The 144179-nt window shown below is 38.0% G+C and overlaps 5 protein-coding genes across 8 annotated transcripts; all 5 read right to left on the reverse strand.

The window, feature by feature from the left end:
- Window positions 1–9491: 9491 nt before the first annotated feature.
- gale (UDP-galactose-4-epimerase) lies at window positions 9492–34318 on the reverse strand. The gene is made up of 11 exons (XM_028819750.2): window positions 34177–34318; window positions 26679–26805; window positions 25561–25673; window positions 25334–25447; window positions 24530–24706; window positions 24276–24389; window positions 23276–23342; window positions 17227–17312; window positions 17048–17125; window positions 12114–12228; window positions 9492–9952 (listed from the first exon to the last, which is right to left on the reverse strand). The coding sequence occupies exons 2-11, from the start codon at window positions 26797–26799 to the stop codon at window positions 9888–9890; spliced, it is 1050 nt and encodes a 349-aa protein (XP_028675583.1). The 5' UTR covers window positions 26800–26805; window positions 34177–34318; the 3' UTR covers window positions 9492–9887.
- A 3777-nt stretch (window positions 34319–38095) lies between these two features.
- On the reverse strand, window positions 38096–56203 carry LOC114664928 (hydroxymethylglutaryl-CoA lyase, mitochondrial). Its single transcript, XM_028819244.2, has 9 exons — window positions 56100–56203; window positions 52889–52972; window positions 52455–52562; window positions 51852–51947; window positions 49640–49788; window positions 48989–49052; window positions 42888–43076; window positions 42683–42808; window positions 38096–40786 (listed from the first exon to the last, which is right to left on the reverse strand). The coding sequence occupies exons 1-9, from the start codon at window positions 56199–56201 to the stop codon at window positions 40685–40687; spliced, it is 1020 nt and encodes a 339-aa protein (XP_028675077.2). The 5' UTR covers window positions 56202–56203; the 3' UTR covers window positions 38096–40684.
- A 5758-nt stretch (window positions 56204–61961) lies between these two features.
- LOC114664627 (tissue alpha-L-fucosidase-like) lies at window positions 61962–87403 on the reverse strand. Its single transcript, XM_028818813.2, is given in 9 exon segments — window positions 61962–62594; window positions 67176–67275; window positions 72927–73117; window positions 75218–75418; window positions 79327–79432; window positions 80651–80788; window positions 80877–81011; window positions 86892–87088; window positions 87090–87403. Coding segments are annotated over 9 exon segments (1347 nt in total). The 5' UTR covers window positions 87240–87403; the 3' UTR covers window positions 61962–62465.
- A 10082-nt stretch (window positions 87404–97485) lies between these two features.
- zbtb8a (zinc finger and BTB domain containing 8A) lies at window positions 97486–102745 on the reverse strand. 2 transcript variants are annotated; one of them, XM_028819437.2, is made up of 4 exons: window positions 102214–102745; window positions 100040–101001; window positions 98496–98665; window positions 97486–98189 (listed from the first exon to the last, which is right to left on the reverse strand). In XM_028819437.2, the coding sequence occupies exons 1-4, from the start codon at window positions 102276–102278 to the stop codon at window positions 97869–97871; spliced, it is 1518 nt and encodes a 505-aa protein (XP_028675270.1). In that variant the 5' UTR covers window positions 102279–102745; the 3' UTR covers window positions 97486–97868. The 2 variants fall into 2 exon arrangements, with proteins under 2 accessions (XP_028675270.1, XP_051774706.1); XM_051918746.1 differs by lacking the exon at window positions 102214–102745 and adding an exon at window positions 101784–102172.
- A 1186-nt stretch (window positions 102746–103931) lies between these two features.
- On the reverse strand, window positions 103932–113401 carry zbtb8b (zinc finger and BTB domain containing 8B). 3 transcript variants are annotated; one of them, XM_028818690.2, is made up of 4 exons: window positions 113348–113401; window positions 111289–112340; window positions 110343–110521; window positions 103932–108111 (listed from the first exon to the last, which is right to left on the reverse strand). In XM_028818690.2, exons 2-4 carry the CDS (start codon window positions 112325–112327, stop codon window positions 107812–107814), a joined length of 1518 nt encoding a protein of 505 aa, XP_028674523.1. In that variant the 5' UTR covers window positions 112328–112340; window positions 113348–113401; the 3' UTR covers window positions 103932–107811. The 3 variants fall into 3 exon arrangements, with proteins under 3 accessions (XP_028674523.1, XP_028674524.1, XP_028674520.1); XM_028818691.2 differs by lacking the exon at window positions 113348–113401 and adding an exon at window positions 112926–113341 and having other exon boundaries at window positions 111433–112340; XM_028818687.2 differs by lacking the exon at window positions 113348–113401 and adding an exon at window positions 112926–113341.
- Window positions 113402–144179: the final 30778 nt, after the last annotated feature.

A 144179-nucleotide genomic window follows, 5' to 3' on the forward strand; every position in this document is an offset into this window, starting at 1 on the left:
CCGACCCCCACACACTCACAAGCAGAGACACAACACCAATGAATGAATAAATAATATATTAAATGAAAACACAATACATAACAATAACAATCAGATAAACCTCCCTGTTCCCCCCGATAGAGTTGTAACATAACAATGAACCACAACAGTAAACACTCACGACAACGTCCTTATACAGTCCAATACAGCAAAAGCGGATAAAATGGTTTGGTGTGAAGATGACAATCCCGAGAACAGCTTCCGTAGTAAATCAGTGAAACAGTCTTACCAGTAGGCCTGGGTGGCGAGGGGTGATATTTGCAGGAGCGCTCTTTTTGAAGACACACGACGATTAATCCACCACTATACACATGACAGTAAGGCACGAGACAGTCCATTCATCCTAATGGGAAACGATCCAGGGCACAATTGACTTTTCAGATGACATATTGGACAGGATACACAAAAGCACCGATCTCCTGTTGCTCTGTCAGGCCCCCCTTTTCAACTTTCCCGCTGGTCTCTGTGTCCCCAGCAGGTATTCCCCCTTGGGCTGCTGGGAAATGTTCTTCCCACAGTAGCACTGCTACAATGGTTCTAAACTGTCACTTTAATAGGCTGTGTAGTTTTTCATAGACCCATCGCTTGACAAAGAACCATTTCCGTCAGGTATGGGTTTATATATATATCCATCCATCCATTTACCAACCTGCTGAATCCAAACACAGGGTCACGGTGGTCTGCTGGAGCCAATCCCAGCCAACACAGGGCGCAAGGCAGGGAACCAATCCCGAGCAGGGCGCCAACCCACCGCAGGACACACACACACACACACACCCACACCAAGCACACACTAGAGCCAATTTAGAATTGCCAATCCATCTAATCTGCATGTCTTTGGACTGTGGGAGGAAACCGGAGCACTCGGAGGAAACCCCCGAAGACACGGGGAGAACATGCAAACTCCACGCAGGGAGGACCCAGGAAGCGAACCCGAGTGTGCTTACTGCGAGGCAGCAGCGCTACCACTGCGCCACCGTGCCGCCCATATATATATATATATATATATATATAGTGGAACCTCGGTTCACGACCATAATTCGTTCCAAAACTCTGGTCGTAAACCGATTTTGGTCATGAACCGAAGCAATTTCCCCCATAGGATTGTATATAAATACAATTAATCCGTTCCAGACTGTACGAACTGTATGTAAATATATATATTTTTAGTTTTTAAGCACAAATATAGTTAATTATACCATAGAATGCACAGTGTAATAGTAAACTAAATTTAAAAACGTTGAGTAACACTGACAAAACCTTGAACAACAGAGAAAACTAACACTGCAATAGTTTGCGCTATAGTGCTAGGAACCGCTCGCTAAAAACACTTTTTTTTAATGAGTTTTAAGCACAGGGAAAAAAGTGAACATTTGAAAAATCCGTAATTTAATAAACCACCAAGAAAAGTAACATTGCAACAATGCAGGCTACGAACCGATCGCTGTAAACAGAACTGAAAACAAAAACAAGCCTTCTCTACCTTATGCGTCCAGTCCTCCCTCTCTCGCTCGCTCTCTTTCTCTTTTGTCTGTGCGTGTTTCTGTGTGTGTGCGTGTGTCTCTCTTTCGTGAGCCTGGAGCGCCTGTGTGTGTGTCGCGCTTTCTCTCTCTTGCTCGCTGCACAGGAAATGCACAGGGAGAGACTGAACACATACAAACCGAAAGGGAAACTGGCTTGTTCATATACCGAGTGTGTGGTCGTGAACCGAGGCAAAGGTTTGGTGATCTTTTTGGTTGTAAACCACTTTGTTCGTGTACTGAGACGTTCGTGAACCGAGGTTCCACTATATATATATATATATATATATATATATATATATATATATGGTTGAGATAGTTTACTGTCAAATAATGCAAAGAGTACGCGACACGTGTTTCGCCCTAATTCTGGGCTCATCAGGCGTACACACTCTACTGCACTCCCTCTCGGGAATTGAACCTCGGACGTCAGTGCCAGAGGTGATGCCCCTAACATTGTGCCACGGCGTGTGGTTCGTTTATTTGACAGCATGTAGATCGGGGTAATTACATTCACGGCCTTCGTAGTCTGTGTCACAATCTGATTGTATGGGTGGTTACCTACCAGGTAATGCTTGTGGTTGGCCAGCAATTCTGCTAACATCCACCACGGTGCCCTCAGTTGTGAGAAGCAGATCATAGAATGGTTGAAAGACGTCCGAGGTTCGATTCCCGAGAGGGAGTGCAGTAGAGTGTGTATGCCTGATGAGCCCAGAATTAGGGCGAAACACGTGTCGCGTACTCTTTGTATTATTTGACAGTAAACTATTTCAACCATTCTATGATCTGCTCCTCACAAACTGAGGGCACCGTGGCGGATGTTAGCAGACTTGCTGGCCAACCACGAGTGTTACCTGGTAGGTAACCACCCATACAATCAGATTGTGACACAGACTACGAATGCTGTGAATATATATATATATATATATATATATATAGTAAATGCTACACGGGCTGGACGGGCATCCCGACCAGGGGAGGGGACAGACCTGGAAGGAAGGACCGGAAAGGGTGGACGGACAGCCCATTAAAAAGAGAAGTTGCTGGAGGTTTATTATTTCTCCAGCACACTAGATGGCGGCAGCCCTGGAGGTCGGTGTACAGTAAGAAGCCAGCAGGGCATGCCGGGATATGTAGTCCAGCAGAGAAGCCCTGCTGGGGTCACTGGTTGCCACGAGAGGGTGCTGTAGGGAGACAAGCTCCCTATTATGGACTTACGTGCGACCCGGAAGTACTGTCATCAGGCAGTCGTCCTGGCAGTGGAAGTAGTCCTGGGTCTGTGATGAAAGAGACTGCACTCCCTTATTCAAGCGAGTCGGAGCTGGGAGGTAGTGGAGCAATGCTTGAGTGGAGAAGGGTAGTGCAGTAGGGAGAAAAAGAGAGATATAGTGAGAAGAATCTGAATTTGCTTGTGTTACATTTGGAGGGGGTTAAAAATAAAAAAAAATCTTTGATTTTTTTAAACTGGGACTGGACAAGAGTCTTTGTGTTAGGGTTTGGGGCTCACTGACACTCTGGATTTATCACAATATATATATATATATATATAGAGAGAGAGAGAGAGAGAGAGAGAGAGAGAGAGAGAGGAAAAGAAAAAGAAGCCCGGACACAGACAGACACTGAGACAGCCAGATGTCCAAACACACGCTTTTATTTTATTCCTTCACTATTCAGTCCTTTGCACTTCACACACAGTGCACAAATCACCACAAATATAACTCACAGTCCTTTCTTTCCTTCTTCTCTGCCACCCTCACTCCTCCATTCACAAGCTCCGTCTTTCACCTCCCGACTCTGGCTCTCTGAATGGAGTGAGGCGGCCCCTTTTATAGTGCACCCAGAAGTGCTCCAGGTGCTTCCCGATTAGCCTCCGGCAGCACTTCCAGGTGTGGCAGGAGCGCTGCCTGTGAATCCAGCTCCTCTTCAGGCAGCTCTTCCAGGTGTGGCAGAAGTTCTGCAGATCTTGTTCCCGGAGATGTCCAGGTGCCCCCTGGCGGTGGCCACGGACCCCAACAGGTTTGAGCTTCAGAGCCCCAAGCCCGTGGCCCCGATGCAACCCAGGGGTGCTGCCCTCTCATGTCCCGGGGTAAAAATTACCCTGCTCCTCCAGGTCTTCCGGTAGGGCACGATCCCCAGCCATCCATCATAATATATATATATATATATATATATATATATATATATATATATATCTATTATAAAAAAAAATCTTATGAGGGAGACGAGGGAGACGAGATGTGATCTTCTCGGAAGACACTTTGAAGTCCTGCAAGACTACTTGCACGTCATGCCCTACTTACAAACAAATTCTCGGAGACACTTTAATATCCTGCGAGACAAAGAAATGAGATAAAAGGACAGCTGCTGTGCAGGCTTTTAAATGATTGTCGCGCAGCATGACATACAGATCACACAGCACGGCACTTGCAGCCCCGGGGGGGGGGATTTTGGTTGAAGGCTCCACCCCACTTATAAATATTGATAAACTATCTTAAAATGGCAAAACACATACAAATAGTCAATAGTTTTAGCAGCATAATGTTGTTTAATTGTTGATGGTAGCAGAATACTGTCCCAAGAGTTATTTGAGCTTAACAGTGTAAAGCGGATCATTAAATGTCACCCTGAGTCTGACTTGAGAAGAATCCCGAGTCTGAGCCATGCCTGTGAATGAAGAAAAACAATGAAAGTTAAAGATTTCTGTTTGTCCACATATTAGAAATCTTTTTAAAGTCCAAAGGACCAATTTCATATATATATACTATGGGGCTCTGCCCCTTGCTCGCTTCACTTGCCAACCCCTGGGTTTGGTTATCCGGATATACAATTAAGAGAGATTGTTATTTTAATTTCATTCATTTTTTATTTATTGATATGTGCCAGTAATAAAGCTGTAGTGAATGAGTTATGTCAACCCAGTGACAGATAACTTAACACAGAAAAACTAAGAATGACAGCTCCAAATTGGAAGCAAACTTGAGGTGCCATTAGTCATATGCTTGTGTTAATGTGTTTTATCCCGTTTATCCCTTCTTGTGATAAAACAAAGGTTCTGAATGGCTCAATAGGATGGATTGTAGGAGACTGTCATAAATTTGCTAGAACGCTACGTAGGCATAAACACACAAAGAAGGGATCCTGCACTGTTGGGCCCTTGATCAAGACCCTTAACCTGACAATTGTGTGGTACAATGGCTGACTCTGTGCTCTGAACCTCCAAAATTCATGTAAAAAAGACATTTTTTCCTTTGGGATTATAATAAAGTATATCCAAAAAAAAAAAAGATGTGTGCTGAAGTAGGGACTGTGCATTGTGTAAATATACTTTAGTAAACTGAAACAGACCAACTCAACTGTGTTACAGTTTAATGACCACTAGATGATGCTAACACGTCAGTTTCAGCACAAGTTCTACAGTGGAAAATGAGGCTACATGAGAAAAAAAGCCGAGGAAAGTCAACATGATTATTGGCAAATTAAGAAATGAATAGATTAAGTAGTAATGAACTGAATTACAGCCATGACTAGCCAGAGCTTCCTTTAGTAGAAATCTGACCCTGCTTCAATGTAAAGCCCAAGTTTTTTTTTTTTATTAGGCTAACCTTTCTACCCATCATACTTCATCTAGTATACATGTTCCTCTCATGTCAATTTCCTAACAATTATATAATTTACAAATAAATAAGATTAACAAAGTCATATTATTCATCCATCTATTTTCAAACATAGTCCAACTCGGGATCACAGGATTTGTTTTGGAGTTTATTAGAACAATGTTCAAGTACAGGATAAGCACCAACTCTGGAGGAGCTTATGTCCATTACGGAGCAAATACCAAAGCTGCCTCGTATGGCCATCTATAGGATTGGAGAGGAAAACCAGAGTGCCAGGGGACCAGCCTACACAAACACAGGGAGCGTGGGCAGTGTGAAGTAATGAGAATGTGAATGTGGACCCACCGTGATTCAAGGTTGTATAAAAGCAAAGTATGAATGGGGGTCTATACTTTTTATAGGCACTGTATTTACTTAAGTGAATAAAGTTACTTCAGCAAAATCCTAGAGAAGGCAGTCAAAGGACCCGGGAAGTGAACCCAGATCTCCTTATTGCAAGGCAGCAGTGCTACCACTGCGCCAACGTGCTGCCCGCAGATTGTTTTTTTTTTCTGTCTTCCTGGCTATTGCATTTTACTTTATTCTTTGTTGCCTGTATTGCCTAATTTTATTTTATATTTTTCTTTCTTCATCTTGTAAATCACTGAGCTACATCATTTGTACAGTATGAAAGCGTGTTCTAGAAATAAATGGTATTGTTATTGTTAATTTAAGACAGACAAGTTTGAATATTTGCCAGTAGTTTACAATGGGAGTTTTAGAAATTTCAAAAATTTGTACAGGGCACTTGAACTTTCTCAATGCATTTCCTTGAAGAATGTACAGAATGTGCCAAATTTCAACAAAAGAGACAAACATGACAACATGTAAACACACGTAATAAGCGGAGTGAACAACAGGGCAGTCAACACTGAATGCTGAAAGACTGCTGCTACCTCAACGTCAGCCCCACTAGCTAGTTTATTGTGACAGAACATCTTAATTAATCCAGAAAGGCAGAATTAAAATCATAATGATGATGAAATGTATGAAAACCTAGATAAAAATATGAAATTGTGACATATATAAATGCCTTCTACATTCCAATGCAATTTATCAATTTCAAATTTCTGGTGTCGAGCTTTTCATCATGTCATTTGCATTGGCGTCTTCTTCCTTTGCTATTATTTATCATTATTAGAATAAAGGTAGTGGATTTACCAGAAAAGGTGAATTAATAGCAAAATGACAAAACAGAGTTAAGAGCTCATACCCTATGTGAAAAGTAAAAAATACTTCCAAATATATAAATCTCACACTACTGCTCTTTTCCAAGGCAGAATAATTGAAGAAACGATTAACCAAGAAGATTAAATAATCAAGCACAGGTAAAATAACTTCTGGATTCTGAAACTGGTTGGGTCTGCCAGGACTGGAAATAGAATTGAAAGCCACTCTATCAAGGCATTGTGACCGATAAAGTTCAAATGTAGAACAGAGTGACATTATCCATTATGTTGTGGCAGAAACACAAGTCACTGCCAGACACTCTTAGCTTCTCTATTAGCTTCTTCTTGACTGGGCATCTCTTTGGAATGCTGTCTCTTTACTTTATCAGATAAAATAATCAATAACCCAGTGATCATGCCAATCCTCTCAACTACCGCAAGATGGCTTTGTGAGGCACTTTTTAAGAAGTTACCTAGAGACAAAAGATCACAACTCGATGATTAGTGACACTGACAGAGAGAACTTGGCTCTAATAGTCATCCACAAGGATGGGCTGATTTATGTGCACCCAAGCAACCAATGGTAAGATGCCCACTCCTGCCCTTGCGCACCGCAACTCTGTGCTTCCTCTTTCACCTCACTGCTCTTAACCTGGTTGTAACTTCAGCTCAATAGCAGAGACCCCAGAGGCTATAGAGTGTAGCCATAATAAAGGCTAGAGAAATACCATTTACTACAAAGAGTAACCAGTGCTGGACTGGAAAAATGGAATACCATCCATAAAAGGAGCTGGAAGAGGGGTACCATTACTATATATACTCACGTATAAGTCAAGTCTTGAAACCTGAAAAATTGATCATAAAATCAGAACCCGACTTATACGCCAGTTCAAAAATGCGACTTTTTTTTTTTTTTTTTTACATCTTCTTGTCTTCTCCAATCTCGTACCAGTTTCTCAGACACAACAAATTTTGTTGCAGCACCGCAGTTACTAACTTCTTTTGCTACTTCAACGACTTTTAATTTAAAACCAGCTTCATATTTTCTTCTGATCAAACGCTCCATTGTAGGTAAGAGATGCTCTTACGATAAAGTTGTATGAGGGTGTGAGATACAAAAACATAAAACAGTGCAAATGTCACTTTGGAATAGTTTGGGTATTACTGTGTGGTCACGTAGGCACAATAAATGGAAAAAAAAGGCAGTGTGCTTGGTGGTTACTCTCTCAGGTGGGCATTAGCATATCATAATCTTTTGGACCAATAGCTGCATTCAATTAAGAGTGCTATATAAAAAAAAGGTTGCATCATAGTGCAAAGCAAGTGCCCGAACAGAGGAAGACTGTATGTACAGTTATGCATTTGTCATGCGAATGACAGTAGCCGACTGATCAGCAGCTGATCCAGCAGGTGTAAGGTTCAAACACACCATTTCAGTCCTCTTGTTGCTAGCAAAGAGAAACTGCAGTACCACCCACAATAAGGAGGAAGAAGACAAGCTCCTAAAACAAAGTCAAAACAAGTTCAGAGCAGCATCTCACACATCTGTGCACACACACCCACCCACATGCTCTCAGAGGAACTGTTTGGAAGAGTAAGCCACAGTAAGACTAGCTGTGAGCAAATCAACACTACAGTGCAGGCAATAGAAGTTAAATAACTAACTAAAGAACTTATCTATCTTAATCACATGAATTTCATGATCAGAATTCATAAAATGTGTGCCTTTTTCTATATAAGATTAAAGTTCAACTATTGTAATTTTATTTTGTGTTGTGTGTGTGTGTACACTTTTGCATATATCCATCTTCAATTATCTTTGTTATACATATATACATAAATTATAATATTTTGCTTACTGCAACAAGTGCGTTTGGGTTATTTGATGAAAAGAAGTCTATCACCAGGTCTGGATCAGAACTGTATAGTCCTGCATCTTTTCTTTTATTACATTGTATTGTTGCACTTGTTTTGGTAATGCTATGGTGTATGCTAAACATACTGTATGTTGGTTTGCCTATGCACCGGGCACTGTAAGGAACAAAAAACTTACATATATGCATGTGGATGAATGACAATAAAAGTTGAGTTAAACAAAGTGAAAGTATTTAATGTAGACTATTACCAGTTTATGAACCTAATTCATAAATTGTGTAGATTGCTTAATGTTTATGGTGACACAGCTAGAAAATGAAGTAGAGGTCCCTCACTTTAACCTACATTTTATTAATTGTACTTAAATTACTGCAATAATCCCTCAAAATCTGTGAGATTTTTCAGGTTACTTTTTACACAAATCAGCTTTGGAAAAAGAAGAATAAGGAAGCATTTTAAGAGAAGATCCACTTTTAACTAGTTATACTTAAAAGGAAGTATGTTACACCTAAAAATACATAAAACTGAACTTGGTAACAGGTGGCCAGTATGGTAGCACAATGGTTAGCATTGCTGTCTCACAGCTTAGAGTCCAGAGTCTGAAAGCCAGTTTGATGTCTCGCTACATTGACTTTGCAAATTCACTTCATGTTTCTGTGGGTTTTTCCCCAAAGAAGTGCAGGTTAGGTTAACAATGAGTATAAACTGCTCTAGTAAGAATGAGTGTGGTACCCAGTTGTGCCCAGCAGAGGAATGACATTCCTTCTAGGATCGGTTTCCACCTCTGGCCAGATCAGTAACTCTAAATGCTAATTTATTACCATTTACACCATACAAATCATGTTTAAGCGTGTTATGCATCTATTGCACCTTGTAACCATCAAGTCAGGTCAGGTCAGATTGGGGAGCATGTACTGGTACAGCACATTGCTGCATTCACCACACAACGAAACAGCTCAGGATCCTGATTGGCAGCCCCTCAGGCAGGAACGTGGTGCAGACCCACCCTCCGGAAATGGCCATCTATCTGCCACAGCCTGGTATTACATGAGCATCCCCATGGCCTGGTCCAGCCATTTGGGACCTCAACAATGAGGATCCTGCAAGCAAGATCACCCTCTGGGAATCGCTCCAATTTCCGTAACTGATGCTCTCTCACAATGCAGGTAATGTGCTTCATTGTTATTATTATTGTTGTTATTGTATTATTAATACATATTAAACAAATAGTAACATTGTAGATACTGTAAATAACTTTAATTAAAAATGCTACTTCATTTATTTAGCCACATTCAAGTATAATAATCTGACCATACTTGATTCTTCTATTGTGCCCCCTGACATGATACAAAAAATGTATTCTCTTACAGTGAGAGGTTTCAATTGTTGCTATAGCAGCAAAATATTTTTACAAAAAATCTTCATTATTAAAAAGTAAAAAACTATGCTTAACAGAACAGTTTGTCATGAATAACTATCCATCAGTCTTCTTATTAACAATTAATCCAGTTATAAAGTTTAGTACTCGAAACAGTATTCATTTCTGTGGAGTTCCTTTCAAAAGCATCACTTGCAATGCCCAGTCTATCTACATTCCAAATGGTCACATTAAAACAGTAGAGCAGTTCCTGCTAACACAATGTGGCTTTGCTGAAGCCATTTGGATTCCGAGACTGCCAACGCCACAGGTCCTCACCTGTAAGAAAAGAAAAGAAAGGTTTTGACACATAGATCAGTTATAAAACACCTTAAAACAGTCCATTATTTCTCCTTGGTGTCCTATGTCTTACAGTAAACCATTAAATTCTGATGGTAAAACTATGTTCCAGGATGATAATGTTCCATGTGAAAATGTGTATACCAAAAAACAGGAAAATGAATATGCCAAAAACAAATCCAATTTATAAAACCTGGAGTACGCACATTTTTACACAAGTTACCTTTATAAATCACAATCACTTTGTAAATATGTGTATGTGTACGTGCCACGATCCCCACCCTGAAACAAACATATATGGACTACGCTAATCAACCTTGTACATGTGTAATCACAATGCTACAAAGCAGCCTCTCACCTGACGTGTCAAGTCCTCTGTGCAGCATTGTAGCAACTCTATTCTGTGTTCTGGGGGTCAAGGAAAGGTGTAAGGCCCCAGCATCTGAGTGGATAGCCCCTATCACTTGACACATGTAATGACATAGTTGCTGTTATAATTAATAGTATTGACCATATGAAAAACTAAGAGTTAAGCCAGTTACTTTACCAACAAGCTTGCTACCATGTACAGCCAATGCTACTTTATCTTAGCATAAATTAATCCAGGGTTGATTCAGGCCAACGAACCATGACATTTGTTAGTCTCATCCTGGTATCACAGATGACTTATGCATTGATGGAAAGTCACTGCTTAAGGTTAAGAAAAGCAGTTTCATTCTCGCTAGGTGCCCGAATTGCAATAAAGTGCTCCTAATAGGTTAGAAAAACTGGACACTGCTGCAGATTGCCTTTTTATATTGGCATAAACATGTTCAGATTTATGTTAATATACCCACACTATACGAAAACTGAATGCAGTGCCTTTTCAGTTGGTTAATGACTTCCGGCACAGCAGGTATGATGGAGTGAAGCTTAGTTGAGATATTCTTGGCCTAATGGCCAGTTTCCTAAGAAGTGACAACAAGTAAACTGACAACAAATAAAAAAAAATCTTCAGTGCAAATACGCAGAATTGATGCTTTTCAAAGGGAACTAAAACAGAATTTGTAAATCATATTCATTATGTCAACGCACATTATAATAATGGCTCAGTGATATGAATTATTATACGAGTGATTCATCATTTAACTGGTTTTGCTACATTTTCCAACTTGATCAAGGGTGTTGTCATTAACCACTTTCACTGCAACGCGTACAAAGGGGTTAGATTTGCAGTAAACATCCTGATTTTTGCTTTGATTATTGAGTACACATACTTTGGACCCTTTATTGTGTATACAGTAAACAAATTTTCTAAATCTGACCCCAGATCTCAACTAAAGACAGTTTTTTCATAGTCATCATCAAAAGATCAAGAAATAAGATTTCTTTCTTTCAGTACAATTCTTCACATTTGCAGAATTCAAGCCAATATACATTAAAATTGGTTTGACATCTCACAGCAGCACAGTTTATTCAGGCCTTTCCTTTATCAGTTTTCTTTAATTAACACGTAACATGTATACCCAACTTTCTATTCAAGTGAAACATACAGGGGTGAAAAAAAGTATTTGTCAAAGAGTCGGAATCATGATGGTGTTAGGGGACATGTTATACTCTCATGATCACTCTTAGTGCATAGTCTGTAACACAACAAAGAAATGATAGAGATGCAGTCATAATAGAAGGTATAGGTTAACAGTTAGGGTGAACAGAAGACTCAAAATTGTGTATTGATTTAGTGTGAGTTCCCACCTTGTTCCACTTGCTGCCAAGGGGTACTCTGAGATGCTATAACCCCAGTGAGGAAAATGTGTTGAATAAAGCGTAAAGATACGTAGATTTATTTGCTAACTGCTACAATAGAATAGAATAGAATAAAATAGAATAGAATAATTAAAAAATGTTGCTTTCAAAGTAACCAACTCAAACAGTTGAGGAAGTCTGGTACAAAGTACTGAAATATGAATGTTGAAGCAGAAACCTTGACAATCCTTAAGAAGTACCTGGATGAGATATTGGGACAGTTGAGCTATTTTTGCTAAATGAACGAGCTTGATGGACCGAATGGTCTCCTCTCATTTGTCAGATTTCTTATTTTTCTTATGTTGGCACAATCACACTAGTATTATTTTTATTTTCTCTCTTAAATAAAACTTACACATCCTCTCAAGTCCAAAGACAGCTGTCCATCCTAGCTCCTTTTCTGCCAGTGTAGGATCTGCATAGCAAGAGGCAATGTCACCTTCCCTTCTAGGCACCACCTTATACTTGATCTGAAAATTAGACGGGGGAAAACACACACACACACATACACATTATCAGTAATTATGCCATTTGTATTGCCAAATGTTAAAAATTAAGCAAAAAAAGTCAAACGTGTACAATTAATTAATAAAGCTTACATATTTACATTAAATGAAAAGATAGATAGATAGATAGATAGATAGATAGATAGATAGATAGATAGATAGATAGATAGATAGATAGATAGATAGATATGTTGAAATGTTCTATCTATCTATCTATCAATATTTACAAGTAAAACACCCCTCAAACCTAAAATAGAGCTTCCATTTCATTGCATAGCACTGAGAAGTGATCGCACAGATTTATGGGGCTTCCCATGTATGCAAATAAAGGTTGCAGGCAGTAGCACTAGCATTAAGATGTAAGGAGTGAAGAAGGCAAAGAGTTCTGCACAGGAAAAAGAGAGGGGATCAGGGCTTGAAGGGCTCAAAGGTTATACTAACACCAACACAATCCGATCTGAACAGTACAACCCCCGCTCCTTGATAATTTATACTAAAATAAAACACACTCCAATCTCCAAGGGCATCCACTAGATTATAATGTGATGTCATCACGCAGGGGCACAAAACATCAACAACACAGAATACCTCCTTTATGGTTTCACTTCAACCACTATATGGGATATGCGGCCTAAGCTGTGAAGTTGAAGGAAGAATGTTTGACTAAGCTCAAGTAAGATGTGTTTAGCAATAAAGCTCAAGTTGGGTTGCCAGTTACAGGAGCGCTGGTTTCCTTGTGCCCAACACAAGCAGGTAGCGACTGTCTTCATTTCTGTACTGACCAAGACATCACTACAATATACTGACGTGGAGAAAACAGTGCCTGAAGTGGGCTGGTACACCCCCACAGCAACAATCACTTAAAAGGTTCCAAATCATAGTAACAACTAAATGTGCAGCCTCCAAATGACATTGCTGTTAGACATAAGTTAAACTACAACACTTAGTGTTACGAATTTATTGTCTGGCTATGACAAAAATAATAAATAAACGGAAGCTTGAAAATGCAACTGACAAATAACACAAAGTAACGCTTGAGTAAATTATGTAAATAATGAAAACTATAACATATAATAATGTGCTGGAAAAGATTTAAGACTGGTAGACATTTGACACAATCCAGCTGTCCTTGCGTTATGCAAAAAGGATCATCTACTTCAGTGTATTACAGCCAGTGAACTGGTCCCTTAAGACTAACATGATGGTGTGGTGGGGCAGGTTTTCTTTAAATACACAAGTTCAATAACACTATATTGTATATATATATTATATATATATATTATATATATATATATATATACACACACATATACACACACACAGTTATATATGTTTGTGTGTGCCATTGCAGGACATGTATGTGTAAGTTGTGTGTATATAAGTGTAAGTACTATACACCCACACTATCTTTTCTAAATAGCATTTTGAAATGTGAACAACTCAAATAATCCATTGCATAATATAAGAACCCAACCAGGGTAAAGACTTTAGTGATCCTAGAGTAAATATTTGGCCTCAGGTTATCTTTTGGTTCATACTGACATCTCAAAAGACCCCAAATATTAACTCTTTAGGTGGAAAGGCAAACAATGTAGTAGGCAGGTTCATAAAATAAAACATCTCTCATATTTCAGTCAAAAACAGATACTAAATCTGCAGTTTTCCATTTAAATGAAAATAGACTTCCAACAGACTTCCACATTGTATTATTCATATTTTTGCTGTTTTTTTTCAACAAACTGTACTTTACATTGGATGACAATGATTTACTGTGCTTCCAATGTAAAATTAACAAAACTCTGCCAGGGACGATAAACCATTGACATGAGTAGTATAAAATGGCACTAAAATACATCCATCCATCCATTTTCCAACCCGCTGAATCCGAACACAGGGTCACGGGGGTCTGCTGGAGCCAATCCCTAAAATACATCCATATAAAATTTAACAAGTGTTCTAACCAATCACACTGAGTAGTGGTTCCCAAAGTCGGTGCTGGAGACCGATGATGGCTGTAGGTTTTTGCTTTAACTAACTTGTGTTTTTGATTGGATTCCTAGCCTAATTAAGTCAGCTGTTATTTCCCAGTTTCTGTGTTTTGGAGTCAATGTAGAAATTATATAACTAAGTTTTGTAAAAAAAAAAAAAAAAAAAAAAAAAATTGTACATTTTTATTAAAATATACATAGCAGTTTAGCCTTTAACAATATTTTCATCCTGATTTTCAGGTATTGATAATTGTCATTATTAGGAGTCAATGAAAGAAGCAAACTACAGAGAAAAAAGGCAAAATAATAGGCAAACAACAAGAAAAGATGCTAGTGTGCCCAGGGCTGTTTCTAAGCATAGGCTGTCTAGGCAAGGGCCTAGTGTCAGGGCACATTACTGCAGCCCACTGTGGAGATTCCTATCTTTATTATGTTCAGAAAAAATTTTATGGACCAGACCAGAGCACAAAGAAATGTTTATGTTGTGTGTCTCAGCAGCGCCTACACTGTCTGCACTATCCACAGCACAACCCATGTGCTGTTGCGTACACTTGTGCAGGCAGCGTGCCAGGCAACTTGTGTGATGTACAGTCTCCTCACTTAATTCTGTTAGACCTCAGTGCAGCAATTGACACTGTCAGACATGACATTCTACAGTCCAGAATGGAGAACATGCTGGGTATCTCTGGCACTGCCCTCCAGTGGTTCAAGTCCTATCTGACTGACAGGCAAGAGTTTGTTAGTCTTGGCAACAGCAGGTCCAGCACTGCGCCAGTCATACAAGGAGTTCCACAGGGCTCTGTTTTCGGTCCTCTGCTTTTCTGTATTTATATGCTTCCCCTTGGCCATATTATTTGTAGCTTTGGACTGGGTTATCATTTTTATGCCTATGATACTCAACTCTATTTCAATGTTAAAAGTGAAACTTCATCAGAACTTTCTCAGCTCACAACTAGCCTCAGTGAAATTAAAACCTGGATAGAGCAGAACTCTTTAAAATTAAAAATTGCAACAAAACTGAACTCCTGCAAATTGGGACTAAAGTGAAACTTAATAAAATGAGCTTCTTCCCAGTCAATCTTGGCGGTGATCTCGTCAGACCTGCCTCTACTGCAAAGAATCTTGGTGTCATTTTTGATTCCTCCCTTTCTTATTCCACCCACATAAATCACATTAAGCAATATTCTTACTTTCACCTCCGTAACATATCCCGTGTACGTTCCTTCCTCTCCTTTTCTAACACTGAGAAACTTGTCCATGATTTTAACACATACTGTATCGATTATTGTAACTCCCTCCTGGCAGGTGCCCCTTCTAATCTTATATCACAGCTCCAGCTTATTCCAAACTTGGCTGCAAGAGTCCTTACATGGACCAGCAGTAGCGAGCACTTAATACCCATCTTGCTTCACCTTCACTGGCTCCCTGTGTCCTACAGAATTGAATATAAAATTCTGCTAATAACCTATGAAGACTTAAACGACCTTACGCCAAACTACATCAGTGACCTTCTCCATCACTATGTGCCTGTCCGTCCACTAAGGTCCTCTGTTTCTGGTAATCTTGTACCATACACATGGATGACAAGGCCTTCAGCTGTATAGCACCCAGACTCTGGAATGACCTACCAAAATTAATTCGATCAGCTGACTCCATGAATTCTTTTAAAAAACAACTCAGAACTCATCTGTTCAGGAAGGCTTTTAGCTCTACCTGACTTTATTACCCTTCTCTCAGTTTACCTCTATGTCAAGATGCTCATGTAACCTGTGTGTGTGTGTGTGTGTGTGCTAGACCATCATTATGTTGTCTGTTAGGCTTTTCTTTGAATTTACTATCATACTCTTCTTTATTTATTTATCTGGTTTAGTATAATGCTATGTACTGTATACCCTGCCGTTCTTTCATAAACTCTGTAAAGTGCCTTGAGCATGGGAAAGGCGCTATATAAATAAAATGTATTACTAAACAATAAGTAGTAAAAACTCCCAAAATTCCCATTATTCTTACTGATCATTCTTTTGAATTAAAATAGTGAAACTGTCCTGCAATAGTGTGCTTTGTAGTGACCATTAATAAAAGCTGAGGCCAATCACTAGGAAAAGAAACAATTGATCAATGGCAGGAATATTCAGTTATGTACAATTTTACGGATCATATCTAAGAGTTAGGAGCACCTTCTAAAACTGTTGATGACTTTAAGGTCAGCTTCTACAAATATTGTATACAAAATGTTCTAAGTTAATTACATAGCAATTTTCTTACCTCCAATTAACCAATGACACTATAACCGACACTCATTGTATTAGGAAACTTCCCAAGCAAAGCCAGGTAACACAGCTAGTTACACTATACGACACAGTAATTACTTAACTACTACACTGCAATTACTAATTAATTTCTGGCTTAAGTATAATTTAGCTATGTATTTCTACATCACACTTAAAGAGAAGAATAAAATGATCATATTGGCAAGTCCACAAGTAGTTATAAGCAATATGGAATAATAACTGCAATTATCTACATAGCTATTGTTGCTTGCAGTACCAGTGTACATTTTTTAATACACTGTAAACTTTCAGTTTTACAAATTTATGAAGAGGTGTGTAATGCTTTATATAAGAAAAAAATAAATAAAAAGAGAACAAGTCAATCATAAAATAAAGTAAAAAAAAAAAAATGCATTTTGTACTACAAGATTTATATTATTTTGTTCTATGAGAGATGATTATTTGACATTACATTAGAATAACCAAACATTTCACACTAAATATTTTTAAGGAACACAAAATTACCTGTTTCCCAGAAGCCTTCTCCATAGCTTGGACCATCTGCAGTACAGAGTACCCAGTTCCAGTGCCAAGGTTATATACCTTCACACAACAAGAAAAACAGAAAGGTTTGGGTAACACCATCCTCAGAGTGGAGGAACAAAAAAAATAAAAAAAGAATAAAAAAATGGCAAATTCTCTACCTTGCAACCACAATTTTCTTTTAGTTTCTTCAAAGCTGCAATATGTCCCTTTGCCAGATCAACCACATGGATATAATCGCGCACCCCTGTGAAGAGGCAGAGAGAATATTAATTCAAGTTTATTTTAATGGGTGCATAACAGAATGATATTCTAATCTGCATGTGCCCCACAGAATACTCATTCCATCATTTAAGTTTGATAAAAGCAGCATGATTTACAAATAAGAAATGTCAATGAAAAGTTCCAAAGTTACTCCTCGTTTTTCACGTAATTATTATTATTTTTTTTTAATTTTATTGACTTTATTGTAAACATTCCATACAAATAGATCAATTTTTACAAAAAATAGGACTGAAAACAAATCAACCCCTCACCCCTGAGAAAGACAGCATGGCCAACGGAGTAAAACTTAAAGCTAGTAAAAATAAATAAATTGATGAGTTTAATAGGCAGATAAACATAAATGGAGAAGTAAAAGAAATGGGAAGAGAATCTGCTTCCTCAGTGCTTTAAGAGCTTATTCTAAAATATTATTGATTAGATCCTGCCAGGTTTTGAAAAAGTTCTGCACAGATCCTCTAAGTGAGAATTTGATTTCTTCCAATTTCATATAATATAAGACATCCCACTGACTTAAAAGGAGAGTTAGAATTCTTCCAGTTTAGCAAAATAAGTCTGCGTGCCAATAATGTAGTGAAGGCAATCACAATTTGTTTGTCCTTCTCCACTTTAAGCCCATCTGGAAGAATGCCAAACACAGGTATTAATGGGTTAGAAGGGATTGTGACACCAAAGCTGTCTGAAAGGCACTTAAAATATTTTGTCCAGAATGATGTTAATTTGGTGCAGGCCCAAAACATGTAACCCAGTAAGGCTCGAACTTGATTGCAGCGTCCGCAGGTTGGATCTTGCCCTGGAAACATTTTGGATAGTTTTAAGCAAGACAGATGTGCTCGATATATAATTTTGAGATGGATAATTGTATGCTTTGCACATATGGAGCTTGAGTGAATTCTCTGCATTGCTACTTTCCACTCCTTTTCTGATATGTTGAGTGAGAGATCCTTTTCCCATTGTCCTCTTGGATCTTTGAAAGGGAGTGACTGTAAGATAATTTTATATATTGCAGAAATGCTGTCTGAGTCCTCGAAACTGAACAATATTTTTTCCAGCATATAGGAAGGTGGGAGATGAGGAAAATCGGGCAGGTTCTGTTTAACAAAGTTTCTAATTTGAAGGTAGTGGAAGAAATGTGTTGCTGGAAAGTAAAATTTGGAATGTAACTGTTCATACGATGCAAAGATGTTGTCTGTATAAAGATCTCTAAGTAATTTAATCCCAAATGTTTTCCAGATATTAAAAACTAAGTGCTGTTAAGACTGCAGGCACAGTATTTTGTGGGTCTGATATATACAGTACCATATCATCTGCATATAGATAAATTTTCTGTTCAAGTCCTTCTCTGATAATCCCCTTTATCTGATAAGCATTTTGACAGTGAACTGCCAGTGGTTCAATGGCGATTGCAAATAGCAGTGGTGACAAGGGACATCCTTGTGTGGTACCACGTTCTAGTTTAAAGTAGTCTGAACAGATGTTGTTAATGCAAACCGTATACAGTACAGTACAATACAGTAGTTTGATCCATGCACAAATGTTTGGGCCAAACCCAAATTTCTCTAATGTAGTGAAAAGGTAGTTCCATTCAATCATATCAAATGCTTTTTCTGCATCCAACAATAATATCATCTCTGGGGTGTTTGACTTTGCTGGTGAATATATTACATTAAACAGGTGTCGAAAATTGGACGCTAAGTGTCGGCCTTTAATAAATCCATTTTGATCTTGTGATATTACTGAAGGCAGGACTTTCTCCATCCTTCTAACTAGGACTTGAGAGTATCTTAACATCATTATTCAGAAGTGAAATTGGTCTGTATGATGCACATTGTAATAAGTCCTTATTTTGTTTAGGAAAGATGGTGATTAATGCTTGGCAAAATGTTTGAGGTAGAATTTGATTGTCTCTAGCTTCTGTAAATATTGCTAATAAGAGGGGAGCTAGCTGAGTGGAGAATTTCTTATAAAATTCGACAGTGTAGCCATCAAGGTCTGCTGCTTTCACACTCTGAAGTGACTTTATAGCATCTAGTAATTCTGATAGCACCAGAGGTTTATCCAATTCCTCTGCTCTAAGAGTATCTATGTGTGGTATCTGTAATGCATCCAGAAATGCATTAGATTGTGTGTTGTCTTTTTTAAAAACTCAGTAGAATATAAGGATTTATAGTAGTCTCTAAATGTGTGCATTATATTTTTATGGTCAATGATTTTATCTCCGTTCGTGTTGGTGATTGCTGGGATTGCATTGCGAACTTCTTGCTTGTGGATCTGATGAGCTAAGAGCTTGTTAGCTATCTCTTCATTGTTCATAGTAATGATGTCTTGATTTAAAAAGGAGTTGTTCAGTTTCTTTGGTTGTTAAAATTGCAGAGCCTGCTTTTTCCTATGAAGAGCCTCACTTGGACACCTGGCATGTTCTTGATCTATTCTAGTAATTTCGCTTGTTAGCTCTGATAACTTCTTGGTTTCTAATTTATTTCTGTGGGAAAGATATGAAATAATCTGTCCTCTTAAGAAGGCTTTTTTACATAATTAAACAGGATATACATTAGATTTAAAAAAATGTTGTGAAATCAGAATTTGGATTCAGTTATGTAGTATTATCACTCTGGACAAATATTTAAGTGACATGTGCAATAACAATAAGTTTAAGTTGATTTATGTTATACAATAAAAAGAAAAAACACAGACTACCCTCTCCAGGAAATGTTTTTGAAGAAAAATATGTAAAAAACAAACAAAAAAAAAAACAAAAACACACCCATTTACAGCAAAACTGGAAAAAATTCCAATAAACACTATTTTACATTGATTTAACAAACACCCTTATACTTATTAATCACATTACTAGTTAAAGAAATCATTCACATTTGCATCAAAAGATTAGTTTATTAATTTTATTTGCAAATTGATCTACATATTTCTGATGATCTTAATGTTTCATTTACAGGCTTTCTAGGAAGCAGAAGAGTTCATAAAACTATGTATGTATCAATATCAAAGAAACCGTATCTACTTGTGTCTGAACTATGTACTCTGAGCTGTCTTATAAGAAGTATTCACTGGAATCACAGCCCACCAAACAATACACTTCTCACTTTTGCTACAAAAATATTACAGTGGTCACAGTATGAAACCTGCTCCTTTTCTATGACAATGCATGTGTTTTCTTCCAACAGCCAACAGACTTAAAGATTAGGATGATTGGTAGCATCATTGAGTGCGTGAGAAAAGACTGGGCACAAGGTAAGAACCAAGTATGGATGAGGTGCCAATGCTGCCAGAAAAAGATTGAATTAAGCAAGGTTTTAAAAGTGAATGGATGGTTCTAATTTATGCAAAATTAAATTGGACAGTTAATTACATAAACATAAAACACTATCAAATTTCCAGCAGCCAAGGAATTCAAAGCCTTAAAGTTTCACAGACACAGGAACCTGTTCATCTGGGAGCCAAGAACTAGAAATGTAAAGCAACCTGATGCTTTAGTAAAATATTCCCACTCCAATAAGTTTTTATCATTACCTCCCTCCAGAGTTTTGGAACTTGGGATTACAGTTACTACCAGAAGGCTCTTATAATTATGGATATTATTCATAATAATTCATATTATTTTATTTGCAATCTTAAATTGAATTAAGTGGGTTTGAGAATGTCTGTGTTAGTATGCATTTGACTATGTTCACTATACTATTAAGCATGGTGTATTCTGGCCACAGCGACTACTGTATATCTGCACCTATTAGACTAAATAAATAAATAGATAAATAAATAAATAGCAATCCGCCGAGCATTAATCTAAAAACAGTTACAAAATAAGCAAAAATGCTGATAGTTTAAGGAAGACTGATCTAAAACTGAAATGAGAAATCCTGAGTGGCCCCCAGCATTGGAAGAATACAACAATGTTAAAGTGTCATACACTGAATAATTTATATTTAACTGCTTTGAGGTAGACGCCACCACAATAGTGGCTTCAGACTGACAATGACTATCACTCTTCCCCCCGGAAAAAAAAATATTCCTAAGTGCTTTATTTGTTATAGGCACTTTCTTTGCTTCACCAAAGGGGATATTCTCCCAGCCCTTTCTGAATCCAAAATATCACACCAATCCATTTTTAAAATAGATTGACAGTGTCCATTCAGGTGCTATATCAAGTTAATTTAATTCAGTTTGTTCTTATAAAGCACTTACAAGAACACTGTACAGTTTTACAAATGTAATGTGAAAAAAAATATAATATAAAAAGAAAACAATGGTGAAACATTGAGAAGTGTTTCCGGCTTTCAACTCAATCTTCCATTTACTAGATGTACATTGCAATTAGCAATGGCTTACATTTTCACTCTTTTAAAAAATAACAACTTCTGTATAAAATAACTTCTTAGGAAAATATGCCATTCAGATTTATGCACAGTTATTTGTGGTCATGCAGTATTACGCACTGGTGTTAGGTCTCAGATCTTAAAAATTGTTCAATCATTTGCATTTTCTCTAAACGAACATTACTTCATAAGACTTTCATAAGGTGGCCATATCCTACACTGTTAAAACAATATGAAATTGCAGATCTCTTGATATTCTGAATAGTTTCTTGTATGCATTTGTTCAAGAACATGTTACAACACTGGCAAAGAAATTATAGTTTGACTGCAACTAATAGAAATAGTCTCTGAAGAAAAGTGAAGATAAAAGGTCATCCTCTTTTAGGCCTTAAAGAGGAAATTAACTACATTAGACATGCACGCCATCCATTGTTGGTTCCTGACTTGCTCTCAATGCTGCAACAACAATGGTTTCCTGCAACATTGAGAGTATGATGATGATGATGATTACTGGTGCTGAAATGTAGCTCCAGACTCTGTGTGGATTGTTCTTCAGATACTTTACTCTCCCCCTATATCGTAAACATGGACAGGTTACTTCATATGTGGCCTATATTAGTAAGTGTGTCCTGTGATAAACAGGATTTCTTCTTGCCTTATAATCAACTGTGGCCAGGACAAGCACTGCCTGCTGATAACCCTAATCTAGATAAAAGGCTTAGAAAATGGAGGGATGCCCCACATAATGTAAAACAAATGATATCTTAAGTGTTTTTTTATACACAGCCCTATACAATTTATATAAAAATGTATATTTCATAATTTATTCATTTTTCTTAATCATTTATGTTGATCTTGGAAGTACATTTCGGAGACAAGTATGTTGTAACACACATCACTTTTAAAATTAATGTGGCAGAGTGTAATTTGAGACTTTTTTCTGTCTGGGTTCTTCCCTTATTATCAAATTAAAATGGCAATATGGACTCTACTATTTTGGACAATCTCATGTTTCAGACAACAGTCACTGTTAGATGAAAGTAAGGAATTTGCGCAGTCAAGACAATAACTTATTAGAGAGCCGAGAAATGTACATGTCCCCTTTACAGTATCCTACCACTCTGTTCCATATGTTTTAAAACTGTAGATCAATCAAAGTGGAAAGATACTAATGTTAAAAAGTTTGGTTAAAAAATACAAGTAGAGTTACACTATTATATAGTATTATTTTTCCCATACTCAGCATAGGACATTATTATATGACAAGTTTGAATTTTCATTGAGCTCAAGCATTCCACTCTGTTAAAAGCTATACTGCTGAATTAAGCCATATACATATCTGCAATATAAAATCATTTTACAAGCAACTTGCAGGGATGGAATAGAATAAAGCTTCTTTATTTATGTTAGCTAATTTGATGAGGAGAACTCACAGCATCCCTAGGATGATAGGAGGAAACATAAGGAAGTTTCTTACACCACGTACAGAAACGAGACAGGGTCCAGGGACTATGCAGTAGCAATACCACCTACAGTAGAACATCACCATGAAGAAGTACTTAAAAAAGTGATGGTGCTTGAAAAAGTAAGAATCTACCTGTTCCATCAGGTGTGTTGTAGTCATTGCCAAAAACATTGAGGTATTCTCTTCGTCCAATTGCAACCTACCAAAACAATAACAACTGGAGATTACTAAATAAAATTATATTTTAATATCATTAACTTCTTTCTAAACAACAACAGTCAGTCGGTCAGTCATTTTCTAACCCGCTTAGTCCTGTACAGGGTTGCGGGGGTCTGTTGGAGCCAATCCCAGCTAAGGCAGGAACAGACCCTGGACAGGCCACCAGTTCATTGCAGGGCGAACACACACACACACACACACACACTAGGGCTGGAATAAGAAATAATTAAAACAAAACATCAATTAAAAAAAATAATAACAACACTGAACACCCACATTCTAAATCATAAATGATGTGACCTGTTACTATTAATATTGTACAGAGCTTCCAATTCAATTACTAAACATCTTTTAAAGATGTGCTGAAGTCATTGCCAGAGACACAGGAAGCTCTAAGATAGCACAGGGCAATGTGAAGTACAGCATAGATATCTCCTAGAAAAAGTAAAAAGTTGCCAACGTAGAAGTCAAATTAGGAAGTAGTACAGCTGACAAAACAGCCTCCCCTGCCTTGCACCTACTGCTACATGGATTGACATTTATATTCTTGCAATATTATTTATTGTTTTGCTACTTTGTGCATGAATAGAAGTCTGAATTTATCACCAACAGTTTGCTCATTACACTACTGCTCAAACCTTAACTTCATAATTCAGAATTATACACAATGCATGCAGTTTTACATATTTGTTAATTTTTTTTTGAGACTTTTGTTAAGATTTCAGAAATTTCATGAAAACATATCAAACTATGTATACCAAAAAGAAAAATACTACAGTATATATACAAATTTTATCTCCTACCACCACAGCCAGCACTTCACAAACAGCTCATGTTCAATACAGATTATTCATACTCTTAACTTTGCCAATGTACATAATAAGCATTTTGCAAATGCTAGAAACCTACTTACCTGAGCAATGTAAGGCAACAAGTTATTGGGAATTCCCTGTGGATCCTCCCCAATCATTCCAGAGTGGTGGGCTCCAATTGGGTTAAAGTAGCGCAGAAGTACAGCATTCCAGTCCTAATAAGAACAAAATGCTGTAGAATGCTTCTGAAAATATGTTTGTTTTTTTTTAAACAAGAAAATGTATACATACTCTAATGGTTATATAAAATTATGGCTAAGTTCCCACCAGTTTATTTGTTTTTTTTGCCACTAACCTTCTGTGCACGACACTGGTCTACAATCATCTCTTCAATGAAGTACTTGGTTTTTCCATAGGGATTCGTGCAGCCCCCTACAGGATGAACTTCATCAATGGGCAGCTTTTTAGGATCCCCATAGACTGTAGCAGAGCTGCTGAAAACAATGTTGTGCACTCCATGTTTCTGCATAGTCTAAAAGAAAAGTAAATATGATGTGCACAATTAACACTAAATTTATAAAAATGTGATGGATTTTAGCATGACTGCATAAGAGAAAAATTTCAACAGTCTTTCTCAGCAACTTTAGTTTTATCAGTTCAATTTTACATTATATTCCACTGTTTCTATTTGCAGCAAAAACTAAATTCCAATTACCTGGCTATCTTAACTCTAAGCATGACAGACATAATCTGTCCCTACCTTTTTGTGATAAAATGTTGGTTAGTGAAAACAAAACCATAAACAAACAACACAAAGTAAATTTTGTTTATCCAAGATAAAGTGCCCCACTGCATCCCACCAAACCCCAACAAGCAGGGCTGCACATAACAATGAAAAAGGATTTATTCTTTGTCGCCTAAAACAAAACCTGCCTCCAGCCGGGGATTTGGCCTGTGACATCAAACGTATTGGCTTCTAAACTGATCATGAATTTAGCCTTTCTAAAATGTATTCTTCACTAAACACCTCCTAACAATGTTATAATCCATAGCCATCAGAGGTAAAAAGAAATCCCAGCAACTGCTTTACTGCAACATACACATATACATTTTTTACTTCAAGTTTTATCTGTGGCAAGAACCTCATTAGCAAACTCACCTCCAAAAGGTTGATGGTTCCAGTCAGATTGACACGATAATACATGAGGGGCTTTTGGACAGACTCGCCTACTGCCTTTAGTCCTGCAAAATGCATTACTGCAGAGAACTGGTGCTGTTGAAAAATGAGGAGAAACGAGAAATGAGGAGAACAAAATACAAGAACAGACAAATAAAGCTGAGTTGATATGAAGGCAAACCAGCAAGTTTTGTTTATTTCCTTTTTACCTCTTTGAAGATTTGGTCTAAACCAGCCTGGTTCAGGAGGTCCAACTCTCTGAATTCAATCTTGGTCTTTAGGATTTTTTCAATCCTACATAAGCTCTCAGGAGTGCCACTGTCTTCACAAAAGAGACAGAACCGAAAGAATTTAATGTACACAATCAGTCATTAAAACACATTCTGAATTTCACAATTCAAAGAAATCAGTCATTCATTTGTTTTAGGCCTGATTCATCCATTACAGGATTGCCAGGAGCTGCAGCATGTCTAAGCAGTATCTGGCATAAGGCTTGAAACATAAGCTTTGGTTGGGACAATTGTATATCACAAGACTTGTTTACACAGTCACATTAAATACATCGTGATATCAATTTGTAACATACATTAATGTTAACATTGTAAAATTTGCATAATCTAGGTTCACATGAAAATGGACACTATTCCATTTTGTCTATTTTATTTTTAGACATGTTTTCAAACTACGAAAGCTGACTGTTGTTCTTACACTTAGTAGGCAACCTAAAGCCTTCCATCAGCAGAGCACGGAAGGGATTACAAATGGCATGATGCCTAGTGGAGGCTGGGTGGTCTCATGGCCTTGGAACCCCTGCAGATTTTGTTTTTTTTTTCTCCAGCCCTCTGGGTTTTTTTTTGTGTTTTTTCTGTCCTCCCTGGCCATCGGACCTTATTTTATTCTTTGTTATTTAGTATTGCCCAATTTTTACATTTTTTCTTTCTTCATCTTGTAAAGCACTTTGAGCTAAATCATTTGTATAAAAACATTCTATATAAATAAATGTTGATGTTGTTGTTATTCCAATAGCAGGAACCAGCTTTGGATATGGTGCTAGTCTATCACAAAGCTCCCTCACTCACATGGGGCCAATTTGAAATTGAGAAGTGATCTAACTCATACACACCAAGGTCATCCTTCCTCTTAGTTATTAGCACTTAGTACTGTAAATTAGGATAAAGGTATAATGGATATTCAGTAAATAATGCATTTAATGTCTACATCTGCCATTATCCCTTTCTGATATACTGCTCTATTCTAAACATGATGGACTTGCATAAGGGAATGGAGAAATTTAGAGAGCTGTTGAAGAAAAAGAGATATTACTTACTACGAATGGCATTGCTGAAGTTGTCAATGACCACGGGAGTGAAGCCAGCTTCAATAAGCTCTACCACACAGTGGCTGCCAATGTACCCAGCACCTCCAGTCACCAGAACCTTTTCACCCATCTTCACCTGGAAAAATTAGCATGACAGGTAAAGTAACTAAAATGAAAATATCAAAAACTACAAATTTATAATCAGTTTTGACTAACTTGATAAAACACTAAGTTTTGGCAAAGCTGATTCTAATTACAGTATACTGTAGATCACAAGATAATATGATGCGTAATACAAAAAAAATTAAGAAATATGACTATTCTGTGCTATGTTCTCCTGATCTTTTGCGGGGGATTGGAAGTTGTATTGAGTGTACTTGTGTGGAAGTAATATCTTTCAAAGAATACATAGAGAAAAACACACGGTTTTTGCCTGCTCTTTGATTTCACAATGTGATCATAGTAACTCTGCGGTGGGTTGGCACCCTGCCCAGGACTGGTTACTGCCTTGTGCCCTGTGTTGGCTGGGATTGGCACCAGCAGACCCCCGTGACCCTGTGTTCGGATTCAGCGGGTTGGAAAATGGATGGATGGATGGATGGATCATAGTAACTAAGAATTACTGTTTTATCACTTTGTGCTGCTCTGTAACACCAGCGAGGTATATAACCCAAAACGGCAGTCCATGACAGTTCATGATCAATCACACGTACATAATGTACCAATTTACAATCACTGCTAAACCCTGTGCATACAATATGTAATTAGGATTTGGAAGGAAAGAGGCACAAATCCATGCAGAAAGGCAGAATATGTTAACAGAATGAGACCCTGGAGCTGTGAGGCAGCAGCACTAACTACTCCATCATCATGCTGCTATATTAGATTAGGAGTTCCTGGAATAAGGTACAAACGGATTAAAGCCACTAAGTCTACACATAAATGGCATATGTAATTTAGGAAATTTTCCCAAAACTCACTATTTAGTGCAGGCAGTTTTATTTTACAGAAAATGACCAGTGCAAAATCAAAACCTAGCCCGCATAAACTGTAGGGCTACAGTGCTAACCAGTGTCAACATGATAACCGGAAATTATAATTATAGTAAAGGTTATGGAAGAAGATATTCTAAAAGAGCAAGGAAAAATACTACACAAATATACACTTAATTTCTATTAAAAGGAGCATGAAAACATTCTCTGCGGTGCAGATAAGACAATACTATGAATTTCATTTAAAATCATTAAAATAAACATATCCATTTATACTTCCATTTCTAGAGTCCTGGGTTCAAATCCTACCCTGGTTACAGTCTGTCTGTATGTATAGTGTCTGAGCAGTCACTCTGTGCTTCCCAAGTCAGCACAAGCTTTTACGTAGTTACTGTAGCTGCCCTCTCATATCTCAAAGATGTGCTTGTTACATTAACACTTGTAGGTGTGTGGATGGGTGTGCAATGTGATGGACTGGGACCACATCCTGGGCTTGTTCATGTATCAGAGCCTCATGAGTACCAAATGGATTAGGCAAGTTTGATAATGAATGGATGAATTGCTACCTTGATGTTACTTAATGATACAATGCTCAATCCAAACTCTATCTTCTTCTTCTTCTTTCGGCTGCCCATTAGGGGTTGCCACTGCGGATTATTTTCTTCCATATCTTTCAGTCCTCTACATCTTGCTCTGTTACACTCACCACCTGTATGTCCTCTCCCACCACATCCATAAACCTTCGCTTAGGCCTTCCTCTTTTCCTCTTCCCTGGCAGCTCTATCCTTAGCATACTTCTCCCAATATACCCAGAATCTCTCCTCTGCACATGTCCAAACCAACGCAATCTCGCCTCTCTGACTTTGTCTCCCAACCGTTCAACTTCCGCTGACCCTCTAATGTACTCATTTCTAATCCTGTTCATCCTCGTCACACCCAATGCAAATCTTAGCATCTTTAACTCTGCTACCTCCAGCTCTGTCTCCTGCTTTCTGGTCAGTGCCACCGTCTCCAACCCATATAACATAGCTGGTCTCACTAACATCCTGTAGACCTTCCCTTTCACTCTTGCTGATACCCGTCTGTCACAAATTACTCCTGACACTCTTCTCCACCCATTCCACCCTGCCTGCACTCTCTTTTTCACCTCTCTTCCACAATCCCCATTACTCTGTATTGTTGATCCCAAGTATTTAAACTCATCCACCTTCGCCAGCTCTACTCCCTGCATCCTCACCATTCTACTGACCTCCCTCTCATTTACACACATGTATTCTGTCTTGTTCCTACTGACCATCATTCCTTTCCTCTCTAGAGCATATCTCCACCTCTCCAGGGTCTCCTCAACCTGCTCCCTACTATCACTACAGATCACAATGTCATCAGCAAACATCATAGTCCACGGGGACTCCTCTCTAATCTCGTCTGTCAACCTGTCCATCACCTGATGTAATCCTACCTCCAACTTGAATGCATCTGTCACTCCTACCGCAGACCTCACCACTGTCACACTTACCTTGTACATATCCTGTACAACTCTTACGTACTTCTCTGCCATGCCCGACTTCCTCATACAATACCACAGCTCCTCTCGAGGCAACCTGTCATATGCTTTCTCCAGGTCCACAAAGACGCAATGCAACTCCTTCTGGCCTTCTCTAAACTTCTCCATCAACATCCTCAGCGCAAACATTGCATCTGTGGTGCTCTTTCTTGGCATGAAACCATACTGCTGCTCACTAATCATCACCTCACTTCTTAACCTAGCTTCCACTACTCTTTCCCATAACTTCATGCTGTGGCTCATCAATTTTATTCCCTTGTAATAACTGCAGTCCTGCACATCCCCCTTATTCTTAAATATCGGCACCAGTACACTTCTCCATTCCTCAGGCATCCTCTCACTTTCCAAGATTCCATTAAACAATCTGGTTAAAAACTCCACTGCCATCTCTCCTAAACACCTCCATGCTTCCACAGGTATGTCATCTGGACCAACGGACTTTCCATTTTTCATCCTGTTCATAGCTGTCCTTACTTCCTCCTTGCTAATCCATTGCACTTCCTGATTCACTATCTCCACATCATCCAACCCCTTCTCTCTCTCGTTCTCTTCATTCATCAGCCTCTCAAAGTACTGTTTCCATCTGCTCAAACACTCTCATCGCTTGTGAGTATGTTTCCATCTTTATCCTTTATCACCCTAACCTGCTGCTCATCTTTCCCAGCTCGGTCCCTCTGTCTAGCCAATCGGTACAGGTCCTTTTCTGTCTCCTTAGTGTCCAACCTCTCATACAACTCATCATGCACCTTTTCTTTAGCCTTTGCTACTTCTCTCTTCACCTTGCTCCTTATCTCCTTGTACTCTTGTCTACTTTCTGCATCTCTCTGATTATCCCACTTCTTCTTTGCCATCCTCTTCCTCTGTATACTCTCCTGTATTTCTTCATTCCACCACAAGGTTTCCTTTTCCTCCTTCCAGATGTCACGCCAAACACCCTTTTTGCTGTCACCCTTACTACATCTGCTGTAGTTTCCCAGCTGTCTGGTAACTCTTCACTGCCAACCAGTGCCTGTCTCACCTCCTTCCTAAACTTAACCTTGCAGTCTTCCTTTTTCAACTTCTACCATTTGATCATTGGCTCTGCCCTCACCCTCTCCCTCTTCTTGATCTCCGTCATCCTACAGATCACCACCCTATGCTGCTTAACTACACTCTTCCCTGTCACCACTTTGCAGTCTTCAATCTCCTTCAGATTAACTCTTCTGCATAGGATGTAATCTACCTGTGTGCATCTTCCTCCACTCTTGTACGTAACCCTATGTTCCTCCCTCTTCTTAAAATACGTATTCACCACAGCCATGTCCATCCTTTTGGCAAAATCCACCATCATCTGACCATCTTCATTCATCTCCTTGACACCATACCTACCCATCACCTCCTCATCTCCACTGTTCCCTTAACCAACATGCCCATTGAAATTCGCTCTATTCACCACTTTCTGTCCCTTGGGTACACTGTCCATTACTTCATCCAACTCACTCCAAAAATCTTCTTTCTCACCCACTGCACACCCAACTTGTGGTGCACATGCACTAACAACATTCATCATCACACCTCCAATTTCCAGCTTCATAATCATTACTCTGCCCGACGTCGTTTTCACCTCCAAAACACTCTTGACATACTGTTCCTTCAGAATAACTCCTACCCCATTTCTCCTCTTAATTTTTCATCACGGGATCCTGGGGTGCCATACCTATGCCAGCAGTAATGCAGATGCCAGTCCTGGACAGGATGCAGCTACACATCATATCATACTTACTGAACAATGGACCACTTCAGAGCAGATAACAACTTGTCAGAAAATCTTGAATATTAAGAGGAAACATATAAAAAAATATATAAATATATAAAAAAAGAACCGCTAAAAGGTCTGCATTTAAATAAATATTCCTCTACTCTATAACTGAATCAAGCAGCCTCTAACAAAGGCTGGGTGCATCAATAAAGGGATTCTGTTATAGTCTGAATGCTTCTAAACTTGCACAATCATTACACACAACAGGGCATAATCCTGTTCAGCGCCAATCTAGCTATATAAAAAAAATCCCAATTTTAAATATGGAAGTAAACTTGAGGTTTTCTAGAAAATATAGAGATCATGTCTGAATAAAAACTGTTATATATTAGACTGTGCATTCATAGATGCGGTTAGTCATCACGGATGGAGCACATTAAAAAGGCCCCTTTAAAAGGTGAACAATGAGAGTCTGTGTTAGGCCGCCAAGACGCCCACCTCCATAAATGTGGCATGGTGTGCTCACGTCACTGTAACTATGTCACTACTGGCAGGATAAATCATACAAGTTTTCTACAACTACACAGAAAATCTGGAAAATTAAAGCATACGTTACCAATAATAATCTAGCCAATTATTTCAATTTTGGACCAAGCAGACTTTCTCATTTAGAGTTTAAATCAATCTGACAACATGCTTCTTGGACTACGCTCCATTACAGGAAAAAGCTGTGAATGTGCAGAGATCATATAAACTCCACAGAGACGCCATCACTGCTACCGATAAGAAGCAACAATTGTCTGTGTACTTTGATCAAAACATTTGTGGAAAAAAGAAATCCTATATCAGAAATCTAAAATAGAATGACCACAACCCTAAAATTGGATTAAGCAGGTCTGAAAATGAAAAAGATGGATATTCATTTTCTCATTACGTTAAATGTATCAAAGATGTATATAAGTACAGTATCTCTTACTACTTTCCATGTTCACTGCAAGAAAAGTTCAGCACAACAACAAAATAGGATTCAATGTAATCTGGAAATTTAGGAGCATGCAACTAAAAAGCAAATGCATTAAGAGTTTGAAATACAGACCATCATTTGGTTAACACGTACATAATAAATAATGGCAACCTATCACGTAGACAAGATGCTGCTGCAGCACTTAGTAAATACTCATTTAGCTTTGTGGCTCCTAATTTCTGCGACTCGCTCCCAAGGACTCTTTTCAAGGGTCCCCCTGCTTGAAACTCATCCTGAATATTCAAATGTCCTCTCTGGTTTTTTAACTTCTGTACTTTCACTTACATTTTTCTTGAACATGGTTCCTGTACTATTTTTTGACTTAACAACCTTTCTCAATCCCTGATTATAATGTTACTACCTCAGTGTGGAGTACAAATATGGTCTGCCAGCCTTGAAAGTTCCATTCAGAATTTCAGTTTAACCTCTACTTTTACTTTGTACCTTGTTCTCTAGTTTTATTCTCTAGCTGTTTGGTCTGCAGATCTCCTTTTATGTCATGTCCATTCCCGTTACAGTACACCCTGCTTTACGATTTTACATCCAGGACTCATACCACCGATTGCAATGCAAAATTTGTGAGGTATACTTCCCAGATCATCTTTTTGCTGTGTTGGTTTGGCATTTGATCCTAATATTGTACTGCCTTATTGTTAAATCTGATGTTGAACTGCAATCGTGTTAACATTGAAAAATAAAAGATCATTAATTTGATTTTTTTAAAATAAGTTATTTGTGGAATAGCAAACAACTAAGAGAGACAAAACACCACCATACAATTACTTTTTACTCCCGTTTCCTGCGTTACCGTTATTCACAAAATGCAAACTTATTTATTTAACTTTAAGACAAGCTTTGTGGAGAAACATACTTCCACAAAGATAGATAAAACTATAGGAAAGTGGATCACAAATCCCACGGATTGTTTCTGAATTTGGATGGCGCAAAACATACAGCGTGCATCCTTAACATTCACAGTCTTCTATTTGTGTGTTCAGCAATCTCGTGTTCCCATTTTTTCTGTTACAACGCTGCCCTTAACAAATTATTGTCGTCATTCTCGTTTTTTATTTGTGGTCTGTTTGTTTTATAGTATAATGCACTTTAAGACCAAGCAATTAAACACTGAATATTGTAACCAAACAGTTTTTAGATTTAGTCGGAGGAAATTAGTGCTATAGTTTAAAAAAACAATCATAAATGAACAACTGTGAGTACCCTGAAAATTTCAGTTCCACTAAAATCCAAAGACACGAAAGCATCATGTTACTTTACCTTCTATGTCTGACTCACAGCACACTCGAAATACTTGGATTTCATTTCACTTGTTCTTTCAGCCAACTAATCGGCACCTACTTTAAGAAAGCATCCTTCAATGTTTTACTTCTAAAATGAAAGACGAAAAACACTGAAGCATTAAAGAGGTAATTTTAGAATCTTTCCGAGGAAAAAAAACAAAATATTGTAAATGTCGTCTTTCGTCCGGTGATGTTGAGATTGAATGCAGCTTCCTGGGTCCTTGTACTGAATGTCTAGAACAACACCCTATGAGTGATGAGTAATAAATCAAACACGTCCATCACCGGTTAGTACAGCGCTCTCACTGATTTAGGTAGGTGGCAGATCACAATTCAACATATTCCACGGGCTAATACAGAGAACACTGTGCTATTAAACGAAAAACAACAGAGTCAAAGAAAAGAAACAAGCAAATGTAGATACTCTCAGACTCCAACGATTTCTGTCAGTTTACTGATCTTATTTCACTCATCCGGATACATGTATTTCGTGCCAGTCCTTCCCCATCTCCGTCTCTCTCGCTCTCTGTGTAGGTCAATGAGTTCTCTGTTGGTGGGATTCTGAAACTACTGACGACTTTACATTTTCTCACTTACTTGAACTCAGCGATTCAAAATTAAACTGTCCCGAAGCTTCACGCCTGAACATATTAGCTCTCAGGAACTACTTCGCCAAACAAAACGTGTTTTCTTCCACGTACGTCCTATCCTTATTCCGGGTTCATGCATCAACACTGAAGGAGCTCTCTGTTCCCACTACTGCAGCCTTCCAGTTTTTGGTTTAAAGAGACACTGTCGCCTCACTCATTCATTACTTCCCTCCCCATATAATATATACATTTAAAGTTAAAGTAGTTAATAATTTTTCTGATTTTTTTAAGTTTGTCATACCTGCACTCCTCGCCTAGTGTAACCTTTGACTGGCAGTAAAGGCTTTGGCACGGTTTAAATGAATAGTCATTCAGGTCAGGGTAAAGACCTGGACGGCGCACCTACCCCTTTAAGGACCCGCCCCTCCACATCCACTTCCTCGTTCAAGCCCCTGAGCCACGTGCTTTAAAAAAAAGTACACGTCACGGAAAGGGGCGGATCTAAAAGAATGGCACACGGACAGGCCCGGGGACTCCGGAAAATGGGCACCTCAGCTGTCAATCAAGCTCGAGAAACTGTAAGAGAACGAATGAGCTACGGATATTTCTGGTCTAAGGCGGGCGATGCCGTCTCCACAGCAACCGATCCGTTGTAAACGTGGCTGCGCGGTGTATCCGGCTTTTCAAGTCTTGTTCGATCTGCAAAAGAGGTAACATTACACGTGGAAGTGCATCCAAGTTATTAACCGCATTCGTTTTTTCTTGTTGCAGCGCCACGACAGGCCACAATACATCGTGGCAGCTCTGAATGTGATGCCAGGTCATGTATCTATCTATCTATCTATCTATCTATCTACTAGGATGTACGCACGTGCTTGATCTCTCGTACTGTGAAATATGGGTATTGTAAGTTGTAATGACGTGTATTTCTTTATTGATACAGGAGCCAAAGTACCTGGAGTACCTGTGGAAGTTCCAAAAAGCCACTGACCACTAATCGATGTGGAGTTGCCAGATTTCTAAATGTTTAACCACGGCAACAATTTTCATTCATTGTTTACACTGCAAGGGTCCTCAGTCACAGTCCTGTAGAGCTGCAGTGGCTGCAGGTTTTTGTTCCAACCCAGTTGCTTAATTAGAAATCAATTCTTGCCAATAATTTAATTTCATGGCTTGTTAGTGTTTTAACTCTGCTATGTCAGGTAATTCTCATATCCTAGATTTTGTTCCCCTTTCTAAGGATATCATCCAAATGATTTGAAGGCTAAAATTGATGACTAATTCTTAGTCCTTCACTTTTCTCTCTTCACTTTCCTTCCAAGAATTGAATTAAACCCAATACTGCATGATAGATATACACATGTATAAATGGTAACAAGCTAAATGGAGAAATACTGGTCTCTTTTGTCATTTGCATGTTATTGCTAATTAGGAGTGATTAAAAACCAAGAATACAACTGTTTAAGACTAAAATAAGCAGTAAGAGTTCAAAATCTTAATGAGCGAGACAACTGAAGTGAAGTAGAAGTGTTACTTGAGCAATAAGTGCTTATTAAGCAATTGGGTTAGTGCAAAAACCTGCAGCCACTGTGGCCCTCCAGGACCATGACTGAGGACCACTGGTTTAGAGGATTGATGGGATATGGTTGGATTTCAGAGGGGGCAAGTTCAGGGACACGTTGGTGCCAAAGTCTATTCTGGAAACACGACAGGAACTAGGACTGGAGGTGGGGCTGTTTCATCACATTTCAAACAATTCTCATCTGGAACCAATTTTAAGTCACCAAATGACCTGAAATGTACATCCTTTTCATGACGGAAGTGGGATGAAAATCAAAAGTAGGAAAAAAAAGGTTATCTGTATATGGAATGAAAATGCAATCTTCACATGGACACTGGCTTACCTAGATTACAATCCTGCTAATTTTACTTTGAACATTTATTGTCAGGCAACATAGTTGCTGGAAATTTCTCGTGATAATGATAATAATACAATTTATTTATATAGCACCTTTCCCATGCTCAAGGCGCTTATTTCCATTCATACACATAACAAGGTGAATACAATTAAACAACACAATATAGAATACATGACACCATCTCAACATTATATACAGTAGTATGGAAAAATATATTACACAAAGCACAAATATATAAAACCATATAGTAAAGGAGAATTGCACTCATGCTCAGTAATATATCAAAAATTAAAACAATGTATATATGCAATATTGTTCTAAATCAGTTTTAACATGACATTTAGCCAATCTAATATTTTAAAACATATTTGTAAAGAAAACAGCAATACATATTTATTGACTTACATGTAACTTCTCTAATTTTTGTCACTTATGTTTTTTGATCCAGAAGTTCTATTGATGGCCCATTGTTTGTACACTTTTTCTGGTGCGTCTTCAAGATGTATCCATGATATTTGATGCTATCGGCCCCGAGCTGTAGTTGTTTTTCTAGTTAGAATGGTTCTAGCCACTCCTTCTGAACCCAATTTAATTCTTGGCTGTACCTTTCCACTCACAGAGAAAAAATGGGAATTTTGTATGCCCTAACAGCGGCTATGACTCATCACTGTTTTCATTTAAAGTTATAGTCTGAACATTTCACTGAATAAAAAAACTCTTTCTTTGAAATTAGATTTTATCATTACAAAATATTACATGCAAACAAATTATCCTTAAAATAAAATACCATTATCATTTTCTAAGCTCACTTAATTCTAAGATGAGGTTGCTGGGGGCTGGAGCCTATCCCAGTAAGCATCAAGCGCAAGGCAGGAACAATCCCTGGACAGGACACCAGTCCATCATTGGTCAAACCCAGTCAAACATAACACACACACTCTAGGGCTAATTTAGCTTCACCAATCATCCTAGCCTTCATGTCGTTGGACTATGGGAGGATACCCATACAGACAAGGAGAGAATGAGCAAACTCCACGCAGAGAGGACCTAGAATGTGAACCCTGGTTTTCTTACTGCGAGGCAGCAGCACTACCACTGCACTTCCCTAAATTGCATGCTTAAATTTACCCCAGTAATGAAATGGCATTTTTTCCATCTCTGGTTCCTGCCTAGGGCAGCACAGTGGCGCAGTGGGTAGCACTGCTGCCTCGCAGTTGGGTGATCTGGGGACCTGGGTTCGCTTCCCGGGTCCTCCCTGCGTGGAGTTTGCATGTTCTCCCCATGTCTGCGTGGGTTTCCTCCGGCGCTCCGGTTTCCTCCCACAGTCCAAAGACATGCAGGTTAGGTGGATTGGCGATTCTAAATTGGCCCTAGTGTGTGCTTGGTGTGTGTGTGTGTTTGTGTGTGTCCTGCGGTGGGTTGGCACCCTGTCCAGGATTGTTTCCTGCCTTGTGCCCTGTGTTGGCTGGGATTGGCTCCAGCAGCCCCCGTGACCCTGTGTTCGGATTCAGCGGGTTGGAAAATGGATGGATGGATGGGTTCCTGCCTTGTGACTGATACTGCCAGAGTACTGCTCATGGTCTCCCACTACACTAAACTGGATTAAAAAACATCCTGAAACTGGATCAGTTTTAATTCCAGACATGATCCTTTATTCAGATATTGTGCGACTAGAACCAGTGTGAAACAATGTGCATGCTCAGTATCCAGGTCAGAACTGATCTCTGGAGTCTGAGGCAGTTAGGCAGAAGTGATAACCTCTGCACTACACTTGCTATAAAGAGTGGCGTGAAATACTACATTAGACACATTACATAATATGGTGCCATACAGTGGAGCTCTAATTCTAGACAGAAGGTTGAGCCTGCAGTGCACATCAGTTCTGCACAGAATCTTAACTGTAGCTATAAAATGAACAGCAAGCTGATGGAGATAGAACTAAACAGAATGTGCCTGGAATAGCCAACTGCCATTGGTGGACACCAGGCCTAAAATTTTGAGCCTTGTGCACATGACACTGTAATTCTATGGTTCACTGTAAAATAAGCATACTAAATTGTATCTCAACCATAGTATTTAGTTAAAAAAAAAGGGTTTAATCAAAATAATTATTTTAAGAGATTGTGTTGGTTTGGACACGTGTAGAGGGGCGATGCTGGGTATATTGGGAGAAGAATTTTAAGAATGGAGCTGCCAGGCAAGAGGAACTTGGTGAATTTAACATTGACAATTAACTGAACATCTTTGATATATGGGAGATGACCAGTTTAGGATTTGCACTCAGTCCACTACAGACAGACCAAGTATTGAACATTTTATTAAAAAGACATTAATATCACAGCAATACAATAAGTAGAAAAGTTTTCCTAAAATGATGAATGTATTTCAGTATTGTTCTTTAGCATAAAATTACATAACATGAAAAAATCTGCACAACAGATATATATTTTGTGCCTATACATTTAAATACATTTTTGCTTTATAAGTAAGCAGCAGATCTGATAATCTGTATGTACAGTAGATTACAGGTGCATCTCAATAAATTAGAATATCATCAAAAAGTTAATTTATTTCAGCAATTCAATTCAAAAAGTGAAACTCATATTATATAGATTCATTACACATGGAGTGATATATTTCAAGCGTTTATTTCTTTTCATTTTGCTGATTATGGCCTACAGATAATGAAAACTCAAAATTCAGTACCTCAGAAAATTAGAATATTACACAAGACCAATAAATGATTTTTAATACAGAAACATTGGCCTACTGGAAAGTATGTACATACTCAATACTTGATCGGGGCTCCTTTTGCATGAATTACTACATCAATGCGGCGTGGCACGGAGGCAATCAGCCTGTGGCACTGCTGAGGTGTTACGGAAGCCCAGGATGATTTGATTCTCTATGGGGTTTAGGTCAGGCGAGGTTGCTGGCCAATCAAGCACAGTGATACCATGCTCACTAAACCAAGTATTGGTACTTTTGGCAGTGTAGGCAGGTGCAAAGTCCTGCTGGAAAATGAAATCAGCACCTCCATAAGGCTTGTCAGCAGAGGGATGCATGAAGTGCTCAAAAATTTCCTGGCAAACGGCTGGGCTGACTTTGGACTTGATAAAACACAGTGGACCAACACCAGTGGATCACATGGCTCCCCAAATCATCACTGACTGTGGAAACTTCACGCTGGACCTCAAGCAACTTGGATTCTGTGTCTCTCCACTCTTCCTCCAGACTCTGGGACCTTGATTTCCAAATGAAATGCAAAATTTACTTTCATTTGCAAAGAGGACTTTGAACCACTGCGCAACAGTCTGTGTTCTCCTTAGCCCAGGTAAGATGCTCCTGACGTTGCCTCTGGTTCAGGAGCGGCTTGACACAAGGAATGCAACAGTTGTACCCACAGCCCACTCCTTGTGAATCTCCCCCAAATTCTTCAGTGGGCTGTGCTTCACAATCTTCTCAAAGCTGCGGTTATTCCTGTAGCTTGTGCACCTTTTTCTGCCACATTTTTTCCTTCCATTAATATGCTTGGATACAGCACTCTGTGAACAGCCAGCTTCTTTAGCAATGACGTTTTGTGACTTACCATCCTTGTGGAGGGTGTCAATGACTGTCTTCTGGACAACTGTCAAGTCAGTAGTCTTCCCCATGATTGTGTGGCCTACTGAACCAGACTGAGAGACCATTTAAAGGCTCAGGACACCTTTGCAGGTGTTTTGGGTTAATTAGCTGAGTGGAGTGTAACACCTTGAGTCTACAATAGTGAACTTTTTCACAATATTCTAATTTTCTGAGATACTGAATTTTGGGTTTTCATTACCTGTAGGCCATAATCAGCAAAATGAAAAGAAATAATTGCTTGAAATATATCACTATGCATAATGAATCTATATAATATGAGTTTCACTTTTTGAATTGAATTACTGAAACAAATTTTTGAATTACAAATTCACAGCAAGGTTTAATTTTTATAGATACTTAAGTTATGAATGAATATAGACTGTAACTACATACAGCCACTGTAACTATATGCTTATCAACAATTTAGTTAGCATATATTTTGATCTGAGTACAGTATTTAAATTCTGTAGATCATGAAACAAATAAACACATGACAGTACAACAATGTTATTTGAAAGATTGTTTTCATAATATTATTTAGTGAGTATGTTCATTTTTTTTCAGTTTCAGATTTGTGCAATCGAGGGTAGAGGTGTTCTAGTTGCTCCTCTGCATGAAACACTTATTGCTCTTACTGTAATGATAACTGAGTAAATTAAGGTGAATTTGAAAGCTTTGCATACATGGTGATTTAAAAACATACTAAGTCGATTTATGATGTCTTGAATTAGTTCAATCAACTGTTAATTTCTTCTTATTTCTTTTTCACATTTGATTTAATTTAAACAAACAACAATGCAATACTATAATCAATTACTGACTATGGAATAGAAATTCAGTAATTCATCCCTGCCTTAGCAAAGTGTCAATCATAATCATTCAAGGCTTAGGTCATAATATACTGTTGTCATATTTTCTTAAAATCTGGCAATGAATAACCAAAAGGTAATCTACTCAGGTATTACAAGCAAAAGCAAAATAACTGGACTAGCTTTGGCTCAATTATTAGTTACCTGCAAAGAATTCTATAGTAGAGTGTTTATAGGAAAACCATGTTTGAAAGATGTTATCAGTCCCACATATGACTCGAAGTGTACAGAATGCATTAATATTACAGTTTTCAATCACCAGGGTGTTACACAACTGAAGAACTTGTTAGGCACTTACAAAAATCACCTTTCTCTGCTAGATCTTCTACGAGAACAGAGTTAATGTTATGCCTTTCTTTAAAAACAAACTTGAAGAATCAAAATGTGTCACATCTTGTCACAACCTACAAAAGGCTTGGGACACTTTGGAATTAGTTTTTCGATTTAGGGCACGACAGATAAATGCTCCTGCATCCATCAATTTAGGGAGATCCACACCCTGTAAATAATAAAAAAGGAGATAATTAGACTTATTGTGTCGAATATAACTAAAATCCATTAATATAACAGACAGGGGTGTATATCTGTGCTTCTTAGGTGTTTACCATTGTTGTGTCATTAACATACAAACTCCTTACCCAACCTCTGTTAATAGGACACTTACTTTGTTGTTAATCAATGTATGACATATTATAAGACAAAGAAGGTTTTGTTTATCTCCAAAATACAAGATAATCACTTATTTTTGCCTTCCTTAACTTATATAGTATTCAATCTGTGGAACGTTTAAGGTATCATGGTACTAAAGGATATCTTGTATAATGTATTTGCATTTTTCAAATTATTATACTAGCTAGTATACATGAACATGCAAACAACATCTCCAGAGTACAGGGTAGGATTCAAAAGTAATGAGCCTTTGTTCAAAAAGACAAATTTATTGAGCAAATCGGTACAACTAATGAATAGTCTTCAAAATAGGCACCTCCTGCATCAATACACTTTTGTAGGCGGCTTTTCCATGACTCGAAGGCGTCCACGTAGGCCTGTTCCGGGATGGCTGCAAGGGCTGCCTTGACATTTGCTTGGATGTCCTCGATCTAGTCGAAGCATTTTCCTTTCAGCGCTGATTTTAAGCGCGGAAACAAGAAGAAGTCAGAAGGTGACACGTCCGGACTGTAGGGAGGCTGGGGGACCACCGGAACGTTCACCCGGGCCAGGTAGGCGCTCACGATGAAGGCGGTGTGGCTGGGCACGTTATCGTGGTGAAGCTTCCAGCTGTCCTTGATGTCCCTTCGCTTGCGCGCGACGCTTCTTTTCAGCCTTTTCAGGACTTCCAAGTAGTAAGCAGCATTCACGGTCTGTCCTTGCGGGACAAACTCGTAGTGGATGATCCCCTTCACTCCGAAGAAGGCAATGAGCATGGTCTTCGTCTTCAACGCGTACCGTTGCTCTAACGAACTTTCCATTCCGGCGTGTAACGCACTACCACACAGGGGTTCCCGTCAAGGCCGATCCTACCGCTCCGTTGCGTTGTGAAGCCAACACCCACCGTCACTGGCAAGTGGGGCGCGCGGCGAGGTACGTTCGCGTCAGAACAAAATGAGGCTCATTACTTTTGAATCCTACCCTGTATATCAACAAATTTCAAGGGATGTACAGTATGCCTTGAAGATCACGGGTAACAATGAGAAAGGGATCTTTTAATTAAAATTTCTAAAAGGAACGAACTTTAGCTATTCACAAAATTCCGTTTAGTTAAATGTTTCAAGCATGCTTTAATTCAACTAAAAGTGGTTCATTGTTTGCATATCTTGTCTGAAACTGCATAAAATACATCCAGGGAGAGGTCCAACCAGCTAGCAATGTCATTAAGCGCCTGCTTCACTAGGCCACATGTTTAGGGAATACTCTTTTTGGGCAAAAATGTCATGTATCTGTTGGAGAGTTTTGGACCTAATATCATTCCCATTGCTTCAACATCAGTATCTGGAGTAATACCAAATGGAACAGCCTTACGTTAGAAAAAATCTGTTGTGATATCCTATACCACATGTCTTGCACAAAGACTGATTCTATTCAAGTGGAAGAATCTTAATTCACCTTCTGTGAGTCAGTGGGAAAGTGAATTCCTATACTATATCATATTGAGGAAAATAAAATTCCACTGGTATGGGCTCTCTTGTTGCATATCTTTCTTAGTTAGGTGGAGTGTGGGAGCTAAATTTCATGGATTGTCTTTAGAACATTATATTGTAATTGCTTTTTAATTAGGACTGTTTTGTTAAAATGCTTTCCTTTAATTAAAATAAAACAACTTAAGAATGCTGCTAATAGTCTTGTAGTACTCCATTATTAGTTTCTTTTCAATTAACACATATCTTATGTCACTCACAGTATGAATGCCTAGGCCATGAAGCATATAGATGACATCTTCAGTAGCTACATTCCCAGAAGCACCTTGCGCATAGGGGCAACCACCCAGTCCAGCAACTGAAGAGTCCACTACACTGATCCCCATCTGAAAGGCAAACCAGGCAACATCATATTTGCACCCTAGCATAACCTGTCAAAGTATTTTTTTTATTAACCCAATATACCTGTATTGCTGTAAGAATGTTAGCAAGAGCTTGTCCATAAGTGTCATGGCAATGCACAGCAAGGGCTTTAACTGGAACATCCATAGACACAACTCTCAGCATCTCCTGCATGCTTCCTGGTGTACCCACACCAATCGTGTCTCCTAGAGAAATTTCATAGCAACCCATGGAGTATAGCTTCTTAGCCACCTGAGGTCAGCAAAGAGCAATATTATTAATTAGTGTGGTCTAAAATGAAACTGCTTACCTATGTAATATTTTCCACAAAAACAGTCCTTTGTATTTGTACCACTGGCATTTACACTTTTTACATTAAATTAGTTTATTTTATAAAATTAAACATGTTAATTTAATTTTGTAGTAATGTGTCTCTAGCACTGAAATTCAACAAATTATAATATTTAATATTTATTGCTTATTTTTTTTACAGGGTGAGCATGAAACAAAAAATAAAAGACGAACTGTGATGGTGCGGGTTGGCTCTATGCTACTGGTTCTTTCCGGGAGCCTCTTGAACCCATCACTATTGATAACGTAACTAAGGGATCTCCAGCAGGGCTCCCAATCTGAGCCTCCCCTCTCCAACTCTCGCCGCCTACCTGGACTTCGGCAGAGAGTTGCTTGCACAATGTCTGGTCACTCCAGCTCTCTGAGCTGCTCAGCGTGAGAAGCCTTCTTCAGCCCCCGAGTGTCGGCTGCACTCTGTTCCCGAGGGCTCTCCTCATGGCTGTCTGCCTTCTCGCTTGCTCGCTCACTCGCACCAGTTCTCTCCCATTCCTCCACTCCTCTCCGTCCTTTTCTTTAACCTCAGTCCTCTCTGTTCCTTTTTCTCTTCCCTTTCTGTCCCATGCAGGCTCCTTTTATCCTCTACTGCCTAATTGGGCACAGGTGAGAGGAGCCGCCCATCACTGAGGCACTTGAACAATCCGCCTGCCTCCATGTATACGGTGCGGTCGGCCAGGTACCCCAATTAACCGCACAGCGATACGCACTGACACATAAAAGTACAACTGATTTCCTAGCCTCAGACCCACTCTTCCACATGAACTAGTTTTAAACTTTAGTAAACTACTTTTGCAGTTTCCATGTTTGTATAGAATAACAAAATGACACTTTTTCATTTATAAAAACAAAACACTGGCATATACTGTGGGCTACTGTATTTAGATTAAGTCAGGTAGACTTTACTATGCCTGAGAAAAATTTGTTTGCAGCAGGAAAAAAGAAAGATTCAAGAAAATAAAACAAGACATACACACACACACACTTAGGTAAAAATATTGGTTTTCTGATTAATCATTATTTTTCGTTTAAACGATTCAATACCAATTCTTAAAGTCTCAAGAACAATCTTGTGTATCTCTACCCTGCTCAATTACTATGTAGATTTTTGCTTATATTCATCTTTGGTGCCCAATCCAGTAGATTTCACTAATGCGCCTGTTAAGGCTTTCTACAGTAAAAGCATTTTACTACCTCACATAGAATGAGAAGGATCTGGCCACAGGTAGGACAGCATAAAATGGTGCATCGTCCTCCACTGAAATCAGCACCTGCAATACTTAAATCAGATGTGTGACTTCCTATGGATTCAAACAGTGTGTCTGTAGAGAAAACTGGATAAAAGCAAAGCCATACGTAAACTGTGCAGCTCAGAAGTGAAGTATTGTTGTAATACAACCAATTTGAGAAATCATATATCTCAGCATCATCCATAAATGTAATCTCAGTCAATATCCAAATGAGTAGAGCCTAAACAATTTACACTGGAGACGGTGGGTAGCTCCAAGCTTCTGTTTAATTCACCTTGTGCCCAAAATATAACAATCTATATCAGTTTTTATCTGAAAAGATATAAGACCCTAAACCAGGTTTTTGACAAATGATACAGGTTTTCGAACTGCAGTATGCTGTACCAAATAGAAAGCAAATAAGTGAAGTTATTGTGCCTAGGCTTTATGAAGATCTTAAGCAAACCATCGCCCTGTCTCTCAGAGAGTAGCCCTAACTTGCAACAGGTGAACATCGAGGGCAGTAGACATGATGAATCACGTCATTACATTAGAAATGACGGGCACCTGTGGAGGATGTGTTTCAGACAAGCGTGCTGCATGCCAATCACACCAGAAACAACCTCACTGTCTATACAGTATGCAGAGCTAATGAGATGGCTGGCTGGCTTTTGTTCTTAAAACCTTTCTAGCACTTCTAATGCGCTGTGCTAATGCATGACCACATCAATCATAAGTTTGAGTGCTGGCAAGTCCAATAAACGTTGCTTCTATTTAAACACGTGGCTAGCTGTACTGCTATGGAGGAAAAAGTTGCAACACAACTTTTGAGTAAGTGCAGTGCTGTGAAAAAGTTTTTTTTTTCTTTTTCTTTTTTAAAGAGCAATAATATTTTGTTCCAAATATTCCAAATACTGTTGTTAACTGTTTATTACTAATCAAGTATTTCTTCTTAAATGTCACTCCAATGCTTATGCATATGTTATGAAGTCACTATGCAGACACCCTTCTAATCAAGCATTACTGAAATTTGTCACATTATAGTAATGTTCTCTATGTATGGTTAAGTAGTCGCTCAAAACTCCACCGCTTCAAATATATTAGTGCATGCTGAGTCAAGATAAGGTCGATATCGAATTGAACCAGGGCATTGTGAATCGGATCAAATCAAATCGGAACATCAGTGCCAATACCCAGCCCTACAAACATATATATAAAATTCAATTGCAGTTACTCATGTGATTCAAATGTTTAATCAAAATTAGCTGCACACATTTCCAAGCATATTAATATTTTTCTGTAAAGCAGAAATGTCACTGATTAATTTCTAATATTAAAAATAGTAAAAATATATTGTTGTTTTTTCTGACTATTTATTCAGCCAGTTGCTTAAGCACACCAGTTTATTTACATTGGTCGTTCAAAGGATGACCTTTTTTTTTCATACATATCCAGATACAGAAAACAAATGTTCAAAGTAGAGCAGTGTTGGGAAATGTTACTTTTAAAATTACATCACACATTACTTACAAAAAATGTATAAAATGTAATGTGTTACAAACAGTGTGATCATTTTCATTAGTTTTCCTTTTAGTAGAGATAAGAAACCCCTACTTGCAATCAAAATAAATGTATTTCTTTGAACAAAGAAAAAGAATACTGTAACATTCTAGATCAAGACAATAAAATACAGCAGGGTTCAATGCTATTCATTTTATTATGCAGCTTTTACTGCTTGTTATTTTAAATCTTTGTTATTTCTTAGGATGTTAGTTCTAGCATTGGTAACAAATTAACGTAAACTCCAATAAAGCTTATTTTAAATTTAAACATAGTAGTCAGCTACTTCTCAGATAAGAAAATGTTTAGTTCTTCATGTCTTGTGAAGTAAATAACATCCATCCCTTATTTCCTCCCTCAATGCAAACCCTTAAAAAGTTCACTGTAAGAACACTAGCTGCTGCACCATTCAATCACACAGTTTAAACATATTTACAGCATATAAATGGATTAAAACTAAACTTTTATTTTATTAATAGGTTTCTGTTACTGGTTTGCATATCCATCCATCCATCCTCTTCCGCTTATCCGAGGTCAGGTCGCGGGGGCAGCAGCTTGAGCAGAGATGCCCAGACTTCCCTCTCCCCGGCCACTTCTTCTAGCTCTTCCGGGGGAATCCCAAGGCGTTCCCAGGCCAGCCGGGAGACATAAAGTATCTATCTATCTATCTATCTAGTCCCTCCAGCGTGTCCTGGGTCTTCCCCGGGGCCTCCTCCCGGTTGGACATGCCCGGAACACCTCACCAGGGAGGCGTCCAGGAGGCATGCTGATCAGATGCCCGAGCCACCTCATTTGACTTCTCTCGATGCGGAGGAGCTGCGGCTCTACTCTGAGCCCCTCCCGGATGATTGAGCTTCTCACCCTATCTTTAAGGGAGAGCCCAGACACCCTGCGGAGAAAACTCATTTCAGTCGCTTGTATTCGCGATCTCGTTCTTTTGGTCACTACCCATAGCTCATGACCATAGGTGAGGGAAGGAACATAGATTGACTGGTAAATTGAGAGCTTTGTCTTATGGCTCAGCTCCTTTTTCACCACGACAGACTGATGCAGTCTGTCATGGATTGCATATACTGTAGAACACTTTTTTATGATTGGCTGAGCGATTGAGCCATGCAAAGGAGCAGCATATTTGCTTCTTGCCTTTCACCCAATGCTGCTGCAATGATCATTAACAATGTGCGAAGCGTGTTCAGATTAGCTAGTTTATATGAACACATTTAGGTACTGCATTAAAAAACATCAATTGCAGAGAAATTTAAAGCCCATTGCGGCACATCCTGTGTGATTTTGGGCTATACAAAAAAAATAAACTGTAAATTTTCAACATAACAACAGCAATTAAGAAACAGCCCTAATATAACCACTTTAATAAAAGGACAACTGTCTATGTTTCTGTGTATCTGTGCATCTATCTAGTTAGTATGTCCCTGTCAATCCAACAGATGGCGCATCACAAACATTTGTAGTGATAAAATGCATTGCATCTGTCATTCCAGCACATGGCGCGTCACAAGTATTAACACTGCTTTTAATCACCAAATTGTATATAACAGAAACAAATGTATTGCATTTGTTATTTCAACAAATGGGATCAATACATTCACTTTCCCCATTTCTCCCTCTCTCTCTCTATATATATTATATATATATATATATATATATATATATATATATATATATATATATATATATATATATATATATATATATATATATACATACAGTAGATTTAGTCACGCATGTGCGTTTGTGGATCATCCTCAGGGCTCCTCTAAGGTATGCAGTACCAGACCGGCTTGAAAGGGAGAGCTGTCATTAACCACGTCCTCTCCTATTACTGGAGAAGCAGCACTGAGAAGACACCCCCTGATGGTATCTGAATCCACCACTTCCAGTTTCCCTGCTATATATCGCAAGGTGGGAGAAAGAAGGTGTTACTCCACAAGCAGAGCATGACACCAACAGAGTTTCCTTGACAAAACCTGAGTTTAATCCAACCCCGACTGGGACTATGTTGTTGCTATCTTTTGTTGCCTCTGCCTCTGTGGGCGCCTGTATTTCTGTTGAAGGTACTTGAAGTAAACAGGGACAACCAATTTGGTGCTCCAAAATTTCCTTGTCTGGGACTTGTAATTCATCACTTATACACTATACATATATATATATATATATATATACATATATATATATATATATATATATATATATATATATATATATATATATATATACTGTATATATTTTTTTTTTCAGGAGGCTTTATATATACACTATTCTCCTCCTCCTATTCATTCTTTACCAGTATATAAAACTCAAGAGGCACATACTGTACATAATACACTGGTGCAGATGTAATGTAAAATATCTGATGACGGAATATTTGAATCCTTCCATCCTGGATGTAACAAATAGCTTACAAGAGAAATGCCTATAAATGCTTAAAACTATAAGACTTTTTTTAAATGTATGACAACGTTTTGTTTGAATTACATTTCTGTTTATATTTCTCTCTCTCTTTCCCTGGCTGCTGCATGCACATTAGCTATTTACAGTAGTACCATATCAATAAAGCAGTAGTACTTCACGCAATTTACAAACCACAGTGAAAATGTAAGTCATGTCACATGATTGTCTAGATATCACAAGATCAAAGAAAAAACATAAAACTATTTTAATCAGCAGTCACCAGCCCTCTGACAGCTTGTGAGTTATGACATTCTGACTCTTGCTTACAACATTAGGGTTTCATTTGTGTTATGAAATTTTGTTTACAATAGCAAAATCAGGATAAACCAGAAGTGAAACTGTACAGGGTATGTCCAGCTTTTGTAGTGAGCATTCTCTCTCCTCACACTAGCCATATTTTCTGCAGTATTTTAAGAAGTCTTCCTATATTATTCAATAAACTTTTCTTAAAATTCATGAACTATAGACAGTTCTTTGATGAGCTTCATTATTTCCTCTCATAAAACCATAATTACTGCTACTGATGCTCTTTCAACATCCATTTCAAAATAGTGTCCTCACCTGAGCCACTTTCTCCGGACGCACATTTCCTTCATAAGGACAGCCCAGCACACATGAAACATAGCTAACAAAAACACAAAAAGGGCAGGAATAAAACATTCATCTTTCAGTTGCTTACAATGGATTTTTCACATATATAATATAAAACAGTATATATATTACAAGACAGGTAAAACTTCTCTGTTCTGCTCCCAACATCTGGGTGTGTTGCCAAAATACACCCCACTCACAAACTGTCTACATTGTCTATATAAACTTTAGGCACCACCATTTATATACCTTACATATGTTTAAACATTGGCAAAGCCTGTGATAAATTTAAAATTGTAGCAACTCTTTACACATTCATTTCTGATGAATGAAATCATAAAATTAAGTGCAATAATACAAGCCTTTTGATTTTACTACCTGTACAACAGGGAATCAAAATCAATTTAACAATACATTGCAAAAGTAAAATGTTAAAAATAATATTATAGTATTGAACATTTCAGAAGAATTTTGTCTAAATACAAACAGTACATTGTTTTTTTGAAAGTGCAAATAGACTTAAACCATGGCAAACTCCTTTATCATGCACTTGCCAGCATTTTTATTTTACATATTTTCTTCATACCCTCATATTCTTGAACATCGATATTTCAACTTTACCCTCTGACAGGAATCCCAGACTCCTGTGCAGCTTGGGTCACCTCCTCAAAACGCTGCAAACTCTCCTCCACAGAGCAATTAATGTTTTTCTTGCTAAAAAGCTCAGAGGCTGCTCCAAAAATTGCCACCTCCTTTGCACCTGCATTCACCTGTGAACCAATAGAAAAGAATATAAACCCTTATATCCCATTTTAAAAATGTAGAAACTTCTAGATCTAATTCTGTATAATACAGAGCACAAAGCAGCCAATTGTATAAAGCCATGAAGTTTAAGTAATATTCAATGCATCAGCGTGGTCTGTTTATTCAATAATCTTTGCACTCATATAACTGGTTATGAAAGGTTATTCTTTTATTTAACAATTCAGCTTATTCTTATTATGTTATATTGCTTACTGTTCTTTTTTATTACAGAGTTTTGCTTTTCTTTCCATTATTACACCTTCTCAGTCTGTAAGAAAATATTTTTATTGGCTCTGCCAGCAGAAACACTGATAAGGTCCATTTTCTACCTAGTTGGGGAGCTCTTGATTAGGCAAAGACTGGTTTAGCGTACAAAAATAATATTATCTTAAAGTTACAAAAAGTGGTACCACACACTGGCGTTTAAGACCTCACAACCGCTGAATCTTAAACATTCTGTGGTATCACAGCACCTAACTTAACTCAACCCCGGAACCTGTGAATCACGCCGACTTAACATTCCACTCTCCAAATTCTCATCAGTAATCAGAGTACTGAGAGGAACTCGGCCAACTGCTGTGTTCACCTCTGTCAACTTTTATTAGGGGTTTATTAAGAGTTTATTAGGGTTTTCCCAGTACAGCTTAATGCACATTTGCATGTTTGCTCAAGCTAACATTATTAATTGTGTCATGATTGATTTGTGTTAGTGTTGTGGTTATTTTGTCGAGGTAATGGCTTTGAGGAAGCACTGTAAGCATAGTGACCTTTCCACAGTGTGATTCCCAGTTTTGACCCTGGTCCATTCGTGGAGAAGATGCTATGTGCAGAGGTGCTAACCTACGAACAAAAGGCAGCCAATACTTGAAGCATGCAGAAATGTTACTTGCATAACACACAAATTATACCAATTTACTTAAAATGGTACTTGCATTGATTGTATATTTTCGTCTAGGATGGTGAAACCTATTCTGCTTTTGAACAATTTTCTTTGTGGCTATACGTTTTTGCTTCCCAATGAATGTCCCAGGTGTTAAGAGATTGTTAAATTCACTTGAAGCTACCCAACAAAATCAAATGTAGAAAACAATACGTGATTTCTTTTCAAATAAATTCTTACATAAATGTTTAAGGAACAGGACACATTTCAGCAAAAAAAAATACAGTTATACAGTATATTTTCTTCAAAATTGAACTGTCCTGCTCTTTCACATCAGGTAAAAATGGAGATGAAATTACTATTACTTACAGAACAAGTATATATGAGGGGGAGTCAACCAAAAGTTAGAAAATGGGATTCATTACAAAATGGAACAAATCTTAACAAAACTGATAATGTCATTTCTCAATGTAGTCTCCACCCTTCCCAATACAATTGCGCCATCTGCCCAGAAATGTCTGGATTCCGGCAGAATAAAAGGTTTTGTCTTGTCCTTGCAACCACTTGTGCACCGCTTTCTACATGTCATCATCTGTCTTGAATTGACGACCACCCAGATGTTTTTTAGCGGTCCAAAAAGGTGAAAATCACACGGTGCCAAATCTGACGAATAAGAAGGATGTGGCAATACCCCAAACTTCAGTTTCTCCAGACAAGCCTTGGTGTTCTTAGCAGTGTGTGGGCAGGCATTGTCTTGCAGCAAAAGGACTCCTTGCGACAGCAGTCCACCACCACTTGGATCAAATAGCAGGCTTCACATTGGTCTCCAGCAAGTCACAGTAACTTGCAGTAGTGACTGTAGTACCCCTCGGCATGTAGTGTTCAACAATAACTCAGATGCATGACTGGTTGTGAGGACAAGACAAAACCTTTTGTTCTGCTGGAATCCAGGCACTTCCAGGCAGGTGGCACAAGTGCATTGAGAAGGATGGAGACTACATTGAGAAATTACATTATCAGTTTTGTTAAGGTTTATTCCATTTTCTAATAAATCCCATTTTCTAACTTTAGCTTGACTCCCCCTCGTATAAGCAAACAGATTCTCCTGTGTAGGGTTGCAGTTACAGTTGAATCTCTCTATTAACTCACCGCAGCCTGAAATCCTTTAAGATTGGGTGTAAGGACCGGATATTTAATATTGGGGTATTTTTCAATGCCACGCATCACTTCGTCCTGGTCTGCCATCTGCAATAAATTAAAAGACACAGTGTATATTATGGACATGAAGCCTCAACTCGAATTGTGTGACAGTGACAATCAGTAATTTAAGCTGCATTTGAGACACTGTGTCATTCTGTTTATTTAAGTAACTTAAACATATATTCTGTCTAATTCCTCTTTCAAGCATGGAGGGGTAAGTCATCCAGATGCTCCATGTCTCCAAAAGCCGTACTTTATACTAAGACAGTGAACCAATACAGGTTTCTTATTCTCAATATTTCAACCATAATAATATCTTGCCACTCCATTTTCACCTTAGCAGTCGAACGTGCTATGTCTGTACTTTCTTTGTTCACAGATAATCCGTACCATGTTCTGAAACATAATAATGTAAGCACCGCTACCTAAAATATATTAAATTGATTTCATACTATAAACAAATGTAAACTTAATAATGATTAATTAGAAACAAAATGAAAGTACTAGTGACCAAATATTACCACTGCATATCACTCAGTGGTTTCAAAATACCTGAGGAACCCATTTGGGAGATACAAAGCTTGTTGTTTCAATGACAGGAAGACCTGCTTCTGACAACATGTTTATCAGACGAATTTTCACATCTGTTGGCACAACAGTCTAAAAAAAAAGAACAATTAACATGCTGAAAAATAAGTTTTGTGTCATCACTTGCACTCACAAACTATTATTTTCAGTCTTTCCTTATTTCATTATAAATAACTTGTTAAGAAATTATTATTGGCAAAATCTGCAGGTAACATAAACACAACAATAAAATCCCCACTGAAATCTGAGAATGTTTAACACCATATTCTTAAAATGACTACAAAATAATAATTAGTCTGAAAGGCACATGATTGTGTCTTTAATTGCATATTCTATATTTCCATAAAATAAAAATATTTAAATCTTCCATTCTTCATTAACATTTTCCTTCAAAGTACCTTTTCATTCTGCAGGCCATCTCTAGGCCCAACTTCCACAATCTTGATGGTCTCGGGAAGATGTTTTAGAAAACCAACAGTAGCCTATGAAGAAAAGAGAATATTTTTATTTACATGTCAAAAATTGCTAGAATTCTACCAGCCATAATGTTCAGGACTGAACATTGAAACTAAAGTAAAAATATAAAATTATGTTTCTGTAATACTTTTACACTACATAACTGAGAATGATTTTTGACTTAGTGAACTTATATGGATATAGCATGAATATGAATGACTGAATGTTCAAGATACTGTATGTTTAAGGAAAGGAAGAACAAGAGGGATTCAGAGACGTATCTTACAGTAGATGAGAGTCCTATGGTCATTACATATTATCCTGCTTTTAATATTTGCTTAAGCAGCTTTATAAAATATTCTTAAAGGTGACACCAGTTAAAGAATTTAACTCTACACAAGAATAGAGGTCCCTATTTTTATTATGTATAGCTGAAGGACTTACAGGCTAATTTAAGCAAAGGATTTACAATCTGATCACTCAGCAGCAAAGCAGTGGTGACCCATCAATGTAGAATACAGTACTTTAATTACAAATAGCGCTTAACTAAACAGAAACATAAACAAGACCTGTTTAAACATTAGCATCTTATTATCATTACATATTATTTGGCTGATGCCTTTATCCAAGGCATCTTGCAACATTTAAGATACAATTGGTTCCGTTTCTTTTCTTTTTCCAATTGGAGGAAAGGCAAGTGAAGTGTCTGTCAGTAGTGCAACTGGAAACCACAACCTCTGGGTTTGAAGTCTAAAGCCTTAACCACTACAACACACTGCTTGCAATTATGTGCTAATTACATCTTTATAACATGGTTTATATATTTGTGCTGCCAAAATTAGTTACAGGATTGTTTTTTCCTTACAAAAAGACAGAACTTCAAACGATAACTACAGTATGTAGTATGTTCTGTTGAAGCATGTTTCTATGCCAGTGGGACAAGCAACATATACTTTTACCTAACTGTAAGATTTCGTAATCAATTGAATTAAATTCGATTAAACACACAAATAATAAACAGCTTCTATAAAAAATGGTAACACTATTCTAATCATGTACAGTGTGTTTACTAAAACTATACGAAAGTATGTGTTTAATCTGCACACTCACAGCATAAATAAAAAACAAAGTTTACTGGGGTAAGCATTTCAACTGAACAGGGGTTACTGTTCTCCAGTTGCCCCTATGCTGAGGTTTGCTAGGGTCAAAAATTGGGAAACATGCAACCACTTGGATTCTATACCGCCTTTCTCCCATTTGTAGGTTGTAGAGAGCTGGGCAACACTAACCACAATCAGCAACCAACACTGGCCAGAATGACAGCCAATCTTAGAGCATACCCATACACATTCACTTAGAAAATGCCCATAAATGTAATCTGCCCATCTTCAGGGCATGGAAGAAACTGAAAAAAAAGAAATAACATGGGAAATACTGAGGGAATGTACAAATTCCACAAAGGAACCAGCCAGATCAAGGAATCAAACGGAAGTCCTGAAAGCTTTGCCATGTGCTGCACAATATCTAAACCACTGATAAAAAAAGATATTACCCCAGAATTTATATTATTGCAAAGAAGGTGGAAAACCAGATTAGCACATGGTTATCTCTGCTGCCTCATCGATCCATCATTCTGTGTTAAAACACTACATTTGGTCATTGTCAGCTTATAGTGCCAATATATTGTATGTCTTAGTGGGTTTTCCCCCCACACCCCCATAGATGCACAGGTTAAGTAAAGTTGTGATTCCCTATTGATCCAACATAATTGATAGTGTAGGTGTGTATGAGAGTGGGCTCTGTGGCAGACTGATCCTGCCTTGCATCAAGTGCTGACAGTATCTGTCCCATTTACCTTTCTCAATACACCAATCTGGACTTCTACAGGAGGACAAAGCCAAAGGGTATGTACATTAAAACGTAATTACATAACATTCTCAAACCTGCTTAAACCAATTCTGAGTCAAAGGGGGCCAGAGTCTATCCGGGCAGCCTTGTACAGAATTTCCAGGCTCTTCACACAAAGGCCAATTTGGAATCCCTCTTTAACCCATCACACATATCTTTAGAAAGGAAAATTGAAGTTCCCAGATGGAAACAGGTTTAATGTGCAGACCACATGTACAACATCCAGGCACTGGATTCAATTCAATTTATTTTTGTAGAATGCTTTTCACTGAGTGCAGGTGCAGAGTGCTGTGTCAAGTTCCCTGGTTAAATACAAACTTTACAAATTACTAATTATTATCAATCAGACCATTCAATTTAAGGATTATGGATTGGCAAATGAGTGGTACTAAAAATATATACTATATAATGAAAAGGTGCAAAACAAAATCTTCAAAAACATATAAAACTTTTAAATATCATAAAGTCAGTTTGCCAGTGGAGGATGGATAAAACATATGACTAATGTGGATTTCAAAGAAAGTTAACCCCTAAAGGTCAACAAAGTGTGGGGTACGTTCATTATCTTGTTGCCCTGGCCTTCCATGTACATGTCAAGCACATATCCATGAATGTAGTGATGCTGCCAAATGATTCAGTGCTCAGGTCTGTTAGTGGGGAACGATGTTATTATAGAGCAGCAAGTAAAAAATGCAAAAGTAACGAAAACTTTTGAGTATTATAGGACACAGGCAGTTCATATTCATAGATACAACGGACACACTTAATAGCCTCTTAACCCATGAATTAATTTTTGTGCTGTAATATTTTTAATTGTCTCCTAGCAAAGTGGGGGTCTGAAACTCCGTGGTATGTGTAAGTCAAGCTGTCGGTCTACTTTAACTGTCGTTACCTGAAGATGGAATGATGCAGGTCTGAGAATATAAGTCAAGTCAACTTTATTTATAAAGCAAACAGGTTGCGTTTATTATCTGGCTTCATTGTATATAATCAATAAAGCACCGACTCACTCCACGCATTCATTTCATATGGATATTATTTAAACTATATTATTTTCCTAAAGTTTTAAACTGTATTAATTTGCCATGCAACTACTCTATTTATCAGGATTTCTATAGCAATTTTACTTTTGTGAAGACAAACTTGAACTATCGACCAGCAACTAGGAAGCCTGATAGCTGTGGACAACACCACCATGCCCTGTGGCAATAAGTAACCCGTGCAGGTGAGCTGCCGGTGACTCACAGCCCTAGATGCAGCCGCAGAAAACCGTCTAATAGGTCGAACCCAGCTCGGTAACCCTCTGCCGTACAACCGCACGGTCGTCGCCATCTTTGCCCACGACATGCTCTTTAATGTACGCATGCGCCAAGCGATGGTTGCGATTCGTCATAAGACTTGGTGATGCTGCGCAGCCGGCACTTTAATTTGAACACAGCTGCTGCGTGCATTCGTGAAGAGCAATGAATTATCACAGCTATGATTGATTAATATATCACCATTGAAATGTTTGCAGCGATTATATATCAGAAATATAGTCACGCAGTGACATTACTGCAAAGAAAGCAAGTACTGAGTTGAGATAAAGTTCGTCTGACTGTGCGGATTCTGCAGTTTCTACTTCACATGATATTCTTGGGTCAGGATTCCATTCACAACACAAAGATAAGGTTGACTGCGAACGCGAATATGCTTCAGAAAATTATTGTATAAATACAGACATTTTTTACATTGAAAATTATCTAGTGATTTTAATTTTCACCTCCTTGGTTATTAGTTTGTAAAATTAAGTAAGTTTGCCTAGTATTATCCATGAATTTCCAAGTCTGCTTTTCATTAGGCATTTTGCTATATAAACACTTGGACACATATGGTCCACACACGAGTTCACTGCTCACTTTACAGATGCAACCCCCCGACCCCACAACCTCTGTTGGGAGCTCCAGAACACGTCAACTCCTTATTTCTGAATATTGGAAACTGTGAAATAATCTTATTGTCATCATCTGTGAAGTGGTGTGGTGTTGTAATTGACCGTATAATTCCTGAATTACACATGCTGCATGCTCCTGAGTTTTGATTTTGAATCCCAACACAAGCCATTTCTGTGTTGAGCTATCTTATCGGGATGGGTGGGGATTGTCTCCTAAAAAAAGATGTGTTTGTCAGATCAAGGTTATTGTCATGTCTATATAGTTCAAAGAAAGTTCTACTTTGATTACTTAGATTTCAACCCCTCTTAGACTGGTAGCACTGCAGGTTCCATAATATTTCTAGTGTTACATGCATGGTCTTTTTCAGCCTTCTTGAAGTTCAGACAAGCTCGCTGGATATACTGTACATTAGTTGTTTTTGTATAAATATGATAAATATTCATTAAAATATAAATAATGTGGAAGAATCTGATTCAGAGTTTAATGTTGACAATATAAAACAGTATTTTTTTTATTATGATATTAGGAAACACAGAGACCTCTGGTGTCAAATAAAGGTATAGAACAAGCTTAAATGTTTTCAACATGAAAAAATAGAGCTTCACAGATACTACTGATCTTATTTTACCTTTTTTCTATTGCAGAGTTCTTTATCACAGTTAATGATCAATTAACACAATAATTACTCATGCTTATGAATTTGGAAGATGTATGTAGTGTGTCCTGGGGGATTATCAATAGATGGACTTGAGAGGTTCAAGCTTTTATTACAATACAGGTTTGTAAACGTTTCTGCCCACCAGTTAAGATGTTTAGCTGAAGGCACCGCTTTTCTTTCTACCATGTCGCTTTGTTGTTTATTGTACTCTTTCAAGGTTGCCTCGTGCTCATATTTTATTTTTTACTTTCCATAACATCCCTGCTAATATAAGAGAAGCCCCTTCAGTCTCAGCTTTTAAATCCAGGTTGAAGACTCACGTCTCTACTCTAGTCTAGCATACCCAGTCTAGAGGTGCTGATTAGCTGTGCATACTGCATCTCTGCTTGCTAGTCATTTGCACAGAAATATAAGTATCACAATATTTTTAAACTGTTACTAACCCCGCACTATTCTGTTTACATTCTTGGTATCTTGATGTGGCAGACTGCTCTCCTGCATGTGGAAAAGTCAACTTGGATAAAGAAGTGTTGGAATCATTGGAGGAAAATATTCTCTCATCATATTGGATAGCCAGCACTGACTCCACTATAGAAAACCGAGGAGGAGGTAAGTGGCCAGGTGGTCAAAGTCTCCAGGACTGCAACTTTTTTTTGACTCTCTCTTTTACAATTGTGCATCTGGTCCTGCAAGCGGTCCTCCAACTTGCAGGGAAATCATGGGGGTTGGTGGCAGGATTGGCACTCCAGCCACCGTAAAAAAAAAAAACTTCACAAAGCTCCGAGACTATAGAAAGGACTCCTTTTTCGCTCTCCGCAGGAGTAGCACTGCTGCAGCCGCCCATAGGAAGGAGGCTCGCATAATGAAGGGGATGGAGGATAGCCCTCGGGAGCCCCATCCACAGAAGAGTCGAAACCGTTGGAGAGCCAATAGGGTCAGGTCTGTTGGAGATCGGAACTGGTGTGGTGCTGAGGCGTCGCCCGCTGCACGACAGCACTCGGGCCCAATTTGAGGCGGCCCATACGGGTAGGCGCATGGAACGTCTTGTCTCTCCGGCAAGATGATCATCTTCCTCTGCTGTCGGAGGAGCTGCGTAAACTCTGCATTTCAGTGGCAGCACTCTCTGAGGTGCGCAGACCGGGGACTGGCCAGATCTCTTTAGGTGGATACACCTTTTATTGGTCTGGTCGGTCTGATGGCTGTCATACTCGGGGAGTAGCTGTTGCTGTAGCGGATTGGCTTCTTCCGATGGTGTCCGATGTTACTCTTTTCAACGAGTGTATTATGAGACTCAGATTACGGCACTCGCTGGGTGCCTTGTCTGTTGTCTCAGTGTATGCTCCGACTGAGGTGAGTGATGTCTCGGTGAGGGAGACATTTTATTTGCAGCTTCGCTCGGTGGTTGACAGGTGCCCACGAGGTGACACTCCTATAGTCATGGTTGACTTCAATGCAGCCCCTGGCACTGACAGGACTGGCTACGAGGATTGTCTCGGTCCCCATGGGTCACATGAACGTGGTGAAAGTGGCTCCATTACGGTGACTATCCGTCCCCGTTTTCCGGGGACAGTCCCCTTTTTCGGACAACTGTCCCCACTCAGAAACATGTCCCCGTTTTAAGATTTCATCCCCGGTTTCAGCTGGTTCACTTTTTTGAATGTACCTCATCACCACGATACAGTAATTTGAACTCGGCGCACGTGCGCGGTATTTTGACGGAGGTTACGCTTTACTGCATCCTGCAACTTTGGCGAGAAATCACATGATAAGCTTTAGCTTTGTACTCTGTAGTGTTTAGAGTCCCTACTCGTGATCTGTAGATTCTAGCCCCACCCCATGTCCCCGGATTGGCCCAAAAACTTCTGGTTACCTTAGGCTCCATGTTCCTTGACTTTGCAAAAGGTCAGGGTCTGCAAATCACTGGATACTGGTTCCAGCGCCCTGAACTGCATCGTTTGACTTGATATTCCAATACTGGTGGTGCTTTGAAGGAGATCGATCACATCCTCGTGGGCAGACGCTGGAGGCTCTTGTAAAACTGCAGGGTCTACAAAAGTGCCCAGTTTGTGAATTCTGACCACAGACTTGTTGTTGCTACTCTTAGGATCCAGCTTAGGTCCAGAAGGTTACCACCTACTAGGAAAATGAGCCTGGACTTGGCCAGATTCCAAGACCAGGCAGTTTCTAATGAGTTCGCACACAGTTTGTGTGAGGAACTTGCAGATTTGGTTATGACTGCCAATCCTAATGTGATGTGGGAGACCTTCCGTGACAAAACCCTGAAGGTTGCTGAGGGTTGTGTTGGTGTTACCGTTGTTCCCAGAAGGAGGTGTTTCATCTCGCAGGGCACCCTGGATATCATTGAAAGAACGGAACAGTCCTTATGGATGACACTGCAGTTGTGACCCACTGGGCTGGATACTTTGAGCAGTTGTTCAAAGCTGATCCTTCGGCTAGGACGTTGGATATCTCTGGGTCCACGGTTCTTGAGGCTGATCCTCCAATTAGCTGTGAACCACCCAATCTCACTGAGATTGCACAGGTGGTGAACTAGCTGGGGGGGGGGGGGGGGGGGGGGGGAGGCTGCAGGGATCTGTAGTATCCGGGGGGAACTTCTCCAGGCTGGTGGTAAGGCTGTCCTCCTGGCATTGCAAGCAATCTTTGCTTCCATTTGGGAGACTGGTATCATCCCTACTGACTAGAAAACAGGACTTGTTGTCCCTATCTGGAAAGGGAAGGGTGTTCGCCTGGATTGCAGCAACTACAGGGGGATAACACTGCTCTCGGTGCCGGGTAAGGTCCTTGCTAGGGTCTTCCTCAATAGGATCCGTGATCACTTGCTCACCTACCAGTGGCTGGAGCAGTCTGGTTTTACGCCTAAGAAGTCTACCATCGACCGTATCCTGGCACTGAGGGCTCTCATGGAGCGCAAACGCGAATATCGTCAGAGTTTCTTTGCAGCCTTTGTCGATTTCCACAAAGAGTTCGACTCAGTTGATCAAGCTGCCCTGTGAGACATCCTGAGGATTCGCGGGATCCCTTCAAGGTTGCTGGATATCATGGCCGGCCTGTACACTGGTACTGTGAGTGCTGTGCAGCGTGGAGGCAGGACCTCTGCCTTTTTCCCAGTTGATTCTAGGATTCGTCAGGGGTGTGTTTTTGCTTCTACTCCGTTCAATGCTTGTATGGACTGGGTGTTGGGCAAGGTCGTGGGGTCCAGCGGCTGTGGGACATCTGTTGGTGAAGAAAGGTTCAGGGATCTTGACTTTGCTGACGATGCTGTGATCTTCGCGGAGTCAATGGAGGCTCTGATGGGGGCACTTGAGAGCAAGGAGTCTGAGTGTCTGGGCTTGTGAGTGTCCTCGATAAAAACCAAGATCCAGGACCTTAATGACATGTTGGGCACAGCCATCAGCAGTGTGTCTGTTTGCGGAGAGAGAGTTGACCCAAATTTTTTGCTTCACCAGCAAGTATCACGTTATAAGCTTTTGATTCACAATTATGTCAAGGTTCTAGCCCAAGTAATTGCGTGACAGATGTAAAGATGCTGGCCTACTTAAGATTCCAAGGATTAATAAAATAACAGTGGGAGGTTAAGCTTTTAGTTACAGGGTCCCAAAGGTGTGGAATAATTGCCTGATAACATAAGACATGTTCCTTCAGTCTCAGCTTTTAAATCCTGGCTGAAGACTCACTACTTCAGTTTATCATACCCTGACTAGAGCTCCTTATTAACTGAACTCTGTTTTTTAGTCATTTGTACAGAAATTTAAGCAATACAATATTTTTAAACCATTACTAACCCTCTTCTACTCTGTTTCTCTTCTTGGTATCTGAATGTGGCACTTGGTGCCACTGCTTTACTGCCAGGGTGCAGCGGTGCCTAGGACTCCCACAGGGTTTCATGGGAGATGGAGTTTGGTGCAGCCCTGTTCGGATCTGTAGGTGCCGCCAGGGGGTTCTGTAGCTACTGCTGAAATCTACAGAGCAGCTCTTCCACCATACCCAGAAGTGCTGCCGGAAATAGGTCATCAAGCACCTAGAGCACTTACGGGTGCATTATAAAAGGAACCAGCAGCCACTACTCCGGGAGCTGGAGTTGGAAGGAAGAGGACAGAGCTTGCGGCAGAAAGAGAAGAGAGAGAGAGAGAGAGAGAGAGAGAGAGAAGGGACTGTGAATGGCTGATTAGAGCGTTGTGTGGTGCTGTTAAGCAAGAATATAATTGGTGTCTGTCTGTCTGTCTGTGTTCAGGGGCTGAACTTCCACAGATGGGACACCAGCTCATCAGGGAACACATTCTCTGTGCCACACATTCACATTCACCCATCCTGGGTCAAGTCAACCTAGCATGTACATATTTAGAACGTAAGAGGAAGCTGAAGTATCTGTCAAAAACCCATGTGACCCTTGCATACTCCATGGATAGCAGAAGCATCTTACCTTGCATAAAAATAGAACAATGTAAAAAGAATATGAAAGAACCGAAACCACTCAAAATAAATAAGACGCCAAGATGGAAATTTAAAAAATATATATTTTTGGTTTAGTATGCAAAAACATAGCCTCTTTAGTAAGTCACAAATGTGGTCACTATTTCATTTCACCATGAAGTAAGTCACCATTTCAAATTCACAGTTCTGATTAGTGATCAGGATACATACTGTGATTGTTTTTACACCTCGGTTTCATGACAAATGTCTTTAGCTTGATGCTTTTACCAGAGTACAATGATTTTACTCTTTAAATCACTCTTAACAATTGGTTCCTCTAATGTTGCAATTGCAGTTCTATTTATGTTAATATCTGTTCCTTTTAGATTCAGTGCACAGATCTGTAATAATTTTTGATTCTGCCTCAGTTGAACATCTTTAAATTCGTAAAGAAATCATATTTATTGGTTGCACATCAGCACAGGTAAAGCCTGAAAATAAAACATTTGTCCGTCACATCTTTCATTTGATTCTCACACATCTAGTCACAATACACATTGCTGATTCAGTCTGTTGATTTCTTTTTCATTATGCAACACCCTGCAGTTTAAGTGTCCAGGCTTGGGATGTTAAAAAAGGAAAAGGCAAAATCACATTCAGTCCTGTTTGTCCCATGGGGGTCCATTTTAGGAGGCCGGGGTTCCCAAGCATTGTCACCTTAAAAGAAAAAAAGTGAGATAATATGAGACTTGAGGTAATTTCAATTTTATATTTTTCATGAGAGAATCTTGTGAAAGTGGTCATATTAGTTTTACCCAGTCCTCATTCATCTATCTCTTTTCAGAGCCTGTTTTTTTCAGTACAGGTTTGATTTGGAGCCAAAGTTTATCCTGATAATTCTGAAGAGGATGGCATTCTACTGATGGTTACCTACTGTACATCTGCACACCAAGACCGTGCTAAATTATTGCTAGCAGTGAACCCAGCAAGTAGTAAACTTCTTGACAAGGTCAACACTCTCTCCACAGACAGACACACTGCTGATGGCTGTTCCTAAGGGATCATTAAAGGCCTAGATCTTGGTTTTTGTCCAGGACACTCGCAAGCCAAGGCACTCAGACTTCTCACTCAGTCTCTCGAGAGTCTTGATCAGAGCTTCTATTGACTTCACAAAGATCACAGCATCGTCGGTAAAGTCAACATCAGTAAATCTTTCTTCACCAACAGATGCGCCACAACTACTGGACACCACAACCCTGCCCAGCACCTAGTCCATGCAAGAACTGAACAAAGCAGGAGCAAGAACACACCCCTGATGATCCCCAGAATCAACTGGGAAAAATGCAGAGGTTCTGCCTCCACTCTGCACAGCACTCACAGTACTAGTGTACAGGCCGGCATGATATCCAGCAACTTTGGGGGATCCTACAAAGTCTCAGGATGTCCCACAGGGTAGCTCCATCAACTTAGTCAAATGCTTTATGAATATCGACTAAGGCTGCAAAGAAACTCTGCCAACATTTGTGTATGCACTCAATGAGAATCCTCAGTGCCAGGATGCGGTCGATGGTAGACTTCTTAGGTGTAAAATCAGACTGTTCTAGTCGCTGGTAGGTGATCAAGTGATCACAGATCCTATTGAGGATGACCCTAGCAAGGACCTTACCCAGCACCGAGAGCAGTGCTATCCCCCTGTAGTTGCTGCAATCCAGGCGATCACCCTTCCCTTTCCAGACAGGGATGACATGTCCCATTTTCCAGTCAGTTGGGATGATGCCAGTCTCCCAAATGGAAGCAAAGATTGCTTGCAATGACAGGACGACAGCCTTATCACCAGCCTGGAGAAGTTCACCCCAGATACCACAGGTCCCCACAGCCTTCCCTACCCTCAGCTGGTTCACCCGCTGTGCAATCTCAGTGTGATTGGGTGGTTCACAGCTAATTGGAGGATCAGCCTCAAGGACCGTGGACCCAGACAAGTCCAACGTCCTAGCCGGAGGATTAACTTTAAACAGGTCCTCAAGGTAACCAGACTAGCGGGTCACAACTGCTATGTCATCCGTAAGGACCATTCTATTACCCACCCTGAGTGCGACCCTCCAAGGAACAGATTCGAATGTGCGTAATGTTTTGATTCCTCTGTAAGCAGGACATGGGTCACTAGACTATAGATGGCATGTCACTTGCTTACAGATTCCTCTAACAAACGCCTCCTTATCTGCTCTCAGAGCCCTCACAGTTGTTCTTCTTAGTTCACGGTACAGACCGGAGTTGCCATCAAGCCGTGCGCTGCGACTTCTCTCGATGATATCCAGGATGCCCTGTGACATGAAATACCTTCTTCTGGGAACACTGGCAACAGCAATACAACCCTCAGCAACTTTCAGGGTCCGAGGATTAGAAAATAAAATTTTTACAGCTGCTTCAGAAGACTGTTACACAAACTATCTATGGAATTATTGTGCGGAGATCTTAACACAAAAGTGGTGTATAGTAACTCCAAATTAAACCATGTAATAGAAAAACATTGTACAAACTTAACAAATTAGAAAGGTGAAATGCTAATTGTGTTTTGTAGTAATCATGACTTAATACTTGCAGGTGATTAGTTCAAACACAAAATCATTGACTTAAACACCTTCAGATAGTGTAAGAGAGAACTTGATTAGCCACATCACTGTAAGTAAAAGATAGAAAACTTCACTCTTGGATGCATGCACTTTAGTGGCAACTACATTTTAATAGGAGAAATTATTCTAAAACTGGCAGCTATTTATTAAACAAGTGGATAAAGAAAAAATGAAATAGAACATAGACAGGCTAGCATCTGAAAGAGTAGCAGAACATCTTTAAACAGAATTAGGCAACAAGATAATGAGGATAAGATCAGGTACAGTAACTGTAACCGAAAAATGATAGCAACTGAAGACATCTATTACTGGCATAGGTACAAATGTCATAGGAACAATAAGAGGCAAACAAAGAAAATGATGATTATCAGATAGAACCTGGAATTTAATTTCTAAAACAAATATTTTAAGAGTAAACTGAACTTAACAAAAATTGTGAGACCCATTCTGAAGACAGAATGGACAAATGGAAGCAAAAGTTTAAAACAAAATGCAGAGGAGCGCAGAAAACCTGACAAAGCACGAACAACTACAGGAAAAATTAACACAAGGAAATTATGATGAACAACCAAAGCTCAGAATTTTACAGCATATCAGAATGTGATAAACACAGATGGTAGTGTTCTTACTTCCATAGAAAAAGAGATGCTCACATGGAAGAAATATTTCAAAGGAAGCTGCATGCAAAATCATTAAAAGCAAATGCAAACGAAAGCCAGGGTCTATATGCAAAACGCCAAGCCAACTGCAATAAGAGCTAGAATAAGCACAGTGGGTCTAACTTTCATTGAAATAAAGAGAGCGGTGTAAAGTCTCAATGAGGGGATAAAGTATCTGTTAAAATATTCAAAGCAAGATAAGATATTAAATGTAATATCATAAAAATGGTCTTTGAGGAAGTCTAGGAAACCAAAAAAGATACCCTAGCTGGAAAGAATCCCTGATCATTAAATGTCCTAAGAAAACAGACCTAACATTACAAAAACTGGGTAGGTGTCACATTACTGAATTAAATTAACAAAGTACTGTAATTGTATACATAGCAATTTGCAGGATACCAGAAAATGTAGAGTCCAGAAATACAGTCTGAAAAAAACACACTGACCGTGCATAGATCAAATATACAAATCAAGGCTAGTCATTAAACACTCTGTTGATAGGTGGCAACTGCTATATATCATAGTTTTAAAAGTGTGTTGGTCAGCCCGTCAGCAGAACTACACTTGCAATGGCTCTAATTCAGAAAGTTCATAAATCTGTTCAAAGAACTATATCGGGATACTGACTGTCAGGTCTTACACAACTGGCAAAGGACTAATCTCTTCCTCATTGAATCAGGAGTGAGTCAAGAATGCTTCTGATCTCCTGGGATGTTCAACATCGTACTAGCTCAGAGAATGCACCTGGTCACCATTTAGCCTCTGGCCAGCTTGAACGGTTGTCATCTCTTGCATATTTTCAAAGGAGTGAGAAAGCAAAGAGGAAGTTCAGCAACTCCACTGGGAAGAGGAAAACTTTGTCAAAGAATTAACATATAAAATACAGAGTTGATGTGAATAGGAAACACTAACAACACATCTTTCCATGTTGCTAGCAGATTATCGATGAGGCGAATAATTGAATCTACCTTCATACAACAACCACACAAGATGATGGGACCAGGGTGGATGTACAGAGCAGGATGAACAAAGCCACATATGCATTTTGATCTCTATGCAAGATTTGGAACTCCTTGCAGTATGTCATTTTCAAAAGTAATATTAAGTCAGTACTACAGTATGGCTGTAGTACATGATTTTATTACCTCTTATTTACTAAAGATACTTTGGATGTACTAGCTTATAGTAGCAAACAAGAGAAACAAAACTGAGTGCCATTATGAACAATGCAGCACATCTTCTCCCTGACACACTAACACTGAGGACTTCCAGCCAATGAATTGTTCAGCAGAAGTGTGTGAAGAAACGCTGCTGGGACAACTTTATAACAACAGCAATATGCCTGCAAAATGCCTCACTGTGACCATGACAACCAAGACAGACATTTCTTCCTTTTTCATTTTCTTCTTTGCTTAAACCAAAGTGTGTGCATATTTATTTATTTACTTTTCTAGCTATGTACATATTTATTTATTTATTTATTTAGAGAGCTTCTATTTATCTACCTACCTAGCTACATCATCAATGAGGAAACGTGGCACAGAAAGCAGCCAAATCAAGTATGTCTAGATATTATGAGGAATATTAGAAATGGACTGGGCGTACTTCGTGCCATGGAGGCAATGTGCCAAGTTAAACAGCTTAAGAGTGGAATCAACAAGGGAGCAGAAGAAGAGGCAGGCCAGCGTATACTTAAGAGGAGAAATGACTAGAAGGAAGCTTCAGGCAGAGGGAAATTGTAGGGTCAAGTTAAAGATCTTGGGGAAAAAAAATGGATCAGATGGAACTATTTCATTGAGGCCCTATGTCTGTCTTATATATAAGGACTAAAATTTATTTACTGATGGCATTTTTCACATTATTGAATAGTTCAGACACCTTCACATGTAACAGTAATGATTAGTAGAGACTAATGAAACACACACAGACACAAGTAGCACATCACAGTTACTACATAGAAGATGCTGAACACATTAAATCAACAGAATCATACGGAGCATCAGTCTTACATTTGTCGAGGGGGAGACTTTGGGTGTCGTTAGCTGCAATGTGTTGTCCGATGGCCATGTGAAAAAGATGGCATAAACGTTACTGTCTTTAAAAGTGTACCTAAAAGAGAAGTTGATAAATAAGTTAGGAAATTGAAATTAAATCAATCTATTAAAATGCAAGAAATAAGACAAAATAAAGCAGATTCAGAATCCTTGTTTGCTAATGTACTTTTCCATGCCAGCTTAAGAAGATCTTGTTGAACTGGAACTACAAGACTCCGGTGTCTGATAGGAAATTAACTATTTGAAAATGTAACATTATATAGAGTTTGTGCACATGGCTGGAAATAAGAATTGGCTGTAAGTAATAGTTACATGGCTGATTTTAAACTGTGGATGGAAGGTGGGATTATTTTTTTGCACACTGCATATGAAAGAGACACACAGACTCACCAAAAAGTGGGTGTAGGAAAATTACAGCAGACTCCTTAGCGTTACATTTTTGCTCAAAAAAAAAAAAAAAACACGTAAAAAGCATTGCATTTTTTGACTTGAAAAATTGCATATTTATTAAATCTCATCTTTCTACTGTAAAGCATACAAAACACTAAAAGTACGAAGTCAGAAGCATAGAAAGTATAATAATGATACAAATAATAATGCTAATACCGTTTATACTGTCAAAATAGGTCTTTTGTGTGGTATATTTTGAAGCGCAGTGAAATACACAATCCAACGTCACAGTCGGGACAATAGTAACACGATTCTTTGCAGAATTTCTTGACAGGATGATCAGCTTTTGAACAGCACACTGCACATGTATGATTGACACAAGCATTTCTTTCTGATTTTATCAGAATCACTTTTGATTTCATTGTCCGTTTCAGTTTCACTGCCTGAAGACAGATTCACCTCATCATCACTGCTTGTATCACTGTCAAGAACGTGGAAAACCTGGGCTGCTAAAAAACGTTTCCTACGAGATGCCATTATGAAGCTAGGAGAAGATGTGTCTGCACCATTGCCTGGGTAACACTCGGGCCTGTCGCTTATGCAAGACACACCTATGCTGTTTCGTGAGCAACACTTGTCACTAACGCTTCCAGCAATTTCCAGCAACCTCGGGTCTAACGCTTACGTGAGAAGTGTCCATACAGTTGCCTGAGTGATGCTGAGGAGGTTAAAGGGAATGGGAAAATGGACTTAAATGCTACATGAAACTTGTAGTTTTCCATCACCTTTGAACCCAGTCCATTGCTGAAGGGTCACTCACAAAGCCCTTTAAGCACCATTTGCAACACTTATCTCGATATAAATGTATCAAGATTTCACATATAAAAAAGAAAACTTGAGCAAACAGAGTAAGACCGAAGACCAAAATGCTAGACACTGATCTACTTTTCTAGCTGTACTTAGTGCTAAAAGACAAAAATATTTACTTTAATTAGCTGTTCACATTGTTACAGAACATACTCAACGTTTTCTTCCTGAAAAATTCAAAAGTAAGGGCTCTTTAAATAGAACAATACAAAGCCTTTGAAATAAGCTATTTAAAAAGCAAAATTCTGTGTGTTGGAAATAAATCCCACCAAAATATCAAACATTAATAGCTAGAATAAGAAGGCTAAATCAAATTAAGCAGAAAATGCTATTGCATGTACACTTCCAATATTTATATAACACATAAAAATAACTTTAAAAGTTGGGTCATTTAAGCCCAGTACTAACACTAACATGTAACATTTTATACACATACTGTATATTTTACATATGTATACACACACATTTACAGCGCATATTTAAAAATATTCAGCCCCCTTTAATGTTTTCAAATGTTATTTCACATATTATTCATTAAATCACAGTGGATTTTTGTTTTTCTTTTTACATTGATCCACAGAAAAAAGTGACTCTTTATTATCAAAGCGAAAACAGATTTCTGAAAAGTGATCTAAATGAATTGCAAATATACTGTAAAACACAGCATAACTATATTAACTCTTTCAAGTCAGTGTTTGGTAGTCTTTAGTCAGTGTGCACAGGTATCTCTACATATCAGCTTTGCAAATCTGGACCCTGCAATTTTTGCTCCATTCTTCTTTGCACAACTGCTCAAGCTCTGTCAGGCTGTATGATGATTGTGACTCAACAGGCTTTTTCAAATCCTGCCCTAATTCTCAATCGGATTGAGATCTGGACTCCAGCTTGGCCATTCTAAGACATTAATGTTGTTTTTACAGTAAATCATTCCACCATGTGCCTTTTGGCAAACTCTAGCCAAAGTATGTGTGCGTTAATTTCTAACGGTGGCTTTCTCTTCGCTACTGTCCCATAAATCTACAAATGGTGAAACACTTAAGCAACAATTGTTGTATACGCAGCCTCTCCATTTTCAGCCACTGCAGCTTGTAACTCCTTTAGAGTTATCATAGAGTCCAGGTGGCTTCCATCACTTGTCTTCTTCTTGCACAATCACTTAGTTTTTGGGGATGGCCTCTTCTGAGCAGATTTATAGCTGTGCCATACGCGTTCAATTTCTTAATGACTGATTTAACTAGACTCCAAGGGATATTCAGTGACTTCGCTATGTTCTTGCCTCAGTCCCCCTGACTTGTGCTTTTAATCATGTTTTCAGTGAGTTCCTTAGAGTGTTCTTTTGTCTTCATTGTGTAGGTTAGGCCACCGTACGGACTCACCACAAGTCAGACCTTCCAGATAAGGAGCATTTACACTACAATGAGCTGAAATCCCCTTGACCACTGGGAGGTGCTTTTCATTGAACTAATTATGTGACTTCTAATATAAAGCCAACTGGCTGTTCCAGCAAGGATTGAGGTGTGTCATATTAAATGGGGTGATTAGTTACAAGAGCAATTATTTTGTGTTTTATATTTATAGAGAAAAGCCAAGCAAAATGACACCTTTTATTGGCTAACTAGAAAGATTACAATATGCAAGCTTTCGAGGCAACTCAGGCCCCTTCTTCAGGCAAGATGTAATCAAGATGTTTTATATTTGTAATTCAATTAGACCACTTTGCAGAGATCTGTTTTCAGTTTGAAGCTAAAGACTCTTTTTAGGTTGATCAGTGCCAAAAAAGGCAAATGAAATCCACTGACTCAATGTTTTATAAGAATAAAATATGAACATTTCCAAGGCACTGCATATGGTCCATAAAACTGAGTCATGGATGCATAAAATGATACGTTGTGTTTTGATCCCTGTCGATATGTGTATTAAAAGGATGGACATATCCAAATAAATTTCAGACTCATACTGACTTTGGCCTCAGGCTGAAGTCTTGAAATCATGAAAGGAGGTTGAGAATTTTAACTTTAGTCATTTCCCCTTTCTTGATGCTTTCAAACAACCTGATCACAATTGTACAAAACAATTCATCCCGGTCTCTGTCTGGATGTGTTTGTCCTCAATAACTCCTTAACCACACTGGCTGGCTCATATCTGTTTTGGTCAGACTGTTTCTTATGTTCTTGCACAGAGCTGATTAGATTCTGAGTATTCATGGTTACTTCCTTCCAGTAGATGCCATGTAAAATGACCGAAAACTGAAATAAAAATGTATATATTTTTTCAAGCAGCACATTAAATTAGACATATATAAATAGAAGACCTGTGTGTGTCTCTGTATGGGGTAGTCCACTCTACTCACGCACAACCACAGCCATGGGAGTTGATGTGAATTCTAAGGAAGATATAGGAGCTTCTACAAGTGTGACTTGCACTTGGTGAGATGGCGCATGCATGCACTTTTAGATTTTTTCAGCGTTTGCATGCACCTCAGTTCTCATTCAGCTTTGTGGGACATGCACGTTGTACATTCACACAATTTTCCTGAGACAGGTTGCAGCCTGTTCTGCTCAATTTGTGCCACAGCTGCACTTGACTACACATCCGTCTTGGACAAGATATCAGCTCTCCAGGCTCACTTAGCTGATACCTCTGCAAGTTTGCCAATACAGTAAAACTAATCGGGACAAAAAAGAAACGTGAAGACTCCCTAAGACCACATGCAGCTAGTAGATACATAATGAATGTATGTGTTAGGCTGGAACATAAAAAAAAACTCAGTCATTTTCTAAACCACTTTGTCCTGAACAGGATCGCAGGGGGTGCTGGAGCCTATCCCAGCCAGCATGGGACGCAAAGCAGGAACAAACTCTGGACAGGGTGAACCAACTCACACACCCACACACACTTAGGCCAATTTAGTATCGTCAATCAACCTAACCTGCATGTCTTTAGACAGTAGGAGGAAACAGGAGCACATGGAGGAAGCGCACACAAACACAGGGAGAACATGAAAAGTCCATGCAGGGAAGACCCAAAACATGAGCCTTGGTCTCCTTACTGTGAGACAGCAGTTCTACCACGGAGCTGCCCACTAGAAAAAGTATTACTATTTAACATCATTATTTATTTTGCCTCTGTCTGCCTTTAAAAAAATGTAATGGTAGCACACATTTTAAATTATGTCAAAGTCATTGATAACATGTTATATGCCTTTTGTATCCAATGTGCTTGTTTCAGTTATCCATTTTTAAAAAGGAAACATCAAATTAAGATCATTTTTATTTTTTACCACACATATTTCAGTTTTAATACGGTTGATGAGCAGCCTCATCAAAAAGAGTTTTACTTTTGGTCTGCAATGAATAGTTAATTTTTAATAGGATGAAGGCCCTTGGCAGTCAATGTGGCCAGCCAATGGTAAATGCATGTTATATACTAGTATTTTTAAAAAAACAATTGGCTGTCATACATATTACAGCTACCTTCCACTACAGACATTTACCTGTATTATTCAAAAGAAAATTGTATGGTCTTCCCTAATAGCAGTGACGGCATATTGACATTATAAGGCACTTCCAAAATTTCACATATAAATAAATGAGTAAAGCTGCGGTGGGCTGGCGCCCTGCCCGGGATTTCTTTCCTGCCTTGCACCCTGTGTTGGCTGGGATTGGCTTCAGCAGACCCCCGTGACCCTGTAGTTAGGATATAGCGGGTTGGATAATGGATGGATAAATGAGTAAAGCCAAATTTGCAAAGTATACAGTAAATGCTAGAGTCTGAGAAGAGTTTTTATTTAGAATATGGCAGCATCGGGTGCAAAGCAGGAGCCAAACCCGGATGAGCTACCAGTCTAATACAGGGTTCATTTGCACACCCTTCCACACAGGGCCAATTTACTTAGCATGAGTATCTTTAGGATGTGGAAAGGAAACCAACAGTGACATGAGGAGAACATGGAAAGTCTACGTAGATGGCAAGACAGCATAGAATTCAAAGCAAGGATGCTGAATCGGAGTGTCAGAAATGTTAACAGCAGTTGTAATATGTCACCAATGAAGACTGTTTTCCATCAAAAACAGGAAAATTAGAATTCTGGGCAAAACACAATTACTAACGTAGAGTTTTGAAAAAAAAAAAAAATGTGCTTATTTGTCCAAGTTTTCATGCATTGCAAGTCTGCCATTTGGCAGGGTGCGGAAGTGTGCCTAGAATTCAATATAGTGTGTCATTTGTGTTTTCCTTATGTTATTCTGTGAAAACACATGTTTGAAATCTAGAAAGCCTCATTTTTACACCCAATAAAAAAATCGATTTTAAAGAACAGCCATAGAGGATACCTGAAGTAGAACACATGTTGTATCTTCCTTCTAGGTTTGGCCAGCTTAAATTTAAATAAATTCAAAAAAGTTAAATAAGTAAAGAAATGAACAAATAAAAAGTTGGAAGCAGCCTTACCAGATAGGAACTGTGACATTCTCATTCTGTACTCTCCATGGCTGGGAGGAGTAAATGGCATCACCGTTCAAGTCAAGCCAAGCCCCAACTCCTCGAAGCCTCTCCTCAAAAGCTACTGCTAAAGTACCCTCAGCAGATGGTCCCACGTTGAGCAAGTAGTTACCACCCAGGCTGACTGTCTGCACCAAATCCTACAATGCAAATCACAGATTTTAAGATTTCTTTACTTAGTCCTGTTGAGAAAGAGTGGATCTTAAAACAGTCAATAACCTACAAAATGATAAAAGAACCAAACGACATTAAACAAATATATGCTTGGATTATGTCAGCTCATATCAGCAATAATGCATTAAGACAAGTGAAATCAAAATTGCGATTTTACTGTATACACATCATATCTGGATTATAGAATGTGAATATTTAAATTAACATCACATTTCATTTCTGGGTACTTCTGCACATATATAATTCACAGTTTTGGTCTATCCATCCATTTTCCAACCTCCAACATCAGACATAAAGTGGAAACCAACATTGTTTGGAATACCAGTTTTAGTATAAAACCAGTGTGATTTATTGTGCACTGTGGGTGAAACACAACAACTGTTTATATCTTTGATTTCTAAGTTGTGATTATAGGGGATGGACGACAGGGATTTGTGGCAGCCAAACAGATCGCCAATGGGCATGAAGAGAGCATGGGATTGTGAGTGAACAGTGCTCATAAGTGTTTCTGTGTGAGACAAAATTTTGAAAATAGCTAAATTAAATCATAAATGTGTTCTTAATGTCACATTTCAGTCATTATTAACTCTAAGGAGGCTTTACAGGAGCTGTACAGTACTTAATATTATGAGAATTTAATTATTGCTATGGAACAAAAATGGCACTAATACCAAATGTAATTTGCTATTAGTCCTAGTTTTTACATACTGTAGATACGTTCCTTGGATTTAGATACACAGCAAACACTATGTGGAGATTTCATGTATGGACAACATGGTGTGCAATATTTGGTGCTCCATTCACAGATTGAGGTGACTGGGCTTGAATCGTAGCTTAAGCAGTATATCTGTAAAGTCTTCATGTACCTATATATTTTCAGGAATGTTTCTCTTAAGAGTTCCTACCACACTTCAAGGATGTACAGTAAATGTTAGACAGACCGGTGGCTTTAAATAGACTTGGTATGTGTGACTGTGGGCAAACATGCTAGCATGCCCTACAATAACTGGTGTCCCACCCAGACCTCGGTCCTGCCTCACAATTGATATATATAGTACTGGTACGAATCATCATTCCACAACAAGAACAGACATCTACTCTTTGTAGATAGGATTTGACAAATTTATCTTTACTGTCAAATTCTTATTTTTTAAATAAACACTGTGTCTTTCCTTTAAAATATACCAAGGCAGTTAACCTAGCTGTATTTTGCATATTTCAGTTTTTCATTTTTTTTTTTGTTGTAGGTTATAAAACACTTTAACAGTTACCAAAAAACATCTTGAATACCAAACACTATAACTATTCACTAGCACTTCTCTTAACAACCTCCAGTTAATCAGAGGCTTTGCAAAATGTTTATCAGGTGTATTTGCATAAAACACAAAAGCACCTACTGTCATCATCATGTTGGTCTGTCCTTTTGACTGCATGTAAGAGCTTGGCTCCCAATGGACTTATTTCAGTGAAATTTGGTGCATTTATTTATGTGTTCATTAAATTTGCAGTTAATGTTCAATTTTTGTTTTGATATCTTGAATTAAGTGAGCAGCACAAATGTTTGAAATTTCAAAAATTTCTATTTATAAAGCTCCAATGTATTTACAAAACTGTCAGCTTTAAAACAGAGGAACATACTAAAGAATTTGCACTGTCAAGTTTATCGTGACAGAGGTTATTTCTACTTGTGTATTTTCCTCTTTTACACATCTGATCGTCACTCTTGATGACAAAACAGATCTACAGTGAAAGTTATTGAAACGCCTGCAGGACTTCATTTAAGATTTTAATTGTCTATCAGGTACTTCTTTCAAAAACTCAAAGGTTAAGAAACATGAACTACAATTTGCCTTAGCCCCTCCAAAACCAACAACTAACAAAAGAACAACAGTTTATTCAATGTTTACATTTTACACATTCTGTGATAAAAGCATCAACCTACTAGACAGATGTTAAAATAAAGTGCATTATATTTGTTTAAAAAAAAAAAAAAAAAAAAAAAAAAAAGATTGCTGAATTCTTTTCTTTTTAACAGACTAGCTTTAAAACTGTACTTTTGAGCATACCTGTATAATGGAAGGCAGGTCAAGAAGCTGGTTCAGCTTCATATTTCTGCGATGGCCCCAGGACAGCATATCCACTGAGGTGCATTTCTCCCACTTGTGAGAGGGAAGCTGACCTGGACTGTATTTGTCAGCACAATTATAGAACCCACCATGTTTACAGGAGCACCCAGCACCCCAACGGTCATTTGTGACTACCGAGTCCTGAAACACATAAAACAAATATTAGAAACTTAAATGCATGCCTAAATAAGTCAAATGCCTATCTCCAGCGTTAATTTCAATGCAATTTATGGTTACTATATAGACTAGCATTTTATACACTTACTATAAATACAGTACAATATATTTATATAAAAACAAACAAAATGTTATACATAAAAACTACATGCAATATGCAAACAGAAATATACATTTTTACCTTTTTTTTTTTTTTTTAATAATTAACTTCAAGCCACAAACATCATTCATTTTGAAGAATAGTATTCTTAGTAGAATTTTTAGTATGAAGGAAAATCAAAAAGTAAGGACAATTTGAAAATCACACAATAACCACAACAGATGGAAGCTGATGCAATTAATACACCATATTTGTGGTGGCTTATGGGTAGTTTGAAACGTACAGGGCCTTGCTCTGCTGTTAGTCTACTTGAAGAGAAGGACAAATGAACTTGGACGCTCTGCTGTAGGATTACAAAATTGTTAAACAACATGACGTAGTGATTTTTCTTTGGGCAGAGGGTGTGAAACCCACTGAAATTCACCGAAGAATGTTTGCTCAGTATACAAGTGAAAACAACAAAACTCAATGCAAAGTTAATGAATGCGTAGAAAGGTTTAAAGTGAGAAGAACAAGTGTAACCGATGAAGCTCAATCTGATTGACCACTAACATCGCACACACAAGCCCACATTGACATGGTGAATGCCTGTTTCAAAAAAGACAGATGGATTACGGTGTCCATTGTTGCTGTGCATTTGGATATCAGCTGTTGATTTGCATATGCCATAGAGCATAATGGCACAGGGTACCATAAAGTTGACACAAAATGGGTGGCCATACAGCTTACTGATCTGCACAAGCCAACATCCTTCTGTAAATTCCAACAGGTTTTATTCCCTCTGCAGAAAGAAATCTCACTACGGCGCGTTGTTCAATGATGGTGCAACCCTGAAGTGGAGCATCCATGTTCATTTGAACTTGGCTTCAACTAGACTAAAGGCAGAGTGCTGCCTTGTGCGTGTTTGAACTACCCATTAACCTTTGCGAACATGTTGTTCTGTGTTAGCTTCTATTTGTTGTGGTTGCAGTGTAATGTTCAAATTGCCTTTCCTTTTTGATTTACCCTTGTATAATATATTTTTCTTCATTTTTATCAATTTGCAGGTTCTATTAAATGCTGGATACAAAATCTTTGTGATACAGGCATCTGTCCCCATGCTCGTGTAGTCCATTACTCTTTTCTGAGGATTAATAATATATGATGGCACACTGGTTAGCGTTGCTGCCTTATGGATCTCGTACTCTAGGTTTGAATCTTGTACGCTATCTTTGTATGTGTGGGTTTTCCACAGGGTACTCTCATTTATCTGTCACATCCCATAAAAACAAGTCACCTTGGTCAAATGGCAGTTCCTGTGTAAGTGGGTATGAAGCTGAGTGGGCATCTCACAGATTTTAAAATTTCCCACCTGTTTAGGTTAAATCTGCAAATCGCCTCATTAAGTCAATACATTTTCTGTAAACCCTCGCTAGATGAGTAGTAACATTTCCACTGAAGTTTCTTTAATCTAATAAAACAAGACAAACAAACATGGCACTTGTGACATGTGTATGGTTGCAAATACATACCAGCTACGCCAAAAACAATTCACTAGCATAAAAAGACTTGTGCTTACAGAGTTGGTCACTCAGTGCAATTGCATGGGCTTTAATCATTTTGTTATTCACAGAAGTCTGGTTTCAAAAATGCCATGTATAATGTTATTCAATAACAGAAATGTTAGTAATTGGCAAAAATGGATATAATAAGGCTATTAGAAATAAACTTGATCCATTAGGTTTAAAAATCAATACAGTGATAAAGAATTTAGGAGTAATTATTGACTCTAACCTAAATTTTAAATGACATATTAATCAGATTACTAGGAAAGCATTTTTTTCACTTAAGAAATATAACAAAAATTAGATCCCTTATAACTTTGCAAGATGCTGAAAAATTAGTTCACGTTTTTGTTTTTAGATTGGCTAGATTACTGTAATGCACTCCTCTCAAGACTACCCAAAAAAGACATCAATCAATTACAACTAGTGCAGAATGCAGCTGCCAGAATCTTAACTAGGAAAAGAAAATCTGAACACATCTCTCCAGTTTTGATGTCACTACATTGGTTACCTGTGCCATTTAGAACTGACTTTAAAATACCGCTTATGGTTTACAAAGCTTTAAATAATCTCACTCCATCCTATATTTCAGAATGTCTCTCACCTTACACTTCAGATCGTAACCTTACATCTTCAAATGAGTGTCTGCTTATAATTCCAAGAGTGGTGAGGCAGCCTTATGCTGTTATGCACCTAAAATCTGGAATAGCTTACTGATAAAGATTTACTGTCTTAATCTTCTTTGTTTATTTATCTGGTTTGTACAATGCTATATACTGTATATTCTGCCATTCTTTATTTATTCTGTAAGTGCCTTGAGCATGGGAAAGGCGCTATATAAATAAAATGTATTATTATTATTATTATTATTATTATTTGCCAGGCTAATATGGTGGAGCATATGGTAAAAACCCATTACTTTAACATGGCTTTCTCATAGCTTCATTTTAGTGTAACCCTGATATTCTGTAGATGCATTTAATTATTGTTTTTATCATGGCTCCGTACTAACCCCTACTTTCTCGGCTGTTCTTTTTCTGGTTTTCTGTGGTGGCAATATGCGCCACCACCACCTGATCAAAGCACCACATGCAGTCCCTACATTGATGGATTGAAGGCCAGAGGTCCACATGAACATCATTGTTTAATTCTTCCACAAGAAGTCTGTAAACCATGAGGACTGATTGAGATCATTTATGTTAGGTAGAATGCCCATTGGGGGCTGGATGGTCTCGTGGCCTTGGAACCCTTGCAGATCTTGTTTTTTTTTTTTTTTCTCCAGCCCACTGGAGTTTTTTTTTGTTTTTCCTGTCCTACTGGACATCAGACTTTACTTTATTCTTTGTTACTTAGTATTGCCTAATCTTATTTTTATATGTTTCTTATTTCTTTCTTCATCTTGTAAAGTACTTTGAACTACACCATTTGTAAGAAAACGTGCTATATAAATAAATGTTGTTGTTCTTCTTCTTATTCCAGTTACAGAAACTGGAATAAGGACTTCTAGAAACCGAGTTACAGTTAATGTCCGTTGCACTCTTGTTAGTCTGCACGTCTCTTTGCTTCACACATGCATCCAGCAGCCAAGATTAGAAAACAATAGTAGCATCAACAAAGATTATTTTCCTGAGGTAAAATCCTGGAGGATTTCTCCTCCTGGTTGAAATAATCAGTCTCAGTATTTCAGAAATCGATACATTTATGTTGATGAGCTGAACATACAGTGCTATGCTAAGTGGCACAATCTCAGGAGACAGAAGCTCCATGCTTGATTTTGGAATCACTGCAGTCATTGATGATATTTAATGTTTTTTAACACATGTTTATAATATCAGAAAGTTTTTCAGATACCAGTTTTTTTTTTTTTTGCCTTAACCGGGTTACTCAACTTATCCAGGTTTTGTGTGTGCATGTAATCGCAATCACTGTTAAAATATGTTGTGGTTTTCCTTATATCTTAAATACTTTTAAAAAATAAAATTACATTTGAGAGAAGAATAATCTTCACATGATTCCGATTACTGCTAGAAACACTATAAAAATATAAAATATTAATTCAATTTGTGCCACTGTGCTTGAAAAAGCAAAAGTTCATTTAAATGCTACACGAATACTTTGTTTGTTTTTTTTAAATAGCAGCTTATTGCCATTTTCTCAAAGGCTTTTCACCAAACACACCCATCATTTATTTTAACACCATTAAACAAGCACCATTATCTTTCTAATACCTTGACAGGGCTCTCATTATACAACCAAGCTAGGAATTGAGTAGAATTCCAGTAAGAATCGGGTGCTTCCCAATCTCCATCTGACCAGATTACGTCCGGCTTGTACCTGAGGGTCAGAAGTTAGAAAAATCAGCAGTATTTAGTTTGCATATAATAAACGTCATTCCTTTTAAAATATACTTCATGTACCCTACTGTATTGAAGATGTAGTTGATTACTGTATTTAATAGCACACAAATTCTGTAACCAAGGTGTTTGATAGAACTTTGGCATAGTCTGCTAAACCATATCAAGGTGCCCAGGCTCTGTAGACCATCACAAAAATGCAGAAAATGTTTATACTTTCCTTCACTTTCAATAATTAGTTAAATTAGCAATGTTGCTAATGTGATAGCCCTACAGGAGGCAAACGAAGATTTTTTTTTTTCATACACCAGATGGCATAGAATTTAACTAGGCTCCAATATATCCTGGCCCTCTCTCCGGCACTATGCTGGAGACGTGGGCAGTGAGATCTGCACGAAGACATTTTACTATCAGCCTAAGAATTTTTTCACTGTTCGTCAGGAATTCAAGAATACTCATCATCTCCTAAAGCTTCCAGTCTTACAAACTGCAGTAACAAAAAACACACACTATGGACATGATCTGTTTATATAACTGCCAAGACTTCAGGACTGAATGACATGAATTGGGTGGGAGGTGGGAAACTAGGGCTTTAATCACCACATATCTTCATTTATTCTTCTCCTTTAATCAATTCACTTTCACGTTATTGTCTAATACTACAGTATTTGGTCCATATTCTCTCTACATTGTGTAGTCATTTTTTGACCACCCAGTAGGTTCAACAGGTCTTCAAAGATCTAAATTGTGCAATTTCAAATCAAATTCAACTTTTAAAATTTTGGGAAGGCAGCAAAGTAAATTACAATTTCATTGCGGAACAGTTGCTAAAAACCCATGCCTTACTTCTCCCGAGTCTGAGATTTGAATCCCAGTTTCAGCAGTGCCTGTATGGAGTGGGTATATTCTCGTTTCTCCATGGATCTTCCTTCAGAAACTCCAGTTTTCTTTAATTAACCCAGCATGCGTGTGTCCAGGAGTGTGCTTTCATTCCCATCTTGAATTTAGAGTAACCACCTCCCCACAACTCCAAATTAGATAACATGGTAGAAAATGAATGGATGTTTAAAATTATTATATAAAATTAAACATGGGGGCCTAAATTTTAATTTTAGCCTTCATTCTTCTACTTATATTGTCCACAATACTGCACATAGTAACATTAATGCAACAAAATGACAAAAGGAAAACCGCTTACCTTGTGACGAGATCATAAAGCTCAGGCATTGCTTTACTGAAGACAAAATCTTGGGTTTTAAATCCCGATTTCTTGTCAGAGAGATAGAGAGGATGAAACCACTCAAAAAGAGAATGATACACACCATAGTGCATTCCTCTGAAATAATATGTGAATACCAGGAATATATGAATACCAGCAAAACATGTACAGTATATACATAATGCTTTCCATGTTCCTGCCTCACCTTTTTCTTACAGCATCACCTAATTCACCAACTAAGTCCTGATGCGGTCCTACATCAACTGAATTCCAGTTCCATGACGAGGGTGAACCCCAGTTAGTGAATCCTTCATGGTGCTTGGTTGTAAGGACAACATACCTGCAATTTAAATTAACACTTGTGAATAAAATGCAATCTTTTACATCATTAGACAACAAATTAAATTTACATATAGATATCTATTCACAAATAGTTAGAAACAAAAAATAGGAAGAATTAAAAAAAAATAAACAAACTTTAAAAACGAGAACACTACAAGCAACCTTCACCCAGAGCTGCTATAAATAGTAAGAGGAACAATAAACTATTTTATATCGATATGGGGCAGCTCACAGACTTACAAGTTTCGGAATTATAAATGGGAGTGTCACAATGGTGCAATGGAGAGTGATGCTTCTGCACAGATCTAGCATCCTGGATTAGACTCTAAACTGGTTCAGTGTGAGTGGACGCTGCATTGAACTGCTACCTCATCCAAGTTGATTCCTACATTACATCTGATGCTGCTGGGATAGCTCCCCCAGAACTATACTGTAAATGACTTTGATAATGGAAATGCATCATACGCACGGCTGATTCCAGCCTTGTACAAAAGATTTCCAATGTAGGTCCCAGTCTTTTGTGACAGTTTGTAGCAATACACAGAACTTAGAAGGAGAATCATTTATATATTGTAAACTGGTTTTCAGTGCATTGTCTGGACATGACAAGGCTAAATGAATTCCATAATCCCCAATTGTATTATTACATGAAGTCAACCTCTGCTAGAGTATATAAGGAGGGACAAATTTCCCTCAGGTAAGAAATAAACTTCTACCTAGCTATCTAACAGCACCTTTCATAACTATCTAACTAACATTGGTATAAATTTCCCTCGGGTAAGAAATAAACTATCTATCTAACAGCACCTTTCATAACTATCTAACTAACATTGGTGCAACTAGACAGCAAAGGTGATTACAAAGCAGATGCAAAAGCAAATTATTGCCATTGCTTCTATTACTTTAAATCAGATGCAAAAGTGGGTTATTGCCATTGCATCTATTACTTTAAAACTTCTACTAGTGCGTCAATAGAGATACCCAAATAATGTGTCCTTTGGCCACTGGAAGTTTCCATTTTATAATTTGCGGCTTTTAGAAAGTTCAGCTTCAAGAATTAATGGAACATCAGAAAATAGCATTAAAAAGTGGGAGAGTATCACTAAGAAAATCAAAAGCAAGCTATGCTGTGTTTAGGTTTTACTTTCTATTATGACTTGCATGTTATGGACAATTGGTGATTGGCTTTCATGGCTGAGTGGGCATTTTGGGGTTGGGTTTATATATTCTTACTGGTGTTTATGACCGCTCTAATATCGAATATCCTTAAGATTATGATTTTTCAAACAAAACATGTTTTGTTTTGTTTTTTTCTCTCTGATCATATCTTCCTCTCAATAAATAATTGATCACAAAAAAAGCAGACACAATTAATTTTTTTTTCCACATAAACCAAAAAGCTTCCAACTGCAGACAGCTGACCTCAGATCCCTGGCTCAGCTGTGCCATTCTCAGATGCTTGGGCGTATCTGCAGATCAATACATACTGTATCTGATTACCAATGAAGAAGGAGTGGTGGAAGAGGGGATGCCAGGTCAGAAAAGAAATACGATTTTAATATTAGGCACAGGCATGCAGAACTGAGCGTTCTAGTCTTCAGATGTCAAGAAATCATACGCCACACATCAGAGACAATAATTGTGTTATTAGAGTGGGAATCTGCACAAGTAGTCAACAAAGCTTTGAGTAACCACTGCTGCAGTAATGGTATGTTTACTCTTATCATAGGCAAGTATTTCTGTCATTTTGACTGAATTTATTGGTTGGCTCAACTTGGCTGTGGTAATCATGTTTTAAAAAAGACAAAATCAGGGTAAGAAGTGTGAATGGGGTGCACTACTTTTGTATGGCATGACATTTTAATAATAAATATTATTATCTCTTATTATAGTTTTATTCTACAAGCTGTAATTGGATAAATCAAATTAAGAGAACAAGTAGATGGACAACAGTTACTTCTAAATAAAACCATTTCTTATTAAACCTTCTGATTGTTGCACTTTGTGGATTTAAAAGCAGTACCTATGTTTCATGTTTACTATTTTACCACAAAGAAATGTATTTTCCTTCATTGTGCTTGCTAAGTGGGCTGTTTTCTAGCTCTTCTTGAATATAGAAGCTCTTTACAAATATTACATGTTGAAATATGTAAACACAAAGGCACACAACGAGACATCCAGAATAGTAATGCACAGCTGTGGGACACATAAAACCAGCACAGTTTTTTATGATGCTGGATGTGTGCATGGAATAAACCTTGCATATTCTATCAACCAACAGGAACTAAGCTGGAATTCTCACCTCAAATAAATTATTAACTACTTCTAATATTACTGGGCACATTTATTTTTGTGTTTCTAATAATAAAGACAAGTTGCCTCTTTTCTAGGAAATGCAAGGCACTTAACCCTTAAATTGTTAGTCATGAGATAATCACGCCATAACAAGTTCTCTATTTTCTAGTAAGACTTTTTTTTTGCAGAAGTAGCTTGATGCCTTCTACATGTGAAGTAACACATTAATCTTTCTTATTATCTTCAGTTTATGTCTTTTTTTGGATTGTAAACTAAAACAATGCAGTCTAATGTGCAAATCTATCTTTCTATTTATTTTCTGTCCCATTTATTCCATTCAGAGTATCAAAATGACTGCTCCTGTCCCAGCATCACTGAGGTCAGTGCAAGTGCTAACCATGGATAGGTGCCAGCCCCTCACAAAGCAAACTCATGCGCAGTTTTGTGTTCCCAATCAACGTGCCCTACATCTTCTTCTTCTTTCGGCTGCTCCCGTTAGAGGTTGCCACAGCGTATCATCTTGTTCCATATCTTCCTGTCCTCTACTTCTTGCTCTGTTACCCCCATCACCTGCATGTCCTCCCTCACCACATCCATAAATCTTCTCTTAGGCTTTCCTCTTTTTCTCTTTCCTGGCAGCTCTATGTTTAATATCCTTTTCCCAATATACCCAGCATCTCTCCTCTGCACATGTCCAAACCAACGTAATCTAGCCTCTCATATCATTAGGATATTAAAGACCCATACACACAAGGCAAGAATGTGCAAACTCTGCACAAGTTCTGTATGGGATGGGATTTGTATCCAGGACTCCAGAGCTGTGAAGCTGCCACATTAAACACTGTGCCAACCTCACAGTCTACCATCTACAGTATCAACCAATCAGCCAACCATCTATTGAACAACTGTCTGTCATTATATGCTACTCTATATTAAACTGGGGTTGCGCAGTGCTTAGTGCTACTGCTTCGTGAAATCACCATCCTTGGTTACAAAATTCCACACCCTGTTTTTGTCTACTTCAGGATCTGCACATCCCCCCTGGTTCTGCATGCATTTTCCATGTCACAAAGACATACAGGGCAGGTCAACTGGTTTCTCCACTTGTGGCCTTGTATGTGTGGCAGGTCTCGAAATGGACCAGCGTCCTATCCACGGTTGTTTCCTGCCTTGCACCTACTGTTGTTGGGGATAGGATTCAGCACCCAATTATTATAAAATGTAGAATGTACGTATGTGTACTGTACATATTGAATTGCTGCTTCTTGCGGATTCAGAAGAACAGTTAAATACAATAAAATATAGGTATTAGTGCCTGTCTTGTGATGGACTGACATAACATGCAAATCTAGTAGGTTGCTTCTTGCCTTGACCCAAATATCTCTTTCTCCAAGAAATGGCTTGAAAATCCAGTGCTGTGTCTGTTTCCTAAGGTGGCAAAATTTGGTGGGTGGCATTTTATTAAACAATACAGACTTGCAAACTATCAGACTCTGTACAACTGGCCAGTTCCCATTAACCCGATTATATTGTTTTACATTATGAAGTTTGGTTTTAATGTCTGATGACCCACATGAGCCACCATTATTATGAATGGCCTTCCAAACTGGGGCTCATAGGCTACAACATATTAATAACAATACTCAAGCTGGCATAGCATAGGACACACAGACCCAGCAAAATAAAATTAAACAATTAAAACAGTAAAAGGACTGCCCCTAAATGCATTGCTAAAGGATGACTTTATTCAAACTATAATAAATTCTCAAATGGGCTTACATTAAAATCAGCATTAAAATGTGGTAAATGTCGTTCTCTGTCATTCACCACTATCCATAACATTTGCTCTGGGCATGCTAAAGCAGTTCTCCATAGTCCGTTTCTCACGGGGAAAACTCTGAGCTCATGTATTGACAACAGTTATATGACATTATTTTCATTCATTAGCAAGCATGCTGTAAATACAAATCATGGGTAAATGTTTAAGGATATTCATTATACTTCAGTTTGATTGGATTTTGTGAAATATTAAGATTATCAATTTATTTCAATAAAAAAAATTAACTGTTTATGTGGAAACCTTAGTAAGATTTTCACAAAATCGTCACCATCATTGTAAGCTACCTGGCAGGCTGTCGGTGTAAATACAAGGCTACAGTGTACAATACTAATCAAAACTATTTGGTTATGTGACACAGATCACTTTTTCTTAGAGAAACTTTAAATGCAAAAAAATAAAATAAATGAAAAAAAAATTAAGTCTGCTAAGACAGTCCTTTGTGTTTTCAGAAATTTCACCTCTTAAATATTTTTCTGAGACAGTGTTGTAAACTATCTATCTAAACCAACATTGCTGTAAGTTATCAAATGCCCCTCTAGACAATATCAAATTGTAAATCCAATGTGTTGTGTTCAAATTCTCCATATTTCACACCTCTTTTGTGTCTCCAGTTTTTTGTGTACTGGTCTGTCAGTGATGATTCCACTCAAAAGTAAAGGGGGTGGCAGGCGTCATTTACAGCTTCACATAGGACGGCAAAATTACCAGAGCCGGCTCTGCGAAAATCCCAAACAGATTTCAGTGCTAATGAAAAACTGACAATATGTGCTTTTATCAAACTATATATTTCCTTTGTATATTTTATCATTCCTCCGTCAATATATATTTTCAAAGACATCTACTTTTATTTTTCTCCAAGATGTTCAACAGCAAGGTAAACGATCGTTTTGAATAACCCGTTTTCCGACAGCAGGAGCCGCCCTTGCCCCGTTTCTACAAGGGGCACTCGTCATTTCATCTGACTGCCCGCGACAGATTCGCGATGCAATTAACCCATTTACTCTACTTTACTCTGGCTGCTACCGAAAAAGTGAGGAGTGCGAAATCAAAACTGAGCGCCTCGAAACTGAAAATCCGCTATGTCGGCTACTATACTTACTTGACTAGATAAGCCTACGTGGGACACTCGCTTATTCACGTGGAACTGCTGTACAAATTGGTTAACTGCTGGAGGATGCAAACAGGCAAATGTGCTAGCCTGGAGAAGGGCCACGAACACCTTTTGGTGCAGCTGTGCCATACATATTAACGCTTATTGAGATGGACTAATAGCCTTGAGTTTATATTTGTTCCTGCTTTCCGCAAAACGTTGCCGAGATAGGCTCCGCCCAGTCATTCTGCAGACCTGTGCGGAGTTAAGCGGTTTTAAAATTATGTTAGTTGTGAATGAACCCGTTAAATGCTTTTTTAATTTGTTTTCTATATCACACATTAAAGTGGGGTTTTAGTTATGATGATAAAATATACGGCACTGCATTCATTATGTTGATTTATGTTTAACTGGCCAATAACACTGATCAGTGCAATGTTGAGTATACTAATAATAAACGATGGTCGTTTTTAATTTTGTGCATTTGAACTGGCAGCTTAACAAGAAGAAATGCTCTGACGCTCCAAGATTACTTGTTGGCTGCCTGAAGCCGGAAACTCCGGCGACAGCTGGCGCGCCAGCCACAGAATCACCCCGTGTTGTCGCCCCTTTCCGCCCCATCAGCGGTTAACGTCGCGCCCATACCCACTCACTTGGCTCCAGAGTCCCGGAAAAGGTCCGCCCATTCCTCCGGGTCGAAGAACTCCGCCTTGAACTCGGGGGCGAAGTCTGCATAGCTGAAGCCCGGTGGATAGTTCTTTTTCATGAAGTTCACATAAGCTGGATCTTTATTTCCTTGCCAGTGCCACCAGAACCACTCGCTGCCGAAACCGGGCACCGCGAACACCCCCCCAGTGCACGAAAATGCCGAATTTGGCTTGATCGTACCAAGGAGGCAGCAGCCGCTTGTCCAGACTCTCCCAATCCGGTTTGTAGGGGCCGCGTTGTGGTCGGGAAGCGACGATCGGGAAAGCAACGAGGACCGCCCAGAGCGCCAGCATAATGGATTTTTTCCTCAAGTTGATCTCCCTTCTCTTGTTGAGCCCGGGCCCAAGCACCCTCCGCACGAAGCTGTTCCGCGTCTCTACAAATGCTTACGGCTTGTCGCTGGTCCGCCGCATTAAACACTTGCATACATTTCTTTCTACGCGTGTTTCACGTGATCGTTTCCTTTAAAGAGACAAGAAGTGATTCAAAACCGCGTGACAGTCAGTGTTAAACATTAAAAGGATGCAGTCGGCGAGCAGATTAAGGAAACAGTAAGTAACGGCCATCCATCCGTTATGAAACCCGATAATCTAGTTTAGGACCGCGGTGGCCATGCAGCAGCATCAGGTGCAAGGCAGGAACCAGCTCTGGACGGGGCGCAAGTAAATCGTTGGGGGCATATACATTCTTACGAGTTCATTTTAGACTTCCACACCCCAGTTGATTTGAGGGAGTTTGGCCACAAGTCATCACCCCACACCCTAAACACACAGGCTTCAAAGAGCTGTGTTCTGAGTCCTCTGCTACACTCCAGCTGCACATGCCTCTGACATCATTGTGAAGCTTGCTGATGACACAGCAGTGGTAGGTCTGATGTCTAACAACAATGAGCAGGCTTACCTGGATGAAGCTGAAGTCAGTACAGCTGTCAGCTGGACAAGTTGATTCTGGACTTTGGGAGAAAACATGAGAAGCACTATGACTCCCTCAGTATTAGCAGCACTCACATGGAAATGGTGGACAGGTGTCCACATCACAGAGGACCTGACCTGGTCCAAGTACATCAACACCTTGCTACAAAAGGCACCATGACGTACCATGCCTGACACTACAGGGATTTCAGGTTGCCTTACCAAGTACTGAAGAACTCCTACACATCCAGCATTGGAAGTATCCTGGCAGGGCGTATTACTGCTGGTTTGGAAACAGCAGAGGCTATGCAGAGGGTGGTGCAGTCATCTGAAGCCTCCCTGGGTGTGCACTCTCTAACTTCCAGGATATCTACAGAAAGCAATGTCAAACCAGGGCATAGAAAATTATCAAGGATACCAACCAAACCAACGACAGCCTCTTATGCGTTTCTGCAGTCAGAGAAGCGGTAATGAAGTTCAAATCAGAGACACCTAGGAGCAGCTTTTTTTCTAAGGTCCATCTACATCTTGAATGAGAAAAAGTGCATGATGATGTGAAGGCAAGGGAGTGCCAGAGAGCCCCAAACCCCAAACAAAACCACATGAACACAGCCCTGGGTTCAAATAAAGGGTGTCTAATTCACAATACCTCAGTATACACATGTACAAACACAAGTCAAACTCCTTCAATCACCTCTCCTCTCCTCTACACCGCACCGCACCCGCACCTGCACTCCTCCAGTTCAGTTTTGCCTTCCTTCTTCCCAGCTCCCACTTGCCTGGACAAGGCAGTGCAATCTCTTTTATTGAGGACCCAGGAGCACCTCTGGTGCCAGTTGCCCGTTGGAAGTACTTCCAGGTCACACAAAAGTCCCACATAACAGTACATCTCCCTGCAGCACCTACTTGCAGCACCCAAAGACCCCAGCAGGGCTGCACTGCCGGACTACAATTCACGGCATTCCCTGCAGGTTCCCAAATGGGCGCCGGTATCAAGCACTGCTGCCATCTAGCGACTGAGGGGAATAAACATCTCCCAGAGACAGTCCTTCCCTGTCCTTCTCTTCTATCCTGGCCAGGGAAGGTGCTATAATTATGTCTGTTTGGGATGCCTGTCTACCTTCCTGGGGCATCCCACCTGGGAAAGGAACAGTCTTCCCTCTTGATTGGGATATCAGTCCATCCATTAGGGAAGCCTTGTCCGGTTGAGATATCCTTCCCACTCTTGGCTGGGATGCTTTTCTGTCCAGTCAGGGCCTCCCATCAAGGTAAGGTATTTACCCGACTCCCTTCTGGGATGCCCATCCATCCCATGTGGCACTTAAAAATGCACATTTCTCTGTTCTCTTATACTGATTTATTGAAATGGTTGTTATTATTTATTGTTTGTTTGTCACATGTTTTGTAATTCTGGTGTTTGCATACTATTTCATTCATTTAACACAGTAATTTCTTTTAATAATTGTAAGGTGTGTGTTATTGCTTATTGTCTTTTTAACTCTTGTTACTGCACTGTCTTGGAGTTTAGTAATTAAGAATTTCACTACATATTGCACTGTGTATATTTCATTTGAGAAATCAAATTTGATTTGATTTAGAGTCGACACAGTGCCTGACAAGCCTAGGATTTCTTTGCCAGTTAATTCTAAACATCCATTCATTTAGACCCCCGCTAATCCAGAGCAGGGTCATGAGGAAGCTGAAGCCCATCTCAGCAAGCATCAAACTCAAGGCAGGATCAATCCCTGGACAACATAAACACACATTATGTGTCTCATATTGATAAACTGGAGCTTCAACTTGAAGAATGGCTAGCATATCTCAAGACACATAACCCTCTCATTGTCCGAGTTAAATGGCAAAAAAATGTCATTTTTCACAATGCAATTTGATGACTTTTTCTCTGGAGTAACCTTAGGCTACAAAGATTGTATTTCAGGACCATTTTCTTCACGTCAAATTAGATTAGAATTCAGTGCTTCTCAGACTTGGTCCCATGGGTTCTCACTGTGGCTGTCGGTTTTAGTTTGAGCCTACTTCTGGACTTCTAGCCTAATTAATCCCAAGTAAACTCTTTGTTCCCAGTTTTAGTGTTTTTGGGTCAATGCAGAAATTAGAAACAATATATTTTTACCAACTATTGATATATGTTACATGGGGGTAATTGTCTTTTATTTTAACTTTGGTTTTTAAGATTTTCACCATCATCATGATTTGCAGTCTGCTTTTCCAGGGGTTCTGATTATTTAATCCATTATTTACTAATGAACACATTAGTGAGTTTGATGCTGAAGTAGCTGTAGCCTTTCTGCTTTTCTTGTTGTCTGCCTGACTGTCTGCTCTGCTTGTTGTTAACTGTTATTATTAGGATGCACTTCAGGGAGCAAACTACACAGAAAAAAGCAAATTAATAGGAAAGCAGCAGATTCACACATTCAAAACTATAACAAATAGAAATATTCATAAATGTCTTAAAAATATCAAAATTACACTAATGTGCTTCTCTAAATGCAGAATAAAAACAGAAAAAAGACAAGCTAATTTACTGAGATCAGTCTGAGGTAAAATGATGATCACTGATTGTGAAACGGGGTGGACGTGGAATAAAAACCAGTAGACACAGTGGACCTCTAAGACAGAGTTTGAGAACCTCTGGATTAGATCATTTATAAATTAATTTAAGTATAATAAACTTTTTAAATGAAACAGAAAACTGAATGAGGAGCCAAAGGGCTTTTTTGTCCTTTTCTCTACATGTACAATAAAGAGCATATGCCCTGCTTTGTCACTTTGTTAAACTACATTTTGTTGCCGGAAATGTTCTATTTATTTTTCTCAGTTTCTGTAGAACTGTGTTCTTTTGTGAATATTTTTTTTTACCTTTCCTTTATGTTTGATTTTTATCTTTCTCATTATTTGTGTGTTTGTGCATACATGCATGTACTGTATCTGTAAGGGGGTCATTGTGTGTGTGTGTGTGTGTGTTGGTCAGAGAACGCTTGGGAATTTGAGCTTCAATTCAAGGAAAAATATTAACAATTATGTAAAATAAATTCAGCATTTCCCACAAGTAATAATATCAATTCTTAGCCCACAAAGACCTTTCCAAGATTTTGTCTGAAGATGATGTCCAGAATTGAAGAGGAGGTACCTGAACAAGAAGGCAATACAGAATACAACCCAAAACCTGACTCTTCTTGGAATGATGGAGAAATCCTTGGAGTCAGTAAAAAAGAGACATTTTTGTCCAAAAATCAACAACCTCTCTCACGTAAACTACACAACCGTCCTTGTCAGGACAGGATGGCAACACATAATATTGTAAGGAGCACCCCAGGACCTACTACATTATCAATTTCCAATTCACAAAACATTGCCTCAGCCTTCTTATTCTTCTTCACACTAACCACTGCAAAAATCACCCTGAAAAGACAAACACTGTGGATATATGCAAGTGTGGAGATGGCTAGAAGAAGATGGACTACATTGATTTAAATCACTGTGGATGATTTAATTTGGCTTTTTTGACATTAATCAACAGCAACAGACTAATGTCAATGTGAAGACATATCAATGCAAAATTGTCTAAATTAATTACAAATATATTAGACAAAATAATCAATTGCATAAATATTCATTACAATATCAAAGGTTTTCTTTATATTGAGAATGGCAGAAAGATTACAGTATACTGTGGCAGGCAATTCCATTTCTTAAAATGTGTCTTAATACAGTAATAGGAAATATATCACTATTCATGGAATGGATGCAGAGGTGGTCCACTCCTACAAGTACTTGGGGGTCCACTTTAATGACAGGTTGGAGAGGTCTCAGAACACAGAGGAACTATATAAGAAAGAACAGAGCAGACTCTTTTTCCTTAGGAGACTGTGTATCTTTAACGTGAGAAGTGACACCTTCACATCTTCTATACATCTGTGATGGCCAGTGTGATTTTATACATTGTGGTGTACTGGGCTAATAACAGCACTTAAAGAGAGGCCCACCAAATGAACAAGCTAATTAAAAAGACAAGCTCAGTTATAGGATGCACTCTTTACCCCAACAGGTCAAAGTAAAGGAAAGATTTAAAACAAAACATTATGAACAATGTTGCACATCCTCTCTCTGATACACTAACACTGAAGACTTTCAGTCAATTAATTATTGAGCAGAACTGTGTCAAGAAACGCTAAGGGGGCTCCTTTATACCTACGTCTGCATGATGCCTTAATGTGATTGCAACAGCCAAGCTAGAAGTTGTTCTTCTTTTTAATTTTCTTGCTTTATAGTGATTTTGTTGTGTTGAGACCAAAGTCTGTCTGTCTATCTATCTAGTGAGATTTTTTAAAAAGAAAAATTCCTCCCTGGGGACAAATAAACTTCTATCTATCTATCTATCTATCTATCTATCTATCTATCTATCTATCTATCTATCTATCTATCTATCTATCTATCTATCTATCTATCTATCTATCTATCTATCTATCTATCTATCTTCAAATATGTATGTCACTGATTGTCGCAAAAAACCCTTTAATGTCATAGTGAAAAAAGCAGTACAATACGATACACCTAAATCATCACTGGTGCAGACTTTCAGTTTTAGAAGTCACATAATTAGTTCAGTAGAGATCATTGTCCATAATCAAGGGGTTGCAATTGATTGTTGTATAAATTCACTTTTATGTAGAAGACCATCTTGTGCTGAGTCAGTTTTCCAACTTAAGCCTATACAATGAAAAGAAAAAAGAACACTCTGAGCAACTCCATGGAAATGGTGATTGAAAAGAACAAATCATGAGAAGGAGACAATAAAACAAACAAAGTCATTGAATTTTCTTTGGAGTCCAGTTAAATTACTCATTAGAAAATGGAAAGCAGTAAATCTGCCCAGAGTAGGCTGTCCACAAAAACTGAGCAATCATGTAAGAAGAAGACCACTGAGAAGGCCACCAGTAGAATTAAAGTGGCTGTCTTTGTAATCTGCTAGCCTACCAGGTAGCTTACAGTGATGAGGATAGCATAAGTGTAATTTTAATTTGTGGCACCATAAACAATAACAATTATGTTTATACATTGCCCAATGATGTTTACTGTATGCTCGCTAATGTATGAAAAAAATTCAATATCACCATCCAATCAATGAATGACATCAATTTTCCCGGCAAGACTCCGACTATGGAGAACCTTTTTAGCAATTTGGAGTGAAACTGGAGAGTGTAATCATCAAGTCATTGATAGTACTGAACAACAGAAGATAGTATTTGCAGCATTTTAACGCACGTTTAAATGTAAGCCTATTTGAGAGGTACTTGTACTTTGAGCTAAACAAGTCTTTAGCACTGCATTCAAAGTCTACAGCTGCATTCCTTTTGTCACATTTATTGTTTCATTTTTCTTTACCACAGATGTGCCTCCTATGCTAAACCCTTTTGAGGATTATTATTATTGTTGTTGTTATTGCTGGATTATTATCGATGTTGTATCTTAAAATTTTTGATTCCATCCCCCAGTGTTTATGATGGGTCAGTGCCCTTGTATATATACTGATGTTATTATATCATTTTGTAAATTTTTTTTTCTTTCTGGAATCTGTTCAAATTGTCGGTCACAATGTCTGCTAAATGTCTGTTAAGTCTGCACTGTGTGTGTTCACTTACAGTTTGTAGGACAAAGTATTGAGAGATGCATATTTCATATTATACATTTGTATTGTTTTTAAGGCCTATTTTGTGTTTTATCATTTTAAAGCTAATCCTTTTCATTGTTTCATGTTTTTTCTAAAGCAATATATACCATTTATTTATTCAGTCCATTGTTCAGAGAATGTTCAGTCTGTTTAGCCATACATATTCCGGGTTGCCAGACTTGACAGGCGCTTTCCAAAACAGTTGCATTCGACATCCCATCCTTTTTCTTCTTCTTCTTTCGGCTGCTTCCGTTAGGGGTTGCCACAGCGGATCACCTTCTTCCATATCTTTCTGTCCTCAGCATCCTACAAAATCCTAGCCCAATATTAGTTGTTCCATTTCAAGACAGCAAATTACCAGACAAATACCTTTCAACACCTGCAAGCTGCAAACATCCATGAAAGTCGCTACTCTGATTGGTGAACTGGCACTTCATTTGCATGAGTGGGCGAGGCTAGGTAATTCATTTTCCAGAGCAATTTTCCCAAACGGCTAAGGTCCACAATGGGGTACAACCTACACAGCAAATCCTCAAAATAGACTTCTTTAAGTAAATATGATGAACAGTAGGAAGACAAAATTATGACAAAAGCTCATCTGACTATATCTTTTGGATTTCTTTTCTGCAGGTAAAACAACAAAACAGAAAGTTATTGAATGGCTATGTCAGTGTGCAACTGTAAAGATAAAACAGTTTAAAGGCTATTTACATGCTGAAGAAGAAAGAAAGTGAAAGATGCAACGTTTCGACTTATAGCCTTCATCTGGTGTGTTGCATAAATGTTCTCTCTCTTATTTTCTTTCCTGTTCGATGTGGAAATAACCTTTAACTTTTGTCTCTATCAGAAACCCAAGCAACACAATTGCAGACCTCATTGTGAAATGCAATGCATTTTGTTCACACAGGACCATCCTTTAATAATAAAAAAAAGTTTAATATTTTATTATAAATACGACATTCAAATAAGAAAGAATTACTCACCAACTATACTGCAGCCTTTAACCTTCGTATTGTCTCAAAGAACAGAAGTGCTCAGTTGCTTTAGATTGAGATAATCTGTCAATACCTTCCAATATATTTTTATTCTATTTTTCAAAATATTTTTATATTTTCTCCACCATTATGAAACATGGTTCAAAATTAGTAGAGTTACTGCAAAAATGGATTCTCTACTAGAGCCATCCCACATCTGCATTCCTATTTTTGACACCCATTTGTGCTTCTCGTTTTTAGACTATTTTATCCGAGGTAATTGGTTGCTCCCTACTACAACACCCAGTTTATCAATGATTGGGTAACAGAAGCTGTGACTGCAAGGTCATTGGTTGAATGAATCAATCTGTGAAATGGACAGATTTTAAACTTTAAATGAAGGGGGTTGTATGGCATTTCATTTTAAAAGGAGGAAGAGGAGGTTGGGAGCACATGCTGATTATGGCGTGTTGTTGCACCCACCACACGATGAACCACCCAGATTTGGACCCGAGTGCAGCTGTGCAATGGGTGACACCTTAGCACCACACTGGAACAGTGTGAGGGGTTTTAACAGTGGCTGGTGTGCCAATTCCACCACCAACTCCCGAGTTTTCCCTGCTGGACTGTGAAAATGTCTTCACAAAATCGTGCACAGTTTTAAGAAAAATAGCCCATAATGAAGATTCATGCCCAAGTCATTTTTTCTCCACACATGACAGATAGCACAATAAGGTGTGAAATGGCTAAATCTGGCAACTATGTATGTGTTGCATGTGATTTAAGTGTAACTTCTCATGCCCAGTAAGAATATATTCTGGGTGGTAAAGGGACATGGGGCAGGTATGGCAGAAATAATGTACCTTGCCTCAGATGGCATTTTTCAACATGCCAATCCAGAGTACAGTAATGTTCAGCACTGGGGTGGCACCACAGGAAGTGGGTGAAGACAGCTTGGAGAAAGTATTATTATAGTGCTGATGTTCCATATGAATATCTGGTCATTTTACAATTATTTCTTTATAAACCTACTAGGGGGCTTTGTCCCCTGCTTGCTTTGCTCGCCAACCTACGCGGTACCCTCTTTGTGGTTTTGTCACTCGCGTATGGGGATGTACAATTAAAACAGATTTTTATCTTCATGGGAATTTTTGCATACAGTATGTATCAACGCAACATATAACTGCCCGTGATTGAATTTTGTTTCTTTCTCTCTATTAAATAAAATGACTTTTTGGAATGTTTGGCTCTGAGGTTTGTTAACTGTCTTTGCTAAAGCTATTCTAACGGGAAACTGTTACTGTTTTAATACGAATGGCATATCAAGATCTCCTTTGTTGTCTAATGTTATCCACGGAAGATGTTCTACATTACCTTTCTTGAATACATCCTTCTTTTTCCAGTAATTCGTGCGGTGGAAGACCGGACGGTGTTAATGGTTGTAGATATTCTTTGGGATATTGTAAGTTGTTGTTTTCATCTTCCGCACGATCGCCACCAACTGTTTCAGCACAGTCTATTGATACGCATTTAACCAATTGGGATGCACAAACCAGTGTGTTTCTTTGTGCCGGTCCCAAGCCCGGATAAATGGGGAGAGTTACGTCAGGAAGGGCATCCGGTGTAAAATTTTGCCAAATCAATATGCGGACAACAATACAAATTTCCATACCGGATCGGTCGAGCCCCGGGTTAACAATGAGCGCCACCAGTATTGTTAGCCAACAGGGTGCTGCCGGAAATTGGGCTACTGTTGGCTGAAGAAGAAGACGGGCAGGTGATGGGTGTAACAGAACAAGATGCAGAGAACAGAAAGATATGGAAGGAGATGATCCGCTGTGGCAACCCCTAATGGGAGCAGCCAAAAGAAGAAGAAGATGGAGAAGAAGTCGTGTAACCAATCGACATTTTTGGATGCATTTAACCAATTTGATGTGAAACCGATCGTTATTTTTGCCATTAATTCATTTGACTTTCTTGTTTCTTGGTGCTAGAGGACCGTGCTGTTGTTCGAAAATGTTTGAGAGGAGGGTATGACTTGAAAAAAATCTCAAGGCAAAAGTCTTGTCTCGCGGGACTTGACAAAATCTCTCTTCCAAAAAGTCACATCGCATAGAAGGATTTTTTTATATAATAGAGAGATATTGTTCAGATATATCGTTTATAATTTCTTGGGTTGTTGTAAGAGGGTAGGTTTAGGGGGAAGAGCCTGATAACTATTATAGGTGTGGAAGGCAAGTTTTGGTGGCTTCTGCTGTCTTGTGTGTGCACCTTCTGGCTTTTATTTGTCAAGTGTTGTGACTGGCAGCATACAAAACAGTTCATGTCTTCTTCACTATTCCTGTCAGGAGTTTCATGAAGCACAATGGTGTATTTCAGTCACCTGTGTTTAAGCAGTACACTATGAGAGTCCTGTTTAGTTGACTTTAAACAGATATTTCAATTATTAAATATAAAACACTATTTTGTCTTTTTGCTAATATGAAATTGTGACACATTTCAAAATCAGTACAGATTCATAGTTAGGTCAAGCTGCTGCATACATTCAGAAAAAAAAAAAAAAAGATTAATGGACAGATGGACCATCTGCTACTCAGCCTTACAAAATCTAGGCTGACCATTTTTTGTGAGTAGCATCTGCTGGCTAGACCCCTCCTGCAAGCAGTCCTCTGGGGGTAGCAAATTTACCTTCCACTGTGTTGTTTCTGGAAATTATTTAAGGCATATGATAATTGAATAGGAGATAAACAAAATCAATGAAAAGAGCATGCAAGCTATTAATTGTTTAATTGCATCAGCAGTAGTAAGATGTCTGCTCGCAAATGTTCTGGTTGCTGGAATATAGATTTTTTTTTTTACCCACAGGTGACCAAAAATGCAGTCTCAGATGCATTTGTTTTGCCTGCAAATATGCACACCCTGTACATCCATATGCCATAATGAAAGCACTGCAAGAAACCTCTTAAACCAACAAGACATTTATTTTGGCGAAGGAGACTTAATAACAAAGACACTTATGTACACAAAGAAGCATCTGACAAGAATGCAAACCTGTTTAAATTGGCGTAGTCAGTGAGATTTTTTTGTGTGGCTTGTTGGCATAGCTGTTCACAGGAATGATGGAAGTCCATCACAATTAAAACTCTGTACATGTTAACAAAAGTCCAATTGTGTAATATTTAATGTAAAAAAAGATAAATAAATAAACATTGCAAATCGTCCAACATCTTATATAAGTGGCATACCTATAAAAAACTACTGTGGCAAATGGGTACTGAAGACACTTTTCATTCTTTCTTCTCTCCATAGTCAGCATTCCTCTTCCATCAATAAATAAGAGGTGCTTTAGCTCATCATAGGTTTTACTTCCTTCTGCTCAGACTCATCCTCGCTGTCTTCCACTTCCTGGATGATGAGGTCTGTTCCAGAGTCTTCTGCCAGGTCGTCGTCGTCTGTCACAGGCCACCCTTTGTCTTCATCAAAATACTGAGCTGCACTCTGACCGGCTGTGTTAGGGAGGTCGAGTACCATATTGTCGCAGCCTGCTTCCATTAAACATTCGTGACAGAGCCGGTATCGGCGAGTTCCCTCACATACCACTCGGCCACTGAGCTCTGTGACCTGCCGCTTACACTTCCGACAGATAAGTTTTCGAGCTTGGTGGATCTGCAGGATAAGATTGGAAATTTGGTATTAAGGCACGATGTTAGAAGAATAATTAACAGGAATATCTCTCTTGCTAAAAGAGATTGCCATATTTAAATTAGCCTATGGCATTAGAATTTTTAATTACAAGGCATTATAAAACTAACTAACCCATAAACCTGGATCATAGTTCTGAAACCAGCAGAGGTGGACTTGTCTTAGTTTGTCATAAATGTTTTAATCACATCTGTAGATGCCAGTGCCATATGAGGAAAGAGTCATCTTGTCAAAGTGGACATAACATCACATTAAAGAAGAACAACTTACAGTCTGAAAATGACTCCTCAGGTGCTCAAGCCTCGTGAACCTTTTACCACAAGCTTCACAGGGGTATGGTCGTTCACCCGTGTGGCAGCGTAGGTGTCTCTTGAGATCTGCCTTACGCTTGACTGTATGAGTGCAGAAGGGGCACTTGAAACGCATTGTTGGACACTCATCTGGAAACAGAGCAAGACAAAAAAAGATAGTGAAACAACATCTCACAACTTTCATCACAGTAAAAGAAAGATTATCAGACTACTTTAAGCTGATGTAACACAGACATACTCCACAGGAGCAAATCATAAAATGTTTTTCAGAATCAAAATTCATTTTATTGGCCAGGAGAACTAATATTTGCCAGGAATTTGTCTTGGTAGCACTAGGCAACAGAAAATATAAAAAGGATATAATGTAAAAAAATCATAAAATATGAAGAGAAAAAGGCCAAGGTGTGCAGGTATACTATAAACTCATAACGTAGTCGGTATAACTGCACGTAGAAAAAAACTGCTTAAGTGACATGTTGTTTCAAGTTTCGCTGCACAAAGGTGTTTGCCACAAGGACGTCTTTGGAATATGTAGTGATGGAGGCCTGGATGAGTCGGATCGGCAATGATCTTTGTGCCATGCTTTTTACCCTGGACTCATATAGGACTGGAATGGGCGGTAAGTTACAGCCTATGATCTTTTCACAGGTTCTGGTGATGCATTGCAGATTAGCCTTAGCGTGAGCAGAAGCAACACTAAACCAGAGGTTTCCCACAGCTTTACTAAGGATTTTATTTTACTTTTATTTCCAGTGATAACAAAAACAAAAGCATGTTTCATTTTCATTTGTCATCATTTTCTTGCAGGTGGCACAGTGGTTAGTGCTGATACCTGACACCTTCCTGGACAATGCGCTTGACTCTTGTGCCAAGCAACCAGAATGTTCTACTCAAGTCCACCTGTGCTTCCTGATATATCTGAGTCTGTAAGAGAGTGTGTGTGTGTTCTGTAAGTGCGCCATATGATGGACTGTCATCCATCCAGGGCTAGTTTCGGCCTTGCAGCTAAAACAGTCAACATGGGCTCTGCCTTACATTTCCAGAGAACATGAGTTTGATTCTTATGCCAGGCAATGCCAGTTTTGCGTGAGAACTTTACACTCATGTCCACTTGTGTCTCCTAACAACAGCCAGTGTGAGAGTGGGTGTCTTCTGTAAGTGCCATGCTATGGACTAGCATCCCATCCTCGGCTGGTTCCTACCTTGTAGCCAAAACTGCAAAGATATATAGTCTGTGGTTCCCTCTGATTGTAAAGTGGACACAGAGAAAGAATAGATGGCACAAGAAAATCCTGATTCCAAAGACTTTTGTTGCGCTTTTAATTTTTTTTAAATAAAACCAACACAATTCAACAGAAGGCTGCCATGAGGATCTGCCAACTATTATCATGTCTTAAAATGAACATAGCAATTTTCAGAATGGACAGTTCATCAGATAGTTTAACTCCGTACACCGTTATTAGGTTTTTCTATAAATAAACTTAAAATTATGGTAATATGTACCTTTGTTAAAGAGTCCCACAACTCCTACAATAGTGGGCAGTGTAGCATACAACTCATCAGCCTTTTCTGCTTTAGGCCGAGAGGGAGTGCCCTTCATCTCTGAAGTGCCAGAGGATCCTGACCAATTCATCTTTTTTCCTCCTCCCAAAACACCATCAGAGGATGGACTATACTGGAAAGAATTTGGGGACTCTGCCTCTGCATCATCGGCTGATGCTGCAGAGTGCTGTCGCAGTCTGGAATCCGGGTCCACAGGTGGCCTCCCTGGCCGGGGGTTGCCTGTCTTAAAATCCAAAACCTCAGTAGGTGATGGAACTAGAGAATGTGAGTTCTCCTGCTTTAATTCTTTGCTACCGCCAGACTGCTGATAATCCTGCTGGGTGCCACTGTTGCAAGCACGCCAGGATGAGGACAAATGGCTGCTTGTGGACGAGTTAGTGTTCTTAAGCACAGAACTGACATTGTCGCTGGTATACAGCAGTGATTCACTGCCAGCTTGCAACCCATTTTCTGACAGGCTGAGGTAACGGTCCTCATCATCCTTGGCACTGATATCCAGTGAAGACTTGATGAATGTCTTGCAGTAGCCAATGACATCAGTCATCTGTAGATAGCTGGCTGCTGACATAACCTCAATGACGTTGTGGCTTGTGAGATCCAGGTGGCCAGAATATACAAAGTCCAGAATGACAGTGAATGTCTCTGGGGAAAAGACCTCAAACGATGCACTCACTACCTTGCCGCAATCCTGAGCCCCATGGGAAAGCAGCATGCGGAAATAGCCGCTGCTGGCAAATAGTACATTGCGGTGTGCTTTAAAAAGCTTTCCCTCCACCATCACACTGCAGTCGCAGAACAGCTCTTGCCGCCGTTGTTCATCCAGCTGCTGCAGCAGCCTGCTCTGGTGACAGGAGGAGATCTCTGTTGTCTTGGAAACGCTACCCCCTGGGATCCGCTGCCTCCTAAGGGTAAAGGCAAAGGGGAAAAGGTTACGGTCAGAGAGAGAGAGAGAGAGAGAGAAACAGACCAAATCGTATTCACAGCCCTAGAAACAAAACGCATAGACTTGAGGGTGAAGGCAGGACCCGAATTCAGCGGTCAAAGTGATAAAACGTGGTCACATTCAATGCTCGTGATAAACTAGTTGTCATTATGGTAATATCACATGGAGTCGGGAAGGTTAGAAATAGGTTATGAATAATTACAATTCAGGACATGCGTTTAAAAATGTATATACTACAGAAACAACACAGACCCCACAGCTGCTTTTAAAGAGCATTTTGCATCGCGCTATAGCTGGCCATCGATCGCTCTTTACAGTCTCTTAAAAATCGGGCAGCTGCAAAGGATCGCTTTGATTGGCTGCGTCGGTTGTCACTCAGGAGGTGTACAATAAATGGATTTGGCTAGAAACACCCGGCGCGCAGTAATCAGCACCCGGGCGCCTGGGGACAATGCTTACTGTTTGAATATAGATATATTTATATATATATTTGAAGCATGTAGTCCATGCATTTGCCTTAAGGTTAGTGTGCGGCCAAGGTACTGCAAATATTGCATCGATACTTTGCGTACACATACAATCATATATATATATATATATATATATATTCTACAAATTCCTCCTCTTTTTAAACATTAATCTCTCCAATTGCTGCACCGGGGGTGGGCGGAGGTAACACATACGTCTCGAACAACAGCCCGCCACGGAGGAAAGCGGAATGACCACGCCAGAAGACCTTACATAAAGCTCGGCACGGTTCAATCGCCCGATCGCGCAGCCCCCTTCGGCGATGCTCCAAGGTGCCATCGAAGGGTTCGGTCGGTGACATTCTATGCGTGCAACGTGCAAATATTATGCCGTAGGAGCCCTGTGGGTACTTAATGGAAAGACGCCCACTTGTGTACCAACATCGAAGTAATCAACGCAGCGAGAAGAGGAAGAAGCGAATCAATCGGCCCACGCTGCTCCCTACACCCGTCTCGCCCGTTGCAATGAAGGCTACAAAGAGCTACCGCTACAGCCGACAAGGCAGCGGAATGTTCGCGGCGCAGGCAGCTTCCTGCTCAGGCACAAATGATACGCAGGACCCGCTGACGCCCTACACCCCTCACCACCCTTCTTCAGAGTGCTGCCGATCGCGATACCCATGAAACCGCTAATCGATACTCACACAAGCCCTTGATCACCGGGTGTCTGCGAGGACGTCTTTGCTCGCATTTCTGCCAAGATGTCCATCGATTCTCCCTTGATAGCGAGGGGCAGCTTAAACAGTTCCTGCTCAGCCCTAAAAGACCAAAACCCGGTTGTTGGACAAAGGGAGGCTCTGCTGACGTGGGTGTTAGTTAGGAGCGCCCGGGGGAAGGAGAGCCATTTAAAGGGCCAGCGCACCCTCTTACCCGTCCAAGTGCACTACAGCGGGAGATGGGGGGAAATAGAGCACACTGTGAGGGCACAAAAAAAAGAATATACTATCAAGTTAATATTTTTCAACATAATATGCACACATTGATAAATGTCTCATTCTTTGCCTTCCACGGGCTTTATTCTGTAAAGTGCCTTTCACATTGTGATGTAATGTCGAAATGTCTGGGAAAAAGGCCAGAGATATTTAATGAATGAACGGGTAAGGTAATATCTAGTAACTCAAATTGGTTTGGGATGCACCAGCCCCACTGCACCACATGTAAACAGGATCGGCATCCGTGGCGTAGAAGAGTTATTGTATGTGGACCCCCGCCAGTGCCTCTTCGTGTGGACACCCTGTCACCCAACGCCATTCTCCCCCTCACGGGCTGCTCTTCGTAGGTTATGTGCCCATCATGTGTTACTTTGTAATGGACTGCAACCAAAAAGGCAACTAGCAAAGCTAACGGAGCTGCTCAATGTAAAAGAAAACTGAAAAAGCAAGAACATGGTGGAAATTGACTGCAAATCTGTCTTTTCATATATGTAATTTAAAATATTTATGGGCAACATTCAGAAGTCATACAATTCTGTACATCATAATCACACAAACGCGCGCGCACGCACATATACTGTATATAGCGACACCTGATCACATGTATGGTCACTATTTGATGATCAGTATGCATTGTTATTTAGGAATATCAGGGCATACTGATCATCAAATAGTGGCTCTCCAACAAGTGTTGGTTAAACTATTCTTTTTCTCCACTGAAATGATACATTTCATACATTTGGATGGAATGGGCACTGCAAATCATAAGATCTTGGTTTTATTTTTTTCTGCTGTTGCATAATAAGGAATAATTATACTGGCATATTGCCTGGTTCCAGACTAATACAAACAGATTTTACAAACATACAAACATCAGTGTCTCCTGATTTGATACAGAGTTATATAGCTCTAAAAACAATCTTTGTGATGACATGTACTCTTGTATTATGTCACATTTTCTTCTTTTATCTAAACCAGGCTTATTTTTAATAAAAACTTTGCAACATTTTAGAAGTCTGTGTTACTTCTATTTAGAGTTCAATATTTCAGAGTTTTGAAGTCCAAGTTACTTGCATGACTTTGAAGTCTGCTTCTGGGATTTCTTGAATGACAACCATCAAAACATTTCACATAAGAAAGGGGTTAAAGAAATAAGAATATTGTCTGCTAAATTTGTGATTCTGGGAACACAAAATCTTAAAAAAAAAACTGTATTATTTCATGTAACCTCACACAGCAATTAGAGTTCTAATATGATCCTAACAATCCACAGGTTTACAGGTTGAGCTACCAAAACTAGAGCCAGTGCTGCAAGCAGACAGTGACAAGTGAATATGAAGACAGAAAAGGAAACAGCGAGAGAGCTTTATCTCAGATACATAGTAAACAATGGCAAGAGCAGCCAGGTAAACAAGAAGATGCACTGAAAATACAGAAATTGTAAAGATTTATTCCATACATTCACTGTTTAACTTCACTTATGTCAAAGTCTACCATAATCATAATGTACAAAATATAAAACAAACATACACCAAAAAGTAATGATACATCACCACATACCATATTGAACTTTACACCATATAATGTATTAAATATGCTGATGTTTTGAAATAAAGGATATTTTGTTTTCAATTAATGTTAATGTTCAATTAACATTTACTAAATTTCAGTCATGGAAAGTAGCTTTGGTTAAAATCATTTTGTCATCTTCAGTGCCATATTAAGATTGTTATTTGTATCTATGATTAAAAAGAATCCTAAAAGAGGAAAATCTGGGGTTAAATGAATAACACGGTATTGGAAAAAAAACGATCACATCACAACTGCAAAGGTCTGGTTGACACAGCAAGTTTAAGGCCTCCATTATTCATCTTCCTAGTAGAAGGTAAAATGCACCTTCATTTTCACATGATTTCTGCAATGACACGGGTGCTGCATACATAGAAAACAAATTATTATGTAAATATTTGCTAGGCCAGTTGCTAGCAAGTGTCTGCCTTAGACATTCCTAAATCGCTTCAGAGATGACATTAAACCACGTTCTGGGGTATTACATTTACTTGTGTTTTTATTCAAAATTCAGATTTTATTTCAGTAACCACAGATAAACAGGAATACACTTTAACATTTGCCATGAAAAGTAGCAACTGAAAGAGCAAACACTCTTGCACCTTTGCAGCAAGGGTGTTAGAATAAAATGGATAAAGGGCCATCAATATTTCAGTGATCGACCTTGCATTTCCTGGGAAGGACTGAATGAGGTTTGACTGTATTCTGCAATGTGCAGCAGCAAAGCTGCTATACTGAAACGGGAGGCTGGATTTGAACAATGTCGATGGCTGCTACCTTACAAGACAGCATCAATCTAACAACTGTAACTCAGGATATACGACTATAAGCAAATATAAAAAACATTTTACCAGTCTACATAAGCATCTTTCACATTGTTTACCTGTCATGCAGCTCTAAGAACATTTCTGCATATAAATATAATAAAATATAACTTGCTTTTAAGTGAATTTCTGATAATCGTTTTCTGCAGTATACAGTATAAAATACTTCTTATTTGAGCTAAGAGCCAAACAGTGATGAGCTTAACCAAACAAGTGAAATAAGCTACAGGTCATAGCTTTTCATTGGGTACAACATTATTATAATTAGTACAAAGCAAATAGATATGTGTTCAAAGTAATATACATCATAATTAAAGCAGAAGACTATGTCTTGCATTGCACAGTCCCATAAATATGATTATTAAAAAATTATTGACAAGATGATGAATGGGTGATGGGGGGATCGATGATGGGTCAAAATAATGAAATAGGAAATCTGACTAAATAGAAAGCTAGAGACCTAACATATTAAAATAAATCTTGCAGAAATATATTATTCAACAAATCCACATTTTGGGAAATGCAACAATAACTTGTCACTCAGTATATTATCTGGGAATGGTCTTCAACCTGGTTTACAGCAAACAGATTAAAAAGCAGAATGGTTAAGAACCACTGCACAAGTGAGATAGGCCAATCCACATTGGTGCAGTCTAAAATGATACATATCATTATCACTGCAACGCTATGATTATGTCACTGAATATAAGAAAATAATGTTTTAGTGCTGTATCAGAAAAACAGCAAACGTACATCTTTCATGAACGACTAACTGGACTTATGTAATCCACACGATTTTTATGCAGTCTTCACATTTCTTGTGCTTTCTCTGATCATCCCCTATGACGATACATTTGCACCTTGGTCATCTACTAACTGTGTACAACATAGAGCAGAAATATACATGCTTAATGAGCTTCTTTTGTATAAGATATGACAGTCTGTTTATAATGTTGCAACATCTTGTAACCAGAATGTATTTATGCATGATAAATTCTAAAATGTAAAGAGAGGCGAAACATGTTATTTTGTAAAAGTTGTGTTCTAAAAATGTTTTGTACCCTGAAAACAAATGCAATGTATTTTTCATTATTGTATATGGCAGAAGAAGATCATTTGGGGAAGGGGAACTATCACCAAAATCCAATATAAATATATTTTTTGCAAGCTTGAACTGTTTTCATTCCTCTGGGGGTAAAATTGCCTGTGTATTAAAAACAGATAAAATTACATAATAATACATCTTTAAAAAATAAATCAATAAATATACTTACAATCCTAGTTTTTAAAGTTTAATAACACTTAGTTTTTTTGCTATTATTTATGTTTTATATGCACATTTAGATTATCTTGCCTTATACCTTTTTTGTTTTTTTAAGAAAATAGTGTATGTTACCACAGTTTTTGTACTCTCAATGGAAATCAGTTTTATCCAAAAACAGTAATCATTACATTAGCTTCAAAATTAATTTTTAAAATGGACAAAGGAACATTTTTGTTGTAGAGATTTGTTCAAAAGGCTTATCAAATGGAACATCTTAAACTATCTTCTAAAACATCTCGTGTTGACGTCTGAAAGCAACTATATCCAAAAGGAATCCAATTATTGCAGCAAATATTTACATCCTTTTTCCCTCCAAATTTTAAAACAAGTTGTTACAGAACAAAACAGATGAACATTTTAGATCACTAATACTGTATGTTTTATACATTTTACTGAGTAAAGAATAAAGTGTTAATACAATTTCATTTACTTTTATTTCAGCAACATTATTAAAATGATTCCAAAGCAAAAAAGTAGAAATGTAGTGAAAATTCTCATTTAATCTGCATATAGCCAAGCTTCCTTGGCTAAATTCTAGAATGGCCTAGCCCAAACAGTTCAGATAATTTAGCAGCAAAAGGACTGTCCGATTCTTTGCTGGGCTGTAACTATTTATTTATCCTAGTCACATAGATTTACAGTGGACAAGCAAACTGGACTGGGGTCCTCCTTCAGAGCTAATCCTACACTACAGCTTGGGGACTGTTATTCTGGCTAAACTGAGTCTCACACAATTTTTCATTGCTAGATTTCCCTAAATGTTTTATCAGATACTGTACTACCTTGGTCCCCCAGAGACTATCAATGGTACATTTATTACTAAGATAATAATTTGCCTGTGCTTAATTAAACTAAAATGGGAACTCCAAAAGGACTAAAAGGTGGTATTTTTGTAGTGGGTTAAGTGTAGGATATCACAGAGCTCTTGACTGACTCTGGCCCACACAACCCTGGATTGTATATAGCAGATAGAGGAATGTTATATTGAAAGTGTAGGTTGACAAAGTTTGTCAGATTTAGATTTACTTACTGGCACTAGCTGCTGGGAAGAGATAACATAAATAAATAATCATAGGATTAAAATTTTAAACCAGGGAAAAGAGGACTTAAATAAACAGAAATAACAGTGTGGAGGTAAATTTTAAACAGGAAAAAATAACATTACCAAAATCGGTGTATGTACAGCATTTAACCATGATTTTTTGTGTTATTCAAAAAATAACCAAGAGACAAATAAGATGAAAACCAATTGCATTTAGCTTCATTAAAGAGCATGAATAAAGTGAATAAAATTAAATTTACAAATTTCGTTAACAATACATTGACTGAGTAGCTGGTTATTCCAAAGAACTGGCATTATGAATAATTACCACTTTACTATTTGCATTTTATAAAGCCAATCATCAAATTAAAAAAAAATACTGTTAAATGTGGACATGCATTTATAATTTGGTTTATAGACCTTATTAATCAGGGAGGATCTCCTGCATTGTTGCAAAAAAGCCTTAAGATACCACACAACATCATTTCTGGATAGTTTTGAGTTAATTTCTCTTAACTGATTGATCCCACGCTCTCCATCAGTATGTGTTGCTACATTAACCCATCATTTTCTGACAGCTGTCTGTGAAGCTCATGCTTGTCATCTATTTCTTCTCCGCCACCAGGTTCTGCTTCTTCCGATTCCTCAATGTAAATGGGCCAGTCGCTATCTCCATCACTACGCTCTGCTCCTTCAGACTGGCTGAGATTGATGGGAGTGGGGTCTTCATGAGTGGTGGTAACACAGGTGCATCCATCGCAAAGGCCAAACCGCTTTAACCCATGAGATACTACACCTGAAAAGGTTCGCCGGCAACCTTTACAAACAATAGGCCAATTAGAACGATGTACCTGGGAGGAGAAACAAATTAAACAACAAAAATTAAACAACATCAATAAATGCTTATATTTACCTGGAGATGTCCCTGTAGGCAATCAAGTTTAGCAGTTTTCAACAAGACTATAACATTCTTTAATTATACTAAGAATAAAGCATTTAAAAGGACTCTGACCCAGGGTTAGTAATAATATAGTGTCCTTTCTGTGGGGCATTTGCAGTTGCTCTCTGAAGTACATTCAGATTTCCTAGAGTGTTCAATGGTATGTGTACAGACTTTTTAGTGTGTGTTTGTATAAATCCAAAGTGGATTCTGCAAAACTGTGAAATTAATTAATCAGATATAGAAAGCATATGGATGGAATTAATATTCACAAAGAATCATATGAAAAGGTAAATACAGTCTCCTTCAATTCTTTGATAATTATGCTCTGATATGTAAAATCAAGCACCTAGACCAATCACCAAGTCTCAAAATCAGATAAATTTATCTGCAGGTGACAAACTATGCATCACAGATTTTACTTTTTTATTACTTATTCAAAGCAAGTACACCCTTACTCCACCTGAATCAGTGAAGAAAGTAAATGAGTGGGTTTGATTAGTGCCACCAAGTACTACTGTACCATCCCCTTTGTAAAAGGAGGATCTTTGACAGTTTGCTCTGGAATCAACCAAACCAAAGACAAAAGACACCTGTCATGATCTCAGATAACCAAGTGCTTCTGTTCATCAGTGTTTGGAAAGAGTTTAAAGGCCATTTTTAAAAAATGAAACAACTATATACAGTACAATGCAAAACATTAAAGACTGCTGCCAGTCTTTTTCAGGAGCAGTCATCCCATCAAATTCTACCAAAGATTACATTGAATTTTGTCAGAGGATCATATAAAGAACCCAAAAGCTAAATCTAGGAATTAAACTAGCAAATAAATGTTAAATTTAGGACATCACCATTAGAAAATGAAAAGAAAAAAAAAACAAAAAAACAAAAACAAACAAAGCATAGCTCTCATTGATGGATAGCAAGAAAGGACGTGGCAACAAAGCTTTGGTGTGCAGACTTTATCTAAACCAACCCTAAGACTTCTGGAACAAAATCTTTCAAAAGAGGATCTATTGGGATGCTAGCAAACAACCATTTTTTGTGGAAGCCAAACAATGAATCACAACACATCCCTAATAACGATAATCAAAGACAGTTTTGGAGAGGTGACAACCTAGAGCTGTTTTTCAGCCTTGGGTTCTCAATGTCTTGTAATAATTGAATGTAGTGCGAACTCCTCTTCATGCTATTGTATTCTAGTGGAAAATGTGAAGCAATCTGTCTGACAGCTAGAGCTTAACCAAGCTGACATAAATCATGTTGAAATACCACAGCGGCACCTCTAAACATTTGTGCGTACTTTAATGCTCTCAAATATTATTGAACTCAAACTGAATGAAGCAGTGTTGAAAGAAGGAATGGGCCAAAATTTGTTGCATACAATGTTAGTCAGGAAAGCATATGAAGAAGTTACTGTTACTAAAGATGGTGGTTCTATTTGTCATTAGTATGTACTTCCGTTGTTTTGTTTTTTTTTTTTAATAAGGTTCTATATGATGGCTAATTTATTTCTTTGTTGAATGAATAAAAAAATCTGTTATATGTCATTTGCCTCTTAAAGTTAGCTATTTAACACATGGTGAGCAATGGATAATTGTTATTTCAGGATATGTAAAACCATATAACTGAAAGATTGTGTACTTACTTTTTAATTTAATATACAACCAATGTGTTTGAATGATCTATTAAATGGAAGCACAGCTTTGTCATTATTAATAACTAATCAGGATATACTTTCTTGAGCTGTAACTGTTCTCAGTAACCACTAAGAAAGGCAAATGCATCCCATAGAAAAGCCAGACCTATAATATGAGCTTACTACAAGGCTTAGTTTATGTTGCAGTAATGCATTTACTATACAAAATGTATTTATTTTTATTACTTTTCAAAACACCTTGTATACTACACTTGAAAACATCAGATTGAACATTAAATTTGAAGTTTATGATAGAAAATACATGAAAAAGGAAATAAGTAGATATTCAGTGTATATGTAGAGCATACAAATTATAGGTGACCTGAACTACCTTAGAATATTCTGAAGATTCTGCTTTTTCAAACCATTACAAATTTAATATAATTTTAAAACTATACAAGAATTTTAATTGTGACAATACTGTGTAAAAGTAGCTCACTTACACTAAGAGAATGGCTTCGTAGATGTTCTTGTCTAGTAAATCTTTTGCCACATGTCTCACAAGGATAGGGCCGCTCTCCAGTATGGCATCGGATGTGTCTCTTTAGGATGCCCTTTTGCTTTGCTGTGTATGGACAAAAGGGGCACTTATGAAGCTTCACTGGTACTACCAGACTATCTCCTGTGTAAAATAGTGTTAAAAGATAGGCAGATATATTAATATGATGGAAAAAAAATATCCACGCATTATAATATAAAGAGTGCAACAAAATAGTTACAAAAGAATTGGTCAGGGTTACAAAAGAATATGCATAATATAGTTTAAGACAGTTCTCTCATTTTATGTCAGAACATAGAGCTGCATGAGGAACTCATTTCATGGGCCCTTTACTTTCTAAATACCTTTCTTTTAACAACACAATATAGGCTGATTACTGGACCTACATATCCACTTGCACTGCCAGCTTACTGAACTGTTTCCATTCAGAGAAAAAAAATTACATATATGTGCATGCAATCCTGCCAAATGAAGAATGCTCAGCTTGGCCAGATGTCTTAGTAGGAGAGGGTACCCATCTGCAGCACAGTGAGTCATAGCTTAATTGTTTTTGTTTTCCATATTACACAGGAGAAAGGCTCAGTATCAGTAGGTAGACTAGTTTTATCCATTTTAGCCTAATTAGAAAACATAAAATTTCTTCATTCTACCCAAACTTAACACCATACTTTATCACCAGCAAAACAGTGAACAGATCACATCCAAAGACACTGTCGGGTCTTCTCAGAATAAAAATGCTGCAAATGTAATGTTGTTTACGTTTTGAAAATATTTTGGTTTACAGATAATTGTGTGAAAAGATTTTCTACAATGAATTGGCGATCAGAATTCCATGTACACTGGTATTACATTAAGAAACTGAATTTGCAGCTCATCCAGTGTTGACTCACCAGTGTCTTCTCCATACCAGTCACTGTGAATTTCCATGATGGAAGGTGTTGGGAGCCCACCAATTTCCTCTGTGCCTCCTCTAACCCCTCCCAGACTATGAGCAAAGTGCTGCACAAGTTCTTCCCTTCTTGGGTTTGACCCACCTCTTAACAATACCTCCAGGAACTGCTTCATATGATAGTTATCATATGGGAGAGATGCATCGGAGCCAGGAGGCTGTAAAGAAGGGTGAGGTCTGTCATCATCAGTGGGGGTGACGTGAAATAAAGCTGTTGCCTTGTCCTCCATGGATTCTTCGCCCTCTTCATCTGGATCAAACTCGGTTTTAGGGTTAGCAAGGCCAAGGACAGGAGAAGAGGAAGAATTGACTTTCTCGGTTTGTGATGACGTCATGTTTTTTAATGCAAGATCAACAGGATGAAATCCAGGAAACTCTCCCCTGGAGCTCTCACTTTCAGAGTCTCGGCTATGGGGCTGCTGGCCTGACAACGTGGACAAAGCTGGAGGGACTGATGAATTGTCATCTGGGCAACAGGTGGCACTGCTGTTGCTGTCTGTGATGGAGCCAGCTGTACCACTGTCTGCCAAACCCTCTCTTTCCCTCTCCCTTTCTCTCACTCTTTCCCTCTCTTTTTCCCTCTGCCGATTGCATATCTCCAATGAAGATCTGATGTAGCTTTTACAGAAGTTGACCACATCAGTCATTTGCAGGTAGCTGGCAGCGGACATTATTTCAATTACATTGTCACTGCTCAGATCCAACTTGCCAGAGTACAAAAAATCTAAGATGTGTGAGAATGCGTCGGAAGTGACAATGTCCAGTGAAGCTGTGCTATGGCGGTGCCCATGCCCAGTATCCTGCAGATAGTGCACAAGCAAGGCACGGAAATAGCCACTGCTGGCAAAAAGCACATTGCGGTGTGCTTTGAACAGCCTTCCCTCCACAATGATGCTGCAGTCGCAGAAAAAATCCCGTTTTCGCTGTTCATTCAACTCACAAAGCAGCTTTGCCTGGTATGATGGAACCTCCATCTTCATCGAGAGAGAAGGGCTATGATAGAACATAAAGAGACATTGATTAGTTTAATGAAAAATAACAACAAATTGTCATTTAGCTTAACAAGCCTCTAAAACACTTTGTAACATGTACATAATAAACTTGTCTACTAAACCAACTGTAGAATTTTAGCTCATGAAAATGCCATATAGTTTGTAAAAAACAGCTCATTTATCAATCAAGCTCTTAATAATTTTTGAGACATTACTTTATTAGATCAAATGCAAATTATAATATCAATAGGTAATGAAACATGGAAATAACTCTTATACATGCCAACTACTTCTTAGTCAAAGGGCAAAACTATTTTTCAAAAAACATACTTAAGTATAACATCCCAAGACGTCTGCCTAGTTAATAACAGGTACTAAGTGAAATTATATTTAACATATAAAAGATGGGAAATTATATTTAAGATATAAAAGAGGTCTATTTCTTCCATTAAAGTGAAATTGTACTTAAGGAATAAAAGAGGTCTTTTTCCATTAAATACTGCCCAAAACTGTCCAACTTAACTAACTTAACTGAATCAGAGTTAAACGACTACATAAACATATATGACAATAAAACTTAACTCACTGTTTGGACATTCCGGTTCTTTAAAAAACAGGTTACACTGAAGTCAAACAATGAATCTCCAGGTGTGAGCACGATCAATATGAGGACTCCCACGAACGGATACAACCAGAAGTAAATGCCATTAGCAAAAGCGCCTTCTGTCCGCTCAATGAATAGACAAGTATTTTTATCATCAAGAGAAAAGGTGTTCAGATCCGGGAGCACTTGACAGGTCCAGCTACTGATAGACAAGGCTTCAATACCACTGACAGGTCAGCCCAAAAGCAATTAAGGCAGCTCGTTTCCCACTCGAATAAACATATTTTGAAATAACGAAATAAAAAAAAAATCTATACGAATTTTTCAGGAACACGAAGTCGATGGTATCGTTCAGTTTTCTGAGGGCAGTTTTAAATGTGAAAAAACAACAATGAGTGTCTCACCTCCGTTTTGAGGACCGCCTTCTTCTGTCTCCCCCTTCACACCATCACGTTTCGGAGAGCGACGGAATCATTTGTCCAATTAAAATGACCGTAACCTGATTGGCGACCTATAACAAAACGCATAGGCCAGATGGGCGGGCATAGGAAGCCAGCATATTAGGTTGAGAAACGGTGTTGTTGGCATGCGCATTCGAGTGGGCGTTGCGGCTTCTGGTAACTGTAGTTCGAAAGTATCTTGTCGCCTTGATGGAAGAGGGAGAGGTGGGTATAGATGGAATGTAATCCTTCAGAATGGAGGCTGGCTAAAGAATGATACAGTCTGAATATATCTGTTGGAAAGTCAAGTCAATATGCTAATATCAACCCCTTTATAAGCTGGAGTGTATGTATTTTACGCTCCGCGCAGAAATTCCTTCCTTCAAAAGCACCTCCCACCTACCCAGCGCCCTTAATTATTTTAACCTTTTGGGTGCACAACAGAGTAAGTTATATTAGTTAACTGACACAGAACTAGCACTCTGACCATTCGCATATTGAATGTTTAACATCAAGAAGACAATCTGAAAGAGTTAACAAAAATCTAAAATTTGTCGGCCCACAAACAATGACAGATTAACACATTTCCCGGGTACCACCAACATGATGGTAATGGAATCGTTACGAAAGTGATTAATTATATTTATGATAGTTAAATGATAATAATAACCACTATTTTGTGTTGATCTATTTATGTTTTCAGGTTTGACATTTATTTTTTCAAAACTTTTGCTTACATTATCGCTATTATTAAAACAGATGGAATGTATTTTCTTAAACCTAGAAAGTATAATACAATTTCGCGTATGTAAAGAGTGCAGAAATTCAGCAGGGAAGGTAAGCGATTTTCCAAATTAACTATTTTTGTAAAACCGATTTAGTGCAATTTATTCTTCAATAACACTTGTCATTGACAACATGGTCAAATACACAGATTTACAAATATAAAAAGTCTGAATTAGCTTAATTTGCCATAATTTTGAGTGGATGATATGAAATTATTTACTTTATGAGGTAGAAGTATATAATAAATAAGAATAGTTGCATCAGATATTTGAAATATTAAAATGTTTGCTTCAATTGAAATGTTTAAAGTCTGTTGTTGATTATGCTAGAAATTTGTCATTTTTCACTCTCAAATAGAGATCCATAGGTGTTTATACTCCCAGTAAAGGATCAAAAATAATGTTGTATATGTGATCATCCATCCATCCATCCATCCATTATCCAACCCGCTATATCCTAACTACAGGGTCACGGGGGTCTGCTGGAGCCTATCCCAGCCAACACAGGGCACAAGGCAGGAAACAAACCCCGGGCAGGGTGCCAGCCCACCGCAGGTATATGTAATCACGGACCTTGAAATAGGCTCAAACTGTACCCCATTTGCTTATGTTTGAAATTTGTCATTTTTAACCTTCTGGGAGTGGCTATTTAAAGGATAAGCCCACCAGTAAAGAATCACATATAATATTCAAGATCAATAACCTCGGAATAGCATTAAACAACACTCCACATGTCTATTTTACCAATCTCCATTTTTTCTAATTTTTGTAAAAGGGGTAACTTTGACCCCTCATATCCCATTGTTACAGGGGTTTCCATCTCCGATCCAGAAAGGCCACATTGGCTACAGGTTTTCATTCTAACCATTTTCTTAATTAGTGACCAGTTTTTGCTAATTAATATAACTGATTTGCTATTTAAGACTCAGACCATTTAAATCCAAGTTGAGCAATGCAATATTTTGTTTAAATAAGTACTCAGAAAGAAAACTGACAATAAAGTGAAAAACTTGAAATTACTCCATTTTAGGCTTCAAGTCATCTGGATGATATCATTAGAAAGGGAAAACAAATCTATTACTTAAGAATGACCTGCCATTGCAGAGTTAAACATTAACAAGTCATGATATTAAATGAAATTTGTTACTTCAAAGGATTGTTTTCTAATTAAGCAACAAGGCTGGAAAAAAACCTGTAGCCACTGTGGCCCTCCAGGACAAATGTTGATCATCTTTGTATTATGGGGTGAACCCTGGTTGATGTGGCTTGCACAATTTCAAGTCCATCTGAAAATCTTTGCTGAAGACACCAATTTGGTGAATTTTTATCACTAGGGTGCAGAAAACATGGTCCACAAATGGCCTAAAAATGAATGTGTTTTGTGTCTAGAGGGTGAAAAATAAGACAGAACCCCAAAAAGCTCAACATCTTGCATAACTAGACAGTAGGATACATTGAATGGTATATCATATGTGGGAGTTTTCTCGTTCCTGCAAGTCAGGAGGTGCCAGAAAAAAAATTAAATGATTTCAAAGCATTCATAAATCATTCTTATAAACACAATATTACATAAGTAAAGTACATAAATCTGCAATATTTATTTATTTGGTTAAAAGTACACAATGTAAAATTCTAGACAACATAATTGAGAATGTCAAGTTGTCAACAGAGGTGACAAAAACTAAAACAGCATCCCTCTTGGAGGATCTACAATCTCTTACAACAGGCATAGCCACAGTTTTAGTGACCTCGGCCAACTCCTCCCTCAGGGCATTCTAAAATATCTTTGGCATGTGTACAGCTGTATAAAGTGAAGTAAAATAAAAGGTCTGATGCTGTGTTGGTAATCTTCTGATTTGTAAAGTTCCTGTTAGTCACTCTCATGCTTCATTCTTTATACAGAAACAGGAACATGATAAAGTAGCATCAGTAACAGCACAATAATGAAAGAGAATTAGAAAAATGGGTCGGCAGGTAACACTTCAAAATGATAAGTAGGCTTGTATATTTAAGCAATAAAACTTATTTGTGGTGCGAATACTTATATACATTTAAAAATGTAGTTTGTAATTAATAAAATCAATATGATACCTGGGTATTGCCGTGGATAGTGCTGCTATCTCATGGATCTACTGTAGTTGACTCCCAGCCTGCATATTTCATGGATGTGCAACTGGCATGTTGTAGCAGACTGTGTGAGTTTTTCTTCTTGTATTTTGGGATTCCCCCTACTTCACCAAAGGATTTGGTGTCTCAGTTGAGGAGTTTGCTCCATGGAATCCTTGCAAAGCTGTATATGCAGGTCGCAAACCTTGGGTTTCCATGTTTCAAACATGTAGTCCCATTTTGGTGAGCCATAAAAGGAGAATGTACAATGGTGTGCAGCTTGAATATTGACAGTTTAAATTAATCTTTTACTCGATCGAAATAAACAGTTATCACATGTCTTTATGTTTTATATAGGAAGATGGTATCCGGTACCTACAGATCCTATATAAGGACAACAGGCTTAAACTATTCTTTTTAGTGTTATAATGTATATTTCTGACATGGTGCCATAAAATCCTGTAAAACAGTACTTCAATTATGTCCTTTAAGGCTTAATAGGCAGTACATTCTCTGTAGTGCTACTGATTTTGTAGGGTTGTTTCCAGTTTTCAGTTCCAGTTTTGCAGTGTAAAGTCAGTTTAGGGTGAGACTCAACACTGTCTACAGAAACAGACAAATGGAAATGTTGTTCTTATATGTTTTGTCTTTGCTATGAGTACAAAACATTAGGCGTTAAAAGAGAGATCAGAAATTTGAAAACACAGCTGGAAACTATTGTTAATAAAGTTTATATGAACCATAATAATTAGTTAAGTTGAAGGAGAAGAGTCTTAGGAACATCTATTTGTAATTTTCTAGACATATTTATCCAAGAGCAGCAGGGAGCTGGAGCCTATCCTGGCAACATTTGGTACAAGGTGAGAATCAGCTCTGGATGGGATGCCAGTCTATCTCACACTAATGCACACTCCTCTGATAACTCATAAATAGCTTATTAACCTAGTATACATATCTGTGGGATAAAATTGGAGTGTCTTGAAAAAATATGCTAGTATATAGGGAAAACTGTGGACTATTGAATTATGGGACACCATAATAAGAACAGCTTAGGGAAAATTAAATATATTAATGCCTGAGATGGCATAGGGAAAATTAAATATATTGATACCTGAGAAACAGTCAATAACATGATAGGTACGTGTGAGTATTTGTGTCATATTAAACACGTGAGTAATTATGGAAAGTCAAGTTCTGCAAAGATTACAAACAAACGACAAATACATTGATGGAACTTAATTTAACTAATTCTGGAGTCCCTAAAAGACCTATGCTATATTTTGGAAGTCAGTATAATCTGCAGATACTGTTGAGTACTAGAGCCTAGTTAGTGTATAATCAATATGTAAAATAAGGTATTTTGTTGTCTCAGGTAATTATAGGTCACTTAGCTTTCATTATATCATAGCTAAATTAAAGGAAGCAGAAGTACACAATAGGAGATCAGCTAGCAGGAGGGCACATTATAGTATTATGTGCCTAAAGAATGAGTGCATTTAAATAAAAATAACTGGATTTTTTTTGGAAATTATTTATGCTAAAAATGAACTCCTGCTGAGAACAGTGCCTTAGTCCTTTCTCTTTTTAGGTGACGTACATAAATGGTTTAAATAAAAAAATGTAATGTAAATGTGCAGATGACTAATAGACATACTGCAGATATAGTAGAGTTCTATGTATCTCTGAAGAAGGATCTGGAAAAAATATGCATTTTGAGAAAAATCTGGCAAATGCTTCATGTAAAAAGATGTAAATGTTACACATAGCATTTCAAAACTTAGCTATGGTTTTCTTAGTCTACTTTTTGCATTAAAGGGTAGGTGGAATGCAAAAATCAACCAAATTCGTACACACTATTAGAATGTGAGGATAAAAAATAAATTAATTAATCTTCCAACTTGCTTGTACAGATTTGGGTAAGAGGGAGCCTGTGCCTGTACAGGTAACTTTGATTGCAAGTTGGAAACCGGTCCAGGGTGAGATGCTAGTTCATCTCGGCACATACTCACACATGGATCAATACAATGGAAATTTAGAGTTGCTAGTTAACATATGCAGTATGTTTTAGATATTAAGGGGAAAGACGTGCAGAAAAGATGGTGAATGTTTATTCTCCACACTGACAGCCCCCACGGGCCCAGGATTCAGAACAAGGATTCTAGAGATGTAAAGCAGCAGTGCTAATCACTACACTACAGGGTAGCTCCAGAAGAAAATTTACAGTATATAATTGGGAATTGGAACGATAGATAGATAGATAGATAGATAGATAGATAGATAGATAGATAGATAGATAGATAGATAGATAGATAGATAGATAGATAGATAGATAGATAGATCATACTTTATTTCCCTGCAAGTGGAAATTAAAATCTTACAGAAGCTCCAAAAATACATAAAATTATTATGATAAAAACAAACAAGCAACCACTCCCCAATCCCACAGAAAAACATCTGGCTTGGATTACAGAGAGTTGCTATCGTCAACACACTCTTCTTGGTGACAGTATCATGAGGTCAGACCTGCTTGGATTGTGCAACAGGTTTATATTGAACGGCATTAATATTTGGATACAGCAGTGTCCACAAAAGGAACATGCCTAATAAGCCTTGACTACTTCTTTGAAGAATGATTCATCAAAAAGATATTGGCACAGAGTGAATTATTTCTGTTGCTGAGTCACCAGCATTAAGAATGATTCATCAAAAAGATATAGGTACAGAGTGAATTGTTTGTATTGCTGAGTCAACAAGGATGATGTAATTTACTTTCCCAGGCAGGAACATGAATGAATTCAGTCCATGTAAAAATGATTCCTTCTGAAAATATATTGCATCAGCCAGGTAGCTTACTGAATTTAGTTGAACTTAAATTTAACTTAATTTCAAAGTAGGTAGTATCCTAGACTATATAGTGTATCGTTTGGGTAATTGGAGAAGTTAGGCTTAATCAGTACAACAAGTGTTACTTTAGCTCTGGAATACTGGAAACAGTTTTGGTTTCCATTTTACATAAAAGAGGAAAAGATGATAGTGCTAGTGCTAGAGGATGTTCAAGGGAAAGATTCTAGACCAATCCCAGTTAATGAGATATGGAGAAAGATTGAGAGAATTGAGTTTAGTTAGTCTATACAAGCTGAGATTTGGAAGAAACATGCTAGAAATATTTAAAATAATATTGTAGCTATAAACTATAACTGCTATTATTAGCCATCAAGGTAAATCAGAAGAGTTAAACAAGAAACTGAATTAGGTAATAAGGTAGAAAGTTGTACACAGTATTCTAGCTTTGATATGACATAATAAGATTATCAAACCAATGTCTAGTTTTACCTTCTAATAAACTTTATTTTCTCCCACATTCATTAACTGGTTTAATTAAAATATAAAGAGTTTGTTCAACAACATAATAACATAAGAAATTTGACAAACTAGAGGAGACCATTCAGTCCATCAAGCCTGTTTGTTTAGCTAACGGCTGAGCTGTCCCAATATCTCATCCAGAATTTTTCTTAAAGGCTGTTATGGTTTCTACTTTAATTCTTGTCTCAGTAGTTTCTTCCAGAGTACCTCAGCTCTTGGTGTAAAGAAGTGCTTCCTGGCTTCAGTATTAAATGCACTTCCCTTTAATTTCCACTGATGTCTTCCACGTCTATAGCAAATTCTATGCTTCATTAAAAATGAACTGGAAATGTCTGAAACTTATGTTGGAGTTAATTCAAAATGTTCCACTTACTGCTGCAGCATTGCAGAATAATATCCTGCGAAACGCATGTGCAGTTGTCCCTCAAAAGGGTGTTGTATGGTGATTGCATTTTAAATAATTGGCTGCTATTGAATTTTTAGTGACAGACAAGGAATCAGTATAGAACCTTCACAGGCTATTACAAAATGTATAAGGTTACAACAATGTTGATATAGGCTCTCTTAATCACTTAACTGTCATGATTATGTTACAGAACTTCATTAATTATTTTGTATTATTTTTTTGTAATATTGGTCTTGTTATTTTTGTTTATTCTTACCTTTGTGTAAATTACATAATCATGTTGCAATTTTGTTTTCTTATGGGAACTGCCATTTTCCTTTTTTATCATTGACATTGCCATGTTGTTTTCAATAACAACACCCTTTGTCAGTCACACGCTGATGGTGGCATCCAAGCTTTGGATATTCTTTAAGAACAATCAAACTGTTTTTCAAAGAATAGTGAGGGTGAGGGAAAATGCAGAACACATAGCATTAGGTCTTTTGGGATTGATTTTTAGTTAATGATTTTTAATCTATGTTTTATGTTTGGATTATTGGATTGTTAATGTTTTCAGTTTTTGAGATCCCTGCCCATAATAGAACAAATTTAATCCTTTGTGAAATGCATACAACATTACTGATGCCTTTGGATTCTGAAAATTATGGACATACCATGAGACTTAAAATGTCCCAGTTTCTTCTTAGAAAGAAATGTCTTATACCTACCACATCAGCAAAAAATGCATTGTCCACTGTTTTTAAGATGCAGAAAGTGTGATCTTGGTAGAGGTTATGCCATATGATTAACCATTTCGTCAGATCTGTATATTAAAACTTTTAAAAAGTTGCAGAGTCATTTAAGGAGAGGTCAACCTCACAACAATGTTCTCAATTAAAATGACAATGCATAACCAAAAATAAGTTTAAAAACACAGGAAGCAAACAGAAAATTTGGAAATGTGGAATGTTCTTCTGTATCCACAAACCCAGGTCTCCTTACTGCAAGGCAGCAGCACTACCACTGCCCAGTGAGTATGGTGTCCTACACAATCCAAAGGCTTTTGGAAACAGGAAGAAATTCTGTTAGGAAGAGATATGGCAGACCCAAAGTCACAACCCAGTCCGAAGACAATTTTCTGAGGGTCACCAGCTTGCGTGATAGGCGTCTCACAGCACACCAGCTTCAAGCGCAGCTTAACAGTGGTTGAAAAAAGCAAGTCACAGTTTCTACTGTGAAGAGGAGACTTTGTCCAGTCCGCAGTAATCCACAGCCGGTATTTCAAGGCCCTATTTTGTCCTATAAGTAATGGCTTTCTTGCTGCCACTTGCCCTATCAAACCTGTTGTAAAAGAGACAAGTAGGCAATATAACATTTATTTATATGACATGTTTCTATACAAGTGCAGCTCAGAATACTTTACAAAAAAGTAAAAGTGAGCATTGCAGTCATGAAGAAAAAATATAAATATAAATTATCAGTATAATTAAGAGAGCAAATAAAAAGTAAAAATAAGTGTTTCTTAAATTGCGCATAAGTTAAAGTACCACTACCTACATTCAAATTTACTAGTCATAACAGTAAATAATGCTAATGATGCTAATACCCAATTCTTGATGCTATGCTGTATCAGCCAATAAATATCTTTTATTGATAATCTTAATAGGAATGCATTAAAATATTGTATTTGGCTAGAAACAACAGAAAGTGTTAATTTTATAGCATTGTAAAAGACTTAGTAAACAAAGCAGGTCTTAGTAAATAAAAAAATAGAATAAGGGGAGGAAAACAATTTTTTATTGTTTACACATTTTCATATTACTTCGTCTACAGTTGCTTCCAGAAAATTAGTGAATCAAGAAACAAAAAAAAAACTATTTGAAAATAATCAGCAGGGGGCACTGTTCTGTCACTAAATAGTGTCAGTCGATTTTAATAGAATCTAAATGGCAGTGTAGTTACTATTATAAGGAGTATAATTTCTGCCGGTTTTTCATGAATTGCTCCTCTGTAGTTTGCTAGAATGATGCTGATCTAGATTCATCTACATGTAAATTTCTTTTTCTAGTATATTCTATTATACCATGTAAATTGAAAATGGTTACTGTGTCATTTTCTATTTTAATGTAATTTGTAGATAGAATTGGCTTGATTTAAATAAAATGACATTTTTATTTTTTATTTTCTTATAGTAAATTAATGTTGATATATGTCAGTATAGGTGTATCTGCGAGAGAGCTATGCAGTGAACTCCTTTTTGCCTGATGCTGACCCCAGTGTCCCTGAAATGGATTAATTGGGTTTGAGAATGTTATCTTTCTTTATGACAAATTATATAAGTAAATTTTAACAGTTGCGGTGGCGCACTGAGTAACACTGATATCATATACAGTGTCACTCCCTGGTTTAATTCTGGAATGTGTTTTTTTTGTCAGCATGGAATTTGCATTTTGACACCACTCTTTTATCATTTTATTTTAGGCAAGTCAGTTTACTCCCACAGTTAAAAAATGATTTTGATCATTCAGATACTTACAATGTCCCAGGTTTATTGTATGTGTCTCTTTGATTATGTATTTCCTGTAATGGGCTACAGCCACATTTTGCTCTGTTAAGCAGTACTTCTTGCCCCTCCAAATCTGTGGGAAATCAATGTATAAATTATACAAAGGAAATGGCCTATTTAGTTTAAATGTAAATAAAGAAATCAGTAACACTCTGGAATAGATACTACCTATAATGCATCTATAAATGTCATACTATATGTAATAAGACCTTAGCAAAGGTTTCTTTTAGTAAAAGTCCCAAAGCATCAATAAAGTGATTATTCATCTCTATATAGTGTGGCATATTAAGAGCTTGTGATTTGGTGCTAAAATTACTTGTGAATATGGTAGCTTCATTTGGGCTTATTAAGCATTAATTAAGAATTTACTTGCCTTATACTCAAATATGCAATATTGATAGACATGTAAGTACCCACTTAAATCACCAAAGTTAAGTTATTTTAGTATGTCACATTGCACAGGGCAACACAGTGGCGCAGTGGTAGTGCTGCTACCTTGGCATAAGAAGACCAGGGTTTGTGTCCTGAGTCCTCCCTGCATGGAGTTTATGTGCTCTTCATGTGTCTTTGTGAGTTCCTTGCCAAGTGCTTTAGTTTCCCTCTACTGTCCAAAGAAATGAAGGTTAAGTAAATTGGCCCTAGAATGTGTTTGTCTGTGCGTGTGTGTATGGTTGCCCTGTGATGGACTGGTGCCCTGTCCAGGGTTTGTTCCTGTCTTGTGCCCTATGCTACCTAGGATAGGTTCCAACCCCTAAGGCAGTGCTCAGAATTAAGTGGGTTAGAACATGACATGGCACACTGCACATAAATACATGCCAGCTTTATTGAACTTTGCAATTGTTATTACCTAGAAATCTAAAACCATCTATTGCAAAATTTACAGTATATATAAGCATGACTGTTCTGGAAATGACTATATAGTAGTATCATTGTACTTAGTATACACTGTAGTACGTAAAAACATTAGTGAGCAATAGAAATAACAAACATAATCTTTCCCCAAAGAACATAATTTTAGAATATATATAATATGTGTATGTATGTATAAACTAAAAGTACAGTGAATGAATTACTTTGTTGTGCAGAATGACTTACTGTTCCTCCTTATTTTTGCACCAGCCAAATTCTTAATGTAGGAAAATAGAGTTTGAGTTTCAAAAGAATATCTCTGTAGGCTAAAAAGATACATGGTTTCAAGGCAAGTAGTGATATAACTGCCACACTATTGTTACTTTTTCATTGCTTAACTGTTTAAAATATTTATGATAGCTGTACTAGTGGCAGATTTTTGTTTTAATTTCATAATTAGTAGGTAAATCTCAAATGTAAATTAACTCCTTAATTAAAGTATTCTTTTGTCTTTCCTGCATTTTAAATTACTGGTGATAGCTTTAGTGTTGATCCCTGCCTTGCATCTGATGGATTTTGCTGGTTAAGGAAAGTGACTGATGGATGGTTAGGTGAATTTTTAAATAAAATGTATTCCACACTTTAATTTTTTTTTCAAAAGGTCTGAATTAAAATGTGTCGCATTTCAAATAATTGTAGTTGGTTATTTTTGTATATCTCAAGTGAGATTTAATACACATATGTAATAAACTGTATATCAGTTAAATACTATGATAATGTTTAGGCAGGTATGGGGTACTTTCAAATTTAAATGTAAAGAGTCAATCTAACCTGTATGTCTGGAAGACAACTGATGAAAACTTATCCACAACTGGAATAAATAGGCAAAGCTCCACGCAGATCATGATTAGGCTAGGTTCCTACTGCTGTGAGCTGCTACAGAACTGTACTATTGTTATTTAATTATTTAAATACACAATATATTTTAAATTAATATATATAAGTTTAATAAAATAGCTTGTGATTATTGCTTTTTAGTCTTTTTAATTGTATTTATTGTTAACAGGGTGCCTTGGTGCTTGACTGTCTAGTAAATTAATGGCTACCAACTCTGGAGTGCTGGTTTCAAATCTTAACTCAGGCATTGTATGTTTGGAGAGCCCTCTTGTGCTTTCCCTGGGCACTTCAGTTCCAAACCCCCCAACCCCCCCAAAGACATGTAATTTAGGATAGCTGGCAACTCTGAACTGGTCCTGGGAGACTGCAAGTGACTAAACTGTGTTTTTATTTTATTCATAGTCAGAATAGCTTCCATATCCTAATGACCTTATACCTTATCCTTATGACAGAACATGAAGTTTCATAAAATTAATGAATGAAGAATTGTAATAAGACTTCTTCCGATCAACTTTATATCTGCAAAGCAGCAAATGCTGCTCATCTTTGACATATACATTTAAAATACAGTATGTGTAACCTTAGCTGCTTCTCAGGACTGAGATCTAAGCAGTTGATTCCTGCTTTATAAATGTGTGTTTCAGTTTGGGTTGTTTAGGTGATATTTTGATTTGTACAGTTTAGGGCTGGGGGATAAAGGGTCCCCAATGATTTAGAAACTGCAGGAAGTTAATACACTCTGTTTCCTTTTTGAATCAAATAGAACACTTTCCTTTGTGGTTGCAGTATAGATACATAGACGCAAAGCTCTACTTTGTAAGCCCATATCTCTATAATTACTACTTCATTTACATTTGTAATTTGGAACATTTTCTAGAAAGCTGAAGGCTGACAAGGATAAACATTTTAGTCTTTTATTTTATATTTAGAAAGCTGAAAGAATGCTAATTTAAGACCCCGTTACCACAAACTTCCTATACCAGACTCTGAAGTAAGCCACAGTGTATTGTCCCTGAGTTATGCAGGCTTTTTATTTTAATAAACTTGAAAACCCCTCTTGCTTTCATCTTTGGACCTCATTTCTGAGAGAGCACATTGCATGACTGGCAATGTTAAAAATTCGTTTTAATTTTTTATCAATGAAAGCAGTGAAACTTGGATTTTTGGAATTGTTCATGTTTCTGTTATATGTTCAGAGCATTCTTTTAGAAGCGTTGACGAAAAATCAAGAAGAATGTGTATGGCTTTGAGCATTGTATTTCATTTAACAATCAGAGTTTTCTTCACTCTTGCACATGGCACAAACTGGAAACAGATTCTAAGTGATTTTTTTTTCATTCGATATGTTAGAAAACAGAATGAATATTGAAGAATTTAAACTTTTTTTCAAATTCAAAATAATATTTGATTATGTCTTATAGGAAGTGGTTTTATCTTCAACCTAACCTAAGAAATCATTAGGTTTTAAATAAAAGTTGTTGAGGAAACAAAAATGATGTTTAACCAGCATAAATCAGGATCAGTCGCAGAACAGTGCAATTATAAAGGAGATGTGCAAATGAAAATGTTTTTGTTTATAGTGTATTTATGCATATGCACATACATACATGTACATATACTGTACATACACACACATATTCTCACCGTCATACAGTATTTGATAGAACACACAAATGAGTGAGGAAGACAGGCTAAATTACTGGTTTGTGAGAGCTATGGTTCTTGGAATGAAACTGTTTAGGTGTCTGTTAGCTTTAATTGACATAAAGCATCTATCTGAGGGGAGTTTTTGGAACAAGTGATGACCTGGGTAAAACGAGTCAGTGGTGATCCTTTTGACAGGTTTATGACAAAGGTCTGCAGCAGTTTGAAGAGTACAGCAAATTATTTTCTCAATATTTTTGAGGTGGACCTTTACTGAACCAAATAAGACAACAGTGGAGAATGTCATTACATTTTCAGTTATGTCATTGCACAGTACAACTAGGATGGGCTGGAAGATATTTAATTTCTTCAGTTGGCATAAAAAGTACATCTGTTGCTGAGCCTTTTTAGTAATGGAAGTAGTGTTAATGTCCCAGCGTAAAAAGTGTTTGTGATTCTTGTGCCTGAAAATTTGAAGGATTCCTCCATATTGATCTTGGAATCATTACTTTCTAGAGTAAGAGGTTGTTACTGCTGTTTGCAAAAGTCAATTACCATTTTCACTTTTTTGTGGGGTTTTCATGAAAGACCCAAAGAGGGTCTGATTTAAAGAAAACATTCCGGAGAGCTGAGCATAAATGCAGAAAAACTAAACTGATAGTTCACTTTGAAATACTGAAGGCTAAAATAACGGAATGTAACAACATAGTCTGGAGACGTGGTGCTACTTTTCTAAAATTATTGATAATAATGCTGGTAATCCAAGAGTTTTATTCTCTACTATTCATCATTTACTAAACCCGGGACACTCAATGGAATGCTTCCAAAAAACTACCAGTGAAACTTGTGAAACTTTTGGTATATTTTTTAAACACAAAATGAATGATATTAGAAATAATATAGTTCATCTCCCTAAAGGTTTCACCAGGATAAATTTACCCGATCTATGTAGAATAATTTCTCAACTGAAACCCTCCACCTGCATCCTTGACCTAATGCCAATAAGCTTTTTCAAAGAAGTAACCAATGTGCTAATTGTTAGTGTGAGTGACATAGCAAATTCATCATTAGATACAAGGGTCTTCCCAGACTGTCTTAAGACTGCCGTTGTTAAACCCCTGCTCAAGAAAAATAATCTTAACTCCTGTTTTTGACAATTTTAGACCTAATTCTAACCTGCCTTTCTTAAAGAAAATTCTAGAAAAGGCAGTCATTGTGCAACTAAATGATCACCTCAATAAACAAGCTATTCTAGACAAGTTTCAGTCAGGTTTTAGAACAAATCACAGTATAGAAACTGCACTCGTTAAAGTAGTAAATAACATGTGGGTAAATGCAGACAGAGGCTGTTTATCTGTTCTTATCCTGTTAGATCTGAGTGCAGCATTTGACACCATTCATCACAATATTCTTATAAATCACCTTAGTCAGTGGTTGGCCTCTCTGGCAGTGTTCTAAATTAGTTTGAGTCTTACTTAGGTAGAAAATTCTTTGTTAGTTGTGGTAATTATACTTTGAAAACATATACAGTGCATCCGGAAAGTATTCACAGCGCACCACTTTTTCCACATTTTGTTATGTTACAGCCTTATTCCAAAATGGATTAAATTCATTTTTTTCCTCAGAATTCTACACACAACACCACATAATGACAATGTGAAAAAAGTTTACTTGAGATTTTTGCAAATTTATTAAAAATAAAAAAATTGAGAAAGCACATGTACATAAGTATTCACAGCCTTTGCCATGAAGCTCAAAATTGAGCTCAGGTGCATCCTGTTTCCCCTGATCATCCTTGAGATGTTTCTGCAGCTTAATTGGAGTCCACCTGTGGTAAATTCAGTTGAGTGGACATGATTTGGAAAGGCACACACCTGTCTATATAAGGTCCCACAGTTGACAGTTCATGTCAGAGCACAAACCAAGCATGAAGTCAAAGGAATTGTCTGTAGACCGCTGAGACAGGATTTTCACGAGGCACAAATCTGGGGAAGGTTACAGAAAAATTTCTGCTTCTTTGAAGGTCCCAATGAGCACAGTGGCCTCCATCATCCGTAAGTGGAAGAAGTTCGAAACCACCAGGACTCTTCCTAGAGCTGGCCGGCCATCTAAACTGAGCGATCGAGGGAGAAGGGCCTTAGTCAGGGAGGTGACCAAGAACCCGATGGTCACTCTGTCATAGCTCCAGAGGTCCTCTGTAGAGAAAGGAGAACCTTCCAGAAGGACAGCCATCTCTGCAGCAATCCACCAATCAGGCCTGTATGGTAGAGTGGCCAGACGGATGCCACTCTTTAGTAAAAGGCACATGGCAGCCTGCCTGGAGTTTGCCAAAAGGCACATGAAGAACTCTCAGACCATGAGAAAGAAAATTCTCTGGTCTGATGAGATAAAGATTGAACTCTTTGGTGTGAATGCCATGCGTCACGTTTGGAGGAAACCAGGCACCGCTCATCACCAGGCCAATACCATCCCTACAGTGAAGCATGGTGGTGGCAGCATCAGGATAAAGGGAAAGATGACTGCAGCAATGTATAGAGACATCCTGGATGAAAACCTGCTCCAGAGTGCTCTTGACCTCAGACTGGGGTGGGGCGATGGTTTATCTTTCAGCAGGACAACGACCCTAAGCACACAGCCAAGATATCAAAGGAGTGGCTTCAGGACAACTCTGTGAATGTCCTTGAGTGGCCCAGCCAGAGCCCAGACTTGAATCTGATTGAACGTCTCTGGAGAGATCTTAAATTGGCTGTGCACCGACGCTTCCCATCCAACCTGATGGAGCTTGAGAGGTGCTGCAAAGAGGAATGGGCGAAATTGGCCAAGGATAGGTGTGCCAAGCTTGTGGCATCATATTCAAAAAGACTTGAGGCTGTAATTGCTGCCAAAGGTGCATCGACAAAGTATTGAGCAAAGGCTGTGAATACTTATGTACATGTGATTTCTCAGTTTTTTTATTTTTAATAAACTTGCAAAAACCTCAAGTAAACTTTTTTCATGTTGTGTTGTCTGTAGAATTCTGAGGAAAAAAATGAATTTAATCCATTTTGGAATAAGGCTGTAACATAACAAAATGTGGAAAAAGTGATGCACTGTGAATACTTTCCGGATGCACTGTAATATTGTAAATGGTGTTCCACAAGGATCTATCCTGGGTCCACTGCTCTTTTCAATCTACATGCTTCCATTAGGTCTGATTATCTCAAGGCATAACAGGAGCTACCACAGTTATGCTGATGACACACAGCTATATTTATCAATAGCGCCTGATGCTCTTGGCTCACTGACCCAATGTCTTACTTATGAGTGGATGAGTAGTAATTTTCTCAAACTAAATAAGGAGAAAACAGAAATCTTAGTTATTTGAAAAAATGGATATAGTGAGGGTATTAGAAATAAACTTGATCCATTAGGCTTAAAAGTCAAGACGGAGATAAAGAATTTAGGGGTAATTATTGACTCTGACCTAAATTTTAAATCACATACTAATCAGATTACCAGGACAGCATTTTTCATTTAAGGAATATAGCTAAAGTTAGATCTCTTATAATTTTGCAAGACACTGAAAAGTTAGTTCATGCTTTTGTTTTTTAGTTGGCTAGATTGCTGTAATGCATGCCTCTCAGGACTCCCCAAAAAAGACATCAATCATTTGGAACTAGTGTAGAATATAGCTGTCAGAATCTTAACTAGGAAAAAAAAATCTTAGCACATCTCTCCAGTTTTGATGTCATTACATTGGTTACCCGTGCTATTCAGAATTGACTTTAAAATACTGCTAATGGTTTACAAAATCTGAATTAATCTTGCTCCGTCCTATTTTTAGGAATGCCTGTCACCATACACTCCAAGTCATAACCTTAGATCTTTGAATGAGTGTCTGCTTATAATTCCAAGAGCTAAACTTAAAAGAAGTGGTGAGGAAGTCTTATACTGTCATGGACCTAAAATCTGGAATAGTTTACTGGTAGAAATTTGCCAGGGTAATACGATGGAGCATTGTAAAAAAACTGCTAAAACCCATTATTTTAACATGGCTTTCTCATAGCTACATTTTAGTGTATCCCTGTTAAACTATTTGTGCATTGAATTATCATTTTCATCAAGGCTCCGCAATCCTTATTAATCCCTACTGTTCCCTGCTGTTCTTTTTCTGTTTTTTCTGTGGTGGTGATCTGCAGCACCACCACTTCATTAAAGCACAATGCAGTCCCTACACTGATGGACTGAAGGCAGTACCCCAGATGTCCACATGATCATCATCATCATCAAAATTTTGTGCATGAAGTGTGAAAGCCATAAGGACTGATTTAGATCATTTATGTTAGGTAGAAGGCCTAGTGTGGGCTGCGCAGTCTCTTGGCCTTGTAACTCCTGCAGATTTTTTTTTTCTCTGGCCTGTCTGGAGTTTTTTTGTTTTGTTTTGTATTTCGTCCTCCTAGTCATCTGACCTTACTTTACTTTTTGTTACTTTGTATTGCCTAATCCTATTTTTGTTTCATATAAATTTTTTTTTATTCATCTTTTAAAGCACTTTGAGCTCCACCGTTTGTATGAAAATGTGCTATATCAATAAATGTTGTTGTTGTTGTGGGGTATCAGGTTATTGGCAGAGCATCAAGGCAAAAGTTCTGTGACTTCCTTTCAGTATGCCGTTTCATTGCTGTTAATAATTAGTATGATGATGGTGGTGTCATTGGCAATTTTTACTGAAAGGTCAGTGAATCTATAGTCATTGGTGTACAAGGAATAGAGTGGGGGGAGTATATAATCTTTAGGGTCACATGTGCTGACATACGTAAACTGAATTTTCAGAATAAACTTAATGAATGGAATGCCATGGTTATATATTAGTTAGTATTGTTTCACATACTTCGCAGTCTTATGTTCAAACATAGATTTAAGACCTATATAATGTAGAGTTTACATGTTCTCATATCTGTGTAAGTTATGACTGGGTTTCTGATTTCTTCTACATACCAGTGATGTATAAGTTAGGCTGACTGGTGTTCTCTATATCCCACCCTATTTTCAGTTAGCATCACTTTGATGGGCACACTCACTCTCTGTGATGGTTTCTGCCTTGTGCTCAGTGCTGCTAGAGCAGTCTTTGTCTCCCAAAAACTCTGTTCCTGAATATTGGGGTTCAGAAAATTAAGGAATCAATCAATCAATCAATCAATGAAAAATTGTGAAAGCATTAGAAGAAAAGAGTTATTTTGCTTAGTACTATTTAAAATACAGTGCAGGTATATACTGTATATTAGCAGTAATGTAACAACAAAATACTCACAAAACAATATGTTTCACAATACAGCATTCTACTAGTTTAATTACTTAAAAATATACAATGGTATAATTTAAGTAATTCATTCAAGCAAATAGTAATTATGTTAATATTATCTTTCAATATTATTTTTAGTGATTAGATTATACAAAATTAACAATATTATACTTTCCAAAATTAACCAAGGCCTAATATACTTCCCATGTTTTACAGAACTTGGCACAAAATATTTGAAAATACAGTTACCTGCTAGTAACTTAAATGTATCAGTTATGAGTAAAATATTTATGTTATTTACTACAGATATAAGTATACTTGTATTATCTGTTATTGTCAGGTAAAGTTTTGGCTAAAATTATTTCTAAGTGGACAAGAGATAAAGAGTAGAATGATATAACTGTGCAGCATTTGGTCTGTGAATCAGACATCCCAAGACAGCAGACCTCTGCAGTAGATAAAGGCAAACAGTGGATGCCACTATGGAGAAATACTGGGGTTGGGCCACTGCTCCGTAGACCCAGAACAGCTCTGAAGGCAAACTGGTTTCATTGCAGATATGAGTGGTAGTTGCTTTCTGGTCAAGTTATAGATAGTATGCTGAGTTAATGTTTTTTTATGGTAAAGAGTAGTTACTCATCATCTTTGACTTTGTACAGTCAGAGCAGGATATATCATTCTGGATGTTCCAGATCCTAAACAGTTATAATCACCAAAACAGTTACTGTATAACCTCCAGATTAGCTGGCAATAGTGCAACAAGTTGTGTGGACAGGCAGAGCTGTAAGAGCAAAAACTGTTATACCTAAACGGGAATATATTTCTAAAACGTGGAAGCAGATAGTCTCTGGTGTACCTTCACATGTGTCTCAGAAGATTTTGTCATTTGTAAAGAGCAGTGACACCAGGTGTTCGGCACTACTATATTCAGCTAGCTGGTTGAATATTCCTTGAGATAGCCTTACAGATGGTTACTTTCAGTGAATGTGATGTTAAGAGAGTTCAAACCTTCCAGCAAATTCTAACCTTTTCAGGCCTAAAAGTGTAAACCACCTATTAATAGAAGGATGGCCATGTTATACATGCTGCCATTTAAAGGAGAATTCTGTAAATCCTATTTTAATCCTGTGGAAGGAAGGCATATCATGTGGAAGAAGATGTCTCCTGAAGATGTCAGCCAGTACCAATAGCTCTCTCAGACTTGGCAATGACCTAGACAGAAATTAAGAAATATTAGGCATTAATGCAAGCCATTTTGAGTACTATATTAAACACTGCTTTCTATTTTCAAAGATTATGGACCAGTATAGGGTTTCTCACTACAAAGATTTTTGTTATTGCAACAGCTCTCTGTTATCCAAGTCAGAAGTTTTTATGTGTGTTTGGATGGGTTATTGTTTGTTTTTATTATATTTATTATATTTATTTATTTATTTATTTATTTTTCGAGCTTCTGTAAAACTTTAATTTCACCTTGGGGACAAATATAGTAGAATCTATCTATCTATCTATCTATCTATCTATCTATCTATCTATCTATCTATCTATCTATCTATCTATCTATCTATCTATCTATCTATCTATCTATCTATCTATCTATCTATCTATCTATCTGTCTATCTGACATCTGTTACACTGGAGTACTGAGGACTTCTAAGAAATGGGTAGTGAATAAATCATTGTTTGAATAGTCCACCACCTGTCATTAGAAATGCAATTCAAATTATTGTTTTCAGGTGATCAACATTAAATCGTTTCTAGTATTTGTGCATTTTTGATTGTGGGTGCCCACCATGGGCTAAGAGACATTCCTATGTGAGCTCTATAATTAGAAACTGAAAATGCATGGATGAATGTGATGGATGTAAACGAGGATCCATGGTAGAAAAAAAGGTTAAAATTTATTATTTACTTTGACTCTTCTGCATAGTAAATAAAAAGAATAAGAAAGAAATTTGTAAGGTTTTTACTATTTTTGTGTCTATCTGCTGCTTGTCCATATTTACAAGTCTGTCTGTGTCAGACTTTGGAGCAATTACAACATTTTCAACATCTGGATGCATCCAAGCTGAATATACTTATAAATATCTAGAAGAAATACACAGAGCAATGCATATTTAGATATAGTAAAACTACTTAAAAAGTAAGTTCTTTTGGAATTCAACATGTAAAGCCATTAACACTATATTAATATGAATTTTTTTCCAAAGTTTGTGTTAACACACATCCATGTTTAAGAACTTATAGGTCCTTTTGCTGTCAATGATTTTTTTAGACCCTCTCAGATATGGTAGAGTTAGAGTGAAAGGTTTTTGGAAGAAACATCGAGACCCCAATCACACTTAACCAAGGGTCCTAACACATTCATGTTAGTGGAGGATTTTTCTACATGCTAATGCTGCAGTAACTTACATTATGTAAGTGTGTATAACGGGTGTACAATGTTTTTCCCAAAATTTCTATTACCATACTTGTACCGCAAGCTTCCATTTTTAGGAGCTGTTTATAAAAACATTGTCAATATTCAAGTTATTTTGGAAAAGTTTGCCACTGTTGGTTTATCTTATTGGTTACTTCAGATGGCACATGTACTGTAGTTTACATTATGCTCATTCCATATGCTGGTGCACCCTCTGGTTTTTAATTTGTCTGTCGTAAAAGGATGGACCACAATGTGCCTTTGCATATTGTAATTATCTAGTGAGGCAGAAAAGCAAAAGATATATGAATGTTTTCCTTTATGACCTCAATGTTACTCACTTAATTTTAAGTGTCAAGGGGTAATTAATCTACAGCAGACACTGAAGAACCCCATAGTTCTAGTCCAAAGCAAAGATTTTAAAATAAGTTTTGTACTTAAATAGGGGTGTAACCTATTGTAAAATACAGTGTGCTTTATTACCCAATTATTTACAGAAACCCAGTTTTAAAAATGCCATTTATACCCTTATTCTGTTTAGAGAAATAATGATATTGCTCATAGAAACCATATTAATACACTTAGATTTCTTCACGAGTATGCAGATTATTTGGCCATGTAAACTCTTAACTGGATTACATGTAATGCTTTTATAAACTGCCTATGCCTGTTTTTAACCTGTGTATGTGTTAGCTTCGCACACTCTGTATGTCTATGCTTCCCAGAGCCATAGGTAGATAATGGTGGAAGTGTTCACAAGCATAAATTTGCTGAGGCAAATCGTTCAGCAATCATATTATTCCTTCTCCTGGCTGAAGTAATCTGTCTCAGTATATCAAAAATCTCTGTGTTGATGCGCTGAACATACAGTGCTATGCTCAACAGCACAATCTAGGGAGCAGTGTTGGAGGTAATGCATTAAAAGTAAGTGTGTTGAGTTGTTTGATTATTTTTTAAAGTAGCAAATAGGTTAACACAATATTTATTTTACTAAAATAAAAATACCTGCATTATTGTCCAAGCAGAATCGGGTGTAAGACATGAAGCAAACTTTCCAGTAAGCCACTCCTTTGCATGCTTCAGTCTAACAGCCAGCAGGAAAGAATGTTCTGCATGCAAACTGGTAACAGAAACATAATAATAAAGTGTCAGTTTAGTTATATTCTAGTTATTTGCTATAAATATGTTGAAACAGTGTTATTGGGTGACACAGCAGACTGTGTTCATACCATGCATCTTCAGTGGCTCAGGTCAGGGATGTTAAAAGGGAATGAATGTGTTTTAATTCAATGCACATGAAGGATTAAACATATTTATAAAATACAGGAAAATAATCACATTTGTCTGTGCTTCTGATCACTTTCATGAAGGTTCTTATATAGGTCTAGGATTTTATAACAAATGCTAGCCAGTGCTATGTGTGACTTTTCATGCAAATGAAGAAAAAGTAATGCAAAAGTGACACACTGTTTGTAAAGCATTACGTTTTATAATGAATAACCATATAACACACTTGGTTCCTTTTTTTGAAAGTAAAGAGTAAGGTAACTGAGTAAAAGTAATGTTTTTTACCTGACTCGGGAGAGCCAGGCTCCACGTATGTTTTCCGATTTGTGGCAGCCGCTGCTGATGTTTCATTTTTTTTAGCATGTTTGTGTGACATTGTAGCATTTTCCTAAAAGAGAACTCCCTAAGTAGAGACACACATGTAAACGGAGGTTTTTAAGAACACAGATTTCTGCATTTACCAGATTACTAAAGTTTACCCAGTTTTGTGAGTGGATGTGAACACTCTGATAGATCAGCTTATTTTCCAGCTAAACCCATAAAATTTGATGTGGTGAATCTTTTTTTTTCAGGTGCTGAACAACTATGAGAATGGATAATCCTGGATTTGTGACAAGAATTGCGCTTATTACAGTGTGCAGTGTTCCTTTTACTTAATGGAAACAAATGAAAAGGTAATTAGGGTGGCATGTGGAAACTACAGAGTTTACCAAATGCAACTTTTTAAATTTAACAATATGATTTTGCTTAAAATTTTGGCCTTTCCATTTTATCTCAACCTAAGAACAATTGGCACACAAGCAGAATGTATGTGCCTAATTTTAAAATAACAGAGTTACTTACAAATGGGGAACATTACACAAAAAACTACAGTTGCATCATACCACTGATTAAAACATTTGAGTATTGCTTTGAATGTTGCGGAATCATTGTGTACATGCATTGTATGATGGCACCGTGAAGCACTTTGTTTTATGGAATTAAATTAAAAGTATTGCATATGTAACATTATCTTTAAAATGTGTCTGCCATTAATGTATTACACATGACATATATAGTATTCCCACCTTGGTAAGACCCTTTAACCGCAAATCTGAAAGAAATGCCACTAGCATACAAGATCATGTGTGATAACGGTACTGATGAAACACATAAGCCTCCAAAGTCTAGAGTTCTTCTTTGTGATTACATTTAAGTTAAGTGACCATTTGCCATTATTTTACTATCTCTTACTGCCTCCTAGGGATTATCACAGGTGTTAGCTTTTTCTGGAGAATATAAATACAATCTTTTCCCGTTTTTCTGTGGTGGCGACCTGCGCCACCACCACCTAATCAAAGCACCATGATGTTCCTACATTGATGGATTAAAAGCCAGATGTCTACATGACCATCATCATCAAGTCCTTCCATGAGAACCCTAAATACAAATAGGACTGTTCATTTATGTTAGGTAGAATGCCCAGAGGGGCTGGGCGGTCTCATGGTTTGGAAGATTTTTTTTTTTTCTCCAGCAGTCTGGAGTTTTGTTTGTTTTTTCTGTCCTCCCTGGCCATAGAACCTTACTCTTATTCTATGTTAATTAGTGTTGTCTTATTTTAAATCTTACTTTGTCTTTTTTTCTCTTTTCTTCATCATGTAAAGCACTTTGAGCTACATTATGTGCTATATAAATAAACTAGGGGGCTCCGCCCCCTGCTCGCTTCGCTCGCCAACCCCTGGTGTTGGGAATGACAAAGAGCGTGATGTATGAATGAGATATAGAATAGTGTGAAGGTGTAGATGATGCAAATAGAAAGCAAACAATAAAGTGTGTGGCACAGTGTAAAGGTTTATTGGAAAATTTCTTTGTACACGCCGTTTAAGTGTAAAAGGTAATTCCAGGTCAGAACTTGTAATGTCAATGAAGATGGTTATTGTTGTGATCAGAGTCAAGTTTGTCAGAGCTTAGAGAGTTGTGTCTCTCCAGGAAGTAATGGAATGACTTGGGTATTTATGTTTTTCACATTAATATTTTTTGGACATAATATAGAGCGTTGTGTTAAAAGGGGTATTTAGTCTAATGAAATTGCTGTTCCAAATCTGTCTGTAACTAAGTCGTCGCAGATAAAGGCTTGAGGAATTGTAATAATATGTGGGTGAAGTCCATCTGTATTGGTGAGTGTACCATCTCTCAGTTGTAATAAGCAATTGTTATGATCTGGTTCTGGACATCGTATCTTTTTTACTAACTGTATCTTTTGAAAGCAATGCCAATTGTCTGCGTATTTTAAGGTGCACTGAACAATAGCTGAGCACATGGCATGTGGAAGAATAGCTAAGCACTGTCTAAAATCTCCTCCTAATAAAAGTACCTTTCCTCCAAAGCGAATATTATTATTCATAAACGTTTGTAGAAGTTTATGAATGGTGTTGAGTAAGTGACTGGATGCCATTGTACATTCATCAATAATTAACATTTTTGCAAGACGGATGTCACGTGCAGTGCCACCGTTAATGTTCATAGTGGGTACCGATTTGTAGGATCTAATGCAGTTCATAAAGATTTCACTTTCAGGTACATCGTTAGTTAGACTGCCTCCTTTACATTCATATCCTGAATATCTACAGAAGCTTCTAATTTGACCCTTTTGACAAGTATTACTTGTATTGCCAGTTGTTTCTTCAGGGAAGTGAACTGAATGACAATGATTGCAAATGACATTCATTAATCCGAATGAATTTTCCTGGTGTATGTTTTGCTTGTGCCGTTTGAGAGGCGCGTTGTTGCATGTGTAGTATTTGGGACGTGTTGTTTTGGAGCTGTAATCGATTTGCCTGTGCTGTGTGAGAAGCCCGTTGTAGCCTTCCTTGCCGTTAACGTATGTCTGAGACGGGAGGTGTTTCGTTTTCAATCCGTGCCTGTTGCGATGCAGCACTTTGATTGATAGATTGCGTCATGTGGATCTAGGATGTAGATTTGTGCATATTTGCGTTGTTGATTTGTTTCAGGGTGCACTGTTCCAATCCGATGCAGTATTTGTGCACATATGCGAAAGCAGTATGGGCCATTGCCTTTTGGTGGTCTGATATTTACTCCGGTAGATGCAAAAGCAAATGAACTATTGTAGGATCTAATGCAGTTCATAAAGTTTTTACTTTTAGGTACATCGTTAGTTAGAAGCTTTAGTTGAGCTTTGCGTTTTTGGAGCCGAGACATTTTTTCTTCTAGAAATATGGATAAGTAATAAGGAGTATTGCACTCACTGTTAATATGGAGCCTTTTCTGCGGTTGAACGGTTAATAGTGCCTTATTGTAATGAGATCCACCTATGCTGCATAGTGTGAATTGTGTTTGGTCCCGTTATCCGAGCGGTATCGTTTTGTACCTGTGATCGTGAATTCATGACTTGTTTGTTCTTGAGCGTGAGAAATATGGATAAGTACTAAGAAGGATCGCACTCACTGTTAATATGGAGCCTTTTCTGCGGTTGAACGGTTAATAGTGCCTCATTGTAATGAGATCTACCTATGCTGCATATTGTGAACGTGTTGAGATGACGTATGTTTAACACGGACGGTTCATTTAGAAATGGGGCTTTGTGTGTCATTTGTTATTTATGTTACTGTGGTCGTGGGTCTGAATCGTCGTTTTTGTGTACGTTTCGTGTGCTATGTCCGTAGTCTGTCCCGTTTCGTGTCCAATGGGCTTTGTGTGGTGCTCGCGGCTTCTTTTTTTTGTGTGCTTGTGGCTTGTTGAATCCTCCTCTTTGTGTGCGTCCTGTTTCGTGTGCAATGGGATTAAATCCTCCTCTTTGTGTGTGTCCCGTCCGTTGCTTGTATGTGTGTGTGTGGGGGGTGGGGGGTTTGCGGGCTCTTTTTTTTTGTGTGCCAGGGGCTTGTTGAATCGTCCTCTTTGTGTGTGTCCCGTCCGTTGCTTGTGTGTGTGTGGTGGGGGGGGTGTTTTGCTCGTGCGGCGCTGTGTGCGTCACCTGCGTTTGACTCCTTTTTTCTGTGGTCTTGTCCGCCTCTCGCGGCGCCTCATTTCTTGGGGCGCCTGCGCAGTACGTCTTTTTGCGGCTACGGCCCATGGCCGGATGTCCCTGCGTCCATCCGGTTTAGCATTCTCGGTTAGTAATATGGATGTTGTTATTTAGAAAAAAATAAGTAAAAAATTCAAAACAATAAAGGGAATGCAAACACAAATTATTTATTTCTTTGAGCAATTTTGTTGGCTTGTCCTTTAAGATGTTAAATCGATAACATGAAGAGAGTTAAATTTTTTTATTTTGCCATAATTTAGTTCTAAAAATATGTCCACAGTTACCTGGAATGGATGTAGTCTTTGTTCTTTTGCATCTGACTAAATGTTCTGCAAGCACAATAAGTATTCTTGCTTGTTCAGAAGTAAATACATTTTAATACAGTCAAAGACAATTTTGCTGTAGCATTTTTCTTTTTTTTTTGTTCTTTCAGCTCATAAAGGATACTTCTATGTGATGTGGGTAAAATTGTAGCCAGAACGAACTGATTAACATTGTCTTTCGATCATTTTCAGTCATGTCACGAAACATACATTTTTTTGGAGTTTTAAAAATAGTAACAATTTTGTCAGGTTTTTATGTGTTTCACTGTCTTTGGGACATCCTTTCTTGGTTTTAGATGAGAATTATTACCAGATTTTTTTTTTCATTTAATCTTGAGAAGAAAATTGGCTTAGCGTGGGAAATGCAGAACGCGACGGGGACAGGGTTTGTTTGGAAGTTGCATGTTTTTTTACTTTTTTTCCTGAAAAAAGTCTCCTTTGAGCCAAAACCCCATGAAGTTAAAAAAAAAGACTAAAAAGCGCAAAGCCGCAACACCACGACAAAGATAGAGCCCGTCTCTGTACAAACAACTTTACAAATGACAGTCTTCAATAAAAAAAGAAATTTAGAGAATGGCAGGGGGGAGAGTGGGAGGAAACATTCCCTTCACCACATTAAAGGGATAAAAAAAGAAAACAAACAGAAAAACATGTCTGACATGAAGACTCTGGTTTCCGTGGTTACTGACAATGCCTGCTTGTGGCCTAGCTAGGCCTATACCCTCTGTCTGGGCTCAGGCACCAGTGAAAGTTACCGCAGTCAGGCCAGAATAAGGGGCTCAGCTCTGTGGGAAAAAAACTGAAAAGGGCCTTGCTTAAGGCTACAATGCTTCTTCTGCTTTCACATTATTGACTTTTCTCCATTCTTAATTTTCGGTCAGTGTGCCTGGCAGCATGTCAGTTGTGTGAATAAGTCACCGGTGTCTCTTTCAGTTTACAAGCACAAAAAAAAAGGAAGCAGTTTGACTCAATTAGTAAAAATCTGTCAAACTTGACTAGAGTGTTAATTGCTCATATGTTTAGGAATGTTTAGGAGGCGACAACTTAAAGCTAGTTTTCATAACTTACTCTTATGATGTTACTTAGGGAAAGTGGGGGAATTCCAGAATTCTATTATTCTTCTGAATGACTGAATGACATCTCCTCAGTTTTACTGGACATATACCAGACACACTGGTAATGTGCTATATTGATAGTGTATATTAAAAGAGCATTGGTTTATTTTAATTAAAAAGGTCAGTTCAGTTACATGTATTTATTATTGAATGCACTTCCTTTTTCAAAAGTGGATACATTCAAAATAAAAAGAAAACGCTTCTTGCAGTATACACATTATACACAAAGAAGTATACATATCTGTAAATGCTGGATAACCTCCTTAGCATTGCATTTTATTCCAAAAAAATATGTAAAAAAGCATTTTTTTTTTTGCATGAAAATATTATTTTTATTAAATCTCAAAAATACAATATTGATACAAATAATGATAGTAATGATGAATAAAAATAATAATATGAAAAGAACAATAGTAACGGTCGGCACGGTGGTGTAGTGATAGTGCTGCTGCCTTACAGTAAGGAGACCTAGGTTCACTTCCCTGGTCCTCCCTGTGTGGAGTTTGCATGTTCTCCCCGTGTCTGCATGGGTTTCCTCCGGGTGCTCAGGTTTCCTCCCACAGTCCAAAGAAATGCAGGTTAGGTGCATTGGCGATCCTAAATTGTCCCTAGTGTAGCTTGGTGTGTGGGTGTGTGTGCCCTGTGGTGGGCTGGCGCCCTGCCCGGGGGTTTGTTCCTGCCTTGCATCTTGTGCTGGCTGGGATTGGCTCCAGCAGCCCCCCGTGACCCTGTGTTAGGATATAGCGGGTTGGAAAATGGATGGATGGATGTACAATAATAACAAAAATAATAATAACTAATAATAATACTACTAATGATACCAAAACATTATATGATCTCAAAATGAGTCCTTTGTGTGGTAAATCTTAAAGCACTATGAAAGACACAATCCAACGTCACAGTCGGGACAATGATAGTGTGTTTCTTTTTGGATTTTCTTTCCAAATTTATCAGTTTTTGAACAGCACACTGCACAGGTATGAGTTGGATTCTGTTTTTTTTCTGTTGGAGGTATATAATCAATAAAATGTCTATCAATAAGGCGCTCTGAATTGATCTGTGATGTCTCTTTAGCGGTTGTGTGGACGATGGATGTGAGGCAATTATTTGTTCTACAAGCCGTCATGTAAAGTTTGCATGAGATACAGTTTTGACAGCTTCTTGTTTGTATAAGACGAATGCATTCCAAATGCACTGTTCCACCAGATGACAAAATATGTTTTTGTAGTATTTCTTTTGTTGCCTCTGCATAATGGGATAGAAAGTCAATTCTTGATCCGCATGATCTATGCCACTCATCATGCTGTTGTAGTCAACTACAGCACAAGCCTTTGTAATCTGCTTGTTGCCTTTTGCCTGTACAGTGACTATAGCTGCATTATGTACAGTGCTAAGAAGACAAACATCTTTCTTGTCCTTCCATTTTAGTGCAAGCACTTTATACTTTTGCCAAGCTACTAATGCATCTCGCTATAATTGAGCTCTGCCAAAGTCTTCAGGCATGCCATGATGGTTAGGACTCACTGTTCCGTATGCAACAGTCTTTCTTTGCAGCAAGATGTCAAATAGCTCTGGCGAAGTAAAAATTGTCCATGGTTACACAGTAACCTTGATTCAGCTGAGCATCTATCAAAGCCAGCACCGATAATGTAGCAACACCATACTGATTGTATTTCAGATCAAACATTGTCCCTTTTCTTTGTGTACAGAACCAAATTCTAAATGTATCCTGTTTTAGATTCGATTCACAAAGCTTGTAAAACTTTATGCCAAATCTTGCTGTCTGATGCGATGTACTGTGTCCATGACAGTCTGCCCTTATAAGCCATGAGACTTTCATCGATGCTAATATCACGGTCCAGAATGTAAACACTCCAAAATTTAGCTACAGTGGCCTGGTATATTTCCCAAATTTTTTTCAGCTTGGGTGCTGGATGGGTATTCTTATCAAAGTCTTCATTGTTGGTAAAGTGTAGATATTTCATAATTAGTGAAAACCTGCACTTAGACATAATTTCTCCAAACGGCAGCACTTAGAGCTTGAGTGATTCTCGGTTCTAACGCTTATGCAAGACGCATCTATATAGTTGCCCAAGTGACACTCGGGACTAACACCTTTAGCATGTTTTTCACAGCCCAACTAACACTTGGGTCTAATGCTAAAGAGGCTACAATTATTGTGTTAAAATATATAAATATTCATAGTAAAGGTGAATCATATACAGTATTTTAACAATTTTCTGAAAAATTGCTTCCTATAATTTGAACCCAAGATGCTGGATATTGAAATACTGCACCATCATACTGCACTATTCTGTAAATGTCACGCTGTTGTTTTTAAAGAAAAAGAGAAGAATTTGACAGCATGACAATTTAGGTATGCAAAGGTCTTACAAGTATAGCATAGGAAACTAGGTAATCACTGTATATCTACTAATGTACATTTTTCATCCTTCAAGAAAATTTGGCTAAATCAGATTAAATGCATGATGTTGTTCTTGAAATGTTTTATACATGTTTTATATAAATGTTATAATACAGCACAAGTACATTAGAGGTTCAGCTCAGGTTTGGTTGGTTTGGGGACAGTCAGAAAGACGAGATTGCATTAGTTTGGACATGTGCAGAGGAGAGATGCTAGGTATATTGGGAACAGGATGCTAAGGATAGAGCTGCCAGGAAAGATGAAAAGAGGAAGGCCTAAGCAAAGGTTTATGGATGTTGTAAGAGAGGACATGCAGGTGATGGGTGTGACAGAGCAAGATGCAGAAGACAGGAAAATATGGAAAAAGATGATCCGCTGTGGCAACCCCTAACGGGAGCAGCCATATAAAGAAGATGAATACAGCTGTGCTTAAATTATGTGTTCTTAGGTGGCATGATGACACAGTGCTGCCAAATGAATCCTGTGTCTTACTTTCACATCTCCTTCACAGTAACTGTCTATGTGGAGTTTGCACATTTCCCCCATGTCTATGTACATTTGTGTCCAGTTTGCTCTGGCTTTCCTCTCACATCCTATACATATGCATGTCATAATAATTGAGCATTCAGAAATGGCCCCATGTGGGTGTATATATTAGTGTCCCAAAAACCATGAATTGGAATAATTGATTTTATATGTATTTGTGTGTGTGTGTGTGTGTGTGTGTGTGTGTGTGTGCATGCATGTGCACGTGTGTGTGTATGTACTTACCAAATAGGAAGAAAAGGAAGCTCTTGGCATTTCTTGATTTGTACAAGGTTTTTGGCAGGAGGTGGCACAGACAGAATGGAAGTGAAATGTGAGCCAGAAATTAGTGTTTTGCTTTTTCCTTCTTTTCAGACTGTAGAATTGTTCAATCCATCAGGACCGTCAACAAGCTGACACAACAATGGCTGTCGCTCCACACCATCTTAGACAAATATTATTCCTGCAGACCACCCCACTTAGGCAAGAAAATATGTGAAAGGGAGGCGGAGAGTTTCTAATTGTGTATTCCTAGATACGCCTGTTTAAACCTGCGTCTGATCAGAGTCCTGATTTTGTATAAATGTTGAAGATTTTACAAAATAAAAAAAATCAGGCATCTCTATTCTGGAATGCATTTTCTGGCATCCAAACAAATTCAACAAAATACTGGCAGTCCTATTAGTTACAAACAATAATTGATAAAATGCTCATAGATCCTTTTCTTTTAGCAGACCTGATTTTGACAATTTTTGCTAATTCTTAACACTTAATTGTTTCTGATCTCCACATAAATTTAATATAA

This window comes from Erpetoichthys calabaricus, chromosome 14 (genome assembly GCF_900747795.2).
Source record: "Erpetoichthys calabaricus chromosome 14, fErpCal1.3, whole genome shotgun sequence".
Lineage (NCBI taxonomy): Eukaryota > Metazoa > Chordata > Cladistia > Polypteriformes > Polypteridae > Erpetoichthys > Erpetoichthys calabaricus.

What these genes read in the sequence shown, in the direction of transcription:
- gale (XM_028819750.2), bottom strand. Translation starts at nt 26,799, where the DNA reads ATGGGTGAAAAGGTTCTGGTGACTGGAGGTGCTGGGTACATTGGCAGC. An exon ending in CTTCAGCAATGCCATTCGTA is followed by an intron (nt 25,674 to 26,678) that starts GTAAGTAATATC and finishes TCTTTTGTGAAG; the next exon opens with ACAGTGGCACTCCTGAGAGC. An exon ending in TAGACCAAATCTTCAAAGAG is followed by an intron (nt 25,448 to 25,560) that starts GTAAAAAGGAAA and finishes ATTTTTCAACAG; the next exon opens with CACCAGTTCTCTGCAGTAAT.
- LOC114664928 (XM_028819244.2), bottom strand. Translation starts at nt 56,201, where the DNA reads ATGTCGTGGGCAAAGATGGCGACGACCGTGCGGTTGTACGGCAGAGGG. An exon ending in CTGCGGCTGCATCTAGGGCT is followed by an intron (nt 52,973 to 56,099) that starts GTGAGTCACCGG and finishes TTTTCTTCATAG; the next exon opens with GCTACTGTTGGTTTTCTAAA. An exon ending in CTCCCAAATGGGTTCCTCAG is followed by an intron (nt 51,948 to 52,454) that starts GTATTTTGAAAC and finishes AATTTATTGCAG; the next exon opens with ATGGCAGACCAGGACGAAGT.
- zbtb8a (XM_028819437.2), bottom strand. Translation starts at nt 102,278, where the DNA reads ATGGACATCTTGGCAGAAATGCGAGCAAAGACGTCCTCGCAGACACCC. An exon ending in CCCGGTGATCAAGGGCTTGT is followed by an intron (nt 101,002 to 102,213) that starts GTGAGTATCGAT and finishes CTTTACCCTTAG; the next exon opens with GAGGCAGCGGATCCCAGGGG. An exon ending in TGAGGAGTCATTTTCAGACT is followed by an intron (nt 98,190 to 98,495) that starts GTAAGTTGTTCT and finishes CTTATCCTGCAG; the next exon opens with ATCCACCAAGCTCGAAAACT.
- zbtb8b (XM_028818687.2), bottom strand. An exon ending in CTGGTATGGAGAAGACACTG is followed by an intron (nt 110,522 to 111,288) that starts GTGAGTCAACAC and finishes TATTTTACACAG; the next exon opens with GAGATAGTCTGGTAGTACCA. An exon ending in TACGAAGCCATTCTCTTAGT is followed by an intron (nt 108,112 to 110,342) that starts GTAAGTGAGCTA and finishes TTCTCCTCCCAG; the next exon opens with GTACATCGTTCTAATTGGCC.